The 127664-nt window shown below is 28.7% G+C and overlaps 4 protein-coding genes across 11 annotated transcripts in view; 3 read left to right on the forward strand and 1 right to left on the reverse strand.

Annotated features, from left to right (window-relative positions):
* Positions 1 to 8151, reverse strand: part of LOC107450579 (adipocyte plasma membrane-associated protein) — a 10891-nt gene extending 2740 nt beyond the window's left edge. Inside the window, exons 1-7 of one of the 4 annotated variants that reach the window (XM_087156144.1) lie at positions 7734 to 8151; positions 6274 to 6372; positions 3330 to 3442; positions 3164 to 3253; positions 2966 to 3082; positions 1596 to 1767; positions 779 to 913 (exon numbers count right to left, since the gene is read on the reverse strand). In XM_087156144.1, coding sequence (XP_087012270.1) covers positions 779 to 913; positions 1596 to 1767; positions 2966 to 3082; positions 3164 to 3253; positions 3330 to 3442; positions 6274 to 6371 — 725 coding nt within the window. In that variant the 5' untranslated portion in view covers position 6372; positions 7734 to 8151. Of the gene's footprint in view, positions 1 to 778; positions 914 to 1595; positions 1768 to 2965; positions 3083 to 3163; positions 3254 to 3329; positions 3443 to 6273; positions 6385 to 6542; positions 6689 to 7682 lie in introns of those variants that run through there. The other 3 variants (XM_016066407.5, XM_043042062.3, XM_043042063.2) reach the window with 3 other exon arrangements.
* Positions 8152 to 14244: 6093 nt separating this feature from the next.
* LOC107450572 (uncharacterized) lies at positions 14245 to 33319 on the forward strand (the record flags this gene model as incomplete). The annotated part of the gene is made up of 4 exons (XM_071188342.1): positions 14245 to 14304; positions 25877 to 25987; positions 28723 to 28849; positions 32872 to 33319. Coding segments are annotated over 4 exons (555 nt in total), but the record flags the coding sequence as incomplete, so codon positions are not given.
* Positions 33320 to 35904: 2585 nt separating this feature from the next.
* LOC107450583 (rho family-interacting cell polarization regulator 2) lies at positions 35905 to 100331 on the forward strand. 5 transcript variants are annotated; one of them, XM_043042056.3, is made up of 23 exons: positions 35905 to 36042; positions 43381 to 43503; positions 51015 to 51200; positions 54840 to 54987; positions 55067 to 55145; positions 55748 to 55777; positions 61287 to 61340; positions 61452 to 61500; positions 65100 to 65261; positions 66391 to 66560; positions 71782 to 71930; positions 72015 to 72141; positions 75966 to 76337; positions 78737 to 78855; positions 79346 to 79511; positions 80746 to 80869; positions 85081 to 85233; positions 85314 to 85451; positions 87766 to 87915; positions 90843 to 90889; positions 93055 to 93138; positions 95789 to 95888; positions 99731 to 100331. In XM_043042056.3, the coding sequence occupies exons 3-23, from the start codon at positions 51017 to 51019 to the stop codon at positions 99742 to 99744; spliced, it is 2619 nt and encodes an 872-aa protein (XP_042897990.1). In that variant the 5' UTR covers positions 35905 to 36042; positions 43381 to 43503; positions 51015 to 51016; the 3' UTR covers positions 99745 to 100331. The 5 variants fall into 5 exon arrangements, with proteins under 5 accessions (XP_042897990.1, XP_042897993.1, XP_042897991.1 ...); XM_043042059.3 differs by having other exon boundaries at positions 51015 to 51182; XM_043042057.3 differs by having other exon boundaries at positions 43381 to 43499.
* On the forward strand, positions 41313 to 41843 carry LOC110283251 (protein GVQW3-like). Its single transcript, XM_021148146.2, has one exon. It carries the CDS (start codon positions 41313 to 41315, stop codon positions 41841 to 41843), a length of 531 nt encoding a protein of 176 aa, XP_021003805.2.
* Positions 100332 to 127664: the final 27333 nt, after the last annotated feature.

Below are 127664 nucleotides of genomic sequence, written 5' to 3' on the forward strand. Positions count from 1 at the left end.
TAATATTATCAAAATATAAGCAAAAAAAAAAAAAACATTCTGATAAAATATTCAAGTTATTTTTGTCTATTTGCAAGATTTGTTAGAAATTAGCTTTCTAAACATAAAAATTGAACTAAGTCAATTCACAATGAATTTCAGAAACCCGAAACTATAGAGAAAAAAAGCTTGATAAAAAGCTGGTTAAGAAAAATACATTTGAGGTAAACTTGGAGGCCTGGTTATATATTCTACCCGTAATCTGTTTCGCAACTCCTATACACTTTTGACGCAACTCGCTGAGTTAGGCACTTATTTTACGTCGCACTAGAGCAGCTGCATAGACGACGATCTGGAGGGGGGAATCTCTGGAGGAAGATATATGGGATCACGTTCTTTATCCTCTGCAGAGGGGATGGCTCTCCCGCTTGAGCAGCCCAGCGACCTGCACCCAAAGTTTTGTGTTTTACGGAACAGTTTTACGAAGACTGGTACCACGCACCCTTGGTCCCTTCGCAGGCTGAACAAAAAATGACCCCCCCCCCACTCACTGAACGCTGCCTGTTATGCTAGACTTCTATAATTTATTGGGAACCATGTTTTGCGATCAGTCGTCCATTGTGACACTTTTTAAATGCAAAATTTCGGAATTAAATCCTTTAAATCTAAAATTTGGTTTTATAGAAGCTGTTTACTTCCCATTTGTATAGACTTTTTCTAGTTAGATTACCAACTTCAGAATTTTCTTGTTAAATACTCGTTAGTATTACAATACACTCTAAATATATTAAGCATTTACCTCAATATTCTTCTGTTCATAAGCTCGTTTACCAAGAGAGATTTCTTATCCTTCGCCAATTGTAAGCCATTTGGAAAGTGCAGACCTGACATCAATACTTTTGTCTCACCAGTATGTACATTGTATTTGACAACTCTGAAATTGAAAAAATGTTTTTAGTCACGGAAAAATATAATTGAAAATTCATATTAAGAGATGACATTTCTTTGCATTTGAACCCTTTTGCACTAGGGTATTTAAGAAGAATTCTTTAAAAAAAATCTTAGCATTTTTGGGTTAAAGTTTTTAGACGTGGTAGCTCATTCTTGCAGCTTCCTCGCATTTTAACTGAAATATACTATCTAATGTATTACAGTCTACATAATATTGATGACCCTTGTCCACCATTGAAAGAACCTACTGACAAGACGGAAATTACCTGGAACTTTCGGTAGGGAAAATAAAAGGAAAAGGAATTTGAGACTTATGCAAATATGCACCAATATCGGTAGATGTTAAATTGTTTCAATTACTATCGGGTAAATCTTGAACATTTGAAAGTAAGAAAGGCAATTAATAGTTCAAAGAATTCTGATTTCTTATTTTACAAAAATGGATCATAAATCACTGTACAAGTATCGAAACAATTATTTAATCTATTTTTTAAATTTATCAAGAATTTCAAACTTTAATGAAGGGAAAATTTCTGGTGGCTTATGTTGCAGGAAATAAATCCTTTAATAACAAGGGCTCTTTATTTTAAGGACATTTTTAGGTGATCAAAATCTGAGCTCTAGTCTCGAAGGACTTAGAATAGTTATAAATCCTTCGTACTTACCGGCCGCCGTTCTCATACTCTATCATCATGTAGTAAATAGTAGCCAGGTCCCATTTCTTTGAGGCATCAGTAAAGTATATATTTCCTTCGTCATCCATATCCAAGTCATCTGGGAAATTTAGTTTCTCGCCATCGACAAGGACACTGCTTGGAAGGATACGTGTCAAAGCACCTGAAAATATTTAAATGTAAGCATATATCTTGTCTAACTGATATTACTTTGAAGCCATGGCATTTTACTTAATGTCAGCAAAATTTCCTAGTGCTAAAAATGCTAACAAAATCTGGGTTAATATCAACATTTTTTATAGCGGTATCGCAATACTGTGATGCAGAAAATTCAACATAATCGTTGCTATGACTCATTGTAATGTAACGTTCACTGAAGCGTAATTTTAAACATTTATACTCGTTTGAAAGTAGTAAATACTCAAACACGCTACTCCGAATAATTTTGTAGTGATATCTTATTCAAATTAGACGATTTTAAAAACTATGGAAATTCCCGGACAAGAAATAACTTTTATAACTTCCTAAAAACTATTAGAAAATGACAGTTATTTACGACGGCATAGTCATAAAATATTGAATAGTCAAACTTAAAATGCATGTGTCGTAATAACATCGGAATACATAGGAACCAGATAATATAGAGGACCTCAAGGACCTAAATAACCACGTAAGAAATTTGTAGAAACGAAAAAGAGAAAACTATCAGAAAAAAAAAATAGATGAATTATCGAAATAGTCGTGAATCACTTGAATCAAAATGAAATTAACTCAAATTTAAACTTAGTGTCGCAATATTATCGTATGAAAAATACTGAATTTAAAAAAAAATAGAAGATTACCGGGAAAAAATTTAAAAAAAATTAGGATTAACTGAGGACTAGTCATTAATAGAGAGCGTCACGAAGTCATAATTCGCGTGTCGTATTAGCATCGTAATAAAAATATCAGATTTCAAAAAATTGAGGAAAAAATACGAAAAAATTACAAATTCAAACCGTTAGAAGTTACAGAAAAATGCAGTAACAAAAAATGCTAGCAACTAGCATTTGGTATTATGGTTCAAGGATTCAGCAACAAAGTTAATTAGTTCATTCGTACTATGTACACGAGTTTCCACATACCTAAAGAATTGAAGTTTTGGATTTACTTAAACCCTTCATATATAAAAAAATTTATAACTTTATTGTCATACTAAAAACAAAAACACTTAGTGCATAAAACATTAGCGAATTACAAAGGCAATGTTTAAGAAAAAATTAACTCAAAATACGATTAAACAGCCTAAAAGAAGTTTGCAAAGTTAATACTTTTAACACTACGCAGAAAATAAATTAAAATTCAGAGTATTTCCAATTTACCTGTAGTGAAGTTCATCGTGAATATGCCATAGTAAGCATCGATGACGTATAAGAGGTTATCTTTTCCTATCCTCATGCCTAATGGTCTGCCGCATTGACGTTCTTCATATGGCATTTCTGTGTACAAATTTAACATTAGAAATAGATCGTGCAAATTTTAAAAAATTCTACAGAAAAATTTTGCAAAATTTTATTTACCACAGTAACGTCCAGTCTGTGCAACTGTTATCACTTTCCCATCTTTAACCTTCACAATTCGTCCGTCTTCTAATCCAGTGTATAAATCACCTGCAAGAAGATATTTTAATATTCGATAAAATATAAAAATTTGATAAGATTGCTTTTTCACATTGATATTATGTACCTTTGTAAAAGACAATCGATTCGGGTCCACGTAGTTCACCCTGAAATAGTATTTCAGCTTCGCTTAATTTGCAGTTTTCTTCTAAAGGACCCTCAAATGATGGGAAGGGTATACTGTAAAATTTAAAAAGGCAATGTTAGTACATCACAAGTATATACACCGAAGAGCCATTACATTATGACCACCCTCCTTCTATAACAATGGGCTCGCCCAAGTTTTCATGGTTTCTCGCCCAGGAACAATGTTTTCATGGGTCACACTAGGACCCATAATCCTCATAGAACAATCCCTCACGTCTGTAAGCTACTTGAACATAGCTGCAGACCAGGTTCACCCATTCATGGCAACAGTTTTTCCTGCTGGGGATGGTGTTTACTAACAGGAGAATGCACCATGTCATAAGGATCGAATCGTCGAGGAACATAACAGTAAATTTCAAGTCATGCCTTGGCCCCCAAAGACACCCGACCTTAATCCAATAAGAGCATTTGTGGTCCTACTTGGAAAACCAAATTCGTGCTGTCACGCAACCCCCTTGCAATGTGAGGGAATTGCAGGACCAGTTGGAGAGCGCTTGGTGCCAGATACCTCAGACTACCAATCAGCACCTTTAGCCCTCAAAACTGCTAGCACCACGGCTGGTGCTAGCAGTTTTGAGGGCTAAAGGTGGTCCTACATGTTATTAGCAGGCGGTCATGATATAATGGCTCTTCGGTGTAAATACCGTACCAGAAAATATGAAACCAACACAAGCTTTCTTAAAAAGCTTACAAGCTGTTCTGCTAACACCAGCCTTTCTATAATTTTTAAAAGTCTCAAAAAGAAAGTATACATATTGGGGGCCATGTTAATATTAAAGCGAGGACAAACAATTCCTAATAGTTAAGGAAGGAGAGTGTTCTAAACATCAAAGACCGCTTGCGGAAGGGAACATTAGTTCAGATTACATTTAGAAACACTCAATTCAAAACTTGTAATCAAACAGGTTTTAATATTATGTATATCTGCCTCTTTAAATAGTGATTTGTTAGTTTTCAAATCTTCTCTTCTCTCGTATTTACAACCCCATCGTACACACTATATTCATTTTTTATAAAGATTCTAAAAATGTGTTTTAGGGTCGGTCTGTACAGAAGACTATTTTTAAAACCATTGTAGAAAAAGAAAATACTCATTAGAAATCGAATGTTCAAACTAATAATTAGATCAAAAGTTCAAAAAAGAAAAATAACCTAAAGTCAAATTTATAAGTTTACGGGTGGCTCCCGACTTACACGAAAGTATTCTTGTCACAGATTTTTATAATCTTCTAGTTCGTACTAATTTGTCATTGCGTCTAAGCTTTGAGACTTAAATATTTTGAGACCCTTAACAGGCTTAGACTTTCTTTTAAAAATGTCAAGGAAGGTCATTACGAAAAACCATACTGGCTTTATATACATCATCCTTTCCAATAAATGCGAAAAGTTTATATTAGAGACTAGTACAACCATATTTTGGTATCAGTGAGAACTTATGCAAAGTATTAGTTACAAAAACTTGATACTCTTAATATAAGATGCACAAATCTTGATTTATGGAGGTAATGAAAACTGTAAATTAAATCGTTTTTTAAACATTTTTGGTAGTTTAGTTAAATCCAATACAAAATCAAATATTTTGTTAAATTTATGTACAAACATATTTAGCATGTTTCCAGCATCAATACTTTTAATGAAGAGATAAAAATATATCTACTGGCTAGTATATGTTAACTAGCACAAACCCGTATATTTATTACGTTTAAATACTGAACTAAATTATATAGTTCGAACATGTAAAATCTGAATACTGTTTATCAAATATCTGGATGGGCTAATATTGGTACACATTAAAATTTTTATTGCTTTATATTTCTTACTGATAAAAGCTTGTATTATCAGTTTTATTTGAACAAAGGTTAAAAAATTTTCTAAAAAGTATATTGCTTTAAAAAATTTACACAAGGCAATTTAAAACACATTCTTGTAGACATCACTTTCAAATTATTAATAAGCATAAAAAAAATAGGAAAAACGCTCATTTTGAGGGCAAGAATTTGCTTTGGGCCATGCTTAGGAAACTTACTCGAGTTTTTAAATTTATCCAAAAATAGAAACAGCTGCAAGTAAAATAAATGATTTTAGAAAAAGATGCAGATTAGATTTTACAGTATATGAAAAAAAAACTTCGCAGAACTACAAAAACGAAACGAATGTTTAGTTATCTAGGGTTAAATAAAATCGCCAGCTCTGTAATAATTTGAACCAAAATTTAAAAAACAGTTTGGGTACTTACATAAATTTTGTGACTTTTTTACTTTAAAAATCGAAAAATCACTGCTACATGTACCATTTACTCCAGTCAAATTTACTAGAATACTGCCTTAACTTACGTCGAGTTTATCTAATGATGCCATTTAGGCAATAACTATGTATTCCGTATGACTTTTTTTTTTTTTACGATAAATGAGAGAATTTCTGTCATGTTAGTGAATTCTTGAATAATCCGAACTAAACCATTCACAGAAACGAATCCTTTAATTTTATAATCAAAACTACTTTGTGTAGGTTTTAGCCAATTCTTGCCACTTACAAAAAGAAAAATTTTTCCTATTACGGTAACTCTAATTATAAGGAAAACTGGAATTTTTTAAATTTCAAATCTTTGATTTTATTTTCAACATACCAGACTGAGCAATATTGAATCTATTTCGATAGCACAAATTTAAACGCTTTGATTAAAACTTTAACATTTGATGAGATAATGAGATTAAAGAACAAAAAAGATTAATTAAAATTTCAGAGTTTTAATTAAAAATTTGCATTTTATCACATTTAACATTTGCGCTAAAAATAAACTTACAGTAATCGAGTATTTTAAGAATTAGTTTTTCTTCAAAACTGGTTATTTAAAATAACATTACCTGTACGCGGTTGGGTTGAAATCCAGCAACGTTGGGGAATACATTAAAAATACATAAGCTATTGGCACAATAGCACCAGCTAGTAGCAAAGTCTTCATGCTAAAAAACAAACTGTTAGTAATACTGAAAAATGTCAAAATAGTTTTAAAGTTATCTATCAAATTTGTGAATTTAATATAGATTTAAAAGCTCCTTAATCCAGATATAATTTTTAAAAAAATTAATATAATATAAAATTATTTCTAAAAATTTTTACTGAATATTTTCACCTCTCAGATTCAGTCAAACAACTCCACTTTAAAACGAATACCAAAAATAAAACATGCAAAAATTAAGTAATTTCAGCTAAAGTTAATTAATAAGGAAACAAACTGCAGTGTTAGGGAGGAACTCAGATTAATTGTTACTTATCAACAGTGATAAAAATTTAAACGAAAAATAAAAATTCTATCAAACTTATCAGCCACGAAGAAATATCAGATTAAGTTTTTCCACAGAATAGTGTGTTATGTCATAAGATTCCTCAAACTTAGCAAAACGATACCTTCAAAGTCCTATAATGAAAGTCTTTTCGCATGCCTTCCTCCGATAAGTGTTTAAGAAACTATAGGTTTGGGAATAATAAAAAAAAAAGCGAGAAACTGCTAAACTTGACAAAAATTCAATATGTTTTGTTCCCAAAACAAAAACTGAGGGTGACACATTACTGGTGGTGGCATCGGGGTCACAGAAACAGTATTTACCTTAAATAAAAATAGGAGGGTTAGACACAGTTATTAAGTATGTTTAGTTATTTTTATCCTTAATACTGTTTTTTTTTTTAAATTATTAGGTACTCGAATTAAAGGTTTTGAAGAATAACAATAACTATTGTTGTCAACATCTCCTTCAAATAATGCTCCCTTTCTATAGCTTGTATAATGCGGTATTAATACTGTTTAAATAGTTAAAATTCATAAGAAAAAAAAATACTACTTGTCAGGGATAGCAAATAGGAAATTAATTTTATCAAAATAGATCGAAATGCCAATTTAACCAAGAACTAGTTTTTTTCTATACATGAACTAAAACTTAGGTTTTTTTTCAAAAAAGCAAATTTTACATGCATGCCTTACTATAGCATTTTAAACTTTGGGCAAAAACAAGAAATAAAAGTTCAGAGATGGAAATATTTATGAAAATAGTCCTTAAGTATTTCATAAAACAATGTAAAGTCAGAGAAATTACAGTAAATAATCTCTAAAAATCAGAAAAAAAAGTTAAAAGTTGTAACATTCTATTTCAGAAACAGTAGCTCAAAACTTAAGAAAAACAATTTAAAACTGTTATGAAACAGCAATAAATATTGATAACAATGGGAAACCTGAGTAAGTAAACAAGAATTAAAAACTTTATAAGTTCCAACTTACGTTAAAAACGGAATAAAAGCGAAGGACAGAAGCAGAAAGAACGTAACTGACCTGGCTTCACAGAGAAGCTATTTAAGATGCGAGCTTATAAACATTTCACAGTCAGTGAACATAATAATGCAGACTTCCCGCGCATCGTAACGAGCATGACGTCATTATTATATGCTTCATCGGAAAGAATTATTTTCCAGAGAGTCGGATTCGTTTGATTGTAAAATAGATAAACTAGATCTGAATTTCACTTAGCAACAAACGATTTTTTATAACTATTGAGTTACTTTGGAAATCACAAAATATCAAATATTTATCTTGAATGATATGATGGTTTCCCATTTTATGTAGATTATCGTTTTATAAGTTGGAAAAATATTGCTTTCTTGAATTGACGATCGATAAAACCAACATATTTGTTCTATTCTTTCGTAAATTAATAAGGCTTCACAATTTGCTGATCAAATTGACTGAGAAAGATTAACTTTTTTTTTTTCAAGTTTTCTTATCTCGCGATGTTTTATATTTCATGTCGGAACAATGAAGAATTTTTTCCTCTCTTTGTTTCCTTGTTTATTTTTTTTTTTCCTCTTTTAAATAGAAATGTGAGTTTTTTTAGAATGCAGTAAAAAGAAACCAATCTTTCTCAAATATTCATTATTAGTTATTTTTATTAGTGATGGCAACAGAAGAACTTTTTTAACAAAGTACTTGAATAGAACGATTGCATTTGTATTTAAATTCTCAATGATTGAGAATGTATTTTTGATTATGGTTTTTATACTTGAGATTTACTTTATTATTTCAAACATAGACAGACTTGCGTGCTCTATACAAAAATTGGCTTATTTTTCCTGGTCAAATAAAAAAACAAGGGGCACTAGTTAGAGAAGGGCTGCACTGAGATATATTCAGGGTTACTACTGTATTCGAACCCACTGCCTCCCCGTTTCCATCATACCTAACTGGACCTCCCAATCTCATCCCCTGGTGTGAATCCGGTGAACCTTAAAAATTTTAAGTAGGAACCCCTACTTTTTACAGTTTTATATTTTTCAGATTTATATTATAATTTAATTATTATAATTAAAAATTATAATTTTTTTGCTTTTTAGATCAAAATTAGCTATGGTAAACGCGGATCTATTAATTCTGCCAGTAATGGAGGACTCGTTAACAATTTTGTCACCATTTTTAGCTTTAAAAAAGCATTATAATTCTTTAAGACAGAACAGACCCCTGCTATACTCCTTTAAGAGTTAATATTTTCAGAATTCATTCCAACAAAAAAAAAGAAAGCTTCGTGCTCACTATTTTCAGAAAACACAAAAGGAGTCCCGCAGTGGACTGATTGTTAAGACGCGGTTCCCAGCAGATCACCGAAGTCAAGCATCACTGGCTGCGATCAATGTGCAGGTGGGTGACCACTTGGATCAGTTTGCGTAGGGACCGAGGGTGTGCGGTATTGGTCCTAGTTAAACTGTTCTGCCGTAAAGTGCTCGACTTCGCGTGCAAGTCGTCGGGCTTCCAAAGCGGGGGTGCCATCCCCTCCGCAGAGGATCAAAATTGTGATGGCATGTCTTCGGATCATCCTCAGGGATGTTTCCCAAACAGTCGCCAATAGCCCATTGCGCAGTTCTAGTGCGACGAAAATGAACAACAAAAACACAGAAGGAAAAAAAAGACAAGGCACAAAAGAAAAAATCTTTTGAAAAGGTTCTAGGCAGAAACCCCTTAGAGCAGGGTTTCTTAACCTGTGGTTCATGAACCCCTAAGGGGTCCATGAGTTATATTTTGGGGGTCCGCTGACTACTCCTAATTTTTAAAACGTTGGGAAGCCCATTGCTTGTAAAGCGAGCTATGGCAGCTATAATTCCGTTTGCTACAGTGTATCTTTGCGAAGCGGGATTTTCCACACTTGTGACAATAAAAACATAACATCGATTGAATGTTGAACATGATATGCACGTTGATTTTGTCGAAAACCATCCCCCAATTCAATTTATTAATTAAGGAAAAGCGGCAGCAACCTTCACATTAAAAATTTTAATTTTAAAAATTTTGTATACTATTAAAATAATAAAATTAAATGTTTTCTAACAATTGATGTTTTTTGCAATTATTTTTCTCACAGGGGGGTGGTCCGTGACTTCTTAAAAAATTTTAAAAGGGGTCCATTACATCAAAAAGGTTAAGAAACACTGCCTTAGAGGAAACATTCGAGCACGAAACTTTCAAAATAATTATTTTTTTAATGATTGTTTTAATGCAACATTGAAATATTTAATTTTTAACAAGTTCAAATTTAACATGAACACTTTTCGGACAGAGAAGTATGTTCGCTAAAGAGAGATGTCCGCTCAGTTGTAGTTCATTTGCGTCGCACTGGAGCTGCACAATAGGCTATTGGCGACGGTCTGGGAAACATCCCTGAGGAGGAACCGCGAGTGCTGTATTGCGGCGAGCGTAGGGTTGCCTCTGAGTGAGGGTTACTAGATAAGGCGGTGAAACAGTTGACAAATAAAACCGCGGCGAGTGGAGGTGCCCGGGAGTCGACAATGTGTAAAGTCGCAACCGGAACAGGTCGGGTAAAATATTAAATTATCACCGAGTACCTGGAACTGGTAAAATATATTAGGACCCGGTACATATCTTTGATTAAAATTAATTAAATTTAGTAATGATTTGTGCTAATTCTTGCAGCAAGAGGGAATTTTAAATTTATCCCGAAAATTTTGCTTTGAATTGAATTTAAACTTGATGGTTGTCAGTGCGTAAAGTTTATATCTGTGTTTGGTTGCCATCTTTTGAGAACTGACCATTAATGAATTTTTAACATTAAAATAATAAACTAGAACTTTTTTGGAACAAGAAAAAAAAATAACACAGCTTTTCGGTTCTCAAATTTTCATATGTGTTAATAATAATCATAAACAGATTTTTTAATAAACATCGCCATTGAATACATCGTGAAAACAATTTCAATTATTATTCACATTGGCTTCAGGCTACTTACAGTATGAAATAAAACAGATGCTAATGATGCCGTTAATAAACATATATCATTCGCTAAAGGAAAAAGCCAGATATTGAAGGTCGGTCGGTTTTTATGATAAATCAAGAGTTATAAAATCGCTTTCACTCGATGACGTCTAAGTTGCAAAAAAGAACAAGTTATTATTTGAACAAATTATCCTTTTCTTTATAAGTCACTGAATATTGAATAATCGCAATAGAAAATACGTGACAGAGTTCCTTTTTTTTTTTTTGAATTATGACACGATACTATTAATTTAAGGAAATATTTTATTTTTGTCTCACTTACAAAAGAAAAAAAAAAGTCAATATTTCACTATTTACAAAAAAATATTCAATATTTCATATGATATATATTACAAAAAAAAATATAGTCAATCACAAACACTTAAATTGTGAATTTCTATCGTTCTAATTAGTTTGTTTGAGATATACGTTTGCATTTTAGTTATCGATGAAAATATTTAAGTATTTTATTATTAAAAATAATGATAAAAAAACTAAAATAATTAATTACCTATGAAAAACTTTTCATGCAAAACAGTTATTTATACTTCGCAATTTTTAACTAAAATTATCCGTGATCTTTTTTTATTACCTAAAATAAATATTTTTTGAAAACATATTTTGAGTCATTTTAATACAGGAGGTTATTTTGACATTAAATCATGTCGTTCTACTGCTAATAAAGAACAAAAAATATTCATTTATATTTGAATTTTAATTAATAAGCGAAAATATTTTCAAGTAAATTTTTTAATAAATAGTCAACTGAAAATATTGTCTTTACAATATTTTATATATTTTTAAATATATTTAAAGTAGCAAATATAAAAAATTCTGTAAATCTAAATTTTCTTCCTAAATTTTTATTGGATTTAATTTAATGACTTTACATAGATTTTGTAATTTTCTGCCTTCAGTCTATACAGGGTGTTCTGTAATAACTGTTCTTTATATATATTTTCGGAATTTTTGTCAAAAGGAAAACTATACTCTTATTAGGAAGTTGCAAAGTGATATTAAAAGGAAGAAAAAACATTACCAAGATCTAACCAACTATTATTTGAGGATTAAAGTATCAAGACCAGTCTATTTGTTGGATGAAATTCAAAATTGTTTGTGATTACTAACTTTCATTTTCGTCCTCTTCCCTCAGGAAATCAAACTGGTTTTGGTGTTTTTTATTGTATGACCAGTATGACTTTGAGGTTTTCAGAAATGGTCAGTATGATTTTGTTGTTTTTGTTGATTGATTTAAGTTTTTGATGTAATAATGGAAGGTTCAATTTTGAAAATATTTTTTTTGTTCTCAATTATATATTACATTAAAATACTGAGAAGAATAGCATTTTTACTAAATTTTTAAAAAAGATTTAAAAAATTTATATTAAGAACGAACATAACCAAACACTTTTCAACATTTACTTTATATTTACCAAAATAGTTTTGGAAGCTCAAAAATTGATTTTTTTTTTAAATTTTATGTAATAAAATAAATTATTGGAAATCTAATAAATCCTTTTCAAGGTCATCGATTGTAAGAGTCTTTATTGAAAGATATCACTACTCTGCTACCTAACAATTAACACCACAATTTACCCTGAATTAACATTGTTAACTAACTAAATCAGTATATTTCATCCTCACATAACTATTTTCTCGAACAAAATAATATATAATATTAACGCAGTTAAATCAAATAATTACTTCTTTTAAGGTAAACTTTTGATCAACGAACCGTAATAATTCACTTTTCCGCAATCATCTGCTATGCTTCGTTAATCTTTCACTATAAAACTTTCACTATATTCGTTAATCTTTCACTTAATTTCTGCGGTAACTTTTTCTTTCATTGAATGCAATCTTTATTTAAAGTGAGTTTTTCGAAATAAAATTATAATACTACTTTAGCCTAATGCATGGAAGCAGTCTGAATTTATGAGAAAACTTTATTCCATAAAATGTATAAGAAATTGATTTTTTTAAATTTTTCACGGTATATTGATATTTTACCTGTCTAGAAATATTTCACTTTTTACGAATAAATATATAAAATGAAAATTTAGAAATCGATTTAAATCCACCATTTTATTGATTGTTTGTTCAAAAAATAGCTTTCCTCACCTTAATACGCGAACAAGGAATAAGTGCAATTATTCTCGTCTATAGACTTTTTTTTTTTCCTTTTTATGTCCTACCGAAGATAATTAGAATTTCTTCCTTCTATGGCTTTCTTTTTTGCTGCAGTTTTCATTCTTATTTTATCCTGGTTTTATTCTTTAAGCTTTTAATCTTTAAAACAATGCATTTTTTCATCTCACACACACTGTTTTACTTCTAAAGATATATACTTAGTAATCTGCGATGATCGACTTAATATATATTTTACGAATCCTTATGAAAAAATTTTGATGAATCTTTGTCAAAAATCGATTGAACTTTGGACCATTGTAATGATCAATTTAAATATATATTTTACGAATATTTCAAAAATCTTTGATGTATCCTCATGAAAAATCAATGCATCTTAGTGCCATACTGCTTGACTTCTAAAGATATGCGAACTTTGATGACCGACTTTAAAATACTATATTTTACGAATCCTTGTCAAAGCTGAAATGAAAAAAGTATAAGCAAATAGATTGGCAATATATATATATATATGTATATATATATATATATATATATAGATAGATAGATAGATAGATAGATAGATAGATAGATAGATATAGATAGATAGATAGATAGATAGATAGATATAAAAGTTAGTAAGAAACAAAACCGCAATCGGAATTTAAAGAATCGCTACTGAGGAAGCTGCGACTAGGAACTTCTTTGAAACTAAAACTTTCTTGCGACTAGACATCAAAATATCAGTGAAATAGGGAGGAGTTGAAAAGTGAGTATTAAAAATACTACCAACGTTCATAAAGCAATCAAACTGAATTTCATGTTTATTATAACAGATTCCTAACTAATGATTCGATGGATTCAGTAGCGGTTTTTTCTTGTTCGAATGTAAATTTTTGACCCATAAATTTGACTTATTTTTTAACCAGGATTCTAAAATATATATTGCGAGTTGTGACTACGCAATATCTTGTATGAATGCGTCGCTTTCCAAATAGCTAAACTCCACATTCTGATTTTTTTTTCTTCATATTTTAAATACTTTTTACTGTACAAAAATTCGAAACAAATCTATTTTAAATAGGCGAGAATGTTGTACCTTGAACCGCATGCTGTACATTGGACCGGTACAGATTTTCCAATCCAGTGGCTTTTAACGACACGCTATCCAGTTTGGCATTTTCTTAAATAAAAGAAAGCTTGAACTTACACTTTTTTTTAGTTCAGGTAACAAATTGTAAAAGTAATAAAAGCTTATATAATAAATGGGACCAACTGCATCCAAGAGGAAAATTTCTAAAAAAGAGGGAGAGAGAGTGTCATTAATGGCAGCTGGATTGTAAATTGCCGGTGCAATTAATTGCGCCATCTATTGGAGCAATTTTGAGTTCAGTACATGTAATTGATAGTTGAAACAGCAGATACTGTCTGCTGTGTTGGTGATTCTTTGCAGGTTTTCCAGGTATGTACTAGAGAACTTGTTTGTTTTTTTTTCTTTTCATTTTTTATTTGTAGCGTAATTTTTTCAGTTAGTTTGATTGGAAAATTAAACCATATGTAACAAAGCTAACATCTGAAAACAAAGCTAAATTAGATCAGAATCAAAATATCATAATTTTTAAGAAAAATCTCAATTGGAAAAAACTAATTTGGTTAGGCTTAACAAAATTAAAAATGTAAATGCGTATTGGATCTAGGACCGGTATCTGTTCTTTACCATGGACGGGTCCGAGATTCATGCAACAAGTTCGGTATTCACAAAGATATTTTTCTATGAACTATGTCACTCGCAATGAAAAAAAAATTTATGCACACCGAAAGCTAAAATTTTCTAAATATTCCAAAAAATATTGTTTGAATAACTTAGTAATTTATTTTAGCTTATACAGTCTGCATTAAAAGTAAGTTTAATTGCATGAATATTTAAATTCAATCAACAAACAAATTTTAAGAAAAAAATGCAAAAGGAGCGTTATCCAAGGTGACCTATGATACAAAGATCATTCAACATATAGTAATTCAAGGAACATTCAACATATGGTGGTTTCAGGTACATTTATCATATGGTGATCCAAGATGCATGCAACATATGATGGTCAATAGTATATGTTTGCCCTAGGTGCATGCAACATATGGTGATCTAAGATCCGTACAACATATGGTAGTCTAAAGTATAACAACCATGTTGTACTTTGGACCAGTTTTCCTTATTTAGAATTTTTTTTCTGAATGGTATGATAAAATTCGTTCACAAAAAAACCTTATCAATAGACAAACTTACAAAGTATTTTCCACAAAATTTTAAGTGATTTCAACTATGTCTTTCTGCATAAAAAAAAAAAAATTACAATTTGTCCTAGGCAAAACACTTTCCCATACTTGCACTATTAGATGAATTTTTTCAGTAATTGAATAATAATTAATTTAATTTAAAATTTATATTTATTCATTCAGATTATAATTTATATTTGTTTCATGAAGTTAATTGACTTTTCTTGCAAGGCATTCATATCACTACTATTATTCATGTATCATGATAAATTTTTATAAAATAAATATAACTTAATATAACATTATTAGAATATTTAGTACTTTTTAATATTGAGTACTTTTTTGAACACAAACGCTATTCTTTGAAACTATTTTTTTTAACACAAAAAATTTTCTTAATACCGGAACTATAATTGACACTTAGTGCCATTTCTATTATTGCTATATTTATGTAATCATGCTATATTTATGTAAAAGAAAAATTACTTAATAACTTTTTAAGAATATTTACTACTTTTTTTTTAAATAAAGCATATTTTTATTTGGAAACAAACACTTTTCTTTTTTCAAAAACTATAGCTGACATTTTGTGCCATTTCTATTATTGCTATACTTATATAAAATAAAAAAATATTGCTTAATAACGTAATAAGAATAATTAGTACTTTTTTAAATAAGGTATCTTATATTTCAACGCAAATAATTTTTATTCCGAAACTATTATTGGAATTTTGTTCCATTTCTATGATTAGCAAAAAAGGTGCTGATTAAATTGGAACGAAATGTAACCTAACACTTAGCAGTTATAAATACCTGTTACAAAGTCCTAACAGTTACAGAAATAATTGATTGCTCACTAAAAAGCGTTGTTTTATGTTTTATGTGCCGATAGAGCCTTCGAAAAAAACCTACAAATAATTAAGTTAGCGAATTATTATTATAAAAAAAAAATTAGAAATCGCATAAAAAGTAAAATTTCATGTTATAGAAAATATCGATTAAAGTAATTTTATTCTGAGCTTGATATAGTTCGCGATTGATATAATTATCATATAAATATCATAGTTTTACCTAACTTCTCAAAGTATAAAGAACAGTTGATTTTCTTAGATCTTTTTTCTCTTTCTAAAACAAAATCTTTGTTGCCTAGATGTAACAGTGATAAGGAAAAACGTTCGTTTTTCCCGAATTATCAATGAACCTGATCATTTCCTTCAGTAATTTTGGCATCATATCATTTCGTAATCTTAAATAAAATATCCTTATTAAAGAAATTCATTGAAAAGGTTTTTTTTTCCATTTATTTTCCTTGTTCTTTAAAATATCTTTTCCTTAAATCGAAGTTTAACGATTTCAATAAAAACTTTATTAGTAAATTGTATTTAACTTCTAAATTTAATGATAAATTTATTACTTCGAGATTAATTTATTCATATTTTCAAAAGAATTTAGATTATATCTAATAATTGACGAATGTTTTTATTTACGTCATTTGTCTCTAAATATATATTGTCTTTTTATCAGTACTTTTAATCAATATCGTAAAATTTTAAAAAAAATTATCATCTTCAATTATTATCTTCATTATATTCATTGCAACATTTAATTATTTAAACTAACTTTATTTAATGAATATTGTAAATGAAATTTTTCAATAATTAGGTAAGTTTTATATCAGCAATTTTCCAATGAAGACAATTTTATTACAACGTTTCACTTTATTCGTTATCATGTCTGTTTGTTTCTGAGAAGCAAATCTTTCTATCAAAATTTCGACCACTTTCTAACTCAAGGGTTTGCAACTTACATGAGGCCGGGGGCCGCAATTAAAAACACCAGTCAAATGGTGGGCCGCAATTTTATCAAAATTTTATATGGGGACTGTTTTATGTTTGAAGGAGCATTACATATTACAGTCAGATTTTTATCAAGTTGTACAAAACAAAAGTATTGAATTGCAAATAATAATAAATATTTTCTTGGGTGCAAAACCTGAGAAAAAATTTTTTTTGCACCGTTGGTATGTTAAATTTCATGAAGTAATTAGGTTTTTATTTTCTTTTTTTTTTAACGAAAGAAAAGTATTTGAAACCCATATAGATTTTTTACGAAAATTGTCCGCAAAAAAAGGACAACTATTATTTGTTCACGGGCCACAAAAAAGGCTTCACGGGCCACCAGTTGGTAACCACTGTTCGAACTAATAAGAGTGTTCAATTCTCAACTATATAGAGCTATATAACTATATAGAGCTTTTTATAAGACGACCATACAAGTTTTACTCTTTTCGGAACCCTACAAACAGTGCCGTGCAATAAAAAAATCAAAGTAAGTGACAAAAAATTTGAAATTGAGATTTTTTAGATTCTATTGAGGTCATCGATTATCCGGATTAATTGGGACCGAATCTGATCCGAATAACGAAACATCTGAATAGTTGAACAAACTTAAGAAAACGGCTATAAGAATATTTTTAAGTAACTACCCTTCACACTTTTTGTTGACTTAGGATCGGAAATCGTAGTAAGGCCTATTATAGCATATTGCAAGTATGTTTTAATTTGTAAAAAATTTTATTAGAAACCTGTACCCATATTTGAAACTGCTTACCACCCACATTGAAACTGGGTGGAACGAACGTAAGGTTCTCTTCAAGGTCATCGAGAGACAAAAGAAGCCCTTTTTCGTCCCCCTAAAGATATTTTGAAAATAATGAAGCATTTTCGAGAGAAACATTTTTTTTGAAGAAGGTGGGAAAAACAACAAATCCTTCAAAGATAAATCTGTTTTCGGTGCGTGTGTAAATTTGTTATTGTAAATCTGTTTCTGGGTAATCGGGACTCTGTATTTAGAATTTTTGTTTTATGAGTTACCCATATTAAAAAATAAATAAATAAATAATTCGAAAATCAATTTTTTATCAGTTTTCAGAAATTTTATTTGAACGTTGATAGTATCAGAAAGGGAAGGAAAAGAGTTTTCAAGCCGCTTTTCTCGAAATTTATCTTGAAGTATTCACATTGTTTCTTCAATTACACAACAGAATTAAGCTTGTCATGAATTTGTCACAAAATAGAATTAATCCCCACTTGAACACATTACTTTCTGAAGTAAACATACTGACAGTTACAAAAGAGACTTATAAAGAAAACTATCAAATGATAAGTTTTTAAAAACTCACGTTTTTTATGTAGATAATAAAGAGGAAAATAATTTCAGTTTTGCTACACTTAAAACAAAATCATGATGCATCATTGTCAAAATAAACTTTTATCACAACTGAAGATCAACAGTTTATGCCCATGAAAGATGATTCTGAGGAAAACAAATTCTAAGATTTGAAAATTTTCAGAAGCAAGCATTCCATTGAAATCGTGAAAATAAAAATATACATGAATGTCACAAGCATTTATTTGTATGCCATAAAAATTTAGAAACGAAATTTACATTTTTTGATGTTTTGAAAAAAATAAAGTTTGAAAATCGAATTACACGCGAACCGCGCGTGCTTTTCTTTCAAAATTCCTCCCAATCAATTCTTTATCACATGCTTCTCATCATTTTCAATATTTTTCTTCGCACTTCTTGTTTTCTATGCGTGCACAGGAACCGTTTTTCCACAGAACAGCCTAACTTCAATGTGTAATAACTCTCAGAGAGAAGCAATTTTCAATAGTATAGCTTTTTGAAATATCTGTTCATTTATATATATATTAATGAACATAAACCGTTCGCCACCTTCCCTTGATCCTTCATTACGTCGTATGTATGACAACGAAGAATTATTTTCATTTTTTGAAAAATGTGATTTCTAATGATTTTTTAAAAAAACTTCGTTTAGTTTTTTTTTAATTTTATTTTTACATTTAATAGATTTGAAACTTATTAGGGTTTCACTAAATTACCTATATTTGAAAAGGAAAACTATTATTGAACTCTATGCAAAGGAAAAAAATCTATATAAAGCAATGTTTTGTAACCATCAGTATTCTTGAATTCAAAAAATTCAAATAAAATATCCAGAAGAAAACACCTCATCTTAGTTAGGAATAATTAAAGAATTAATTGGGAATTTATTAGAATTTCACTAAATCACTAATATTTAAAAATAGGAAAGCCATTATTTGACTCTAAGATAATTAAAAGAAGAAGAAAAATCTTTATAAAGCAATGTTTTGTTACCGTCAATATTTTTGATTTTAAAAAATTAAAATCAAGAAATGAAGAGGAAAACACAGATCTTAATACAGTCTTGAAAGAAAACACAAATGTAGGGATACTACGTACGCTTAAAACTGTAAAAAATGGTGACTAATAAAAAAGGAAATTCTATAGAAAGAAATTAAATTTAGTAACATTTTCTAGTTCATTTCTTTCAATTCACTATTGAAAATGCACGTATGAGTATTTTCTCTTTAAATATACACGGAGGAAAAAATTCTTGTAAAATTACAGTACTGTGCGTGGTGATGACATATCCAGTAAAAAAACAATTAATTGACAATTTGATAGTTAAATGCAAAAAAACAAAAAGTATATCAAAATCTAACGAATCACTACGGATAAAAGAGAGATGGAAAAGTTAAAACCTATTTGATTGCCAGAGAAAACAGAAAGAAGATAGAAAGAGATTATATGAAAAGCCTCAAAGTTACATCAGTTAATCAAACAGGTTTCTGATGTCTCTCACCTTCTTCAGCAATGATTCTATGAATTTCGATATCGTATTTGTTCCATCCTGGCTTAAATATTTATTAAAAATCCCTAATGTATCTACTTTTTTTAATTTCATTTTTGATAAGGATTCTAAAACTATCAAGATTAGTTATAGCAGAACATCCTGCAACTTTAGGTATGCTCAATAGATTTTCATAAAAATAGTATAGTTAACAAATAGTATAGTTAATAAATGGTATAGTTATTAAATACTAATTTAACATAAAAATGAATTATTATAAAAATGTAAATATTTCGCATACGAATTAGCTATTCTGCATCTGAAATATTTTATAACGAAGCAAAAATATAAGAGTTTATTGCTATTCTTTTATCTTACATGATTTTTAGAAATTTACTTTATCTGACTGGAACTAGGGTTTAATAAAATAAAAAAGTTATAACAATACTTTATTACTTATCATCTCTGAACTAAATTCAAGGCAAAATAAAAATGATTCCGAAGTCACGGCAATGAACTTCATCTGATAAGAAAAGATTGATACGATTGTATATGTTTCTTTCCTTAAATTCTATTTTGAGTAAAAATAGCTTTAATTTACATAAATCTATACACGAGGCAAGAACAATGCACAAAAAATACTGATTACAGGTAGGACCAGGTTTTTTCTTTCTTTCTTTTTAAAAAAAAAAAAAAGAACAATTCAAGTTACACCTATACGCAAATGCTGAGCTCTTAGCTGGCACCTCTGTCCTGCAGTGGCCTGTAACTTTGTAAGACAGCGGAGCTGTAATAGTGTTTGTGTAGATACTTCATTTGCTCTCCGCAGCTCGTAGCCTAAGAGCGTTTTGAATTCCAAACTTTATTCCAATCTTCTTTTTTTTCTCTTTGTTTACTCATCGTTAATATGGCTAGCAGTCTAATGTGCGGATATAATCGTGTAAGCTAACGACAAAATTATTATGTTTTCGTTTTTTTTTTCTGGCTTTTAAATTTTGTTAACGTAATTTTTTAAATTTTTGAAAAATTTTAATTATTTTTTTAATAATTTTTATTTTTTTCTTTTAAAAATTACTTTTCCTTTCTGTCCTTGTATTTACATCTCTCTTCTCTCTCTCTCTCTCTCTCTCTCTCTCTCTCTCTCTCTCTCTTTATATATATATATATATATATACAGGTATAGGACAAAATAATAGGAACACCTGTGCATAGTGGTACTATGTACAGGTGCTCCTATTATTTTGTCCTATACCTGTATATATGTAATACAAAAATTATAAATATTTTTATATCAATAAAAGCATTAAAACTATTTTCATAAAATGTCTTTGATAAAGAATAGGTGTAGAGATATTCTATTTTGGGACTTACAATTTAAACATACAATTGAATTATAATTAGATTTATACTTCAAAGGAGTTATTTTTAGAATCTCTCCCTCTTTCACTTCCATATTAGGAAGCATTAAATGATTTTCCTTGATGCGTAGAGTTGCAAGGTATGCGACGATTGAGCCTTTTTTCACAAACAACTCTTGTAATAAACTAATTCATATTTGAACCAAAGTGAAATTTCCTCTGAGCACTAAGAACTGTAGGGTCATCGGATGTGACAATCTCGATCCAACATCAGTATTCCCTTAGCGACAAAGATACAGGTAGTGGAAAAGACGGGGTGTGATTTCATCCTCCAGTAATCAGGCGACTTTTTTTTCTTCCCCGGCGTGTGTGATGGGATGGGGGAAAACTTCCACGTAGCAGCCAGTCGGACGATAAGCCTATATTTCAAATGGATAAGCACTGGTTTTCTTCAAAAGGTTTCCTCCGCGAAGCCTTATCCTGCTAGGCTTGTAATAACAGGCTACATCCCTCTTATCACTGGTTACAATTAGCTCAAATAATTCAGTCGTGAACCAATTATTCCCTCATTAGTTTTATTTACGGGTAGGCTGGTGGCTAAAACATTTCACATCCACTCTCCACAAGGGAGGGGGTGGACAAAACTCCGGATGGTTCCGGCGCATCTTACATGGATCACATCATACAGCAAGAGTCACGCAAAAACAATCGCTCCTGCATTAAGTACTAACAGAAAATGAGTGAAAAGGCTCAATCGTCGCATACCTTGTAACCCTACGCATTAAGGAAAATAATTTAATGCTTCCTAATATGGAAGTGAAAGAGGGAATAACTCCTTTGAAATATAAATCTAATTATAATTTAATTGTATGTTTTCAGCCTTGAGTCCCAAAAGAGAATATCTCTACACATATTCCTTACCAAAGACATTTTATGAAAAGAGTTTTAATGCTTTTATTAATACAAAAGTATTTAAATTTTTTGTATGATATATATATATATATATATATATATATATATATATATATATATATATATATATATATATATATATATATATATATATATATATATATATAATGACTAAATATTCTAACTAAATATTCTAACTTACACGAGATCAATTTCAAATATCATATAACAGTTTCAATTTAATTTAACTAATTTTTTTAATCTCAAGTGGCTTATTATTAATTGACATGAAAAATACTTATTTTTACTTTACATGGGAGTACCTAGGTCTTGCGCGAAAGTACTTCTTTCGAAACGAGGGTTGTTATTCACGAATACGAGGCATAAAAACCCAACAATTCGCTTTTTATTACGTTTATAAAAGTATAGAAACATTTAATTGCTATGTCATTATAGCATGCAATTATAGTACCTTTCTTTACATACTGAAGATAAATCTCAGGTGCTTTTTAGTGTCTTGAAACTCACAATTCAGATTTGTGTAATTTATTATGAGAACTTTAGAAATCGAAATTATATCTGACATTCGAATGATGCTTGTATCTCAGAAGGTTATTTTACTTACAGGGGAAACAGTTACCTCATTCATTATTATTTATTTTTCTATTTTTTACACCAAAACCTCAAAAAGATTTATAGTAAACAATTATAATATTTCTTCTTAGTATAGACTATATTTAACGAAAAAATATATCTTTTAGTTAAATAGTATATACTGTATCTAAATGAAAAAAAAAATATTTTAAAAACTATTTCTTCTCACTCTAATTTAATAATATAAGCCATTCTGAAAGCAAATGCCGTGGTTCTTGTTATCTTCTGCACTGTTTACTTTTTTTCTCGTAAACATATGACAAAGTGATTTTTTTTCTCTTCTAACCTCATTCATTATTATTTATTTTTTTATTTTTTACACCAAAAATTCAAAAAGATGTATAATAAAAAATTATTATATTTATTCATAGTATATACTATATTTAACTAAAAATATATAGATTATTTAAATAGTATATACTGTATCTAAATGAAAAAAAAAATTTGAAAGCTAATGCTTCTCACTCTAATTCAATAATAATAGCCATTGTGAAAGCAAATGCCGTAGCTCTTGTTATCAACTGCACTGTTTATTTTTTTTCTCGTAAACATAGGACCCAGTGAGTTTTATTTTCTCTTCTAAGTTTTGCTTTACGATAAAAGTTGTCATGAATCTTGAAAGATAATACTGAATAATGACAAGCCTTATCTTTCAATAAGCTTTAAAAGTAAACTTGCTCGAATTGTAAGAATATTTTTAACAAAGACCAATCTAAAATTTTGTTTGATTTTTTTAAATATTAACATATGACTCTTCATTGATAGTTTAAGACCAATAGTAACCGACCTATCCCCGAAGGAGTTTGCGGATAAGGGTTTCACCCGTTTTCACGTGAACTAAACACTACAAAATTACAGAAAAGTAAAAGTACAAAATTAAAAAGATTGAAACACATAGGAAAAATCCCGAAATCGAAAAAATAAAACAGTATAAAAATTAAAAGTGCTTAAAACATCAAAGTAGATAAAATCAACCGACAATAAAAATGTCAAAAATACAGGTAAAAACATATAAAAGTAAGGTCAGGTAAAACATCAAATGGTAAAATATGAAAAACCACATTAGAAACAAATAAGACTAAAATAAGATTAATAAAATAATTAAAATAGTCGACTAAAAGTTCAAGTGTCTCCCTTTCAAGGCTAAGTGCCTCTAAGATTAAAAATGTTCTAAGGTAAACCAAAGTTTCACTAAAAGGATAAACATAAAAAGATGACACCAGGTAGGACAGAGGGTGCTGAAGTTGACCAAGAGCAAGATTTCATTTCGAATGTCCTATGTATAATGAAGATGCCAGTTCAAGGGGAGTACAAAGTCATGGAAACGGTAAGTGCCGAGGTAAAATATTAAAGGCAGATATTTAAAACCAGAAAACCTAAAAGCCGAAAGTTTAAAAAATAAAACCAGATAAAATTAGTCAGGTGTACTCGCAGGGGCAAGCAGATCATCCAGGGTATATTTAAGAATTTCAATGATTTTCCCCCTGCATTGATAGTTTAAAGGTTTCATAATTAGACATCGATATAAAATGTACAGCAAGCAAACAAATATTCATCCCGAAAACATAATGGATTATTAACGATTCGAATTTCAGGTACTGGAATGCAGACTATTCAATAGAGTTCGATAGTCGCCAACGATTGTGAATTGCTTAGAATTACAGTTGCATAAGAATTATGACAAAGATTGTGAAAAATGCTGTTAAAAATTAGACATTATTTAAATATTTTACATAAAATAATAAACAACTCTTTGAGAGAAAGAGAATAAATAACTGGTTTCTTAAGCAGAACGCAGTAAATTGTACTTTTCTATCTCCTTCCATTTTTGTTTAATTGATTTTTAATATCGTCGGTTTTTTTTGGTGAGCCTTTTATCGTCCCTTATAAACGAAACTTGGAAGTGATAAAATAATAATAATTAACTGAATTATTGATCCTATTATTGAATACGTTAATGATATGGTAACAATGTTTTTTCTTTTTGACATGGCAAATTTACTTTTTTACAATAATTCTAAATCTATGAAAAAAATTTGGTTTTCTTTCACCTACATATCAGAAAGTTGTGAATCATTTTTTACAATTTTTCTTTAATGATACCAAACTTGATATTCTTTAATTATTTTCAAAATGTAATTTAATTTTATTATCATGCCATTTAAACGATTTTTCTCAATTGTTTCTTAAAATCCCTCTCTTTTTATTATTATCTAGTTCAAAATTTTTTTCGTGCAGAAATAATATCACACATTTTAAGAATCCTATTAGCTAGCAATCTTAAATTTAAAAAAAAAATAGTAATAACTAAATAAAAAAATGCATTTTTTTATTCAGTTATTATTTAGTTGCAAAAAAATTGCTCAACTGTTTTCTGAGATATTTTGCTCCTGAAAATTCGCATTTTGTGTAAAATTTGTCAACATAAAACAAGATGTACACAATTAAGTCACATTAACATTTTAAAACATTTAAAAATTTGATCTGCGGGATTAAAAAATGCGCTCATAAAGTTATTAATTACAATGCTATATTTACATCTTTTTTTTTGTTTTTGTTTTCGTTCTTAAAAATAATAAGAGATAGTTTTTGCCTCTAGACTACCCCAATATTCAAAATAAGTCATTTGTAAATAAAAATAATAATTTTCATGAATGCAAATTGGTATCAGTTATTAGTTCAGCACAAAAATTCGTGAAATCTATTGTTAGTTTTTACAATTTCATCAAACAACACGTCAATTACATAAATTTTTTTTTTTGAAAAAAGGAAAAAGAATACTCAAAATATCTAAGCATAAAATGCAATTTCAGCTTGGTTAATGTGTGTCATTAAAAATAAATGTGCATAAAATGAAAATTAACGAGCCCCTTCGAATATGGAAATAGACTTAATAAAAAATTAAGAGACAGTGGGTACTTAGATGCGCTACAAAAACCGTTAATTGCATTTGAAGATATTCCTTCTTTAGCGAATTTACAAGCATGTATGTTGTATTTGGTTTGCTTTCGCTTAGTGTATGGTTAGTTAATCCAACTAATGTACACCGAAATGCATTTACTTTACCAAAAATTGGCTATCGTTTAAATGGTAAAGAGCTAAAAATCAAACATAACATGAAAACAACGTTTCTCTGTGCAAGTGATTGTATTCGTTTACAGGAATGTTCTGCTTATAATTATTTGGAGACAAATGAATCGTGTCAGTTAATAGCTACGGCCAATTTATCGGATTCTGAACCGGATCCAAATTCTAAAGTAGTTTTGAAAAAGGTAAGTTATTAAAAAATAAAATAAGCTTATGACTATAGCAAGACTTGTTTGTTTTCTGAAACAGGCCGTTACTTAAATTGAAATGAGCTGCAAATAAAATGTAATTGCGTTTTATCAAAAAGTGATATTGTTTATTTGAAAAATGTTCTGCTTATAGAACTGCGTTTATAGTTGCTAAATTAATTCTATCTTCTGCTAATCGATCTAATTTAGTGACTGATGAATTGCATCAGTTAGTAGCTACGGTTGAATTGTTGTATTTTGAGCCAAATCCAAATTTAAAATTAGTTTAGAAAGAGATAAGTTATGTATAATCAAATTAATTTGCATATACTACAAAAGGCAATAATTTTTTTTCCTTCAAAAATTGGTTATAGAAATAAACCGAAAATAAACTTTAGATAAAAGCATGAAATATAGCTACATAAATATTATATGCATAAATAGCATATGCATATGCATAAATATAGCTACATAAATATTATATGCATAAATTATTATATTTGTTTTCAAGAAAGTTCTGCTTATTTAGTGGCTAATGAATCGTGTCAGTTAATAGCTACGACCAATTTATCGAATTCTCAACAGTTAATAGCTACGACCAATTTATCGCATTTTGAATAGTTAATAGCTACGACCAATTTATCGAATGCTCATAATTAGCTTTATTTACCTATATAGCCTTAGTTTATTTTGCCAAATCTTTCAGCTTTGTTGATATTAACTTATGAGGATACGGAGTTAGTCTTTGAAAGTTTTCTTTTAAGTTCTAAGCCCATTCAACCAAAAACAGCTAAAGACAACCTTTGAAAGTTTGAGTGCCTTTCCTTAAGAAGCATATAAAAAGGCTAAACACGTTCAGTTTAAATGACAGTTAGGGATTATAAATTTTACCAACTGGATGTTTCCGGATAAGAGAAAAAAGGCCATGCATACATTTTATTTTCTTACACATTCTAATTTTCTTTTTAATGAAAATTGAATTCTTAAAATAATTTTTACTCACCTACACATTTCCGCAAAATGACATGTAATACCATTATAAGCATTACATATTTCCTAGATTTTAAAATTTAATTAATTAAATTTTTAATCATTCTGAATCGTGTTATTAAGTAAACCTATCATTCAATTTTTATCACATTTTATGAAAAGCAAATATAAATTCATTTATTCTTTTCTTAACACTTAATTTAATGGCTTACTTTTTAATTTAATACAAGTGTCATACTCATTAATTCACTGTCGTGATTAAATCAAATATCAAAATCTATTTTTCTTTAAGCAACTTTATTTCTCTAATCACAAAAATATTTCATTTGCAGGGTTATAATAAATTCTAACAATCGTTTTGATGATTAAACTGTAGCCATATTATTTTAAAATCAATAATAAGGCTGTTCTTCAAAGGCTCCATTGTCATATTAGATTATGCTTTTTTGCGAATAATATACTATTCTCATAACTGCTGTGAGTTTACTACAATTACTCATGGCTGGATATATACGAAAAATATACTATTTTCATAACTGCTGTGAGTTTACTACAATTACTCATGGCTGATAAGTTAGCGTATCTTAAGCCAGCTCTGTCAATGCTTATTCTGAAAATGGCACAAAACACCATTACGGAAAAAAGCCACAGTTTTGTGAAGATGAAAAGCATTAGCTGTCTAATTTTTTTATTATTTAAAAACTTACTCCAATGCTGCAATTATCTGGAGTCATAAAAATTTGCAAAATATGAGAATAAGGTAGTGAATTTATTAATTTTTATTTAAGTGAAAAAATGTTGCCTCATTGGCAATTTTTAAAAAAGTTTAGTAACTTTTAAAATAAATATTTAAGTTATTTGCAAGTTTTAAAACCTAGATAATTCTTCGCGGAAAGATAGATATATAATTTCAAATTACCGTTTTGCTTCAAGAGTAAAGCACTTTAACTGTGGTGTTTTAATTTTCCTTGGCGACAGAACTTCGAAAAACCTTATTAATACCGCGGTTTGGCTTTATTTTCGGCTATATTATCTATCGAAAACTCGACAACTTTGGATCTCTTCCCATGCTTCTAAGAGTCAGTTAGCGACTATTCATTCACTTGTAACTTAAAATTCGTGGCATTAGGACATGGGGTTTTTTGGATGACTGATGGCCCAGTCTGATAGCTAAAAGGTTTTACTGTCTTCGTCTCGATAAAGAGATGCTGCTAACTGTTCAAACCAAATGCATGTACCCCAACAACTTTTATAATTATAGGGTGTTCCGTAATGACGACCCTAAAAATGCATTTTTAAAACCTTGTCAAAACTGCATTCATATTAGAAGTCGAAAGTTAATTATTATTTACGCAAAGAAAAATAATAAAAATGCTATGGAAATCCAGCGAATCAGCAGTGAGGAAGGTGAGCTTAAAAATATCAAAACCAGTTTAATTGTGACCAAATATTAACTTGTAAACACTGATAAATATATAGCTTTTAACTATATTACCACTGATAAATAAGGCTTTTTTATAACTTTCAAAAATATATATTCACGGAGCACTATGCGTACCAAAACCATAGAAATTCAGTTGCGAAACAAACAAAGAGCAACTTTAAAACTTCTTAACTCAAAATCGACAAAATTTCGATTGATTCTTTTTTCATTAAATTTTTCAAATGTAAATTTTATTAATTATTTTATCTTATAGTTTGCGAAGTCTTCAAATGACGTTTAACATCTGTGTATTTTATAGCTAACTTGCAACATCAACCCTTGTTTGCAAGGTGGTACGTGTCATGAAGTTCCGACTTCTGTTTATGATGTAAGAGGATACAAATGTTCCTGTCCTTGTGGACGTTGTGGACATAATTGCAATAGATGTAAGAAATTTTTTATTATGTTTCTTAAGAAAACATTGATTTTTTGTATTATTTATATAGTTTCCTACAAACGTTTGACAACAAAGTGAACGACTTATAACAAATAAATAATACGACTTTGGAATATACCAATAAAATGTGTAGATTCTTTAGAGTGGATTCTTTATAGTTAAAATTCAAATACGTGAGTATTCCATAATTCATACTAACTAAACATTTATTTATTTCAATTATTACTACAAAATACTTTTTACAAATAAATTTTACCCAAGTATTTTTCGTGCACAATGCGAAAAAAAATGAACTACTTAGAATAATTTTGGATCCAATGATCGGATCTTCACGTTATAAGATACAGTCTTATTGGTTCGTGGGGGGGGGGCCCTCAAACATGCTAATTCATTAGTGCAAACAATATTTTAAAGTACGAAATCAGACACAAAAACGTACTTTCACTGAATGAACTTGCTTTTTCTTTTGGAAGATTTGAATTTCAAATTTCCAAGATATGGAATGGTAGCAGTAATTTGAGAAATATGATCCCAATAATTTTGTCAGGAGAGCACTCCAAAGTTTGAACCCTTTAATGTTAATTTTACTTTTTGCGCATTTCGCTTTATCTCAGAAACTTTTTAAGCGAATGGAAAAATCTTTGCCTATAATTATAAAAATTGTAATGATTTGTAATAACTATTTAGTAATTTTTTGAAATTTTTTTTTATTTTATTTTTATTTTTTTCGTCATATGCCTGTTTTAGGCAGATAGGGCGCGATTGTTCTTGTTTTTCAGTGGCGCCATCTATGGCCAAGAATTCGACTTCTGCCACACCATTCACACAACCACAATCCCGTTCATAGGGTGGATCACATTCACACACGCAAAGGAGAAAGGACATAGAACACACACAGAGAGAAAGAAACAGAACTTGCCCCGGATTCGAACCCAGGACCTTTCTGATGCAAGGACAGTTTCCTGCTCCCTACACAGGCCGGTCGGCGAAATTTTATTATTAAAAGTAAAAAAATTTTGAATTGTAAGGCATACAATTTTTTATATAATTTTAAAGAATGTAATTTTCCATGACAAAAAAACAAAATTTAGCGAAATTGGTCAAATAATTCCTGAGAAATCGAACTTTAAGTATCAGACTTTTTTGAAATTCAATACCTTTTAAGTATCTGAATTTTTTGAAACTCAATTTTTCAGGAACTATTTGACTGATTGATGGTATAAAATTTTTTATATCATTTTAAAGAATGTAATTTTTTATGGCAAAAAAAAAAAAGAAAAATTTTGCGAAATTGGTCGAATAATTCCTGAGAAATCGAACTTTAAGTATCAGACTTTTTTGAAATTCAATACCTTTTAAGTATCTGAATTTTTTGAAACTCAATTTTTCAGGAACTATTTCACTGATTGATGGTATAAAATTTTTTATATCATTTTAAAAAATGTAATTTTATGTAGCAAAAAAAAAAGAAAAATTTTGCGAAATTGGTCGAATAATTCCTGAGAAATTGAATTTTAATTATCTGACTTTTTTGAAATTCAATTTCTCAGGAACTATTTGACAGATTTCGCTCAAATTTTTTATTTTTCGATGTAAATCTGCATTCTTTAGAATGATGAAGTAAAATTTTATACTTTATAATTCAAAGTTTTATCGACTATTATTAAATAAAATTATAAAAAATACTAAATGATTATTAAAAGTTACTTTCACATGGAATTATCTTTGGATAAGCAAATTTTATAATAGTGTGCAAAAATTTTCTAATTTAACTATCGGGACCATATGTGTCCCAAATTGCTGCTACCAATATATTTTGGTGGTTAGAAGTCTATATTCGTCGAATGAAAGGTATGTTAATTCAGAGAAAGTAATTTTAACAGTACGTTAAAAGAGATATTCAGTTAAACTTGTTTTTTTTTTTTTTTTTTTTTTTTTTTTTTTTTTTTTTTGCTCATTTTACCGGTTTTGCCTTCCTTCCAGGTATTTCCGAATTTAAAGAGAATACACCGGTTTGATACTTTAAAAAAGATTTATTTTATTTATTAATTGGTATAAAAAGTATTTTTATTTATTTATTTTGGAAATATTTTCAATAAATGTCTAGCAAAAATTTCTTACTAAAATACTGATTTTATCCGATTTTACTACCTGGATACATTTTAACAGGTTAGAAATTTTGAATAATAGGAAACCAGTTAGATATTTTGGCAGGAAACACTATCTTTGTTTTTTTTTAATTTTTTATTTTCATTGGATTAACGTTTCGCCCCCTGATGGTTCTGCTAATAAAAAACAGTGCTTAATACTGTAAGCTTTCCTTTATAGCAAGCCATTTTCATTCGTATTATTCATTAGAGAAACTGTGCATGGGGGGGGGGACATTCGCGATTTTGAGAAAGTTCCAGAAGGCTAATATGAACTAAAACTCCCATCTGATATATAAAATCATTACAATGATATAAAAATAACTGGCACAGTCGCAATCGTTATAGAATCTCTTATTGCTGTAACCTAAAAAAAATTTATCTTAAAAAGATTTAATTAGGTTGTTACAAAAATTATGCAACACCCTTGCAGCATCCCTTACTGAAAGATCTTTTTTATAGCAGTGACGAATCAAAACATAAAGTTCAATTTTATCCAAAGTCATTTAAAGCTTCTTTATGAAAGTTTAAACTAGGAACACCAAAAAAAACAATAACACAAAATGAAAATTAGTAAAAGTTGAAATTTTCGCAAGTGCTGCTGAACTTTTTTAACAACCTAACATTAACCTCGCCACACGTATTTCTGAGGAACAATGTAAATAGTCATAGTTTTCTTTAGTATTTAGAACTATATTTTCCAAATTGTAATAATTTTCTCATAAACAATTAAAATCGAATTATTTAAAAACCATTCATGTGACCTCAAAATAAACAAAATATTTGAACTCAGCATCTTTAAATCTATAATATATATATATATATATATATTTTTTTAATAAAAAAATTTTTTAAACTTGTTGCCATTTCCTATTTTTGTCTGTTAGCAACGCCATCAATTTAAAAATATTACACTTATTTTTGTAAGATGAAAAGTTAATGTAGTTTTTGAAGCATAGCGAGGATTTTTAAAATCATGATCAATTTTGGGGTACTGAATATTTCTACCACTTTTAACTCTTTATCCTTGATGTCGATTTAACTGTTAAAAAAATGGACGCAACCATTAAGAAGATAAAACTCAGAATTTACACGCGTACTATATAACACCTGGAACATACATGCCAACTCTTCCAGATTATACGGAAGATTTATTTTAATATTTAATATGACAGCAAAATTAATACATTTACACTTTATTCTTGTTTGAATAAATGTGATTTAAAATTATTTTGACTTACATTATATTTAAATATTTTGCCGGCCAGGTGACCGAGCGGTTAGCGTGCCTGGCTGCGGGTTCGAATCCCGCTCTGGGCATGGATGTTTCTCCCTCTCTTTGTGCTGTCCTCTGTTGTGTGTATATAAGATGCGTGAATGTGGCCCACCCTATAAACGGGTTTGTGGCAGTGTGGCGTGGACAATGTTGCTCGCCTCCGTGACTTTGGTTCACAGGTGCCCACTGGGTAACGCGAAATGAGCAGCAATTCTGGCATAGTATAGGCAAAGATTCAAATTCAGTGCCTGCCATTGGGAAAAAAATAATATTTAAAATGTATTTATAGTAGAGCTGGTTCTCTGAAAATGTGTTAAGTGTCGACTATATTTTAATAAAACACAATCTTATTATGGCCCTATTGCTTGGCTCTATTTCCCTATTGCTTGAAAAAAAAATTCGGAGAAAGAGTAAAGGCTAGTAGGTATGCTATTAATAAAGTTGTCACTGAGTATTGAGACATGAAAATTTTAACATTTAAAATGTAGGTAATTTATCTATAGGTGTCAGTGGTGCCTCTCAGGCACTTTCTGAGAGCAAACGGTTAATATCTGCAATACTTATGTGCTTCATAATTTTTTTTTCCAGTGCATTTTGGACAAGTTGAAGACGCTTGTATATATCTCTTCAATGCCGGTTACAAGAAAGTTGAAAGTCAGGAAGAATGTATGTCATTTTGTTGGGATACACAAGGTTGTAGATCTGCTGATTACATAAGTAGTGAAGGAGCTTGTTGGCTGAATTCAGTTACAGGAGACGAAGAACCTTTGACTATGGATTGTGATAAGTGGTATCCAGGTGTAGCTTATCTCTTTTTCAATTGCACTTGTGATCCTTCGGATTAATAAAGCAAAAACTTCTGATCGGATATTTATACATTGTAGTAGCGATCTGAATCAGTTGATTTGAATTACTGATGATTTAGTTCGTTGTTGAAATCCTCTGATTTATTTAAAATGGATGTCATTGATTTAAATCAATTTAAAAAAAATGTATTGATTGTTATTAAATGAATATATTTATTGAACCTCAAAAAGTGATTTCATTTTTAATGCCAATTTACAACGAGAGAATATCCAGAATTACATACATATATTTTAGAATATATTGATTGTTGTTAAATAAATATATCTCTTACGGCTCAAAATGATTGATTGTTATTAACTAAATATATTTATTTAGCCTCAAAAAGTTATTTTATTTTTAATGCGTATTTACAAAGATAGAACATCTAGAACTACATACATATATTTGAGAATATATTGAAGCATATCAGATTTTATGGATTACTTTTTATACAATGAATGTTTAATTCATAAAAGCAATTTTAAATATTATACTGAAAAATGCATACAAGACATTAAATATGCAGATTTTGGGTAACTTCCTTTGAAAAATTTTAATTATATATTACGTGCTTAATTTTGAATGCTTGTTAATCTTTTCAGGCCTAGTTTACTTAAAAATAGTACGACCGAGAAAAATTTTTAAGGTTTTGGCAAGGTTTGGAGCATGCTTCAACGTATTTGTATGTCCTAAAATTATTGATAACTCTTTACAGTTCGATGTTCCTTCTGACTGGACATAAAAAGTTACAGTTCCATAATTTAAAATCTTCATTTCTTAAAATTTAGTAACTATATATAATTTTATGATTGCTAGTTATTATATAAATATTGTATTATACATCTTAAACGATTGAGTGCCTCAATTTAAAGGAATGCCGACTTGCTCCAAAAGGAAACTTTTTTTGCAGTGGTAGCAGAATTTATGTTATAATGTATGATTATTGATTAAGAAAATTTTTTATTTAAAGTTTCATACAGGTAGCAAGTTCACCAATGCGATCATTGATCACAAATTCTAAGCCAAGATATATATTAAATAACTAATAACAAGCACTGATTGACAATCAATGATACTTCTATCCACCTGAAACCGAGCTAGAAATAGTTATACTACAAACACAGTTGGTATCCTTGTTTTTATCTATGATTTTAAATGAAACACGTGAGGATATATATTTAATACATAATAATAAGAAATGGTAATCAAAAAATACTTTAATCATGCTACAAACAAGCTAGAAATGAAATGGGTTTACCACAAACAGACCAGGTTAGCCCTTTGTCATTCTAAAAAAAGAAGGTGATTTAAGAATAATCTTATCAATATTTATTTCAATTAATATTAAAACCTGTTAATACACTGAGGTGATAACTGTTCCGACATTTTCAAAAGTTTCTATAAGAGGTAGATACTTAAAAATTGAAATTCGTAGAAAATTAATAAATATCTGGAATAGCTCATCACGGAAAAACTTTCAAAAAGAAGCATTTTATATAAATTTTTCAGTTATTTTTACGTAGTAGTGGGCAGAATAATTTCAAATTAAATTTAATAAATCAAGTATCACACAATAAAGTATAAATTTTGTTACTACCAGAAAAATATTGCATATAAAGCAAAATAAGTTGACATCCTAAAATACATAAATGTACGTCATTTTCTCCACTTTTATTGTTGTTGTTGTTCATTTACGTCGCACTAGAGCTGAACAATGGGCTATTGGCGACGGTTTTAAAAGTTTTAAAAGGGAATTTTTCTGGAATGGCAAAGCAGTAATAAATTATAAATTTTTGACTTGCAGCCATTTTGAACTCTAAGACACTAACGCATTAATTAAGACCTTCGTTGCTTGTGCCGTATGTTGCCGGCATCCTTGCGATGACCTGTTTATACGAGCTCTTTAATTTGAAGGCATCAGCGTGAAACGGTTTGCTTGATTTCGCTTTCAGGTCGTCGAGCTACAAATGCGGGGGATCGAGCCATCCTTTCAGCAGAAAATCAAAATTTTGATGGCATAGCTTCGGATCATTCTTCGAAATGCTTTTCAGACGGTCACCAATAACCCTTTGTGCAGCTCTAGTTATACAAAAATAAAATACTAGTACAACTTGCTAGATTAAGGGGAATTCACGCCGAATGCAAATCTTTTCGTTCCCCTCCGCAGAGGATCAAAATTGTGTTGGCATGTCTTCGGATCATCCTCCGGGATGCTTCCCAGACCGTCGCCAATAGCCCATTGTGCTGCTCTAGTGCGACGTAAATTAGCAACAGTAAATCTTTTCGCATCTGAATGAGAACCTGATTAGGAGAAAATATTTACCAGCGAAAAACTGACCAATCAGGCTCGCATTATTATGCGAAAAAAAAATCGCATTCGGTGTGAATGTGCCCTGTAACCACGAAGCAAATCACTTTATCCTAAGGGCCAATCTTACTGAATGCGGTTCACGGGCATCCATCCAGTAAGGAGAAAAATATAAAACTTGATTGGCGAATTTTTCGCGGGATAATAGTGCTCTCCAATCTGATTTCTCCTTTTTCAGGCGTGATCTCAATTTAGTGAGAATAACTCTTTTATTTTACTCTCACTCGCAAACACGTAAGTTTTGACGCATTGACGATTTTGCATTACCTAACAAAAAATCTACATCTCAATTTATAGATTATTAGATTTCTATTCGAAAACTACTGTTTAAGTATCAAAATTAAGAGAACATTTCAAAATTTCCGAAAACTTTCCAAATTCCCTAGCAACCCACCCAATTGATTTCTAGCAAACTTCGTAGCGCTTCGCACTTGTTACCTATGGGATTGATTATATTGATGGGTGTTTGACTCAGAGAGTGCTTGTTTTGTTTTGAACATTGCAGTGAATCTGAAATGAATGTAGCAACCGATGTAAACTCTAAAGTAAGTATGACTAATTCGAAATATTTCCAGTAAATATATATACATACGCAATAAAAATATTACTTTTTTCCATTATAATTTTTGTAATTTAGTACAGTGCTGCATCTAAAGAAATTATGTAATTTGTTTTCGTTTTTAACTACACCATGTGTCTCATTTTGTGATTAATCTAAAGTGAGTACCTGTAAGTATTTTAGAAAAAAAACCCGAATTATATTTTATGTAATTAGTTTATATTTGATGAAAGATTTTTATTACATTTTAATAACAAGTTGACTTAAGACGAATTTGAATTCTGGATGAAATTATGAATGTAATAAAAGAAGTTTAAAATTCTGAGATTTACAATCATTAATTATCATTTGTATATATGGAATATATATCTGTTCTCCTTGATCTGAAAGCGGTTTCATTCTAATTCACTATAATAATTGTTCTCTCAATAATTTTGTAGTTGTTAAGACGAAATTGAATTCTGGATGAAATTGTAAATGTAATAAAAGACATTTAAAATTCTGAGATTTAAAATCATTACTTATCATTCGTATATATGGTATGTATTTCTGTTCTCTTTGATTTTTATTCCAATTCTGATTCACTATAAAAAATTTTCTCTGGATCTTTTTAGTTGTTCTGTTTTATAAATTCAGTGAGTTGTTAATTGATGATACGTGAACTGTAAAGATCGCTATTTATCTATTAGTTGCAGTTATGGTAGGGGTGCACAACCTGCGGCCCGCGGGCCAAATGCGGCCCTTCGACTAATGAAGTGCGGCCCGCGAGAGCTTCTAAACACAATAAAAAAAAATTTAAAAATGGCAATTTTTAATCACACTTTTAAATCATCACGTTTTGATCCAATCAATTTTAACAGATTCTTTAGTAAATGTACGTTTAATGCGCTTTCTTTAAGTCGATTTTATCGTAAATATAAATGATTTTTTTTAAACAGTTATTTCCGCTTTTCTGCGTGATTTCGAAAATCCCGAATTTTTATTACGACGCGAGTTTCAGATCGCATAATCGCTTTTTGTGCACTTTATTTATGACGATTTCATCTTAAATCTAAGTGATTTTTTATCTTTTTTTTGCAATTCTTTCTCTTTTTTTCAACATTTTTTTCGGCAGTTATTGCTATGCATTCCCACGTATTATAAAAATTCCAATTATTCTATTACGACATGCAAATTTTAAATCATGCATTTAACACGCTTTATTCGTGCTGAATTCAGCATAAATATATTTTTTCCCAATTATTTCTATACTTTCCCAATGATTTGGACGATCCCGTTATTTAACTATGATGTTATTACGACACGTGATTGTTAATCGCGCAATTGAATAATCACTTTTTGATACGGTATTTCGGTACAGTTTTATCATAAATCCTAGTTATTTTTTCTTCACTTTTATTTCCACAACGAATATGATTTGGTCGAATGTGGTAATGAATTGTGATTTGATCAAAAACCAAGTATTCGGCAAAAAAAAGAAGAAGAAAAAATCGACTGAACGCCGTACACTTGGGGCCAAATAGCAAAATCGTTTAGCAGTATAGCAACACTGAAACAAAATTTCAATACTCAGAATAATATTTCCTGGAAAAACGTATTCATAAATTAACTCTAACAAATAAGGCCAATCAAGAACGTTTTTTAAAATGTCGAAAAGCGAAACAGAGAACATAAAAATCAATCTTAATTTTTGAAAAAAATTTTTAAAGCTGAACATCTCAGTTTTTCAATTACCAGAAAAAGCCAAGAAAAAAGAATTAAGTCAACAGAAATGCTATTAAAAATTCCTACGTTATAATGAAAACGCCTAAAAAAAGTTTTTTTTCATTTAAAGAAAATAAAAAGATAGAAAAAGAGGTTCTTAACTTTTTAAATGAAAATCTTATGCCGAAAATCTCAATTTAAATTTTTCTCATTGCCATAATTTTAGAAAAAAAAAAATTGCTCTAAAATAAATTTTATTAGTAACTTTATTTTAAAAAAAAATGCTGAGTCTTAATAAAAATGCCTAAAAGAAAAACAGAAAAAACAAATATTTCTTAGTTCCTGAAACAAAACTTTAATACTGAAAATCACACTTTTCTATGTTACTGGTTATTTATATTACAGTACAAGGAAAGAGTGATAATAAATTAATAGTATGAAACATTCTGTTAAAATGCTGGGTTATAATAAAAACAGCAAGAAATGGAAAAAAATCCTTCTCAATTCTCAAAGTATTGAAAAAATGACAAAATTGACTTGTCCGATTATAATTTAAAAAAAATAATAATAATAATATCTATAAAAATACAGAAATGAAAAAAAACTTACAATTCCGAATATTTGACTGATCATTCAACCAACTGAATTTTTCACAGAAGGGCCAAGTACTCGTTACATCCCTCCCTAATTTAAATGCAATGTTATTGCAACTTGAGAAATTCATAAGATGGCGGAAAACGTGAATTTTTAAACTGCTCACTGTTTGTAGTTTAGATTTCAATTTTTTGTTGCTTAAGTGATCTTTTTCGATAAAAAAAAGGAAAATGTTTACGATATAAAAAAATCTAATAATTAATAAAATAAAATAATAAAGTACATTACAAAATAAGCATTTAATTTTATTTTGAACTATCAGAGTTTTGTTTCTATTTTAGGCTTTTGTTTAAAACCTATAAATTTTCTTCCATTAAAATATTTAATTTAAATTTATATTACTTAATTATGACTAAACTTTTTCCTACTTTCATTCTGTGGGGATTGCAGTTTTTTTTTTATTTATTAGAATTTAATTCTAAAATAAATTTTCGTGTTGCATATGATAGAAAAAAAACATTTCTTTTCTTCAATGTTTATTTATTTTGATAAATCTATTGTTCATATGATAAAAATAGCAAGTTTTTTTTTTTGTAAAAAAAAAAGTATAAGTTTTTTTATTTTTGAATGAATTCTAATAATGGAGCACTACTAAGTTATTGATATGACTAAGTTTATTGATAAAAAAAATGGAACGCTAATGTTTAAATAAACATTACTACATTTGTCATTAACATCTCCAAATACATGTGCGGCCCTTCGTTAGCCAACCTGCTGTGCAAGTGGCCCTTCACTCAAAAAGGTTGTGCACCCCTAAGTTATGGTTTAATATTGTCTGGTTTACTTACCTTTTCGGTGAGCTCGATAAGAAAGTATATGGGCTGCGGGGAGCTCTTTCTATGACTGAAGGAGGGAACTACTGACCGCAAAAACAAGCTAGGTAACAAGTGTGAAATAATTTTATTCTCCAACTCATTTTCTTAACTGCATTTTCTGACCTCTTCGAGCACCATAGTTAGGGATAATACGAGGGCTACTAGAAGAGTTTATCTGCACTTTTGTATAACTTGAAATTAAAAGTGCAAGGTGAGACTAGCAAAGTTATGTGTCCCTGAAAGATACTAAGGATTTTTAAAGAACCAGATTTATACTATAGATGAAATTAGAATCTTTTAGTACAAAAGAAATGTTTGTATTTCAAACATGGCTTACATTTCTTTTTAAATCAGAAAGTTTTTGCAATTAGAAAATAATCTATTTAATGATATCAAGTAGATATTGTTATATCCATTTTCATTTAAAACATCAAACTGAACCGCTGTCTTAGAATGAATTTGAAGTTTTATGTAAGCATTTACTAAATGCATGGATTATTTTCTGAAGAGCTATGGTGGTTCATCTGAAGTTTGTGGAACAGTTAAGTTTGATCCACTTAAAAAAAGTTCATTCTGTTTATCATCAATTAACAGATTTGTGAGAAATGAGTTATATTGTTGTGATCATCCGTACCAGAAACAACCTTTGGGTTGCTATCATGAGTTTTAAAAAAATTACAACAGCTAAGTGAGATTTCTCAACATTATAAGAGAACACAAATAGGCTTTAAAGAAATTTATTTCCTTAATTATTATACAATTGAAAATATTTTTAATACATTAAATATTTTTGCATCATCACATTGAAATATTCTGTCTTACTTTTTCATCAGGTTATTTTTACCTATTTTATCTATCTAATTTAAGGTAATAATTATTCAGGTACACTCAGAACTAATAACAATGCAAAATACATTCAAATTATAGGAAAATAATGCAGCTCTAAACTATCAATTCATATAATTAAAGATTAAAAGTGCTAAATGTAATCAAATCACAGAAGTAAAAGGGGAAAAAAACTAATTTTAATCTGATAATTTAGATAAAATGCAAAATACATCCACATTACTTAAAACAGGAAAATAAAAAAAAAGGTATTTATAAATAAAAAATTCAGTTAAGATTGAAAATATCTCCAAATTGCTGAAGTACGAGAGTGGAGGGACAAAAAAAAGCATTTATTATGTAGTAGTTCAGTTAACATGCATCCAAATCACGAAATATGAAAAAAAATAAATAAATAAACGAGACAGTTCTAAACTAATAGTTCAGTTAAAAGGAAAAATAATCCAAATGGCAGAAGTACGAGAGTGGAGGGACAAAAAAAGCATTTCTAATAAAGTAGTTCAGTTAACATGCATCCAAATAACGAAATATGAAAAAATAAATAAATAAACGAAACAGTTCTAAACTAATATAATTCAGTTAAAAGGAAAAATAATCCGAATTGCTGAATTACGAGAGTGGAGGGACAAAAACAGTATTTCTAATATTGTAGTTCAGTTAAAATGCAAAATGCATCCAATTCACGGAATATGAAAACAATAAATAAACAGACAAAACAGTTCTAAACTAATTGTTCAGTTAAAAGGAAAAATAATCCAAATGGCCGAAGTACAAGAGTGGAGGGACAAAAAAATCATTTCTAATATAGTAGTTCATTTAAAAAAAAATAAATGAAACAGTTCTAAACTAATAGTTCAGTTAAAAGAAAAAAATAATTCGAATTGCTGAATTACGAGAGTAGAGGGACAAAAACAGCATTTCTAATACAGTTTGTTCAGTTAAAATGCAAAATAAAATCCAATTCACGAAATATGAAGAAAAAAAAAAAAAAGAAACAGTTCTAAACTAATTGTTAAGTTAAAAGGAAAAATACGAGGCCTGTCTAAAAAGTATCCGACCTTAATTTTTCCTGCGCAAAGTAGTGACTTAAAGGCGGCGCCTTAGTGCACAGTGGAAGGTGGAACCTTAATGCACATGACTGAATTTTTTCACCATGTTCACTTGTGCAACTCGCTGGCTGTTGGTCGCCAAGTAAGGTGCTGTTCGTAGTGTTCGTCGGATTTAGTTTTCTCGCAAGATGACTGAACGAATTGAGCAAAGATACTGCATGAAATTCTGTCAAAAGCTTGGTGATTCTCAAAGCCAAACAATTCATAAGATTCTGCAGGTGTTTGGAGAAGAAGCGATGGGTGTGACACAAATTAAGGAGTGGTTCAACCGATTCAAATATGGCCGCACATCAGCGGAGAGTGAGCAACGTTGTGGCAGGCCTCAAATTGCTCAGAGTGCAGTTAATGTTGAGAGGTTGCGAAATTTGGTGATGGCAGTGCGGGAGATTGCAGAAGAGGTTGGAGTGAGTAAAGATTCTGCACATGCAATTTTGCGTGAAGATTTGAACATGAACCGAGTGGCTGCAAAATTCGTACCCAAGTTGTTGTCGCCGGAACAAAAAACACGCCTCTGCACATTCATCCCAATTGATCCACACTTTCTTAGCCAAACATGGAATTACAACCATTCGCCAACCTCTCTACTCTCTAGACCTGTCTCCTTGCGACTTCTGGTTGTATCCAAAATTGAAGACGTCACTGAAAGCATCCAGTTTTGAGAGTAGAGAAGAGATAATGCTGAACGCGACGACGGAGCTGAACACCATTCCAAAAGAAGACTTCCAGAGGTGTTTCCAGCAGTGGAAGGATCGGTGGGCTAAGTGTGTGCAAGCACAAGGGGCCTACTTTGAAGGGGATTAGGGTCCCAACTCCGTCAGGTATTCGAAATATTTTTTCCGGCCAAAGGGCGGATACTTTTTAGACAGGCCTTGTATTCCAAATGGCAGAAGTACGAGAGTGGAGGGACAAAAAAAGCATTTCTAATATAGTAGTTCAGTTAAAATGCATCCAAATCACGAAATATGAAGGAAAAAAAAAATAAACGAAACAGTTCTAAACTAATAGTTCAGTTAAAAAGAAAAGTGATTCAAATTGCTGAATTACGAGAGTGGAGGGACAAAAAAACCCATTTCTAATATAGTAGTTCAGTTAAAATGCAAAATGCATCCAAATCACGAAATATGAAAAAAAAAAAAAATAATAATAATAAACGAAACAGTTCTAAACTAATAGTTCAGTTAAAAGGAGAAATGATCCAAAAGGCAGAAGTACAAAGAAAAAGAAGCATAGTTCGAAACATTTCAGCTAAAATAGAAAAAAATTTCTTATCAAATTGCTGTAGTGTGAATAATGAAGGGGAGGTGAGAAAAAATGGAATTCTTTTCGAATAATTCAGTGCAATATATATTTCGTCTGTATTTGTTTCGTTACATCCGTCTCCATAAGCATTTAATTTTTATTTGTCCATTTTAAAATGGAAGATCTTTTCTGAAGTGTTTCTCCAATGTATATTCATTTATAAAATAATGAACTTAAACGTGTTGGGATCTTGATCCCATGCTCTGAGGGAGATTCTATGGTTTTGAGGGGGGTGGGAGATGTACTGTTCATGGTTTTGAGGGGGGTGGGAGATGTACTGTTCAGTCTGGTTCTGAACAATAGGCCAATAAGGGAAACAAAATAAGAGAAATAAAGGTTGAAGGAAATTAAAAATGGTGGGATTCGAAAATTTTTTTCCAAAAATTTGGCATATTTGCACATTTTGAAATTTGTTTAGAGAATGGACAAATTTCTAGTGGTAACAATTTTATAATGCTTGAAAAAAAAAGCAAGCTAATAGAAGGTAAAATATTTTCAAATTTTGTAAATATGTAGTAAATAAATATATATTATTAAGTTAAAATTCCTTAATTTTTTAATGTTGATGTTGGCCTTTTTAAAAATTACCATTGAAATTTTCATAAATTATGAGAAAGATTAAATGTAAAAATCTAAAAGTAGGTTTAAAAAACTAAATATATTAAAATTATTAAATATTTTTATTATCATTCTAGCTTTTAATTCAAAGTCACTCTGCTCTGAAAATGTCTGCTCATAAGCATGTGAAAAGCATTCATTTCTCAACTTTTTAAAAATTTTCCTCCAATTGATTGTTAGAAAAATCACATGTATGCAACAATTAATTTTTCTGTAAATAGCCAATATGAGAGAATTTTGCTGTTATATGATTTTAAAAACATTATTTTCTATTTACAGACATTACTTCCTGTCCTGATTCCCGTCTCTGAATGAAGAAATTTTATGTGATAATAGAAAATATGTGTTTTTAATTAAAAAATTTCTGTGTCAAAGTTCTTTTTTAAAATTACCAGAAAGCAAGTAATTATGAAGTTTAATATGTCTTCTAATAATGACTGTCTTATTTGACTGTATTAAGCAGGTGGTGGTATAGGAGGGACAGCAATTTTAACACTTTATTATACATTGCCTTATTGTTATAAAATAACAACTGTTAAAGATTAAAATGTCATTTTTACAACTGTTACATTCTTGCAACATATTATGAAATATCGAAAGAAGTATGTGATCTGGCAGATATTTTTTTTATTAATTGTATTTTATAAATCAAGAAGTTATTTTTAAAAATAGTAAAATTTTTTAGATAGACTTGTAGTCAAATTCCAAATTTTATAATATTAAAATTTTAACTAATAGGTAATCCTTATTATTGCAAAGACTTCTTTACTTAACTAAATATAAATATGCTATTAGAAAATAAGACATGGGTTTATATTGTTTACTCAGAAAAACAAGCACATTTATAATTTTTGAATCATAGTTAATTTGAAAATTAAAAATTTATTAATAGTTATTATTCTTACAGCTGAAACATTGCTTCAAGTTAAGAAAAAATATTTTTTTTAAAAATACAGGCTAATGTTAATGAAACTAATTTTTGATTCCCTGTCAAATTGTATACACATTACTTTAAACATGAAATATCTTTTAATGTGAACTTGAATTTCATTACCCTTAAAAAGATTTTTTACTTGTGAACATAAAATTTAGTTCCTTTCTGACTGGTAAAAAAACTGATCATTAACAGTGCTATAGCTATGAGAGTAGATTTTTTTAATGCTTTGTTAAAGTGTTGATAATTGCAACATTACAGCTGTCAAATGAAGGATTTGTATGAATTGAATCTGTTTCAGTCAGGGCCGGATTAAGCGTACACGGAGCCCTTAGCCATTCAAATTTTTGGGGCCCTTAGATTCAATTTTTTTTCTCGTATATTTTTTATTTATTCAAATGTGTTGTGTCCAATCCTTCAGGATCTAGCGACAGCTAGATCAAATCCATAAGACCGTGAACTCCAGCAAAGTTAAGCACCAGAAGTGGGCTATCACGGATGTCCGCAAGAGCGAGCCCCAAGCAATCGGGGGAGACCGGCATCAGATGGCACTTGGTGCAGGTTGGGAAGACTTTGCGGCCACATTCAATGGTCATGCATTTTAGGTGCCCACTGATATGGTCTTTTTCTACAGAACCAGGGATGGGCAGGTGGGGAGAGCCAGACCTGCTGGTCTCTATTTTTCGTCACTGAGAAAATTTCTTGAAAAGTGAGGTCATAGTCGGTAGTTGCTATCTCAGAGCAGCCTCTTTTAGCCAAGATATCCGCAACTTTGTTTCCAGGGACATTGACGTGAGAGGGGATCCACTGAACGTGGTCCTCCCTACGATTTGCTAGAATTTTGAGCATATTGAATATTTGAATGCCTACGAGGTCTTTTACTCGACTCCAGTCCTGTAGATGTTGAATCGAGCTGCGGCTATCTGTGAGAATCCAAATATCGCTAGAGTCAGTGGAGTGGAAGATGGTTTTTAAACCCTCCTCAATAGCTACTAATTCACTCCTAAGTACCGAGCAGTTATCTGAGTTTCGTCTAGAGAGTGGAACAGAAATATTCTCGATATAGATATCGCTTCCAGTGTGATTTGACTCGTCTTTACTGCCATCTGTATATTTAAAGTGGCATCACTCGGGATACAATTTATAACCTTGAGAGCCAGCTGTCGTAGGTATTCAGGGACATCTGAGTTTTTGTTTGTTTGAAACAGAAGTTCAGGGTGGAAGTGAACTCCGTATAGTCCCTCAATCGGGCTTACACAAGGTGTAAGAGATGAATACTCCACCGATTGGGAAATAATCTTCATTTTATCGACCAGACCAAATGGGCTTTTCCTTTTTAGTCTCTGGTTGTTGCTCCAGTTAGACAGATATTCAGAGGTTCGGCTCTGATTTTCATAACTTTTTAATTTGTTGAAATATTTTATCAAATTTGAGTTTCTTACATGATTAAGAGGTGGAAGATTAGCCTCGTACAGTACTATATCGTTTGGGCAGCTGTTTTTCAGGCCCCTTATAATGCGAGCCACGCTCAATTGCACTCTTTCTAAATCATGGAGGTTAGATGGTGAGACACAGAAGTAGACTGGGAACCCATACTCTAGGATAGGCCTAATAAGTGCAATATATGTTGTCCTGAGCGTTTTAACATCGGCGCCCCTGTCTCTACCAGAGATGTGCTTGAGAAGATTTAGTCTCTTGCAGCTCTTGTTGACCAGATTTAGAATGTGCCCGTTTGCTCGTGATCTCCTGATCCAAGACGAAGCCCAAGTACTTTGGATGTTTAATGTGGGAAAGAGGCTGGTCCTGGAATAAAACCTGGGGGTGATACGAGTACAGGTGTTTATTGGTCGTAAAGAAACCAACATATGCATTTTACTCAAATATACATTTATTCAAATACATTTTATTCAAATATAAAAGTATTTGTATATCTTTTCATTTAAGAAAGCACATTTAAAATAAAAATAAATAATGATAAACTAAATTTTACTTTATTTTGTTAAATTAGAACTAAAAAAATTATTGTATTTTATTAATATATATTTAAAATTGATTTTTTTTAAATCATTGTTTTTCTTAATTTTTTAAAATTTATTTTCAAAAATTTTTTTTTTAGGGGGCCCTAATCATTGGGGGGGGGGGGCAGGCCATGACCTAGTCTGGCCTAATGGAACAAAATAAACCCTTTTCTATTTTAATATGAATAAGAGTTTTCTTTTGCTTTTTGGGGGTGTGAATGAAAAGTAAGATGTTTTTATGAGGAATAACCACCCATAGTTATCCTTTGTTCAATATGGGTAGCTATTTCTCCCACACATTGATCGTTATAAGAAAGTGATATTGCTGAATTCTTAGTGGATACTTTGGTTAATCTTATGGATGCTTATGAAACAATTAAAACTGTTCATTTTTTTGTAAAGCAAAATAAAAATTCCAATAATTTTGATTAGTTAGAAGACTTTTAAATGCATGTGCGATTAAGATACTAAAAGGGCAAGCTATTGCTGATCATTTTGTTAGTAATCTTCTCTAATTTATGCAATTAATCAGTTTACTCCTATTATTTAGTTACTTTTCAGTAATATTTTTATTTGTTTTTGCTGAATTAAAAAATAAATTGAGCACTGAAAGAAAGTACTTTTTTTTAAATGTGTCTGAACTTAGCTTTTTTCTTCCTTTATAACTTTATTTTATTTTTTAAAGTACTTGTTTGTATTTCTTATAAGATGTATAAAAGTTATTAATGTAATAGGAATAATAATGTAAATAAAATCATTAAAATGAAATATGTATATTAATTTACATATTCATAGTAGAAATTTAAGTTCAGAAAGCACAATTATATAACAGTTATGGATAATAAAAAATGCCTGTGTATTATAAAATTTTCACAAAAAAAAAATTCTGAACAGATAGTGTGAACTACTTTTAATGAGATAAAATTTTTTTGTCCCCCTTTTAGTTGACATTAACAAGGTTTGACTGTATCCATATTTTATTTAATTAACTGAAAAAAAGTTTTTTCTATTTTAGCAAAAACTTTTATTCTATACTTGCTAACTTCTAAGCTATACCATTTTATGTCAAATCTATGCAAGTTTTTGCTGAACCATTATATAGTTTTTTTTTCAATTGTTCAATCAAGTTCTTAAAAAATTCTCATGCAATTTTCATTTAGTATGATAGGATTATGCATAAGCAATATGTAATTTTCTTTCTTGAAAGCTCAAAATCTTGACTTGATATCACTATTGGTAATACAATTATTTCAAAATAATTTGAAAATGTGTATCAAAAACATTTTAATATAATCCTATTTTCTATGAACACAAATATGGATTTTGAAACAATTTATTTGAAAGATAAAAATTTTTGATTCTTAATTCAACATTAGTTTTTATTAATTAAAATAGCGTAAGTAAAAATTGCAAACTTAGATTGTTGAAGCATAGGACCATTCACTTATTGTAGCACCACTGCAGCATTCATTATTTCAAACTTATTAGGAATTTCTTCATTTTATGAAACAAAAACGAAAAAGGCTTCAACAATTTTACCATGTCAAATTGTTGTGGTAAGGAATTCTGGGCTTATAATTTTCTGCAATTTATTTAAAAATCTTGGGGGTGGAGATTTGTAGTTCTATAATTATTGATCCAGCTCTTCTAGCTAATTTTAGAAATAATCGATTCAGGGTTGGCAGGTTTTTGACATGTGACAGTTTTTGACCGTCACGTCAAAAACCTCACTGTCAAAAATGTTAAAAACCTATATTTCATATGTGAAATTTAATTAATACATAAAATTTATATATTTTTTTATAAAGGATAGTGTTTCTAAATATGTTCAAAAGTTATGGAAAAGACAAGAGAACTTTTGGCAGATAATGAAAATAAGTTACTGTTTTATGGATGTTCAGCTCACTGGTTGAATTTAGTTGGACAAGCTCTTACTCTAGAAACAATAATGAAACAAGTTGTAAAGATTCAAAAGTACTTCAGAGAAATTGCCACTTTCCAGCAGGTTTGCTTAAAGAATTCCCTGAATCTTTAAAACCTCAATTACCTGGATGGAGACAAGGTGGAACAGTCAACTTACATGCATTAATACTTTTTTAAAGAATAGACCATTTTACATACAGATTGCAGAAAAATATGAAGAGAAAGTTGATGCTGACATTTGTAGATTGGTAAATAACTACAATTTGTTTAAGCAATGCAAGGATCTGTTCTCGATGCTTCAGCCAGTTGCTATTGGTTTAGAAACCTCACAAAAAGATACTTGTTCGCTTGCTGATGCATGTTCAATATGGCTTTCTCTAATAAAGGACGTTTCATTGCAACCACATATTTCTGTAATTCAGAAGGGAATGAAGGAAATACTTAAAGCCCTTCCATTTTTTGGCCTATATGTTACATCCAATGTATAAAGGAGAAGGTTTGTCAGATACACGAAGTGAAGGTGCTCGTATTTGGGCTGGGAAAAAAATTGCGGGTTGTTTACCATTCGTAATATCATTTGAAGGTGAAGCATCACCATTTCCATCTTCTTATTTTTTACCAAGTGTGAAAAATATGGATCCAGTAACATGGTGGAAGGCTATAAACAAATGTGAATCTCTTAAGTCTGGTCCAGCTTCTGAATTTGTAGAATTAGCCATACAACTTTTATCATGCCCTGCCAGTTCTGCTTCAATAGAACGGATGTTTTCCAGTTTTGGACTAATTCGTTAGTTTTTCAGAAAAATCAGTAATTCTGAATTTTAAATCTTCAATTTTTTTTAATTCATAGTTAACATAAGACAATACAAATTTAAGTGCTTTCTGTTAAATACACAGAGTAGTTAGTGTCAATATACAGTATATTCATTTACTATCCTGAAAATTTAGTTTATCCAAATACTTGTGAATTTCATTTTGCTGAATACTATATAGTTGTGTTGAATATCTAAATATTCAGCTGTTGAATAATTACTTCTTGCTTTCAAGATATACATTATTTGTATTCTTAATACAAGTGGAGAAAAAAATATTAAGAGATAAAAAATTGTTTTTAAATGATAAGTGTAATAATTATAAATAAATATAATAAACAATATGAATTATATTTATCATTATTCATAAATATAACTACTTTTAAATTCAAATTAACATACTGGATAATAAAGAAATTCGGTATAACATTAAAAATTCTTTTTATACACTTGTATCAAGTTTGTATTTATACAACATAACTTGTATGTTCCTTATAAATATTAGGAACTTATATTTATAAGCAGTGTTTTCACTGCAGCGTGAGAATGCGAGAATCTCGCTTATTTTTATCTTTTCTCGCATTAAAAAATTATTAATGCAAGAAGATCGCACACTCTATTAATCATTTTCAAAATGAGCGAATTTTGGAAAAAGATTCGTCTTCTGCCATTTTAAATAAAATCCGTTTCACTTTTCTTCCTTGATCTTTCATTATTTTCAACATGGATCCCTGTTATCTAGCTTCCCTATTTACCAGCATTGTTCAGAACCGGTGCAAAAACAGTAGAACACAATCCCCCCCTCCCTGAACGACGGAACACCTTTCAGAACACATTTTTCTGCAACCACGTGTTCACGGAAGGAAAGATTTCTTCATGTAAGACGTTTAAATTTTTTCAATGCTACAAATTTACTAAGTGATTTCGAATTGTTCAGCATCTGTTGCAAGGTCATATAACACTCAAAACCGAATTAAGACAAAATATCATAGACAAATGACTGATAAACATTTGAGCAACCTAATGAGAAAAGCTGATGAAAAAGTAGATATAGAACGTTTTCCATATGATGATGCAGCAAAAATATTCAATGCTTTAAAATTTAGATGTTAAAAATGTTAATTAGATGTAAAAATGTATTATAATTAAAGAAATATTTTTTTTCCAAGTCTTCGCGTTTTTTTTAATTTTTAGAAATCTCACTTAACTTTTTGAAATCTCACCCTGTTTTTGAGAAAGGGTGAGAAATTCTCTCTCATTTTTTTCTGTAATGAAAACACTGATAAGGAATACTTATATGTCAAAAATGCATAGTAATAAACTTTTAATTTTCTTAAATATCAAAAAAAAAAAAAATTTTTTTTTCAAAATATAAATATTTAAACAATTTTTGTGCAAAACTTTTCTGCACATGCATTTGAATATAAATTTCTGAGATTTTAAATCTGTTATTTTACCTTAATTTTAATTAAAAAATATTTCAAAACCTGCTGATTACCTATAGTATAATTAAATTTCAATATAATGCATGGCAACTGTTGGTAGTTTTGAAGTTTATATATTTTCTTGGCAAACTTCAGTTTTTGACGGTTTAAACCAGTATTATACCCTTGTCATGTCAAAAACCACTTTTTGACGTCAAAAACCCAACCTTGAATCGATTCCAATCAGCAATGCACTAATCATACCATATAATTTTTTTAATGGTGAATTGAGGCATCCTCCACTAAATTACTTTTGTACATAAGTGTTGAGCACCATACACACTGGGTGTTTGTTTAAAAATTATTTATACTTTACCTACTTTAAAATATTTTGCTTAAGAACTCCATTTATATAATTAATTATTGGTATGAGGGAATATTAACTGAATGATACTGACTATTAAATTTTTTAATGCAGCAGTTCTATAAAAATGTTTCTATAAATTGATCTCTAACTATTCTTAATTCTTCAGTGCTCCTGTCTAAAAAAATTATACTAAAAACTGTTGCAACTTTTTGTTCTGTAACTGAATAATTCTGAAATTAAAAATAGTATATTTCTTTCTTATTTTGCAATATAAATTGCCTTTATTATACTTAAGTAGGACAAATTAAATTTGATTTGTTTGTCCATTATTAAAGTAGTTAGGCATATGAATCTATTGCAAAAAATGTTCTAATTTTTTTTCTTTGGTCCACTGCTAAATTATAAAAATATTTAAGAATGCAATTTTTTTTTCAGTCATGTCATTGAACGAAAAGAAATGTCCAAAACAGCTGCCTGACATCTATTTGACTGAAAGCATTTGCAGAAGCAAATCCTTTGGTGGTTTGTCTCACAGAAGAACTAATTCCGCTGATGCCACATTTGCCTCTGCAAAAGAAGATGTGTCTTACGATGGGAGCTTAAGTAAATCATTCTATAGTGGTAATATGCTATTTTAGTTTCTATTCTGAAAATGGCTCTTGTTTATATTTAATTTTTAAGAAAGTAGTTTCTGCAAAATTACTGTTTCTTTTTAGTTTTATTTTCCAAATTTTTTTTCTACTGTTTCAAAGTTTTGAAACTTATGAAAATTAAGCACTTATATTTGTAACTCAGTTGAAAATAATTGATTTCAGTTTCAAAATTACAGTGCTGCTAAAAAGCACATGCATTAAGGGGTGCGTGTTACCCTGTAACTATCATTGACAAATACAAGTAATTTTTAAACTTACATGTTTTCTTCTTCGCATAGAATTTGCTCATGATATTCTTGAATGAAAAAGTGTGCAGTGCATATTCTATATTCTAGATCTTAAAAGAGCAATAGGCTAGAAACTGAGCATTGTATTTCACAAAAATCTGGGTGGCTCTTAAGAGAAAGCCATACCATGGGAAAAACTTTTCATCGCAAATTCTCTTTCGCCTTCCTAACTAATTTAAAGTTTAGAAAAAGTGAGTTCAGACAAACTTAGAGTAAACCATGAATTTTCAAATACTGAAAAGAAATTTTAAAAATATCAAAACGAAAGCAAACTTTGAGAAGATAATATAGAATTACAAAACAGAGAAGTTCTCTTCCAATAATTTGTTTGCATTTAGAAATTTTTTTTTAGCGATTGAAACTTCATGGCTTACTGTGGGTTTGCCTGAACTTACTTTTATGTTTTAAACTAGCAATAGAGGTGAAAGAGAATTTGCGACGAAAAGCTTCTCCTGTATGGCGTCTTCCTAATAGACTAGAAGCAGGGTTGGGTTTTTGACGTCAAAAAGTGGTTTTTGGCATGACAAGGGTATAATACTGGTTTAAACCGTCAAAAACCCGTCAAAAATGTCAAAAACTAAAGTTTGCCAAAAAAATATATAAACTTCAAAACTACCAGCAGTTGCCATGCATTATATTGAAATTTAATTATACTATAGGTAATCAGCAGGTTTTAAAATATTTTTTAATTAAAATTAAGGTAAAACAACAGATTTAAAATCTCAGAAATTTATATTCAAATGCATGTGCAGAAAAATTTTGCACAAAATTTTTTTAAATATTTATATTTTGAAAAAAAAAAAACTTTTTTTTTTTTTTGATACTTAAGAAAATTAAAAGTTTATTACTATGCATTTTTGACATATAAGGAGCATATAACTAATATTTATAAGGAACTTACAAGTTATGTTGTATAAATACAAACTTTATACAAGTGTATGAAAAAATTTTTTAATGTTATACTGAATATCTTTATTATCCAGTATGTTAATTTGAATTTAAAAGTAGTTATATTTGGGAATAATGATAAATATAATTCATATTGTTTATTATATTTATTTATAATTATTACACATATCATTTTAAAACAATTTTTACCTCTTAATTTTTTTCCCCACTTGTATTAAGAATACAAATAATGCATATCTTGAAAGCAAGAAGTAATTATTCAACAGCTGAATATTTAGATATTCAACAAAACTATGTATATAGTATTCAGCAAAATGAAATTCACAAGTATTTGGATAAACTAAATTTTCAGCATAGTAAATGAATAGGCTGAATATACTGTAAATCGACACTAACTACTCTGTGTATTTAACAGAAAGCACTTAAATTTGTATTGTCTTATGTTAAAAAGATTATTAAGTAGATTTAGAAGAATATTAAAAAGATTTTTCTTTAAAAGATGTCTAATGTACAAAACTGCTAATGTTTATCTTTAAAAATGTCTAATTTTTAGTATAATCTATACTATACACTAAATTTGGTTATAAATAAATTTCTTAATAATATCACTGCAGATTTCCAATAACACATGAAAATGAATACATAATATTACAAAAGATGTGAGCTTTCAAAAGTGCAAGATTTTGGTTAGTATTCAAAATATAAGTGTTTCTTCAAAATTTTAAATTTATTTTTTCTAGAACATATTTAGAAACACTATCCTTTATAAAAAATAGATAAATTTTATGTATTAATTAAATTTCACATATGAATATAGGTTTTTGACATTTTCGACATTTTTGACAGTGAGGTTTTTGACGTGACGGTTTAAACCATGGTTTAAACTGTCAAAAACTGTCACATGTCAAAAACCTGCCTGACTAGAAGTATTCAAAGTTGTAAATGTTTTAACTAATAAAAAGTCTCAGCTTTTAAATAGGTAACAATTAAGCTTAAACTAATTCATCAGATAAATTTGTTTACTGTATGAATTGTTTTTTAGAAATAAGAATACTTCTCCCATTTTGAAAATGTTGTATGCCATAATAATATTGCTGTAAAAGTATCCGGATTTTCAAAACTATGTCAAAATATAAAAAAGAAACTGTGGAAACTGCAAAAAGTATTGTAATATAATTTGAATCTACAATAGCATCATCAAGAATCAAGCCTGTTAAAAAGTAATTTCTGTAGTTCGAAATTCGCTAGCCATAACAATTCTAGCTAAAATTACAATGAAAATATAATTATAATGCATAGCTAGAATTACAATCGAAATGAGTGCTAAAACCGACTTAGATAAAATTAAAAACTTTCTGCAAATACAAAATTAGTGAAAAACTTTTTGCAAGAAATTTATTTACTCTTGTAACTAGTTTCAATACTTTCACTGCCACCTAATTTTGACAAAATATGTTCGAAAATTGTTGATATTTTTTAAAGTCTTTGAATTTTTATAAAACTCTAAATTGATTACTGTACATACCAACATATATTTCTACCAACATATACGGTATTTGAAGATATAAAACTAATTATTGACTTACCAAACTTTGGGTTGTATAATAGTTTTCTAACATTGACGGTAGGGTAGAATATGAGAATTCTGACCCTTTTTTCTATTGATGAGTAATATTAGGAAATGTTGCGCAATGGTGATAAAGTTTCCATGAACAGTGTTCACATATTCGTTTAGATTATGCATATCTGATCTGGTGTCAAGACTGATTTTTGAATAAATCGTTAACAAATAAAGTACGAAAAGGTATGCGAATGATTAAAAAATAAAGTACGAAATTAGTGTTTCATAATAACATCATGTTCGTTAAAAAAAATTTCAAAATTTTAAAAACCGTTTGTAAATGACTGAAAACAATCGTAAATTGATGTGACGAATTGATATCGTCTAAAAGTAGTGACTCAGATTCAAAATTTGCTTATTTTAATAGAATATTTAAAATATCCTAATTTAAAAAACTGTGAATTAAGCCAAAAAAAGAACTATTTAAGAAAAATAATCATTAAATGATGTCTTGGTGCTTAATTAAGTTCAAAGGATGATTATAACAGCCTTGTCCTACAAACCTGCTCACTGAATGAAAACTAAATATGGAAAAAAACAGGTTATACATAGTCGTCAGTTTTTATAGTTTTCACAGGGTATGGTTCAGCTTGGAATTCTTTACTTACATTTTTATCGCTTTCATTATTTTTTTCCTCTGCTTTAGTCTGAATTTCAGCTACAATATCCTTGTGAGTAGATATCTTGGAAGTGATTACATTGGCATCAATTGATACATTACTTTCAAATTTTTCACTATACCTTTTCGAATTGAAGTCTACTTTTTTCTCAATGGTAATTTGCTTTTCAGGATTTGATCCAAATTCTGCATTAAATTCTCCAAAAAGTTCTTCGTGGTCATCATGGATCCAAACAATTAAAAAGTCAAGTAGATTAAACAAATCTCCCCAACCAGAAAGAACTCAATTGATTTTTGATACTATTTGCAAAGGCTTACAGTAAGTATTACTTTTTATAATATTAAATTAATAAAATGTTTGAATAAGTTATAAATATCTTAAAATTTTTATTTAACAGTGAGAGTATAAAGTTGGTACAAAGTGAGATATCAGATTCACGTATCGCTTTTGACAATATATCAGTATCTTCTGTTACGGTGAGTTCATTTTCTATGTTTTATCATTATGCAATGATTTTTATTACTTATAATTAATTTAATGCTTATAAATTATTATAATGCTTATAAATTATAAGCATGCTCAATAATTTCTCTGGGTTAGTTTAGATTATCTTTAAGTGAACCCTTAATTGTCATGCTACTTATTGTACAAAATATTCCTTGCAAACTTTTCTTTCTTTTTTTTTGGGGGGGGGGGGATATGAATAGAAAAATATTAAATATAGTGTTATTTTTTCATAACTTCATTATATTTCAGCATCAGACTCTGACTATGCCTATCATTTTATTGAATTTTTTATTAAAAATTAAATGTTAACATCTACCAATTCATAACTAAACTTGTAAGTTTTGTATTTCAATAAAGTTTCTCAATCTTGCTAAGCAATATTTTTATAATTTCTTTTTCAGTAGAATATATTTTAGTTTCTCTTATCGGTTTTGGGCAGTAAATATAGTATTCTTGATATAAATCTATATAGTAAATATAATATTCTTTATAAGTAAATATAGTAAAATAATATACTTGATTCTTAAAAGAGATGTATTGAAATTAATTAAAGTATTTATTGATATCCTAGTCCCAAGGCAGACTATATGAATTTGAGAAGGTGAGTTTTTGGATTTGACATTTTGCATTCTTTAATTTGAATTCGTTTGTTAGCTTCTTCTTATTTCCATGCATCTTTCTCAGAATGTGCATTGTGTTACTAATGAAGTAACATGCATGATATCAAAAGGCTACAATAATATAATTTCTTGCATTTCATTCAATATTGTTTATATTTACAATATCGTTATCTGCATGAATGTTCACTTTGTTTGTAAACATCCTGTTTATTTTTTATAGTTTCTGTAGAAGCATTGTTTTGCATGTCAAGATTCAATCTTTCCATAAATTATTTCTTTTTAGATTATAAGTCTTCTTCCTTTGTTATTCGTTTATCTCAATGATCTTAATCTTGCAACTGTGTCAGATTAGAGCTTTTACTTTGTAACACACTCTCTTCACTTAGTTTAAAGTTATTTTATGCAATGGAAATGCCATGAATTTGTTAGCTTGATTATTGTTCTAAAATTACTAATGTTTCTTGTATTTATTTTTCCCTTTGTTTGTTTCAAATTTTAAAATTATTTGTCAATAACCTTCGCATATCTTATTAATTTTCTGAAAATGGGGATTTGATTGCAATTTACTAAATAAAAGAGTTGCAGGCTAAACTTGAACAGTTATTTTCTCTTTTCTGTTGCTCTACTTAACATTGTTGATTGTTGTATTGATATGTTTGCTATACAGTGTATTAAGGTTAGAATATGCATGCTTAAAAAGTATGCTTAAGGCTCAAAATATGCTTGCATTTTACATTAGTATGGGAACTGCTTTCAGTAAAATGGTCTAAAAATTTTCAAATTTTGAAACTTAAAAAATTCTCTAGTTTCATGTTAGTAATTTTAACACTTTGGCTGTCACAAATATAGAAATTTACATTCTTCTCCTGATTGCAAAGCCAGTATTCCTTTGTTATTTGATGGAGAAACAGTGTATAAAGGAGAAACATTTGACCAAATCAGGCCATTTGTGCAATTGTGAGAGATTGCTTTATCATGCATTAATAAACAGCAACACTTGCCTAAGTATAGTTTTTTATTTTATTTTAATCTTTATAATTCTTTATTTCTTCGTTCATAGTTAGTGGTATGATTCAGTTACTATGCACATACCAGATTTGATATATTTGGAAATTGAAACTGGTTCATGAAAACATAAATAAATTTTATGAAAATTAAAAATCATCAATATGTAATCTGAAAAAAAAATTCAAATTGGCTGTTGCTTTTTTTATTTCTTTTTTTATAATATCTCTGCTTAATGTTGCATATTACCAAATTTAAGTATACGAAATAGTTTTTGTTTGCTTTTAAAGATGCAGTTCATATGCTTAATGCTGGTAAAAGAATTGCAATAACCATAAAACATTTTTTCATCTTCTTAAGAATTTTGTCATGGCTTCAATTCAGTTCTTGCTTTCCGATTAAACAGATTCATGTTTTGGTTGTTCCATTAACTTTATTATTTCTGAGCCAAAGACTCTTATTGATGGTTGCGGGTAAGGGGAGCTGTCACTCTTTATGACAGAATGCTCTTAGGGAGCATTACATATATATGTAGATATCAACTAGATGGAATTAAGGTATGAGTAAAGGAACTGATGAATTCAGTGAAAAATTATCTAACAATTACATCAATAAATTGGCCATGAAGTTTTTTAACAAGGAAAGAAAAATAATTTAAGGAATTTTAGTAGTGTACATGATGTACTGTGAAGTTAATCCCAATGAAGGATGAGTTCTTAGTGAAAATTAAATTGAAAGAAAGATCATCTTGACTGAAAGACTTTACAATTATGATAATATACAGTTGATTTGCTACTAAATTTACCAAACTCAAGACAATTAACTGAAAGAAACAATGAAGTAACCTTTATACACAAGCTTTTCCTTTATGAGAAAGCATTTGCTCTTATTTCTGGATGTAAAAGGTGGTTTAGACTAATGTTTACATTTTCAACACTGAAGACATTTTATTTTGAAAACATTCGGATGCATGAAATCAAATTGAGCTTCTGTCTAGACCATTGTTTCTCAGCGAGGTCCATGCTGCTCTCGGGGGGCAGTCGGAGTATGTGGAGAGGCAATGAACTTGTTTTAGGCAGCAGGGAGGCGATGAGCTTGTTGTCATTCAAATTTAATTTTAAAACTTTCAAATGAAATTATTAAATAAAGATTAATTTAATAAATAAAATAAATCCAAAATTATTATTAAAGAAAAAAAGATTAAATTTATATAACAAATTAAGATTTTACGATTCAGCATTTTTACCAGCAATAAAATGAACTTATGCGACACATATTCTCCAATTCAGTGCATGAGTTGGTTGTTTTTGCCTCATTCAAGCCATTTATCGATAATTGAAATGCATGCAATTTCAGTATGAATGTTTGATTTGACCCAGGTTTTTTATGATGGTTTTCGTTTGCTTTTCAGTTTTTCCACCCAGTTTCGATTCGATTTCGTTGTTTATTCAGCCAGGTACATGCGTAAATTAGTTTATTATTCTAAATTATTTATTAATTTTCAGGAATAGTTGATTTGTTTTCAACCTATGTTGTTTTGATGCCCCCAACAATTTCGGTTAACAAAAAGAAGTGTCATCAATACAGTGTCACATACTTGAAGTTCGGATTTGTTCAATCACCTTTGAACTCTCAACTATGCATGTGTTTACTTTTTAACAAAGCTTTATTTATTAAGGCAATGAAATTTTACTGTTCGCAGGAGCATATGCAAAATATTCATCCTGACAAGCAAAATAAAGATTTGTCATTTTTCACAAACATCAAGGACAAGTTTCTAAAGGCACCTTCAGTCTCAGGCTTACTAGCAACCTCATCACAAAATTGTTATGATGGTTTGAAAGCGGCTTATAAAATGTCAAAATTAATAAAATCTAGCCGCATCCAATGTAATAAAAATATCCTATTAAGCAACGATACAGTGCTGCAATGAATTAATGAGATGGCTGAAGACGTTGAAGTTTCCTTATGCAAACTTTTGATATCCAGCATATGTTCCCTTAAATTGATGAGTCAAAGAGAAAAACATTCCTCTTGCTAATATTATGTTTGTTGCCACTGTTGGAGCTCCTGCATTGGTGGGCCGACTTCATGGGTTTATCCCCCTTTTGAAGAGGGAGGTACCAGATATTTTAGCTGTTACTGCGTGATTCACAGACAGCATTTAGTTGGAAAAATCTCTGCGAATCTTTGCATCAGTGACTGCTCTATGTCGATCTCTGCTGTGAACAAAATTTGCTGTAATGCTCTCAACAATTTATTATTTAGACGACTGTGTAAAAAAAGAGATGAATTCAATCGTTTTGTGAATATTGAAGCAGCAGAAATTCAGATTTTGGTTAAACTTTCAACTAATGAAACTTTGAAATGATGATCTTCTCACAGAATTTTGGCTTCTAGGCAACATCAGTCGGCCTCTACTCTGGACTGTGGACTATCATCAAAATTTTTTTAATTGCCTTCCCTTCCTCCTAGGGGTGGTTCCAGAAATTTTTTCTGGGGGGGGGGGTCATAGACTCAGATTCCCCCTGCCCCCCATAATTAATATTTTTTTCGAAATATTTTTTTTGAAAAAAAAAAAAACCTGGAGTTTTTAATGCTAGTCTTCTCATTTATTTTTTTCATAATGAACAATAGAACAATACATAAATAATTCAAGTATTCAAAATCTTTAAATAATTAATGTAATGCGTTTTTAACAAACTTTGGCAAATACAATCTTTGGTTAAACCTGTTGAAGCGCGCTTCAACATTATTAATGCTTACAATGAAACTATGACGAATTTCGTTTTATTCTTTTGGATTATTATTCTTGAAACAGTGAAGAACGTAATTAGATGGGAAGAAAATCAAACATGTTTCTGACCTACCTAGGTGTATATGCCCCCTTAAAAATTTTTTAAAATATTTTATTTCTTTTGTAAACTAGTAAAAAAATTATTTAAAAATTTTTTTTTTTCAATTTGGGGGGGGGGGGGTCATGACTCCTATGAACCCCCCCCCCCCGCTGGATTCGCCACTGCTTCCTCCTACCTTGATGAACAAAGATTCAGTGCTGTGACAGATTTAGTGACAAAAAAGAGAAAACGAGGGAACTTGTATCTTCACCTCACTAAAAATATTGAACCGAACATTAAGAAACTGACTTCGAACCATCAAGCACAATCATCTTACTGACATAGTTACTTGAATGTTTTGTTGATACTACTCTTTAGAGTAAAAAAAAATTTTTGGGGGTTTTTTGAATTATCAAATTAAAAGAATAAATGACACTTTTTGACTATAGGTTTCTTTGTTGTACTTTTTTCATTACTGTATTTATTTTAATTAATAACAAATAGGCTGCAATTACCTGTAGGGAAAAAAGTATTGAGTTAACTTGCATATTTTTTTAAAAAAAAGAAAGCAATCAAATTTTAACGAGTAAGAAAATTTGCTTTAAAATGTTGCCTCTTATAATTCAGTATCCCCCCTCCGTCCCCATGCGCTAAATAACTGGATTTCCACAAAGGGGGTGTTGAAATTTTTAAAAGGTTGGTAGAAACGTTAAGCATTAATTAAAAATAAATGACTAACACACCTCCATTATTGGACAAAAAAGGGTTGAAAGTGCATCTTTAAAAAAATTTTGACGGAAAAAAATTCCTATCACCACCAGAAATTTGCAGGAACAAAAAGTTATTTCTTGGTACAACATTAGATTTCTAGAGAGACAGTGATTTTTTCCCAGAGATAGTATTTGTTCATTAGACAAAAGGGAGTGATGCATTCATGCACTTTGGTCAATCGGAAAAAAGACGAAAAAACTTATCAAAATTGGTAATGAAATCGGTCATAGCAACAGTGTTAACTCCTGTAATGGTGTCAGAAAAGTGAAATGGAGAATGCACTGAATTGGTTGGAACTGGACAACGTGACTAAGTCATTTACAATGAAAAATCAAAATTTATCACAAGAAAAAAAATTTATGAAATATTCTCTTTGAGAAAAAACGAATTATTTATTGAAATATCTTTGATAACTTTTGAAATATTATTGAAGGATGAATGTTTGCATTCTCAGAAAAATTAAGTTGAATACTCAAACTTAAAGGAAGTGGAATAAAATAGTACTTGGGCGAGAAGACACTGTAGTAAAACCATAGTAGTTAAACTGACCAAGAAAATTAACCAAAGTTAAATAAAAATCCTATAAAAAACATTATCTACCATTTTTCTGCCCAAATATATTTCTTTCTATTTTATTTTTTTTACATAGTTTCTTCCTGTTTTTATGAGAGGGAAAATTAAATTGATGAGTTTCATTAACTCAGCTCTTTATAATTTATTAAAACTCTTGTGTTAGTTATTTGTCCATTATTTTTTTTAATTCGCTTTTTTATTTATATTGCCTTTTATTTACTTTTCTTATAATAATTGATATTTTGATGGATGTGGGACATAGTTTGAAACTCTATTTTAAAATGTATAACTTTTGAATTTATAGCAAATGAAAGCTAATGAACGCTATTTGAAAAAGTTGGAATTTCATTTATCTAAGGTATGTAATCAAAGTCTACTTTGTTTTATAATTTGCTATTCCTATAGAATTATTAATTTTACTCTTTGTTAGTACTTATTGTTATTTTTATTTTAAATATAAATATTTCAGTTAGATGAATTAAAAGAACAATATGATGTTCAACAGCGTATTCGTGACGGTATGTTTTATTAGTTTATTTATTTGTTACTTGTATGTATATTTTGCTTAGATTCAATAAATAAATGTTTTTTTTTTTTTTTTTTCAATTTTGTTAACTAGACACATCTGTAAACTTTATGGTTTAGCTGTATAATATTTAGTGTTTTACCTGATAGTGTAATTGTACAATGTAAAACAAATTAGCAGTAATAGTTATTTCAGGCACGTAAGTAAATTAAAAGTAGAGCATGCATTTAGTGTTAATTACTATTGCTGATTGTTTTGCATAACACAGCTAATCCTTTCAATGAGCTAATTGCAGGGTTAGATCAGCTGCTGATATTGCTCCTAATTCCTCCAAAAGGAAATTACTGCTCCAGCCTATTCTAAAATGTTTTTTTTATTTTTTTTATAAAATTGTTTCAAAATGTTTTTTCCCAAAATTGCTCCAAGCTGCTCCAAAACTCTTATAATATTCATTGAGCAAAAAGTGCAAATTTAGTTCAAATTTCCACCAAATTTGAGGCAAAAAATCAGTTTTGTTGCTCCAAATCCACAAGCAATTTTCGTTTTCAATCTAAATGTCTATTAAGGTGAGTTTTTTCCCTCATATAATGGGCTAGGTCAAGAATTTATTATTAAATAACGAATTTTTCTCATCCAGTGATTTCGCTTAAAACTCATCAAATTTTTGAGTGTACCGTTACCCCTCTAGCTGTGATCTCTAAATTTAACTTTAGTAACGGTTACCCAGTAGACAAATATCTAATGAATTACAGGAAACTCTTAACATTTTAAACTCATTTTTATTGCAACTCTAAATCTTCAAAAAACATAATTCCACACATTTCCAAATGCTAACATGGGAATAAACACTTCCCTCTATACATTAATTAAAACAACATGCAACCCTAAAACACTCAAGCATAACCTTCAATTCATGCAGTTCAAAAAAGACATTTAAGAAATAAAAACTGCATTTAACATTACTAAAAGCACTTAAGACTTGGTTTATGATGTCTATAAATCACACTTAAATACTCATTGTTCTCCTATACCAAAAAAAAACAAAACAACATAAACAGTTCAGAATTTACGGTAAATGATTCCTCTAAAATGTTAACGAAATACTTCCAGCATAGATACATTCGGACTTGGCCCACCGTCTCGAAGATATCAGCCTTCGGCTAATCACGGTCGTTCTTCCCGCTAGAGACTTCAGTTTAGCTTTCCTAAAGTTCACGATCCACCATCTCCGAGGTGCTGTCACGGACCACCCTTCCTGCGGACAAACTCCCTATCCTCCGTGTTACTGCTCTCAGCCACACTCTTCACTTCTCTTTTATCCTCCCTTCAGCAAGGCGAAAGAATCTAGATTGACCTGTTTACCAAACCCAGAGTCATCCCGCATCCGGCGGACGTCAGAACCAAAAAAAAAAAAAAAAAATCCCTGAGAAAAAACAGTCATAAACCCACTAATACCCTATAGAAGTTATAGTACCATCCTCAATAAATATTAATAAATTTAGTTACCCAGATTTCACCCCAAAAATCCCATTTTAAAAGACTAATTCAAAATTTCTAAAAAAAAAAAATTTCATTATTATGATTGAATTTACTTTATCATAGTGGTGCCATCTACAGAAGAATAATCTATCTTTAAAAGTATTGAAAAAAAACTATAATAAAGTTCTATTTATTACATGAGGAAATGCAAAATATAAGTTATGACTCGTCCTTTGGGATATGTAATTCTCCAACACACTCACACTAATATATATATATATATTTATATGTCATGCTCCCCATAAGAAGTGTTGTTTTCTGCAAGTGCAATGGGATAGATAAATCGGATAAGATTAGTTTAAAAGTTAAGGCACTTTATCTGTAAAACTAAATAGAACAGCATTAAATCATTATAAAGAAGAAATCAAAATAACATTAAGACAACATTCTTTGTTAATGTTATATACTATCTGTACAAAATGCATTCAACTGAGCTCAAAGTCAAAAAGTAAATAAAGAGAAAAAAAATTCTAAACAGATTTTATTTTGCAAGAAACCCATTAAGTAAATTTTTCAGTTATATGTTTATTTAATTAATTCTTAGTTGCATTTTTATTACAACTGTTTTATTTAATAATGCTTTTTTTTCTCCAAGCTCTGTTAACTATGATAGGAAATGTTAATTTATGTGCTCAAATATGCTTAAAAAATCTAGTTTTATAAGCACTGTGTTTTTTAAAGACTATTTGCTCCAAAAGGATTATGCTGCTGTTGATCCCTGCAATTGATCAACTGTGTTTGTGCTAACAGAATTTATTAACAATGACTCTTCAAAATTAATCCACACTTTAACTAATACAAACAACAAAAATTACTATTTTAAATCATGTACAAGTATATTTAAATATCAAGGAATTAAGTAGAGTTGTTCTTTTTTATAACAAAAATTATTTATCCCTTTAAATTTAATCTGAATTATATAAATTGACCTTTTAAGTAAATTTTAAAAAATAATAAAGTATGAGATAAGCAGCATGAAATATAAATTAAACAAATTGATTCATAAAAGTTAAATTATTACATCTATTCATAAGTTTAAGAAAATCCAAATGTAAAACTATGTTCTCGCTAACCAGAAAATAAAATTGGGTATTTAAGATATATTTAGAATCAAAAGATATTAACTATATTTATAATTATACGTTATTGTGTTTAATTCAACTATTTACTGAAATTCACAAATGCAATTATTAATTCTTTCTTACTCAATTATTTTCTGGCATAACACACATTTTATAAAGAGTAACATTATTTATTAAATCAAAACAATCATCGTTCAAATCATCTGGCTTTATCACCTGGCATTTCTCTTTATAAAAAATTAACATTTTCCTGGATGAGTATTGCCACGATCATCCAGGATTAGATCAAAATATTCAAGCATACTCAATAGGACAAATTTCATTTTTACTGAAGACATGTTAATACTGACATTAAAAAACAAAAATAAGTATCAAAATTACTCTACCTAATAATGGATGATCTCAACTGTTTAAGAACACATTTTTGAGGTAATCATATCAAAACAAACATTTGTTCAAATCTAAATGAGCCTGCATAGTTTTAAGTGAATTCTACCAAAATAAAGTTTAACTTAATTAGTATTAAAAAAATATAACAAAAGGATTAATTTTATGAACCAACATTTACAAAGCAAATGTTAGCGAAGGGACTAAACCCCTTTTTGCATGAGGAAAACTATTTGATGTCTATCCCAACAGTTACCTAAATGAGAAGAGAATGCAAAATCAATTCATCATTCTAAAACGGAAATGTAGATGACTGGCAGATTATTGTTGCCATTGAACATTAAATATAACTATATAATAAGTTAAATCTAAGGTGATCGAAGTACTGGATTAAAATTTCAAGATTTGTTAAAGAAAAGTAAATAAAATAAAAGTGGAAATGCTAAAAACTTAAGAAAATAAATTTTTAACTATCATTTGTGATGTGAAAATAATGTTATTAAAACTTGAAATGAAAAAAGTAAATTGTTATGAAAAACTATAAAAGTTAGAAATATTTATGTTTTTATCTGATTGTGACTAGGTATACGGACTATGGGTTATGCTTACATTTTATCTCCTGGTAAGCAAAAAGAAGCAGCCTTACAAAAAGTTAGATCAGAATTCAAAGATTCCACTGAAATTATGTGTACTTATGAAAAAAAGCTGGAAACTTTGATGGGAACTCTCTTATTTGAAATGATAGGTAACTAAATTTACTTTGAAACTTAGAATTATTTTCTTGTAAATATGATATGATGTGATAGATATTTTCAGACTTTTTGTTCTTTACCTACTCTTATGCCAGTTTAAAGAAAGTTTTAACAATGATCAAAATTTCAGTATCACGATGATCAAAATTTTAATCATCCTGACATGAAAATTTTTATCAATTAATAAAATAGCTAAGTACAAAAATTTTCTGCCTTAAAATAACATCCTTAATGTGACAAGCCATATTTTTAAATGATTATGAAGCTAATTTCATTGTGAGCTCTATTATCTATATTGTTATTGAATCAAAAATTCAAAATGCTTATCACTAATCAAAATCCATTTCTTGAATTTCTCTGCTAATTCTTGTGGTATGCAATATTTACATTTGTGGCCTTGTATAACAAGTTAGGTTGAAGCCTGAAAAATTGACTGTCCTCAAAAATCACAAAAAATTTCTTAGATTTTATTTTTTATTCATGTATTAACTTTTAATAGTAAGTGTAAGCATTATAAACATACTTTTAGAAAATTACAAAAATATTTTTAGCACTGTTTAAAGTTTAATTGACATATTTTCCGTTTTTACTCCCTAAATTACTTTTAATTAGATTAGTGGGTGCATTTATCTCAGGGAATTTTTTATTACTATTCTGGTAAAATTATAAAGTACTTTAAAAAATTAGGATAAAATAAAAAATTGGAAAACCTGTAAATTTGTTGCTAAATCTTAATCAAAATGAGGCATGCTTATACATTTTTTGTTGCTTAAAATCATTTTAAAATAATGTATTTTCATATTAGCTCTGTAGGGGTTTCATATTACCCTCAACGAATGGGACTAAAAGATTTTAAATATTATTCCCATTCATCAGGACTAATATTAAACACACTTTTTTAGATCAGTTTTTGAGTCATGTTACATGAAAGTGTTACATGAACTACATTATTTTTCATTTTGGACTGAATTTTACTTCAAATGGTAATTAGATTTTTGTTTCATATCAGCATTGTATGATTATATATATTTATTGGTTATCTCTTTATTTATCGGTTCATGTTATAACAGATAACATTTATTATTATTATTGTTATTTAAAAAAAAAGATTTTTTTTAAAAGGCATACAAGGTTTCGCTAGAATATGTGCTGGAGACGTTTTTGAAGTAACCATAAAACACGGGGATCAAAGGTGGAAAAGCCGAGGAAGAGTTGTAAAAAATGGTGAGCAGATCTGGGAGAATAAAACAATTTCATTCAAATCTTTTTTCCGTGAGCCTTTAAGTATAAAAGTAAGTGAAGAAAAATATGTCTGTATCAATTATTTAAGTTTTAAGTCAGTAAATGTGAATTTTATTGTTATTCTGATGTGTATATTCAAAGTGCATTTTTTGAAAATTGCCTTGAGAATCTTATACTAGAGTTTTTTTTCCTTTATCCTAGTAGTAAAATATGTCAGGAAGAATTTAAGGCTTAAGGTTTAAAATGTTTCTTATAGTACTAGAGGGCTCCGCCCCCTGCTCGCTGACGCTCGCCAACCCCCCGGAGAATTGCTTCGCAATTCTTGCTTGGTTTGCTTCGCAAAACCAAGAATGCTTTGATTTCATATATTTCAATATTAAACTGAATATTAACTGTTATCATTGAAAAGAATTAATTTTCTTAAATGCAGAATAAGCAGTGTGTCAATATCAATGTCACTTTTTTTCGTTGACTACAGTTCCTTCTATGTCCTATTTGTTCTCTAAATGAGCCAAAATTGTCAGAAATTAACATCAATGTGCAGATATAATCTTAATATGAAACTTGTTAAAACCAGATTAAACTTACGAATTAACGTTTTAGAAAACAAATAATCAGATTAATCAATATATCAATACGAAATAAGTTGAGATGTTGTAAAACTGAAGAATGAAATTCTAACTATTTTGTGATTGGTTGCATCTCTGAAAAAGAAAATTCAGACTTGTAAATCGCTTTTTTAAGCCTGCCGTTTTCAGACATGTGATTGGCTGTTGTGAACGGCGGTTATTCTTCATTATTAACTGCAAAATCGTGCTTTAAAACTAAAATAAATAAAAATTTAAAATTATGTAAAAGATTTGAATGCCCTAAAAGGTTCCCTGAAAGGTTCTGAATGAATTGATTCCTTAATCTTAGATTTTCATCACGTAGTTAAAAAGTTTTTCAGGGGACAAAATTAACTGCAAAAACTTTTTTTTAGAATAGAGAGAAAAATGTTTTTTTTTTTAAATTTAATTTATGATTTATTTATTTATTTTGTCTAGTAATAAAATGTTCTGCTATCTAGTGTTTTAGAACATTAAATACATCACCAGCTTAAGAAAATGCATTGATTTATTCTTAATATGAATTGAAATAATTAATAGTTTACTAATAATTATAGTTTACTCTGCACCTTGCTGCATATACACACCAGTTGTTTAGTCAGCTGTCTAGATCAAACACTCTATTCCCACTGATGTGAGGGATGCTTTTATCAACTGTGCCACCAGAACACTATTGTTATGCTTACATTTTAGATATTAATTTTTCAATTTTATTCTTATGATAACTTAGCCAATCTTCTTTATCAGTTTAAAACTGTTCTTTTTAAAATCATTCAATTTCTATGTGTATTTAGTTTGCATTTAATAATGTTGATAAAGCATGAAAAATGGACTATAATTATTTTTCTTCTTAATATCACTAAGCTAAGCATTGTAAATAATATTTTAGTTAAAGTAAGTAAAAGTTTTTTTTTTAATTATAAATCTTGCTGTAATATGAAAATTAGAAATTTGGTTTGCACTTTTTAATATCTTTTTAAGTTAAGACTGATGTATACATGAATTGTTTTTGTTTTAGCTGATAAAGATAAAAATTTAGATATTAACAGATACACATATTTTTTTTCTATCTTTATTATCAACTAAAAATAACATTTTAGACAATATTTTAAAAAATGCTCCCAAATAAAAAATATATATCCCTCCAAAAAACTTCAAATAACATTCTATAACATATTTTTTGTTATAAAGAAAAAAGGCGATTTGCTTTTTTAACATTTAGCTCAGTTAAATGGTCGTCATAGGAAATTTCTATGCATTTGTGAAAAAAATTTCATTGTGTGACACATTGTGAACAAATTGTAGTACAGTAGAGACCTGATTATCCGAAACAGCATGGACCTAGGCTTACTTGAATAGCCAAAAAACTAGATTTACCCTTTTACGCAGATGAGTACTGCTGCATAAATTATTAAAATGCTAAATGTAATATTTTTCACTTATCTTGACATAAATTAGCACAAAAGGATGAAACAAGGGATTAAAGCAAAACTTATAAATAAAATAAATCATTTAGGTTTAAATATATATTTTAAAGTTAAAATATAAATTTTGAAATTAAATTATATTTTACTTTGCAAAAATTTTACATGTGTGTTTACCACATCCAATTTGTATTGATATTAAAGAGTTCTTCCTTTAAAAAAGTCCTTAATTGTTTGTCCAAAAAGAAAAATAAAATTATACTGTTTAATACTTCAGTTAAAGCAGAAATTTAAAAAAATCAGGTTTCAGATAATCAAGATTTTACTGTATTTATAGTACTTACAGAGATGCCAACTATTACGGATTTACCGTAATTATTACGGATTTTATGACAACATTATGCTATTATGGGCTACTCCCCCAAAATTACGGAAAAATAATTTTTTACTCATCCAAAAGTTTCATTCTATAATTTTTCCCTTTAAGAATCATTCTCATTGAATCGTATTGGTCGATGAGGACGGTGATCCGAAATGCGTTTTTGGATGCAGTGAGAATGCTCCTTATAAATGTGGTGCTTCTAGCTCTCGCATCAATGACGTCACGCTTTCGATCCGTCATGTCAACAGCACAGAAATAAGTGGTACTTACTGTCAGCATAAACAAACCATCGTTTATGTCACGCTATTTTTTAACGAAGATTTAATGAGCAAAAAAGCCAGTATATGTAAATAATCTAGCACTCAATACAATGGAACGTCAAGCCAAAAAAGCAAAGGCAGGGCTGCCATTGGCGACTAAAAAGGCTACTAAAGCGACTTTTTAAGCAATAGCAACTAGGGCGACTATTTTAGTAGAAATATGAGTAAAAACAACTAATTAGCAATGAGTTTCATAAAATTGGCGACTTTTTAAGCCAATTAGCGACTAAAATTAAGAATAACTTCTTGAGTTTCCCTCTTCCCCCACTTTTTTTTTTTTTGCCGCGCGTTTTCCTTTCATCCAAACTTTATTTTTCCTCACTGATGTCAAAAGCAAGACAGATATGTTTAACCAATTAGACTAATGGAATTGGAATTTGTCTTCTCTTGGAATTGGAATTTGTCTCGCTTTGTCTTGTCTTATAGAAAAAACAAAAGCATTATCAAACAAAGTGTTTCTAAAGGAAATTTTCTGATGCTGAGATAGCAGCTGCAAAGCAAAGTACTAAATTAGATTTACATATAACAGATAAATAAAAAAAAACTTTATTGAAGTTTCAGTTTTTTATTTTGTGTTCTATTATACAAGCATGTATTTATGTACCTTTTTAGATCAATCTTTAACTCAAATTTTATCTTTTTTTAAACAGAACAGTTTTAGATTATGAATTTTTAAAATAATTATATAATAAATTAATTCTTATTAAATTTTAATTTATAGTACCATCAAAATAAACATTATATCTTTAATATTAAAATTATGAGGTAAAACTTTATTATTACTGAGGATTACTGAAAATCATTATAAGTTATGTGTGATTATTACTGAAATCATAATTTGCAAGTTGGCATCTCTGTACTTAACCCTTATTTTTGTAATTATAACTTACTTAGTTATTAGCTTTTTTAGAAAAGTTGTTAAGCTTTTCTGCTTAGATAACTATATTGCTGGCAAGTTGTGCATTAATGTGACCAATTTTAAAAACTAGTAAAGAAATGTTATTATGTGAAGAATTTTTTAACCAATTTATTATTAGATTATTATTCAAAAATGTTTCTCTTTTTTGTAAATGGCAAATTTTTACCTGTAAAAAAATTCGTTTTTGAGTTTTAAATGTGCTAGTTTTTAAATGATTAGATTTAAATGATATTAATGCTAGTTTTTAAATGATTAGATTTAAATGATATTAATGCTAGTTTTTAAATGATTTTGAGTTTTAAATGTGCAAGTATAACTACCCTGGCTACTTTCTCTATTTTTTAAAAAAGAATTGTAAGAAACTCATACTATGTATCTAATTTTGAAGCAATTTAATCAATATTGCCCCTTTTGCTACTTTTTAGTGTCTTAAATAGCCACATAATTTAATGTATATAATTTAAATCTTTTAATCCTAAATATATCTACAATTGGAATTATACAACTCAGGCCATCATTAATGCCAACTACTCATAAATGACACCTTTTAAGTATTAAATTTTATCTTTGCTGAATTGAAGTTCATTTAATATCTAATTTTCTTAGTTCACATGTACTTTTTGGATTAGGAGTTATTTTTCATTGTGAATTGCTTGATAACATAAAGGAATAGTGTGTACGAAGAGGTAATAAATAAATAATTATGAGAGAGAGAGTGACTCTCACAGCAATCTTTGTGTTTCCTGGACACATTTCAGGAAATTCCCACTATCAGATTGCTGCAGAAGTTTATAAACAAAAGAAAGAGTTTATAAACAAATCTCACTGTCAATTTTTCCTCCAGACCTACTGACTTTGAAAGATGTAAAATATAAAATATAAAAATGTAAAATAGATAGATGTAAAATATAAAAATTTTGCCTAAATGATTCTGAAACTTTTAAATGCCATTATTTTTATACTATATTCTTTTACCTTGCCATTTTTTAGAGCAGTTCAATTGATAATTTTTATTTCTACTCTGTTTATTTTTGAATTCCAATTTTGTATTTTTTCTGCTGAATTTTCTTTTTAAATTGACCAGGAAGCATCTGTTTTTAATCACTTTTTGCCATGACATCTGTATTTTGTTGTGCATAAATAATTGAAGTATGAGAAGAAATTTTTGTTTCGCATTAGGAAATACAATTCTATGCCATAAAATTTTTTATTAAAATAGTGAGTTTATTAGTTTGTATAATACATAAGTTAATTAATGAAAGTTTATTAGTAAGTATTTAAGTAGCTGAGTAAAAATGTGTTATTTAAATATAAGTTGGTTCATCAATTTCTTGCATATATTTGGCAGCTTTTTATTTTACCTTTTGTATCTATTTTAACTCGTTATTTATCTTATTTATTTATTTTTTTATCCGTGAAATTATATCTAACATTAAAGCAGTATTCCATCGCTGAATTTAAGCTGTCCAAATAAATATTCATATTAAAAATGTTCTATTTTTTTTCCTTCGATATATTATACAAAAATTAGTTGTTGACAATAAATTACTTTTAGTGTGTTGTTTAATGTTAAATATTACTAAATATTAAAGCAATTTTTTATCTTTTACTTTTCCAGGCTGTTGAAGTTCGAGGATTAGGAAAAAATATATTGCTTGGAAATAAAGTTTGTGAGACCAGAGATTTGTTTTGTGCCCATCCTCAACAGATGACGATAAACCTCAATCCATCTGGTTCTCTTAAATTGAATTTAATAATTACATGGCAGTAAGTATTTTTCATTACTATTGCTCATTGCTTTATTAAATGTAATATTAATATTATTTTAAATGCTTGATTTTCTTTATTTAGTCCTTTGAATGCAGCTCAAGATGGTATGCCTTTTCAAATGTCTCATTCTATTGGAAGGAATAGCCACAGTCTTTCAATGATGCATGAATCTGATCAATTTTCTGATTTTTCCTCTTCTGTAAAACAAGTAACTGCTTAATCAATTTATTATGAATATTAATTATTTGTTTCATTAATCACTACTATCAGTTGAAGCAAATGCTCTGCACATTTTTTGAAAAAGAAAGAATTGACTAAAGTAATACAAATTGATATAAAAAATTTATATATGATGCATATTTAAAAGCAATGAGTTTTCAGTTGTCTGATCAAAAATCTAATTCAGATAGGATGAACAATTAATTACCCTGACAATCATTAATTGAATGAAATAGAGTAGTATAAAGATTTTAGAAATTTTTACTTTTTATGACATTAATTTCATTGACTACTAACTTCATTTTTTAATTGCTAGAGTTCTGTCATTAACTTCTGGTATTCTGCCACACTTAACTAGAAAGTTTTGTAAACTTTTTAGTCAAAAATCTACAATGTAAATAAGCTCAAGTATATTTTAATCTTATTAAAAATTAATGATAAAAATTGAACTAAAATTTTATTAAAAGTTTTTTAATTCTTTAAAAGTTTATAGTTTCTCAAAAGTAAAGCCATAAGCAAGAAAACTGATGATCAGATAGAGACTCCCTTAAGCTTTTATAAAAACTGCGCTAAGTATCGTATACTGTAATAAGCTGTTAATTTTTTTCTTTTTTTTTTTGGTGTATTGCTATTTTTTTTAAATAAGTATGATTTATACAATAATTTTTAAACTTTACTTTCATCATTAAAATATGTTTTAAATAAATTTTTCTTCAGAACTTATAGTAATTTGTCATTACATTAATTTATAGTAATAATTATTAATTATAATTATTACTAATTATAAATTTATTATTATTAATTAATAATAATTGAGTTATAAGTCTCTGCTATGTCAATTGACTGTATTTTTGGAAATTTTTAGGATCATTACATTTAATATTATGCATATTAAGTGGAACAAAGATTTTATATGAAAAATGGTTTATTTTATAAGGCATGATTCTGACATAGGAGCTTTGTCATGGTAGTTACATTACTTTCCAAACCCTTAGGTTCATCAATTGAGGATTTGAAAGTCTTACTTTTTCAATTATAAGATGTTTAGAACACTTTCCTGTTATGCAAAATATTTAGTAGTAAAGATTTAATAATAAAATTTTAAAACTTTCGTAGAAAAACATTTATTAAAAACTTTCAGAAATTATTATCATTTTTTTTAAAAAATCCTAATCTTATATGATTTAAGTTAGAACACTCTTTGTAGAGATTATTTTTGCACACAATTTTCATCAATATCTTATTTTAGCTGTTGTGTTAAAAGAAGCGGCTCATGTCTGTCTTTTTTTTTTAATGACAATATTCTCATCTGTTTTTCTAAAAAAGAAAAAAATTGTCAAAATTTTTTTGTATTATGCTTATTTTCATTATAATATTTGAGTATTATTAGATGAGTCTAAAAAACTCTAGTTTATATTGCATGATAAATTAATAATTTTTCTTTTAAATTATGAAGTTGATGTGGAAATAATATAGTTTTGAAATATTGAATTTGTTTGTAGTTTTGAAAACTCCAACTAAAATAGCACCTTCAAAAATTATACTTTTGAAATAAATTACTTTGTAATTTCTTAAAGCGTTGAGCCCCTGAGTAAAATTTTATAGAAATTTTCCTCTCTGTGGTGCATCAGCCTATGAGAGGCCAGTGCACATCACAGTTTTCTTGACCTTAGGGTCAAACAAATTGTTCCAGTCAGTTGGTTAGTCGTGTGCGGAACCCTCAAGCATGCTTGGTACTTATTTTATTGACCCACTGAAGGGATGAAAATCTTAGTCGACCTTGCTGATCTGAGGATAGAACCCTGAACCTGTGGAATGAGATTGTGAAACACTAATACTCAGCCACCAGGCCTTGCAGACATTTTCCTACTATGCACTATTTCCCATTCAGTAATCCGTTTTTTGCAGGGAAGTCTGCATCTAAAAGTTTGGAAACAGTTATGACTAATGCTCAGAGATATAAGAAATTTATTGTAAAATTTCTAACTAGCCAATAGGATCATATATCTAAAAAAAAACTTTTTGTACTGTTTTTTTTATTTATTATTTTCTTGATACTTCTTTAAATTATTTTACCTTAAATGATTGATACCTGGAATTGATTTTTAACTATGAATTGCCCTTTTAAACGTAAAAGGTCCTCCTAAGTCATCTTTTTAACTAGAAATGGTTCTCTTTTCCCATTTTCTTTAGTTAAAATGTGAACTGGGAAATATAGTTTTCAAAAACCTCAAATGTTGAAGGACATGCTATGCGTCTGCTTTGTCATAAACTTAAAACTGCATCTTTTATCCTATGTATATATTCTTATAGTCAAGATCATATAGACTCCCATATGCTTATATAAGGGTGATTCTCACGAAATATGACAATTCACTGTCCGTTGCTCCAAGATCTAATACTATAATACTAAAAGAATTTTTTTTTTAAAAAATCACTAAATAGCATTCTTGTTAGCATTTTTAAATGACTTTGCACCAGCATTAACTGTTTTGTATGGTTAAAAAATTTAATTGAACTTCAAAATTTCATGTTTCTGGCATGTCACAAACAATGTTTCCAATAATATCTAGCTTCAAAACTTCCTGTAAATTTTTCAATATCTAATTTCTTTTATCTAATTTCTAGAATGTACGCAGAGAGTGTTATTTACGAAAACTTCGTTTAAATTTTTTTTTTTCTGTCACTAATTTGTCTGTCCCAAGAAAATCTGTCATTTTCCTGGCTACTTTTATTTAGTGGTTTATAACTAAAGTAGATAGAGCCAGCAATCAATATCTTATGTTAATAGATTGATTAGAACATGTCTAGTTGCATCAGTGAAGAACCAATTTTCTGGTTCAAAATCTATTTCAAAAATTTTTTTAGGTGAGTAGGTTTTTGTGTTGTCATTTTCCTGGCTTCTTGAAATCATTAATAACATAAACTACATAGATTTACCTGAGTTATTTTAAGAAATCCTGTTGTTTTCTGCAGAAAATAAACGTCTTAGGTCAAAATATTAAATTAAAGTAAAGTTATATGCTATAAAATGGCGAATTTGTCATTATCCTGGCTTATGAATTCCAGGACATTGAAGTGTTACCAGAAATTTTTTTTAACTGCTAATACTGTAAGGAAGGAAAGCAAATATTAACCTAATACCAAGTTTATGTGTGATTGTAATATGCTTGGATGTAATCAAAGTTATTTATTTATTTAATAATTGATTATTATACACAATTTTATTCTGTACATATCAGCATCAAAAATTATTTTAATTCTTTCTACAGTGAATAAAAAGAATTAATTTAAGCAATTTATGGTCCACCTAACATAAAAGCTTAAGTTGCGTCACTTATTATTAACTTAAAATGACTATTTTTTAAACTTCTAAGCTAATATGTCATTTTCCTGGCTTTCAAGATTTGGTGAATTTCTATTTTATTTTTTTTCTCGAGCAAATGTCAGTAAACTACACTGCTGTCTGTAAGATATTAATAAGTGTAACTAAAGAAGTATACAAAAAAAAAAAAATTTTAGATTATTTTGAAGACTTTAAATTCCAAGAAATTTTTTGGTCAGAATTGTCATGTTTTAAAAGAATCACCCATAAAGACCCCATGAAGTATCGTAGAATGATACTGTGATAAGCTGTTTAAAATTTTTTGTGGTATATTGCTATTTTTTAAATAAGTATGATTTATACAATTATTTTTAAACTTTACTTTTATCATTAATATATACATTTTAAATAAATTTTTCTTTAGAACTTAAATTGATTTGTCATAACATCAGTTTATATTAATGCCATTATATTAATATTTCTTATAGAACTTGTTGCAAAACTCTTCTTTCTGTGATAATTCTGGTCTTAATCAACCAGCACAAACTAATGAGGAAATTCCTAAAGCTAATGATACAAAAGTTAAGCATTCTCTCAGTTGTGATTCAGTGAATTGTAGTTCCAATTGTTTACTTCAAAATGGAACTGAGTTAAAGAAGAATTCAAATCTTAATGATTCCCAGACATGGTCTATTCCATTGAGTGAGGATATATCAGATTCTCATAGTGTCTCACAATCTGAAGTAACTTTGCCTGAAGTATTTAAGTATTTAACTTTGTTGTTAAATGAATTTACTGAAACTTATGATGAAATAGTAGAATTAGCTGCCTTCTTAGAAGAACTCAATCTTCTTTTAAGAGTAAGTATAAAGATGATTTCTACATAGCAATGATACTCTACATTGTTTTTTTCCCACTTGTACTAAATTAGTATTCTATGTTCTAAAAATTTTGGTTTTTAGCTGAATTAATGCCTCTATTCTAATAAATAATCCAAAAAATTAGTTTATAAATATCATGTGTTACACATAGCTTCCAACCTCTATGAAGCTCCCTAATTGCAGCAGAATACTGGTAAACTTTATAAAGCTATGGTGAACATTAAAAAACTGCAAAATCTGCTATTTTTTATTTTTAAGGTGCCCGTCTTTCATTTCTGAGCAACACGCTCGGTAAATCACTAATTTACTGTCACTAATCACTAATTAAGATGTGTGAACAATCGTTTTTTCCTCTTATAAATGGAAAATTGATTTTATATTGTGAAGGAAACCGCACCTTCCCTCTCACTGACGCCAATGACTGTAACAAGTGACGAGCATTCTCTTTGCATGCGGTTGTTGCACTTCGATTATTGTTGAGAGAAAAAAAGAACTTGGTTGGTGAATTTTTAGCTGAAATATATATTTCCCCAGTTAAGTTAGCATATTTCCTTGATTTTATTCTACAGTTATGAGATTTTCTTGTAACTGTTTGCAATTATATTTTATAGAGGATGCCTATTCAAGATATATTTCTTTCAGAAATATCTAATTATGAGGGATCAGATTGTGTCAGGCACAAAATAAGTAAAATTACAGCTCTAGGGAGTGTTGAAATCCTAACACTTTCCAAATGGATGTTGGCAATTCTTGTTGTGCCCTTATAACAATGCACCTACAGAGAGAATATTCTCAATGATTAAAAAAAATCATACTGAATATCTTGTTAATTTTCAACACTTAGAAGCACTTTTGATTTGAAATTTGAAATTGACTGTTGCTGTAGTAAAATTTTCTCTTCAAGCAAATTGAAAGCTCCAAATCTAACTTGTTACTAAGTTTTATAACAAAAATCCTCTTTTTTTTAATATTATAAATTATATACAAACTAATATTAAGAGATTCTAAATTTATTAATATTTGATTCATTTTTTTCTTTTCTTTGTTCTTAAATATTGATTCAAAACTAAAATGTCTACATTTTAAAAGTAAATATATGTGAAATGTGTCTTTACTTCAGATTTTAAATCCTGCTGATATTATGTACAGTATTTCATACTAATTTTTCACAGTATTGAATTTATTATCTTGCAAACATGGTTATGATTATGCTAATAGCTGTCACAAAGTCTATATTTTGCATTAGTTATACAGTTGCACTTGTTAAATTCGACTGAACTACTAAAAATTCTCTGGTAATCTTAAGATAGGCTACTGAAAGCTTTTATTCAATGCTGGCAGGCCTAGTTATAGTTTTTCTTGCTCTATATTCTTTTACTATCATAGTTTAGATCACCATAAACGTTTTTTTCTTTCTTATTTACTAAACAAATATAATTAATGGGATCTTACTTTAGTTCATTATCTGAATGTGTGACTAAAGAATGTATCCTCTCAATATTTAGCTCTCTATAATAAGTCAGTCTATCATGTTTTATTTAAGTGTAACTGAAACTACAACTGGAACCCATGTTTTTTCAAGACTACTAATCTGTTAAATTTTCTTTATTAAAAACTTGTTTTATCTAGTGTTACCTAAGTACGAATCATAAAGATTTATTTTGAATCAGGTAAAGTCTAGTCTTTTTTTTTCAACTTTAAAGAATTAGGAAAAATTGCCTAAAATTATAAATCTAGTTAGATCTACAGTGCTATGTCTCCACATAAAGAAATACCCTTTTTTCTTGTTTCTAGGGCTTGCACTTATTTACATTAAGTGGCAAAAGAGATGATGCCAGTTAACAAATAACAGTTTATAGTAGTTAATTTTAAATTAATGTTCTCTGAAACAAATTTAATTGAAATGCTTTTTGATATTTTCATGCAGTTATGAAAGTAGGCTTAGAAACAAGATAAAATGTGAAAATGAGTATTTGAATTTATTCTTGGCATCTAATTCAGAGACTTGGTCTAAAAGTCACAGAAGTCCAAAAAATTGTTAAAACACATTGTTTACTGTAAACTATGTTTTTATTAGTATAAGATCTAAGCACAAATGTAACATGAATCTTCTCTTTTATGATAAATTATGTGGGGTAAACTATATAAATCATGTGTCTATTTTAATTTTATTTCCCTCAACAGCAATTTGTAAATCAAGATTTAGGTACCTTGTTCTTGTACCAAGTCCCTTAATTTTTAAATTGTTATAAATTTAAATTTCTTATTATATTTGATATTAGTTTTGCTGTTTTCTATTTTTAACACTTTTTGTTATTTTAAATGAAATTTTGATATTGTTATAGAGTATTTTTGAGATTTAGTGCTGTCTGTTACAGGGTAAAGAATGCAATACATCTGGTTCAAATGTCAGTATTTCTGTTGAGAGTGCTCTGGGCTGCTTTGATTTTTTAAATACTGCCATTGAAAATGAAGAGCAAGATACATCAAATGATAGGTATCAGTAATATTTTTTCTTAAATGATTTAATAATTGATCAATAATAGTTTTTTTTTCTGAGTACTTACAAAAATTTGAAATCTTTGCCCTTATTTTTGATTGAAAAACTGCAATGTGTGTTTTGAAGGGTTTTTTTTTTTTTTTTTTTGGTTCAATGAACTCTAAAATTTTCATCATTATTTTTATTTAGTTATTAATGTAATGATGAATAGCACAGCACAAAAATATAGATGAAACGAAATTTTTACATATAACTTAATCACAAAAAATTCTACTTCTCACTCCAAACTTGAAAACTCAAACAACAACTCCCAATCTTGGCAGTATTTTATCCTGTTTCTTTACAATCTTATTGTCAGCTGCTATGTGGCATAATTTTGCAAAATTCCTTCTGTCTTATGCCTATTGACTTCCAATTTGTTTTTGTGCTGTTTCATTATATATCTTGTTTTATGTTCTGTTACAATAATATCTTACTGTTATTTCAGAATGTCAGAAGATGGTAAAAATACAACAGACCAAAGTAACGAAGCAGTGGAACTTGAAAAACAGTTTCAACATTTAGATATTTGTCCCCTTGCATTAACTTCAGGCAATGAAGAAATTGATATTGTACTTACAGAGCATTTAAGTTATATCACTATACTTGTTTCTGTAAGTATTTTTATATCTGCTCAAATGTATGTTTTTTTTAATGTTTATTTTTCTAGTTTTTTCTCTACTTTTTGCTGTTTTAAAGGTATTTTGCTGCAATGTTAGTTTTTAATTTCACCCTATAAATTCAAATACTTTTAAGATTGTTATGGTAATATGTACTTTTTCTTAACAGGCTAATAGTGCATTCGCAGCAAAATGAGAATATTTGCCACTTCTCTATATTAGATATAAGACAATATTTTCAATCATGGTTTTTTTTATTTTAATTTTTAAAAAAAATTAATTTAAAAATCAGTAGTTAATTCAATTTTCCTTTATGTTTTTATGAATGTTTATTAAAAGTGCATATTTATCAGGCAGTTCTAATATATTTTAACTTTTAATAAAATTAGAAATCGAAGGAAAATTAACTTTTACATTTATTTTGTTCAAGTTTTACATTTTATTCTACATAAAGCTGTTTAACATGATAAAAAAATAAATTAAAAAAAATATAATTGATTACCTAGTAAAAAATAGATATTAACAAAAAACATTCTTAAATTATTTTTATCTGAATCTATTTGATGTGATTCTTGATTTTCCACTTTCGTATTATCATGAATTATTTAATAGAAGCTAATAAATTACTTAAACAATTTTTGTGCCTCCACTCTGACTATTGCCTTTAACAAGAGCCATCACAGCCACTCGCTCTGTACTTCACTGAATGAAATGAATTTTTATAAAATGCCGAGATTTCAGAAATATTTTATGCTTATTGTATTATGCGTGCAGATATATATTTGCAAATAATATGTTCCCAAAACTTATATGAAACTTAAAATAATAAAATTTTGAGACTTCAGGATTAAGTTCCCTGATTTTTTATGTGTATTTTTTAAAGCAAATGCATTGATACAGTTTTGAAATTAATTGTTTTGAGATTTTAAGCTTTAAGCAACAAACAATATGTTTCACATGCTTTATTTTTGTTTATGCAAAACTATCCCTGAAGAAAGAGTAAAAAAATTAATATAAAACTAATAGTGTTAAAGGTTTTGAATTTTAGCAATATAAATAGTTTAAAGTTTTCTAATTTGTGTATCTTAAATCTATATTTATAAAACTAATTACAGAAAATGGATTTTTATGTATTTTTTCCTTGTGTGATGTTATTGGTTTGCAATTTAGATGTTTTTCAATACCTAAATTGAAAATCAGTATCTAATAATAATATCTTTTATTTTAGTCTGTTCATTTTAATCTTGAACCATTCAAGTGTCTTCAAAAGTCTACCTTAGAGAAAATTAGACGCCAAATAGTTTGCCTTTATGCTTTGACAGATAACATTAAAAATGAAGCATTTACTACTAGTAAGTCGCTTTGCTATATTCAAATGCATCATTTTTTTAAGTAATTAACATCTGTTTTAATATAACACACTAAATATGATCTATCAATTTCTTTTCTCATTTTATAGCTAAAATTTATGTATTTTATTTTTGTGAAAAAAAATATCTCTTTCATTCTATAAAATACCTGCATTGGATGCATGGATTATCACATTTTTAAAAATGATTAAAGATAAATTCTTCAAATGAAATTAAAGTTTATGCGGTTTATATAGTCAAGATATATTTCTCTCAGGTAATGGCAGTACTTTTATTTTATTGGCTTACAAGAGTGAGGTTTGTGTCTACAAAAGTGATATGCCTAGAATAATTGTAAGTTTTTAATAATAATGTTATGAACTATTTTTTGGATCATGACGTTTACAACATTAAGGTTATTCAAGTGACATTTCATACCACCTGCAGAATAGAAACTACAATTTTAAATTGCTAATTTAATACTAGTCATGGAGTTGATGACATGGGCTGAATATATTGCCAAGAAGCATAAGTAATAAGTACTTACAAAAATTTTAGAACTTATTCCAACTTTACTTACTTTCAAATTAAGCATGATTGCTTCTCTTCTTAGTTACTGGTAAGAGTCAAAAAATTGGAAACATTTAAAAGTTCATCACTCCTGCTGATGTTTATCTGTTTAATCTACATTGGTGGACAAAATTAAGAGATGGAAGACATTTTCCCAAATATCTAAAAAAATACTCAATATAAATTAATGAATTTCGTTATGGATATAGCTTATTCCATGATAATAAAGTATGCAAAACAAAAATGAAAGTGCCATTCACTGGCAAGACCTTTTGCCAATAAATCTAATGTAGTTCGAACTTAAGGATAAAAGATGACAATAAAAGTGAGGCTTGTACAGTGTGTGTTGCCTCTAGTATGGCTCTAGGACCTGCCTGTACCTCTGGGCACTTACGGAACCATTGTCAAACACATGGAGCATTGTGCGGGTATCTTGCATGTGCGAAAATGCTTTCCATCTCTTAATTTTGTCCACCAGTGTATATATCACGGACTCACATTAACTCTTATGTCCAAGACGAGGAAGCAGATTTATTGTCTAAAAGAAATTGCTGCTGAATCGGTACAAAATCTTAGTATAAGAGTAAATTAGATTTTTTTGAGGGGGAGAATTTATACCTGAAATAAAGCTTATGCTTATTTCATGTCAAAAGACCTACAATAGTAAAATTTTTGTAGTGATGTATTTATTAAGGTATCCAAGGGATGATTAGAATTCTGTTCAATTTTAAACTGTTAAGTTTAAAAGAGAAAACAAAAGTCTCATTACTTTATTAAAAGTCATATTGAAAGCTTAAATTACTTTTTAATGTTAGTTTTTTGTTATTTCATTGAATAGAAAATTGACACCAACATTCATTCCATTTATCCTCAAGGTGCTATATTGAATTTCTCTCCTGTGTGACATGGGACATTTGTCAATAAATTTTTAATTTCTAATTTACCCTTTTTCTTATTTTCTATTTATACATTTCAACTTAAATTGATAAAGTGAGTCTGTGATACAATAAGTTATATTTACAGTTCTCTGAATCAATTTTTATTAAAAATCTTCCCTTTGTTATGCTTTTTAAATTTAGTTTTTTTTCATTGTTGTTTTTTTGTACTTTATGACCATTTCATTGATTTTTCTCTTTTAAATGGCATAAATTAAAAAATGTAACATGTACCATTGGTGCAAAAATTATTTCTATTGTACTAAAAACTCTTGATTATGCTTGGCAATTGACTGGCAAGATGCAGTCCAATAACTGCAAATAATTCAGTATCTGCTGCAAAGAGTGATTATTCAATTGTGCAATTCAAATTTGGAGTGTCATAAGAGCATCTTTTAAAACACATCTGCATTTTAAAAACTCCCCAAATCAAGCTTGTTAAAACAGGATTACTCAAACCATCTCTAATTTAAATGCCGTAATATTATATTAAAAATATGAAGATTTTATTGATTTGATCCAATTTTATTTCACTGAATTTAAATTTTTTTATCAGGGAAGAATTTTACAATGCGATAATTTAGAAAAAAAAATGTGGCAATTTTTTTATTGGACAAAAAATTTCCTCCAAACTTCATTTATGTGATCAGACATATTTTACATCCCTTCTGACTTGTGCTCATAATTGGATTAAAGTTTTTCCCTCATATTTTTTGATGACGAAGGAACCGCAATCACTTAATTAGCGCATTAACAGTGAGTATTGGAAATAGTTTGATTAATTAGTCAGATCTTCCCTTGTATTTTACTTTTTCCTAACTCACCATAGTGTAAAATCAAAGTTCAAGGTTACGTCATCTTTCTAGAGGAGTAACATACATTTTGTATAACTCATTGAGTGTTAATTAGGGAGAAGGATGTATAAAACTAAACTTGTTACTGTTTCTACATTTTAATGATATGCAGAACGCATATAATTACATTAAAAATCGGATTCATGAGGCAGCCGTTTACTTTTTCGGGATGTTGTAAGTTTTCTCTGTGCTTCACACATATCTGTTTTTCTTCCTTATGGTCATTTGTAATTATTCATCTCCATACTTAGTTCAAAATAAATTAGTGTTGAAACTGCTTGTAGGTTGTCTTGTTGTTTCCTTATTAACGTACTTGAATAACTCTGCATCCAGCCCAAGAGTGAGAACCAAAAGCAATCACATTTATTTGATGATGTAATTTCTCATAATCCTGTATGATAGACAGCGCAGGGAATAGTTTTAATAGTTTTATTTACAGACCTAGCTACATTAGTTAATGTTTTATTATTTATTTTCAGTGTTATTGTCAACCTTTGTTTAGTTTTATTAGTATTTAAAATTTCATTAGTTTCAAAAGGTTGCCAGAATGGACACCTAGTCAATCAGTTTCACAAAATTATTCTAAACAGTGGCCTGTGCTTACAAGGTCAAAAAAATCTGAAAATCATGTTTATTATTCAGTTTTCAGTGATGAAGTATTATTGCATTTAGCAATTGTCATTGTCAATCTAAGAAGTGAAAAATCATATCAATCAATTATTTTCTTGTACTGTCTGGCAGGTGCTATAATGATGTTGAGCTTATCCTCTTAGAGAGCTAATTTTCTTTGTACCAAATTGATGATTTTGGTGATGATATTCTGAAATGTGATAGAGGATAGATCTATCGTGGAACTTGGTAGATGAAATAAAAGACAGCACGGGAAACAAAAAATATAGTATCTTAGCAGATTTCATGGTAAAAAAATACTTCTACTACCTCTTAGTAATGCTCTAGCAAAAGTCTGTTTAGTATGGTATAAAAACAAAACAGACTTTAGAGGTAACCTGAAAATTTATTTAACTTGCTATGGTGGCAAAGTCAAATGGAGCTTGACATCAGACACATTTTTAAAAAACTGAACTGGAAAAAGCTAAGAAAGTAACTGCCATCTTTAAAAGAATAATTATTTTATGTTCAATTAATTTTTTTTATCAAATCATATATTTTCTGTCATTAAGTAAATAATCGCTTATCTAAATTTTGTGTTAATTTTTCTGTTTTAAGTATAGAAGAAATTTAATAATTTTTAGATTTGAATATGATTTCCTGAGTTTTCTCTTTAAATACAGTACAGAACCCGTTATCCGGAAATCAGAAAACCGGAAAACCAAAAAACCGGAAAGAAATTTGATAAATTTTCCCGCAATTTTTAAAAAAAAAAAAAATTTTCCTCATAAGATTTTAGGATTTTTCGTTCTTTTTTGAAAGATGTTTACCTTACCATAATTTCAGAAATAATCATTAGTGTATTACTTCATCTTTTTTTCTTATTTTTAAGATTATTTCCAAATAATATTCTTTTTTAGTTGGGTTTAACACTAAAAAAACGGCTTTTTGTAGCGATTCAGAAAACCGGAAAAATCAGTTATCCGGAATAGCGATAGTCCCGATCGTTCCGGATAATCGGTTCTCTACTGTACCATAGTAAGCATTTTGACTACAATATTTACCACAAACTTTAAAAAAAAAACTATTTTATTCCAGCTTATTTATTATTTTTTTGCAATTTTCTTCGCTTTCAACTTTTACAGTTTTTGTATTTACTACTATTTGACTTCTTACTGCTATTACTCTTAGATTAGAATTTATAAAAGTTTTGATATAAAGAAGATAAAATTATATTGTTTTTTAGGTGATTTGTTTTGTAAGAATCAAAGGAGCATTTACCAACTGTGGACCAGTATCTGTGGCAATAAGATGTATTGCACATCTGATCATTTTAGCCTTGAAATGGAAAGTGTACTTAGAGCCAAAGCTGTCTTAGATAATTATATGGCATCAACTGGTTAGCATTGAATTTAAAATCTTTTTTTAACACAAATAATTATAAAAATTCTTCCCTTGCTTTATTTTTTAATTTTTCAGTGGCTCCAAGGTTAGTTTGTGATATTGTAGACTGTAATGAGTTTGATCCTGCATTACGTGTGACTGTACTTCATCTAAAGAACTTCTTTTGGGGTCACTTTACACCTGATGATCTTTTGGTGGAATACGTAGCTGATAGTAAGTTATTTATTATTCATTTATTTCAAAACTGAAGTGTATTCCTGATTATCCAGACTTATCACCTTAATATGTAGATAATTCTGGAACAATTATTTTACAGTAGAATAAATTATGTATGATAGAAATTTCTTTTATGTAATGTTATGAGCAAAGTTTTCCATTATGTTATACTGCTTTTGAAACTAATCTGAATCTTAAAGCAAATTAAAATTAGGATGAGAAATATTTTTTTAGCCCTCTGTTCTTCACTACTTCCTTATATACTATTACGTATTAGTAGCAGCTTTTACTAATATTTAAACTGCAAGCTTTTTAGTATGGAAATTAGTTTTCCTGATGTTTTAGAATTGGGAAAATAGTGTATAGCTGAGAATAGTGCATAGCAGTATTATTTTGCCCTAGTACTAAACACTTAAGGTCTAAATTACTAGGTAGTTACTAGAACATCCATGTACATGCTAAAACACAATGATTAGTCAGAAATGGGATATTGCAGAATTTTGCACGCAAAAAACATTGCAGAATTTTTTGACCCTCGTACTAAAAGTACTAAATCATGTAATATATAATAGCAAGTTATTATTTGTTAAATTCTTTTATTTTTGCTGCTAATCAAGAGAACAATATTATAAGACAAGACATCTGAATAACGTTACTGTGTCATTTATGTCAAATTAGTTTATTTACTGTTGTAAAATATGTATTTTAAGCATCTAGAAGTAATATATTACTTTGATTTTTAGAAACAGCATTTGTAGTTGCCCTCATTTTCCTGATAAAAATATTTTGTCCTGACTTTTACTTTTTGTGTATTTTTAGAACATTCTATTTTGTACTTCGAATCTTCAATCGAGATTTGAATCTTCAATCCATCTTTTAATTGAATTAATAATGTTGGTAAAAATTGCTTTATTCACTAATTCAAACTGAGGGACTTCCTACTGAATTTTTACTTGTTCAAACTAGGGGACTGTCTACTAAATTTTTACTTGGTTCTGGTATGTAGCCTTATCTCTAGGCTCCATTTTTAAAAAAATTTTGTGTGCCATTTTATTAAAAGCGAACTTAATTAATAATTTTTGTCAAATTGTTATTGTGATAAATTCATATATCACACCATTTATTATTTTCAGCATTAACAGTTACATCTTTTAAAGTGGAGTTTTTTGGTTTCTCAATTATTGATTCACCTCTTTTATCAGATTTTGAAAAAGATCAATTCCAATCAACAATACAGTAATATATAATATAATGGTATAATATTATATATAATAGTGAATTTAGTAATCATTTACAAAATTACTTTTGTACAAAAATGTTAAGTTGCAAATTTACTGTGTTTTTTTTTTCTAAGATTAATACACTACTTTAAAATTATTTTATTAAGTCTTGAACTCTATTATAAATTTTAATTAAATGTTGCTAAGAGGGATTATTAGCTAATTGATGCTGGTCATTTTCTTTAATGCACAATAAACAATTTTCCATCTATTCATCTTTAACTATTCTATGTTGTTAAAAGCTTTGTTAAAAAAATTTAGCTGACAACTGTTAAGACTTTCTGATTTAAACTAATTAATTATAAAACTAAAAACAGTATAAAACTGAAAAAAGTAAAATTAAAACAGTAAAACTGAAAAGTATTAACAGTTTTTTATGATGAAATGTGTTCCTGTATACCTTTTTTATTTTGTCATTTGCCCTTTTTTAAAGTAACTTGGTTTGGTATATGTTTTAGTGTTCCAAAAAATGTTCTGTCTTTTTTCAAAAATGTTGTTCTGTTTTTTTTTTTTTTTTTTGCCCTCTGAGACGCTTATTTAATTTTTATTTTTTTGTTGTATGCCTGTTTAGGCAGTGGGGGTGCGATTGTTCCTGTTTTTCAGTGGCGCCATCTATGGCCAAGAATTTGACTTCTGCCACGCCATTCACACAATCACAACCCGTTTAAATGGCGGGTCAGATTCACATACGAAGGAGAAATGCCATAGAACACACAGAGAGAGAAAGAAACATCCATGCCTTGCCCGGGATTCGAACCCAGGACCTTTCTGTTGCAAGGATAGTTCCCGGCCCCCTACACAGGCCTGTCGGCGAGAGGCTTATTTAAAACCACTAAAATAAAATATTGAAAGAGGAAATGAATTTCCAGATTTCTTTAAAAAATTCCTATATATTTTATTTGGTTAGTTCACAAGTCTATCTTGATACTATGATATGGCAAGTCTATCTTGATGCTATCTTGTTACTTTGATTTTTATTATATTTAAAAAGCATAACCTTAATGGTGCCTACAAATTTATTACATTTTTAGGTCTTGCCACTGAAGATTTGAAATGTCAAGATGTACAAAAAGCTTTTTGTGCTGTTTCAGTACTGTCTAAAATCATTCCTTCAACTCATGCTCTATTTCAAATAGGTTGTTTTCTTATAAACTCTAGTGTAGATCTTAGAAATATTGCTGGTAAGTGTAAATTTGCTTCGAACTTTCTTTTAATTTACTTTAGCTTCTACATGAGAATTATAATTTTTAAAAATAGTGAGTTTAGTGGAAAAAATACTGTGGTTAGTGAGTGTAGACTAAAATTTCCATCACTTAAAGCATATATTTATATTTCTTTTCTCTCTTAGCGTGTTGCATACTTTGTTTTAACTTACTTCAAATTTCTGCAACAGACATAAATTATGTTTACCTTTTTTTCATGTTAATATTTTACTCTTATTAAAACTAAATTCAAAACTACTCTTCTCCCCACTACATCAGAGCTCTTTCAAGAACTAAAAATGAGAACTGCTCACATTATCCTCAATTTAAAGTTTTTTTACTTAAATACCATCATTGTCACAAGATTGTCCAGTCATCTGACCACTTTATCTTTCTGATTCCTGTTACTGCCTATTACCCGCAAATGTTCTTTGAATGTAAGATTTCTTTTGATTTCATCGTTATCTGCTTTTTTCCAAATATATTGTTTTTCACCCATCTGTACGAGCATTCATCAAAAGAAAGGTATAAGCATTTTAACTTACAGAGCTTCAGATGTCTGATACAAAACAAAACTTGGTTAGTTATTTAAGATAAGAAAATTTTTGAAATTAACATTTTAATTGCAATCAAGTAACATTTTTCTTACAGTTCTTAGCATGGCATGGTTTGCTATTCTTGTCTACTTATTGTTCCAGAGGTGAACAAAAAGTTAATTAAATTGTTAAGAATAAAATAGCTGAAAGGGCAGTGTAAAGTAAAATAAATTTTTACATTTATATTTAAAATAACTGAAAATATCTCTTCTATATTTCTGTGACAAAAAGTATGTTGTCATTTGGCATTGGTCCTGTATGCTTAGATATGAAGTGTGCGCATTCTTTATGCTTCGAAAATTATTCTTCCGCTTCAACACTGTTTATAGGTTCTGGCAAACGTTGAGTTTGTGATCAAGTTTTTTTCTTAGATTCCCTAAACTGGATTATATTTCTCCCTCAAAGTGTAATTCATTGACAGTTGCTTGCTTTGTATGCATTGAATCCATTCATCTTCAACTATCAATATACTCTTAAAAATGGTACTTTGCTATTGATCTATTCTGTAAAATGATTAATCAGTTGTACATTATCACTTTTAAAATTTCAGAAATGTGCTGATTGCCTTTGAAATAAAAAAAATTAAATATTTAACTATTGTAGTGCAAATTTTAGTGGTTTATAGAAACAAAACTTTATAAAAATTTATGTTGTAACAAATTTGAAACCTTGGTGTAAATGTAAGTTTCAATAAAAGGAACTTAAAATTTTAGAACAATCTTATATCATAATCTGTATGTTTTAGTTCAGTATCTGCTTTGATTATTTTTAAAACAACATTAGATTTAATGTTCTAAGTCATAAAATCTTTCAGGAAATGCAAAACAAATTTTATATTTTCTTATCCAAAGAAAGTTTTACTCTCTTGAATATTATTTACAATGCCTCATGGCAAGAAATCTGTTAAGTTATGTAGTACAGATGTAGTTTATTGTAATCAATATGAATTATCTTGTGCATGATAGATAATTATAAAATTTACACTTTCTTTTCTTTACCTTTTACTTTTGGGCCTTGCATTTTGTTTTTCTCCATGTTTTATTTTGTAAATGTATTTTCCAATCTCCTCTATAGTGATATGGGACTCTTTAAAAACTTTTTCCACTCATACTTAATTCTTCAATGGTTGAGAATCGGTTGTAAAAACTTGAAGCTCCTGTGTTGAAATATTTTTTCCTAACTCCTTTTCAATACAAGCCAATATACAAAATATTTATTTGTTTTGCTATGCTTCAGTATGTTAAAATTTTTTAGAAACAAATTCTCTCATTATAATTATTATTTTGATAGAAAAAGAGACGTATAGACTATTTCTCGTTTTTTTTTTTTGTCAAAAAAATATACCATGTTATACTGTTCTACTACAGTAAAATTAGTATGAACACTTTTGTTATTATGAGGCAAGAATTTGTACCTGTACCAAATTGGCAAAAATGATTATCACACAAAATTTAATAAATGTTGCAACTCGTCTGCGTTTCTCTCCCTTACATTGTAATGTCATTTTTCTGTCTTGGTAAGCCTTGTATCTAATCATACTAAAATTTGATAATGTACTTAGAAAGAAGGCAGTTACTGTCTTCCATGTTACACCATTAGAAGATTGATTTATGACCGTCATTGTTTATCTGCACTTTTTATTGTCCCCACATTATTAAGTCATTTCCCTCGCTTCTAACTGAACCTCATGTTCAAATCCATCTTAGATTTGAGAGCATGATGAAGAAAACTGATATAGCACACTGAGTTTATTGTTAATTTTAGAATTTTGATACAAATAATAATGCTTTTAGTTTTAAGGCATTGTAACAACACAATTTCACTCTTTGAGTTCGTCATGTTCTATGATTATTTTTTAAAATTTATTTTACATCATATATATTTCGTTTTTGGTAGTTCCTCATTTGTTACATGACATCTAGTTCTTTTAATGCAGATAAGTTTTAAAATATTCATGGCACTATGCTTTGAGAAGGATTTTAATTTTACAATTAGGGTTTCTTACCTTTTGTAATGGTATTTTTAAATTCTTGCTTATCGCTGCTTGGTTTTTTTTTATTGGGATCAGTAGCAGAAAAAAATTGTGGTGCTTTGCCAAGAATTTGTATATGTTTGCTTGGAAGTTCTACATAAAAGTATTGAAATGCTAAGTCAAATTCTCTGAAGATTAATAAGCTGAAAATATTTTAGAAATCCTTATTTCTGCTTATGATGTTATAAGTTATCAATTCATTGTAACTTATTAATTATTATAAGATATTAAGTAATTATTATAAGATATTAATTATAAGTTATTTTAATTTTTTTCAGCTTCCTACTTAAGAGCGGTATCTACCAATGAAGAGTGGAAGGAAAAAGTAATTTTTGAATTATAAAATTCATTACAAATTTATTTCTTAATAAATTACAGTCGGACTTCTACTTAACAAACCTCCATTTTGTGAATTTTTCTTTTTTTCAATTTTTTCCTAGGTACCAAGAACATTTTTGAAATTTTTTTGTAAAATAACTTCCAAAGAGCGAAGTGAATTTTTTTTAACAAACTTTTCTTTGAGATTCTCTTTCTCTATTTTCCAAAATATTTCAAACTTGTTAATGCATTTTGTGGGGGAAATGACCTTGAATTGATTTCTGCAGCCACTTTTAAAAAAGTAGTAAAATCTCTTTCCCTTTTTGTTTGTATTTCATATAGGAATTCATGCCAAAAATCAATTTAAGGGAAAGCATAACAAAAATTTCTAAAGCATGGAACTATGATGTTAAAGATCATACTATTCTTGACAGTTTTGCTATAGCTAGATTCTTCGTCAGCACAGTGAATTTGCAAAGTTCGGACGGCAAGGATGATATTTCTTCAGAAAAACTTTTAAAAATATGGGTTTAGTTAATAGAGAACACGAAATTAACAATGATGTACAGATTTAAGACTTTTTTTATTGATTTTTAAGCTGCTGCCACAGACTGGTATTTTGGTACTGGATCAACTGAATCTGGTATTTTGGACAGTGTGAAAAATAAAAACAATGCAGCAATGAATTGTAAGCAACACAAAGATTAAGACAGAAATTATGAAGAAATAACCAAACCTTCATATGATAAAAAGTTGAAATCATTTAAACAATTTGATAATAGATAATAATTTACAAGCTAAAGGTGTGTCAATTGCTGTCTAGTGTTTATGAATTAAAGATCTGTTTTGTGTAAAAAAAGCATTTCAAATTGTGATTTTTCTATTTCACGAATTTTTCATATAAGGAATTTTTTATTGGGATTTAGCTTCTTTCTTTAAATAGAGGTCCGACTATATTTGTAAATATAATGTGTTTTACCCTAGATAAATAAATTGTTACTCTGTAACTAATCATATGATTCAAAGACTGAATTAAACATCTTTGTTTTTAAATTTCCATATTGTTGTCAAATAGAATAATACAGAAGAAAAATACTCTTAATTTTCATTAAAATATGGATAAGTGATTGAATTAAACATCTTTGTTTTTAAATTTCCATATTGTTGTCAAATAGAATAATGCAGAAGAAAAATACTCTTAATTTTCATTAAAATATGAATAAGTGATGAAATGTAAATTTAAAACTTTGAAGATGTTAAAGTATTGTTTTAGCCCCAGTAAAAAAAACTAAACTAAAAATTTTCTTTAGCCTTTTTGGCAAATGTTTAGTTATCTGGGGCTAGAAAATTAAGTACAACTTAGCCAATCTGTCATCTTATCAATTTACGAAGTTTTATTTCTAAGAAAATCTGGTAAACACGTAAGACTTACAAAGCCTACCTATAAATGTCAAAACTAGAATTTTTTCATTTTTTTTAGTTGTTTAGAATTATTAGAATCAAATATTTTCTTCTTTTTGAAATTCTAAGTTAAAAAAAAAAATCTTTTTCTAACTTGTTAAAATTTCATAAATTTTTTCCCACTGTTAACAACATGTTGTATTTCAGGGGAAAATTTTTATTTTTTCCAGAAATGAAATTTGAGAAATGATTGCAAAAAAAGTTAATTAAAGTTAGTTAGCTGAATCATTGATATGATGTCGTAGTCATCAATGCATTTTCTCTTTCTGAAATAGACTGATAGAAATATATTTTTCATCACTTTTTATTTATTTGAAGTAAATGAGTCTCGCTCATCATTTGCCATTAGATTAGTCAGGGTGGTTGACTCTTAGCTTCGCATTAAATCTAAGAGCAATCTGCCCAGAGCATTAGTAGAATTCTAAATGCTGATTTTCTGCAACTATACATCAAGATCACAGCACAATGCTGAAATGGAGAAAAATGTGACTCATGTGTAAGGAACATGTTTGAATGAGGTGAATAGGGCATGTAGGAGGTGGTGAAAAAATTGTGTAGATGGTTCTACTTCAGGTTTATTATCATCAAAAAATATTTTTTGAAAAGAAAAATGACTTTAAGGGGGTGACCTTAAAAGAGAAAAACCTTGTAACTAATAGTTATTTAACTGTTTTGACAATTGTTTATAATTTGCTTTTGTCTTTATATTAGGTTATCTTTTCTTATTTAAAAATGATGCAGCAAGATAATGCAAAACATAGACTTATCTCATGTAAAGCATTAGAAGTACTCGAGGTAAATATTATGGCATAACTATCACTTACATTGTATTTCCTGTCAGTTCGCACTGTATGCTTACTTTGTCGTAAAATAATATACATCTTAAGTAAAAAAATAGATGGAAAGCATTAATAAAGTGATGTACCACTAGTTTTAAATAATGGTCCATAAAACATAAAAAAATACTTAGTTAATCAACATCAGCGAAGTTTTAAACCTAAAAATGCAAGGTGTGTATATCTTTAATAAAATATGAAAGTAAAATGATTTATGCTTAGCTAAAATTTTCATTTAGCTGCTTTAAACAAATAAGTAAAAATTTTCATGGAAATCTACACCTATATCATTAATATGTAGGAAGTTATGACATATTGCTAGGTATAGAAAAAAAGGAAAATTAGTTTGTTTTGAGATTGTAATCTGGTAGCAAATAATTTTTCTTGCAACCTATGAGCAGTTGATGGTCTTTGCTTTGTTTCAGAAATTTCCTCAATATGATTTTCATTGTTTATACTAACAAAGCTAATGTACTTCATTGAGAATTACAATTTATAGAATTGTATTACCTAGTTCTACTGCATATGAAGTCAAAAATAACAAACATGTGAATAAGTTTTTAATTTAATATCGGAAAATTATAGCTTCATTGATATTTTGTTTAGTTAAAGTTTTATAAAACTAATTTATAAACAACTCTGTTGGGTTTAATTGAAGCGAAATATGCTGAGTGCTAAAATCAAAATAGAGCACATTCCAGTGGAAATAGACAAATTCTTATTTAATATTGAATAAAAGTTTCAGAATATCATGTCAGAAATATGCATGGAATTTCTGTGCAAATGCATTTTGAAAATCTTTTAAAAGATTCTTGAATGCAAAAATGTGTTATCTCGATGTTAATATACTGAATAATTTCAATATATCTTAAAAAGTTTGCGGATTAATTGATGGAAAATGGAGAAGACTCACTGATATTGTATGAGAGCACACAATTAACGGCATCAAAATTTTTTTAAATGTCCAATAAATTATCAAAATGGATGCCTAAACATTATCACCTAATCTTTAAATAAAAGAAAGTGTTTTTTATTGCTTAAATTTAGCTAGTGTCGCGGCAAAATTATGATTACAAATCCACTTATCATGCTTCAGATATCTTAAGAAAAACTATAATTATTAATTGTAAGTCAAAATGCATTTTTTTTAGTCAGAACTGGGAAAATGGTAATGAATAACTGTTACAAACTCACAACAATTATGATAATAGCATATTACTTGCTAAAAAGTGTTGTTTTATGTCTTATCAGGTTCTTCCAAAAACAGCTATAACATTGTAGTTAAAGGTTCTAAAGGACAAAAATATCAAAAAAGGATACTAAGGCAACCAATTTTTTTATAAACTATTTGATTAAAATAGTTTATAAAAAAATTGGTTGGCATTTTGATATCATTCAGCATTAAATACATTCTTCAAATATTCACACCACACAAATGAGAGAACATTTTTTTATCTCCTAACACACATTTGGCAAAACCTCAATAGTTAGATAGATTGTAATTAATGTCTGAGATCCATAAACCAATAAAAAAAAAATTTTGAACTGTCATTTATAATTGAATAAAATCTAGAATCAGAAGAAGTATTAATTATATATGGTTGTATTTGGTATTTTATAGTAATAAGGTCATAATTTCAAATATTCAATATTTATTAATTTAAATATTTATTAATTGAATATTTAACAGTCCTTAATCACACACTACACCATAAGAGAACTTTTTGTCACTGGAAATTTAAATCTCATCTTTCAAAAACCCTCCATAGGTTAATGTTTAATTCATGCCTAACGAAAATCCATTAAAATCTCATTTATCAAAACCATAAAGAAAATTTAGGTTCATGCATTTTGAATCTGTCTTTCATAAATAAATGAACCTTGGAATCAGAAGCGCAATATTTTACAGTTTCACAATTTTTTTAAATTTTTTGAATTTAAAGCCAAGAATTAAATTAATTTTTTTTTATGAATTGACTTGGCATGTTTTGGAATTAACTGCTGTAAATGTTAAAATTATGGACCAATAGAACACTTTATAGACATATGTATCTTAAAATTACTATAAAAGATATACAAATAGAAAAATATATAAAATCATAATTGCTGTGTAAGTATTTAATAATGTTTTACAGTTTGAATTGACTTTCGAAATATATAGACATTGATTGACATGGTAATTGCACTTATGTAAAAATTGAGCATCATGACACTAAACTTTTTACACCAAATTTCTAATTTTGTTTTTACGAAATATTATTATCTTTTGAAGAAAAATTCCATTCTTTTAAGAGATTTATCAGATATCTCAGCCCTGAGATTAGATTGAAAAATTTTTGCATATTAACATTAGTGAGTTCTACGTCATACTTATGATACTTTTATAGCTAAATTCTTATGTTCAACATTTATAATAAGCATAAGAGAACAAGATAAAAATAATTTTTTAAAAAAAATTTAAATTTCCTTATATTTTTCAATTTTTGTACTCAAATATTTATTTATTTATGTTAATTATTATTTGGTTATATTGGATTGAAATTATGGTTACAATAAATCTTAATATATTCTTTTATACAATTTTTTTTTGTGTATTTTCCATTACGTAGGTCAAGAATAACATAGGTGTTGAGCAGCTATCTTTTCTGATGAATAATGATGAAGATTCTGATGTTCGCAATGCAGCTTATGCTGCTTTACTCAGCTTAGGTTAGTGTCACTTGTTTTAAAAATTATAGTTGTACTATTAAAATTTTTCAACTCTGTGATATTATTTAAATATTTATTAAACTTTTAAAGAAATGAATGTCAATTTTTTTCTGTATATAATTTTTTATTTACTAGACAGCATGAAAATAGTTAAACCCTGAAATGAGTTCAAGGTTCAAAGTTAATGTAATTATATCAAATTACCTGCATTTATCAGAAATCATAGAGTTCATTGTCTTATCAAAGTTCTTTATTATTTATCTTAGGAATTATGAATTTTTCCAATGATACACATAATATATTAACATCTAAAAAGAAAGGATAGAAATGCTGAAATCAAATACTCAGAACAAATGCAAAGTCACTACTATAAAAAATAAATACTTCCCTAATAGCTATTATAATATTGGTTATAGTCCATCAAAACTTAATGGGATTTTTATTTTGTTAAGAATTAGTCTATAGCTTTATTTTTCTATTTACAGAATTGGGTGCTGCATAAAATTAAACTTTAAATGTTAGTCATGTCTAAAAATTTTCTTTAATTTTAAAATGTATTATATCTGATTAAAACATAATTTTACTCATTATTTGTATACTGTTATCTAAAGATTGCAGTAATTGATTGTCAATTTCTGAATATCTTATGTGTGCTTTCTTAGTTTTTGGCTATAGTCATTGTTCGATTTCATAAAATTCTTATTTCAAAAGTATTTGTACCTGTAGTTTTGATGCTGCATTATGTACCCTCTCATATGCATTGTAAATACAGTATATATAGAATCCCAAAACTTGTCTTTTTTTCCTAAAAAGTATTGATTGAATGACTGGTCTCCAAAATTTACACGTAATTTATTACATAAGTACTAATCATTGCAAGTAGTGATTAAAAACGTAAGTTGCAGGGATGAGATTCTTCCGCGGATTCGCGGATTTCCGCTTTTTTTCAGATTTTTTCATTTTTCCCGCTAATTTCCGCTGAAATTTTTTTTGCCCAAGTTAAAATGTTTTATGAGGAATTTAATTTTCCGCGGAGGGAAATTGTTGAAGTCCCTTTTCCTCCCTCTGAAGTTTCTCTAAAAATCATTTCCTTGGGATAAAACTGGTTGACCTTTATACAGGGATGAGATTTTTTTTGTCTCTCGAATTTCAGCCTTTTTATCAAAAACTCCGATTCTCTAAAAGTTTCGTTTTTTTAAATAAATATCCCGTTTTTTTTAAATTCAGTCATTGAAGTAAAATAATTATATTTATTTACGATTTTCAAAGATAAACAGAAAATTCAATCTACGCCCTAGCTGCTAACCCTTCCGCATTTTTACTTATTTTAGCTATTTTCTCCGATTTCACGCACAGAAAATAAGATTTTCCGTATTTTTTATCCGTCGGCTGGATAGCTCGTATTTTCGTAATTCAGATCTCGATTTTTATTCACGCGATTTTAATATCAATCATCGATTTTCGTATTTACCTGATTTAAAAGTTGCACATTGCGATTCTTATTTACGCTATTTAAATATCGTATATTATGATTCTTATTTACGACATTTAAAAATCCAATATCGTGTTTTGTATTTATGCATTTTTAAAATCTCGATTTTATTATCAAATCTCGATTTTTGTATTTACATGATTTAAAAGTTGAACGTTGCGATTCTTATTCAGGCGATTTAAATATTGTGCAGTGCGACTCTTACTTACGAGATTTAAAAAATCAATATCGCGATTTGTACTTACGAGCTTTTAAAGACCTATGTAGCAATTCGTATTCACGTGAGCTTAAAATCCAATATCATGATTCGTTTTTGTGGTTGTAATATCGCGCGATTTAAAAATTATGCATCGTGATCAAAAAATTAAAAAATCATGATTTGTATTTTCGCATTTTTTAAATTCGATGTAGAGTTTCATATTTACGTGATTTAAAAGTCTCATATCGGGATTTATATTCACATGGTTTACAAGTTTAAAAATCGCACTTTTTTGTCAAATTTTTGTTTATATATATATATATATTTTTTTTCTTTCTTTCTTTCTTTTTTTTTTTTTTTTTTTTTTTTTTTTTTTTTTTTTTTTGGATTTCCTCTTTTTTACTTTCTGACTACTCTCATCCCTGAAGTTGGGACAAAAGTACTTGTGTAAATATATAAGTTAAAATATAAAAGAATCATAATCATGCATTAAATATTCAGCTATTTATCTGAGTGTTTTTATAGGTTTACAAAACAACATAATTAATTGACAAAAAGATTATAAGCGTTTAAATTAAGAAATAAAGCATACACAATCAAACAATAAAGCTTTTATTGTATGATTATCACGTATTTATTTCTTATTAAAATCTAAGTATTTTTCTTTTCTTTTAAGAAATGAAACCAAATATTAGTTAGAAACCTATTTAAATTGTTTAATCTTAAATTTAAAGTACTAATGGTTTAATGAGTTGATCAAATTCCAGCTTATACACTCACTTAGGTTGACCACACATGAACAATCAGTACGGGTTGAAAACGAACATCAGCCCCAATGAAATGTGATGGTAGAAAGGCCAGTTTTAATTTTTTGCAATGCTCGTGTTAGTTTTGTGATGGATAATATTGTTTTCCTTTTGAAGTTAAGTTAACGTGATGTAATATTGCGATATACATCTTCAATCAAATTATAATGTCTAAAGTTCATATCCAGATTTTTTTAGAATTATATTCTTGAAGCTTTTTCTCTATTACAAAATCGAAAAAAGGGCAATATTTTGCTCTGTTTGCTAATTGGATTCGAAGATTACTTATAGTGTTAAGAAAATGCATTGCAAAACTTTTAGGCATAAAGAGGCAGGAAGAGTTTTCAAAGTGTACAAATTGAAATATTTCTGAAGGTTTTGATACTTGTGATTATGATGTCATAAGACGTAAACTCTACTTTACACCATTCATTATCGAACTTAATCTGCTTTTAAGTGTTGTTGACCATGAGGAGCCAATATTCAGTATGTTGTTTCCAACTGTGATGTGGCAATAAAATATGGATTCGGAAGACCTAAAACTAAAGCTAATTTTTCTAAAATGCTAATTGCTATTGTTTCAAGAACACGATTTAAATGCTCATTATCCAATTAATCATTAGGAGATATTTTAATTGCAAGGAATATACAATGTGGGAGCTGTTTTGATCAAACTTTTCCTAAAAACTTAAAGGTAGCCAAATCAGCCATTTATGAATACTTAAACCAATATATGCTTCTTATTAATTTTACTTATAGTCTATCACGTGTATATATTTTATGTGCGTTTTTGTGTGCCAGTAATAATATGAAGAAAGATTTTTAAAGCTGATAACTGTTTTATTTTTGTGAAGGTTTTATCAATTCTGTGAAAAACATTAGAAATTATTTTATTTTGTAAGGCTTTGAAGAGAATCAAAGTTTAAGATCAAAATTGTAAGCTCAAACAGATAACAATGTGGCAGGTCTGCATTTTTGCTCATAGATAAATAAATATTTGTGTTAAGAGTTACTGCAAATAAATATTTAATTAGATAATTAATAAACCTATAAAATAAATTTTTCTTCATTTCCTTGTAATCCATGACAGTATCTATTTATACTTTCATTAACCATTTCACCAAACCAATCTTTTTTATTATTGTGAATACTTTAAACAAACAAAAGTAATTTTTTTTTCTTTTCTTCTTTTGTTTAGTAGATTTATTATCTTGTTTTGATCTCCAAAATGATCTATATTCTCCTTTATTAACAAATGTAATTCGCCTTCAAAATAAAAGTTGTCTGCATTAATTTGTAAATTTATTGCTGAATGAAAGTTTATTTTATTATTGTTATTTTTTAGGAAAAGTGAAGTAATTTAGTAAAGACTCGTGATTTGTGACATTACATGCTTAATAAAGAGTTAATGTCTGAAGCTTATTCAATAAGAAACATTCCCAAGCCTACAAGTGATTAAAGTTTGAAAAACTAGCTTATAGTAAAAAATCAGTTTTTGCAGCAGAAGGGAGCTTACATTTTTGTATATCAGTGAAATCATATTTTTTTTCATGCCAAAGATACTAATATTTTAAAGTCATTTTTGTATTTTTAATAAGTGTTTTATGCTTTTGTTGCAGCTACTTAATATTGAATTTAGGTTTGCTGTTATTTGTGTTTTGTCATTCATTTTGTAAACTTATTTACTTATTGCAATTCATTTGAGAGAAATTTGAAATATAGTCATGCTTGCAAAAATTTAATTTGATCCTCTAGTCATGTTTAGGACACTCAGAGAATTTTTTCCTACACTGTCACTAAATTTTAATGTTTGCATTGTATTCAGACGTATGTTTGTGTTTTAGTATTAAATATTTTATTTAGCATTTGGTAGCTTTTGTACTTCTATGTTAATATTATTTTAACAAAATGAGATTTGAAATATATTTTTTCAAATAGGTTTCTAATTATGAAATAATTAATTAGATCTGCAAATAAAGGGCAATTTAATAATACACTTTGCAACTGTGATACATGGCCATTTTTTTAAAGAAAATTTGCAAGAAATATTAAATTTTTTGGAATTTGTAATATAGTTATATATTTACATATAAATTTTACAGCAGTCTTTTGAGTTGAAATTGTTTATTTGCATATTGTTGGTACTAGCTTTGTAGGTTGTAGTAATGTTTTGTTTTTGCATAGTTTTATTTATTCTTTAAATTTCTTTTTTACTTCATTTTATCTTCAATATTTTTTTTTACAGTTGGTCATAAATTCTTTGTTAAAAAACATTCGTAGAAAGTACTCTTAAATGTTTTTTTTTTAGTTTTTCATCAATTATTCAGTTTTTCATTTATAATATTACAATAAAAATTATCATTGAAATGTATAGCTCAAAACTTTTTTTTTGAAAAAGAAAAACAATAGTATTCGCTGATTACTTCATGTTTACTGTTTATTTTTGCTCACTTATTGTACTATATCTTGTTTCAATTATATTTTATCAATGCAATAACATTATACAGAATATAACTTACTATAATATAATACTTTTAAAATGTCCTTAATTTTTTTGTTTAGTTGCTATGATTCCAATCCGTCCTATTGATGTTTCATTTATTTATATTGTCTTTATTTATTAAGTTGACAATGACATTTAATCTGTTTTTATGATAAATCTCTGGATGCATATTAAAATTGGCTATTTAATTACACTATATTATTGCTTATGTGAATAAGCCTGCATTGTTTTATTATATATTTGGCTTCAATTTTCTGCATGATTATATATTTTTTTCCTGTTTTTTTGCGCAGTCAACATATTGCATCAAAATTCAATATTTCTTGCAAAAATCTAGCAGTAGGTGTGAGCAATATTTTTTTTGAAGAAAAAGACAAACTTTAATATATTTTTTCGATGTATTATAAAATATATCTATATTCTCTTAAATTAGTTTAAAAATTTATTGCATTTTTATTTTCTCATTAACTGTTTATTACTTACTTCATTAACTGTTTATTACATACTTCTTTTAACAAAATTAATTTAACATCCTAATTTTATTTTCTCAATTGTTTATTCCATTGAGAGCATAGGACTATGCCATGACCTATAGTCTCACTATTGATTCATATTTTTCATACATAATGATTAATATTTTATAAAAAATTTTAAACCTTTATCCAATTTTAATCGTTCATTTTTCATGTTTAAAAAATTCATGATTGAGAAAAGACATATTTCCCTGCATCTGAAATTGCTTATTTAAATTATCTCTGTTTGACAATTATGTGAAATTAATTTCCACTAAAATAACGTAATTTGAAGATAAAGTAAAAATTAATAAAAAAGATTAAAAGTTATTACTTAACCATTAAACCAAGACTAAAAATTGCAGGGCATAGGTGTCAGTTGACTTTGTCTCTAAGCTAAAACAAAATATCAAAATTTTGATGAATGTTGGTAAAAGTGATATAATTTTGTGTAAAACATTGTTTGTTCAAGCATGGATGCCGTATTAAGTTATGTCTACTTTTATGTGTTTGTTACTATTTTAATCAAATTACTAAAGACTCAATTTTTTTTCTTTAAACTCTATGGCTTTTCAGATGCTTATAATAATCATATTTTGCATACCATTACTAAATGAACAAACTTGAACTGTGAAAACTTATCTTAGTCTGTAAAAATTAAATTTATAATAATTCGATTGTTACTTAATCAGAATTTTTTCCCCTTCAAACAACATATTTTTGTTATTCATAGTCTGCTTTGATAGTCAACTTATCATAAAGTTATGATTTATTTAAGGCATTATTCAGTCCTAGGTTTTTAATTTGTTCTTCATAATTATTTGATTAAAATTAACTGTACTTTTCTAGAATGTACAAAAAATTAAATTAATATTTAGTTTTCTTAATGGTTTAACTTATTCTCGCTTAGCTTGAAAATTGTTGTCTGCTTATAATAATATGCATGAAATTTAAAATGTGTGTTAGAATTTAGTTGTATGTTAGACATTTTGTTCTCTTTTTAAGTTGCATTAATTCTAGGGGTAATAAGTAGCTTGCATGACTTATATGTGACTTTTATTCAGCCTTTTTATTTTGTTTCTTATTTTGGCACTATTAAATTGCACTTTCACATTCTTAATAGTTCTCCCTACTTTAAGTATTCATAATGCCTTTGAAATTTGTTGTCAGAGGGTAATATGTAATTTTGTAAATATGCTAAAATTTTGTTACATTTAGTGTTTATATTTTTGTATATTTAGTGTATTAATTTGTTATGTTTAGTGTGTTTCATTATGGTCACTTTTAGCTCTATTTTTGTGTTACTTGAAAATGATGTTTTCATTTTGTTTAAACTTATTATTTTTGTATTTCTGTGCTATCTTCTTTCTGTTTAAAACAGTGGACATTTTTTATTTATGATCAATGCTGGCGGAGATGTTATTATATTCGAGGCAATACTGAAACTGGCCCTCTTAACAAAATTTTCAATGGAAGAAGTCTGTGTTAAAAAGAATTAACTTGCATTTTTAGTCATCAAAAAAGTTTGTCTAAAAATAAATATATACAAATATAAATACTGATGCATCCCATATCCAAAAATAGCTGGGGACTTGGCAAATCTGGAAAATATTTTTTCCCCAGATAATAGATTTTAAGTCCAAACATGCATTATTGCATAAAAAATATAGATGATAATTAACATTAATTTCATGCAACATTTTCTTGACGAGTGGAATGACGTATAAATAAAGGAATGTTAAATATGATAAAATATGCAAAAAAAATATGAGAACTTGTTTTTTCTTCTTTTTTTTCCAATTTCATGTGAAGAATTAGCTGTGCAGATAACCATATAAATCAACTTAAAAAGAGCCTCAAATTCTAAAAGTAAATTTATCTGATTTATTAATAAAAAAATACTGTAAAACAAAGAAGATACTTAAGTTTGGGTGCGTAGCATTTTTAAAAAGGGCTTAAAGGTGCTTATTTTCAATTTTTAAAAGCCCTTAAAGGTTCCTTTTTTTTTTAATTAGGTGTTTTTAAAAATAACTTAATTTATCCTTGTCCGAAATTAGATATATTTTATTTTTGCCACGAATTATGTAAAAGCATGGTTTTCACATTGTTCTATTTAACGTTTTCACTATCCATTCAACCACAATCCATTTCGGCATACCGTAGGTCCGTATCGTATGAAAGCACGGATTATTTTACATGTTTGATGAAATACTTGCGAGTCTGCATGTGCTTAGATATCTGTATTCAATAGGAAGGATTCTTGCACTCTCATATCCAACTCTGCTGCATTTTTCAAAATATTCTCAATTTCAGACAACATTTTTCGCCTTCTGAAATAGAACCGAAAATCTCGTATTTTCGATGATCACGGGGACCAACTGAACATTGTGAAATTTTAATAGCAAAAGGAAAACTTTCTTTCTGTTGTTAAATTCATCGATGTTACATCATTATCTTCGTCAATGCAAGCTAATAGCCTTCTTATGCTATTCTGTTTAGACATCAGTATCATAACCTTTGAATTGGATATTCACTAAATACATATTTTCATGTAGGCCCTCAGAGAAGTCAAGAATCACAAAGCTTCATCACCACAAAATTTCCACCTCCTTTTTATTCATTTAATTTAATAAAGATAAGAATTAATTGAGATTTTTAAAGCAAAATTTTTACCTTTGATACCATCCATTAATAGCCTAATTTTTTTCACCTTTTATTGAACTTAATTACTTTTTTTTACAATTATGTTTTTTACTTATTACTTTGTATTATTGCTTTTAAAATTTTCAGTGCTCTTAATTTGCTTCAGGAAAAAACTTAATAATTTTTAGAGGCAAGATTTTAAACAAAGTATGAAGTGAAGGGCTTTCAATATTTTAAATGCAACTAAAGATCTTATGTTATTCAGATTTTGCATTCCAAAATACTTTATTTCATTTCTTGATTTTTTGATTTAAGAACAATTGAATTAAAATAGTTAATTATTATGAGATCAGATTTGTTAAATATTATGAGATCAGAGACCATATAATATACTTCTGACAAAAATGTTTTGCTTCAATACTCATTGTATTTACATTTCAAAATTATTTTAAAATTTTTTTTAATCATTTCATTAAATAAATACTGCAGCAAGTAGAGAATTTTAATAAAAATTTATTAGGGGCCATTCACTAACTTATATTAGTATTATAAATTTATTAAAGTTTTCTTAATTTGCTCAATTCTTAAATTTTTTTTTTATCAATTCAGTATGATCAATAATATTAATCTCATTAATTATTTATTGAATATGCTATTATAATAACTTTTTATTTAAATAAAAAAATAACTCGATAACCTTCTTAAACTATTGTTAAATTCATTAGAATTTAGAATTAAAACTTTTTATAGAATTAAATGAAGTAATTATTAATTTAAAAAAATAGTCTAAGCCACTTAATATTGAATATAATTTAAAATTGTGTATAAATTGTATGGTGGCTAATATTCTCAAGAAAAGAGTTCTTTGTCAGAAACTAGTTATTTTATCATGATCATTTAAAGTCTGAAAATTGTAGTGCATTTTGTTAATGTATGAAGAACTGTCATCAATAGGAAGAAAAAATTTTATTAGTGTGCATATCATATTTTTTAAAGTACCTAAAAGGTGCTTATTTTTTGTTGAAAAATTTGGCTACGCACCCTACAAGTAGATTCTTTAATGAAAATGTTAATAATTTAAAGGCTAACAAAGCTTGTCTGATAATGTTCATTTCAGACTCTTTTGAATTTCAGCTTCATTAATATTCATTGTTTTTTCTTATCACGTTTTTTTTTCTTCCCTTTAACTGCTCTTGTCTTTCTAACAACTCTTTTAATGTGCTTATTGAGGCAATATAAATGCTATTGTTTAATATCTGTGAAGAGACAAGGAAAAAAATTTTTTTTTACTATTACTTTTCTTAAAAAAATTAACTTTTTCTTGTTTGAAAAGAGAAGTTAGTTGTTAAAAAGTGTCTGGAAAATGGATGTTTCCAGTAGATAAATATTGGCTTTGTACTTTATTTGAAAATTAGGAAAGAAAATATTGTAAATAATGTTTGAAGCAGACAATATTTCATTAAAAAAAAAGTAACATCTATGAAAAATGAATAATTTGGAGAACATTGAATTTGGGTCTATTTCAGTCTCTCTAAAAATTGGTGCTTCGGGTGGGGATCCACTCATTCCGCTGGCTCTGTAAGTGCTGTGATTTATGCTTCCCTTAATAAATAATGTTATGTTTATTAATATATTTGTGTTTGCTAAGCATTCACAGCTGTAGTAAGAGTTATGTTCATATTTATTTGACTAATTCTAATTTGCAGACTCGCTACACATAGCAAATTTTGTTACTGTTCACATTTTTTTTTTTGCTTAATTCTAATTGTTATTTTTCTTGTTAGTTTTTCAACCAGTCATTTTCTTTTCCAAGTCATATCAATTACATGCCAAATATAATTTTATATAACTGATATAAATTTCATTTGTAAAATGCATATATTATTTAACTTGTGTATGTTTACCTTGTAAAACGTGGTTTAAGCAAGGTAACTATCAGTATTCTCAAATAAGTCAATTATATGCTTTACTAGTTACTATATGTTTAAAGCCGTTATTTTTTTGTAGTTAAGTGTTTGGTTATTTTGAATGTCAGGTGAACCATTGTAATACAAAATATGTATGTTTGTGCAATATTGTAAATATTATGTTATGGTTGTTAATATGATTTCTATATATTGAGTTTAAAATATTGCATAGTGCAAATACAAATGTATCTTCCATTTATTCATTTGTAATATTTTTGAACTGAAATTTTGAGGACATTAATTAATTGTCCTAACTAACATTTTATTGTTTTCTCTTAAATGTTTTTTCTGATATAAGTAGTCTTTCTTGTATATCTATTGGCTCTTTTATAATTTTAGATGCTTAAAACTACAAGTTTAAACATAAAACAAAAAGTGTAATTTATTATTACAGTTTTTTTTATTTCTAAATAACATTGAATGACACTTAAATTTTTATTTAGTTGCTTGCAAATATTTCTCTTGCAATTTTTTAAATATTCTTTTATAGCTTTTGTCTTTTTTTTTCAGAAAGATTTAAGAAAGCTTATTTATATTCAATTTCATTAATTTCATAGTGTTTAAAAAGTGTTTTCATTCATCAGTGCTTGAAACTTATTTACTCAAAGTAAGCCAAGTACATCATAGGTTCATTGTCTATGTCATTTAAGAAAAGTTTTAGACCTATCTGAATTCGATCAATAATATTTTTTTGTACTCATGCTTTTGAGTAATTTATGTTTGTGTAATTGTGAATTCATTAAGGCTAATTTTAATGCTTCTTTTTATGCATTTTTACTAGAACCATAACTAAATTTTTTATTACTTAGTTTTCATATTTTTAGTCATACATTATTTTTTAATATCATGATCAATAATAGCAATGCAAATAAATTTAATTCTCATTACTTTTAATGAAATTATTTGTGAAGCTAAGATTTTTATTATTCTATAGCTTAAATTAAAAACTATGTTCTACCTATATTTTATTATCATAAAAAGAATTTTTTCTATAAAGAAAAAAACTATTTTTAATACAAACTATGCAACCAACTATGCAAATTAAACTATGCAACCAAAACTTCACCAAATTATTAAGAGAAATTCTTATTGGTGAGAAAATAGACTCAAGAAGCAAAATAAAGTTGAGATATTGATGAGAAGTTAGCAGCAATAAGTATAGCTTAAATTTTATATTTAATTTTCATTTCTCTCTGATTTTTATTTAACTAACTAAGTTCAAGCCTTAGTAGACAAAATCGTTTTCAATCTTCAACTTATTTTCTTCGAACTTAACATTTTAAAAACGTTTTACTTTTTAATATTTTAAATCTATGCTTCATCTTTATTCTTTGAATAAATATTAACTTTAAAATAAGCATTTTTGATAACTTTCACTCCAACATACCTAAAAATATGTTAGCTTTTTCAGTTTTATACAATTTCTTAATTTCCATCTGATTTAATTATTGATTACAGTTATATCTATTTGTGCAAAGCACATAGGCATGAACTCTTATAATTATGTATTTGAAATTAAAATAGAAGGGAACAAATTATTAACTTTTTTTTTACAATAATTTATTATAAAAACAAATAAAATATTTAATTAAAACATAGTTATACTTAATATTTATGGGTTTGTTATTTTTTGGTTACTTAAAATAATTTACAAAATTTTGCAGTTTTTTTTTTTTTGGGGGGGGGGGTTGGGATCACCTTATGAAGCATTTCACACTCATATATATAAACCAAGAGGAAAAAATATGTATTGCATAAGGCAAAAGGAAAATAATCAAGGATTAATACTTTACTGATATGCAAGGCACTTCAGTTCTATTTAGAAATTATCTAAAAATGAAAAGAATTTTTGGTTCAGTTAGATTATTAATTACATTTAAAAAAAAAATTAAATATTACCTTTTATATATGACTATTAATTTTATGTTATTAGTTAGAACAAAGTACAAAGACTAGTAACTATAATTTAATTTAAATCAAAATTAAAATGGTGCTTTCTACCACAATTGTAAAACTTAATATAATTCCAAATGATAATTGCTCATTAATATTAGCCTTTATTATTTTTGTAAACTACTTATAAATTAATTGCAATTAATCTAGTTCAGAAATATTTTACTCTCAATTTTTTTTTGCTATCAAATATCTTTGCAATGAAATGAATATTTCTGTCCTGTTCTTCATGTATATTTCTCTCCAGTTCCTTTTGGTTTTATGCACTATTTTGCTTAGTAAATTTGAAGCACTTGAACAAACAATAACATTATACTAGCTTATAAGTTGCTAAGTTTTTTAATTATATAAGCAACCACTTCTTTTTACTTGAAGTTGCTTTAATTGATACCATCTTGTATTTTGAGTTAAAAGTTTGTCTTTTACTTTTTATTTCCAAGAAAATTATTAAATGTAATTTATATATTAAATTATTAGATTATAATATTTAAAAGTTAGCATGTCTGATACCTCTAAAAGTACAATTAAATAACTTAATCAATAGAACTTGTTTTCCCGTATATATATACATATGTATAATACATTGTTTTAAAGTATTCACTCTTGCAAATAGTATACTAATTTTTATGCAATTATCAATTACTATTGGATCTCATTATTGCTTAGATTATATGCTACTAAATAAATATTTTTTAAACAGATTTATTTTTTTTGTTTAATTATGACTTAACCATAAAACTGTTAGTTGAATAATAATTATGAAATTTCTGTAAGAATTTCTATTTGAAAATTTCTACTCACGAATTATTGAATTTCCTTTTATTAACTAAAGGCAAAATATGTACAAAAAAATTTTAAGTTTTCTTATTATTCTGAACAAAAAATAATGACAAAATTTAAATTTTTTCAGTACAAACACAAAATATTAACTTTAAAAAATAAAACTTAACTTTGTAAATATAAAACTTATAAATTTATTTTCAAAAAATAAAACATGTAATAACAAGTTAGATGTTTGATCTCTGATAACATTTTGATAGCTTTATAATGTTCTCATAGGTTTTAATAATATAACTTGAAGAGTAAAAAAAAGTTTTTTCATCATTATACTTAAGAAAAGTTTTTTTTTTTTTTTTTGTGAAATGATGTCTATTTTAAGAACAAAATTCCTTTCATCATTCAAGAGCTATTTTTTAAAATAAAATTTATAACTAAAATCACTAAAAAATAACATTACTGTTGAAAAAAAAGTAGTAATAAAGACAAATGACGTGTTGCCAAAAATCTTAATGCGATTTTTTTAAATTATCATTTTTAACTAATATTTTAAAAAGGACTTTTTCTTTATTTTTTTTAAATAATTCTATGTTAAAACAAAGTGTTCAGTAAACTAGAAATAATATAACTCATAACTTAGTTGTAAGTGTACATATTTATTTTAAGATATAAATTAAAAATAAATTTGTTTTAATAGGTTATTTAAAATTCTGTATAAAACTGTAATTATTAGTTTAAAGAATTTTTTTTAATAAACATAAAAAGCTTCTAACTTTCTTTGTATTGATTATATTTAGTATTTTGGAAAAAGAAAAGATTTCTTCTAAAAAATTCCTAACCCTGATATATATTAATCACTGATAATATACAAAATAATCAGTGAAACACATTTTTCTAGTAAACTCTTCCCTTCAATTTATATTTTAAAAAAGAGTTCTAATCTAAAATATGATCTTTTGAAGTGTTTGCTGCCAAAGCTTTTTTACTTATAGAATATAAGCTATAGAGATAATTTAGTTATAGAGTTATTAATTAGATGCTCTAGAATTATAAGTAATAGAATATTTTATTTTGACATTTTCGTGTTAATTGACATTATATAAATTCTTTTTGTTTTGAAATAGACAAAATTCAGTTTTAATCTTCTTCTCTGATTAATTTTAGCGTGACAAGAGTGATAAAATCTAATTTATTTGTTTTCTAATATGCAAAGTTTAGAGTGGTAAATTTAAAATAAAAATGGGTTAATCAGTAGTTTATATAATAATTTTCCACTTTTTAAAAAAATTTATTTCAAATTTCATAAATCAACCTGCATAAAATTCAAATTTTATTATGATTATATTGTCTTTTTGCATACAATTTCTGGTTTATTTAAATTTTTTTAATAATTTTTCTCAAAATTACCAAGTAAAAGGTCAACTAATTTTTGAATCTAAACTTTTAAGTTTAGAACTTTTAAAGAACAATTTAACAGGTTTGATTTTTATTTCTAGTTAACATTAACTTGAAATTCAAGATGGTACTTTTAAAGCAAAACTTAGAACCACGATTTTGTGTTTTTCTTAGTGCTTCAAGGTGATAGTTCATATTATTTTAGTTATCTGTTTATACTATTTGTTAGTTCTTGCAATATTGTCTTGACGACTTGATAAGCCATACAATTTTTAAATTAGTTTTTTCATGACTTTACTTAATTTTTGTTTCCTTTAGTTTGTTATTGTTTCTTTACTGTTAGTTTTCTGCTACATACAAAATCCTGTTAAAATTCGTTCCTCGGTTAAAATTTTTTAGTCAACTGTTAATTTGTGCCATATTTTTAAAAGCCACTACTTTGTACCAAAGAATATATATTTGTATCAGAAATGTGTGTGGCAACTTAAGCTAAAGCATTTTTTTGTAGATCGATATGTAATTCGTTAACACTTTATTTGTTGACTCTCTTTATAATAACTGCTGTGAAAAATATTTTTTTATATTATGGTTGACTTTCAATAAAAAACAAAAATAGACTATGACTCCTGTTTCTGTATATTTATACCATTTTTTTTTTCATCTCTTTGTGTTAAAATCATATATAGCATTATGCAGTTTTATACCCTATTAATCATACTTAAGCAAAAAAAAATTTTCATCTCTTTGTGTTACAACCATATATAGCATTATGCAGTTTTATACCCTGTTAATCATACTTAAGCAAAAAAAAATTTTCGTCTCTTTGTGTTAAAACCATATTTAGCATTATGCAGTTTTATATCCTATTAATCATACTTAAGCAGTTATGCCTTTTACTGCTTACTCAAAAGGTGTAGAGGTACTTGGAGGTTAACTATATGTTTTAATAATTAAAAAGGAAAATGTCTTAGTTCTTGAATTAATTATTAGAACATTGTTGTTAAAAAGTATCATTTTAGATATTTATTTACAATTTGAAAACAAAAATTGCATTTGCTTCGATGGCTAAAATATGCATTTCCTGCCACCAGCAGGGTTTTGAGTCTCATGAAATTGAATCCACTGAATGATTGGAAGGAGAAAAAAAAATGTGCGAATTTTAGAAGCTACAAGGAATGGAAAATAATGAAGCAACCATCAATGGCAACTTTAAGCTTCATATAGATTTCAATTGTTAGAGCTAACAACTTTGCAGTTTATTTTCAGGCTTCATTATGGAGACAAAAGAAAAGTGTTAAGAAGTCATTATGTACTAATAAAAGTAAGTCAATTGTTTATTTCAACATAGCAGAGTTTTATCTATAATTAATCTAATAAATTTGAAAGAATAAAAAGTTTTAGCTGTCTTTTAAAAGCGGTTTTAATGTCTAAAAATAAGATGCTTTGCGAAAAATAAAAGAATGCAAGTTTTTTTTTTAATGTAGCATAACGAAATCACAAAAAGGGGGAAAAATAATGTAAAAAGGAAGTAATTAGAAAAGTATGTTAGATTCTAATTTAAGGCTATTTAGTAATTCATTAACAGTGTAATTCATTAACATTAGTAGTTCATTAACATTTCATTACAGAAAAAAAATGTGAGAGAATTTCTCACCCTTTCTCAAAAACAGGGTGAGATCTCAAAAAGTTAAGTGAGATTTCTAAAAATTAAAAAAACGCGAATAGACTTGGAAAAAAAATATTTCTTTGATTATAATACATTTTTAACATCTAATTTTTAAAGCATTGAATATTTTTGCTGCATCATCATATGGAAAACGTTCTATATCTACTTTTTCATCAGCTTTTCTCATTAGGTTGCTCAAATGTTTATCAGTCATTTGTATACGATATTTTGTCTTAATTCGGTTTTGAGTGCTAAATGACCTTGCAACAGATGCTGAACAATTTGGAATCACTTAGTAAATTTGTAGCATTGAAAAAAATTTAACCGTCTTACATGAAGAAATCGTACCTTCCGTGAGCACGTGGTTGCTGAAAATTGCGTTCTGAAAGGTGTTCCGTCATTCGGGGGGGGATTGTTCTGCTGTTCGCACCGGTTCTGAACTATACTGGGGGGTTAAATAGGGAAGTTATATAATAGGGTTCTATGTTGAAAATAATGAAAGATCAAGGAAGAAAAGTGAAACGGATTTTATTCAAAATGGCAGAAGACGAATTTTTTTCCAAAATTCGCTCATTTTGAAATTGATTAATAGAGTGCGCGATCTTCTTGCGTTAATAATTTTTTAAAGCGAGAAAAGAAAAAAATAAGCGAGATTCTCTCTCTGTAGTGAAAACACTGATTAACGAAAACTAATTATGATATAATCATTTATGCTTTAGAGAAAAATATAGCTTCAAAAGGAATTGAAAGTCTTGCGTTAACTAGAGATATACCAGGTACCCGCCTTTCTCGCCAGTTTTTCAGTACCTGGCTATTACCCTGATCCGGTAAAATAAATTTACTTGTCGTTTTTATTTACTGAAAACCGGATACCCAAGCCTGGTCAATTAAACCGGGTACTTACTGACGGGTTACACTCATTTTTGTTCGACTCAACCGCATTCAGAATTATAGTAAGCCTAAAAATATTCATAAAAATAATTGTTTTGAAAATCCATGCATTCTATCTGTTTCTTAATAATCAAGGTGAAATAACTCGTTTAGTTATGGCATTTTCTACGAATTTTAATTCAGAGAAACCATAGTCAGGTAGTCACGCTTGGAAAAAAAAATATTTTCACATAAGAGACATTTATGCTTAATACATGCAATTTCAGAAATATAATGCTGAAAACTATTTAAATTAATATGGTTGAATAAATAAAAAATTAAAAATGGGAAATTAAATTGAAATTTGTTTAAAGTTAATAAAATCATAAATAATAAAATTCAAATATCACTGAAGAAAAATATGATATACGCGGACTATTACTCTTTTTTTTTTTTTTTTTTTTTTTATCTGATTTGCTGTAAGTAAAGGACTAAACGTGATAGTTTTTTTTCTTCTTAAATTTATTTGGGATTGTAGGTTATGCTACTTCTATTTTAAGCATCATTGAAGATTAATTTCGCACATGTTCGAACCGAGACAATTGCTTTTAAAAAAATTATGAAATAAATATTTTAAAGGTAATTTTTATTAAAAAAAACAACTTTTTTTTTCATAACTCAACAAAAAAACTCATTTCCTCACTTGGAAAGATTTCATTACATTTTCAGCATAATTTGATTTATGTTCATATTAAAAAAAAATATGTATGAATAAAATTGCCCATCAGTAACTTCGAACTGAATTTTTACTAGAAATCATGTTCTTACTCGTTGGCTCAATACATTCAATTTCCAACCAGTCTTGTTATAGTTACCGTCGGACTAACCGTGGGTGGTTTTAATCCCGAGGAACACAAATTCGCTCAAGTTTCACGCAAAAAGCTTTCACGAACCCAAATTTACCTATTGTTTGTTGATTGATCTAGAACAAGGGTTTCCAACTTACATGAGGCCGGGGGCCACAATTAAAAACACAAATCAAATAGCGGGCCGCAACTTTGTCAAAATTTTATGTAGGACTCTTTTATGTTTGAATGAACATTAAATATTACTGTCAGATTTTTACCAAGTTGTACAAAACAAAAGTATTGAATTACAAATTAAAATAAGAAGTAGATTTTTAAAAATATTTAATTGTTATTAATAATATTTTTAAAAATATTAAATAAATAATAGAAATTCGGGCTACAATAACTTTAATGTGCACCTATGTATTAAACAATTAATGTGCAACAGACATCTAATTGTTAAGATATAAAACTTTAAAAAGGTTGGTATTAAAACTTACATAGTAGCACACAAAATGTTCAGTGAGAAAATTGAAGTTTGTCTGCAGCAGCCACTAGAGAAGAGATATTTAGATTTAAAATTTACAAATGTGTGTGTAAATATTTTCGTCCTAAATGAGTGGTTTCAAAAAGTTAAATCGGAGAATTTCTTCGAGAAAATTTCTGATACACCCATTCTAAATTATATTCACAAAATACAAAAAAATGAAATAAAATAGAGCAACATACACAATTATTTTCGTATTTGAATAAAATTTTCTTGGATGCAAAACCTGAGAAATAAATTTTTTGCTCAGTTGGTATGTTAAATTTCACAGAAACGAAGAAGTTAGGTTTTTATTAACCCTTTAATGGGCCCTTTATTTCTAGTACAGGTAAATTAAAGTATTTTTGGAATTGAAATTGTTTTAAGAACAGTAATTGATATTAAAAAAAATCATTTAGTTTATAAAAATGCCATTTTTTTGGTGGTAAATATATTTAACATGACCTATTAGGAACTTACTGACTTTTATTTTTCTTTATTTATTAAATAAATTCCTTAAATGCTACAAACTTCAAAAGGAATTATGTATTTTATAACTTTTATACGTTTTATAAAAGTGACAAATGGTTACCAATTTTATTCAAACTCACTTCATGAAAGCTGAAGCTATTGAAAAATGGAAACCTAAATTAAAAATGGTAAAACGTGGTAGTAAGTATACTTACCACGGCCTTCAAAAGGATTAACGAGAAAAGTATTTTAAACCCATATAGATTTTCAACGAAAATTGTCCGCAAAAAATGACAACTAATATATTTTAGTTCGCGGGGCACAAAAAAAAGTCTCCGGGGGCAGGATGCGGCCCCCGGGCCGCCAGTTGGACACCCCTGATCTAGAAGTTACTTCATCTTTTGTGAGTTCAGAATTAGAAGGATACTCAAATTGAATCGCAACATTTATGGCAGCAAAACCGCTAAATATATCTTCTGTTCATCATCGGTAATGACATAAATTTTCTCACTAAGTATCGAAATTTCTTATAGATTGTTTTAAACTAGATATCTTTGCTTTTAAATTACGTTTATAGATATTGGTTGATTCAAAATTTGACATTGATAGTTTAAATATTTTTCTTCAAATATTTTTAAAATACCTTATGTTTAAAAAGAAACTACATTAATAAGTACGATTGAAAATTTAAATAAAATATAAATTAAAAAAAATAATAACCTCATCGCACGTCTGAAGTAAGTCTTACGACCAGGTACAACTGTAGTGCTTACGCATTTAATGTGTACTGAAATTTTTAAAAAAAAGACTAGGAAAAATCCCTTACTCTACATCTTTGCCAAACATTACATAACAACACTGATATTTAAAAAGATGCAAACTAAGTTAAAATAGGCAATTACAACCAGTTTTTTTTTTCTTATTAAGGGCGAATACATCAAATTTTTTAGTCATAAAAAGAAAAAAAAGGAACAGCGAAGTAAATTGCATAGCATTATTTATCGAACTGTTATTTTCAAATCTTGCGGATGGTTTTAAAATAACACTTTTCTTTAAAAGATTTTTTAATATATTTATAACTTCTTATATCATGCACTAATTTAAACTTGTTTTTTAAGTTATTAATTTTAAATATTCAGATAAATTACGGTTTTATTAATTAGTATAGTAAAATGATATAAGTGTACTAAATCAATAAATTGAACTATTTACATTTAACCTTTTACTGATGTAGGCTTATATCATTTACATCTATGATGTGCATTCTTGATAATACTTTAAGCATTTTATCAAATTTATCACCCTAAATAACTTTCATTCGAATGATTGAATTTTTCACGAAATCAGTGCCACTTTTAGATTTCAAATGCAAAAACGGCAAAGTCAGAAAACGTGTTTTTTCAAACATATATTTTTTTCCTTTTTCGATAGACTTTAATTTTTGACCATCGAAATAGGAGATGGCAGCTATATTTTCATTTTTTATCTACTTATCTCCGTCGTAGAACAGCCGACCCAATTTTTGACTACTAGTGTCCGTAGCCTTGTAGTTTTGAACCTAATCCAAAGGACCAAGGAATTCCTGGATCAAATATTAGAAGAAATTTGCCTTCGTGGAGAACTTTTCGATGGAACTTACCCGCATTTATATTACATGGAGAGGAAACCCCCCCACAATTAGGGGGATTCTAACCCATGATCCGTCTACCACTGAGGATATTTTACGTCAGCACTGCGGTTGGTGCGAGTCGGTTCTGGAATTTGTGTTGACCAGTCATCTCTGAGATTCGAACCCGGGACACCTCTATCCTCTGAACCACCACAGCTCTATGGTTGTTATCTTGAAAATAGGATCCTGGTAGTTTAGTCAGGAAAGAGCGATCAAAAGTTTTGGTCCCTTATTGCTATTTTCTTAATTCTGCGTACTTCACCTTACCTCGGAAAGTTTATAAGCGATTCGCCCATAAATATAATTTTTTTTTTTGTCCACAAATAATTCCATGTGAAAAATAATTTTTAATAGTTCTCCTAAATATTTTTCAATGTAATAAAATGACAATGTACAAAATATGAAAGAAACGACTAATGTTTTTTTAGAAATAAAAACTTAAAAATATGAATTTTCTGAAATTTTATAACTCAGAAACGATTTGACCGGTTTTGTACAAATCTTGTACTTTTTCATTTAAAATTATGTAATTTAAAATTATTTGAAAAATTGTATGCCTTGCAATTCAAATTTTCTTCGATTATTATTAAATAAATCAATAAAAAAATTATTATTGAGAATCCTTTTTATTTTTTAATGAATGAATTTATAAAGTTTCGGAAAACATTTTTTATTACCTTAAAAATTTACCTAGATAGACGGAATACGTTAAAAAAGACGATACGTTCAGTATCTGCCGTTAAAATAATATATACAATATACACAGTCCAGTCACATTAATGTGACCACCACCTATCTTCGACGTCAACGTGAAATAACCAATCACAGAAGGCAGGTGGCAGCATATTACAGTAGAGTGCATGTAAAGGATGTCCTAGGGCATTGGAAAGCATTTCAAGCGTTGGCGTAATGCAAAAACGTAGCGATTTATCCGACGTCCAAAAGGGCATGATTATTGGCTTTCGGGCCAAGTGTGGAAGCATTTCGGAAACGGCCAATTTTGTGAACTGTTTTCGTACCACCGTGTTGAAAGTATACCGTGCATGGTAAAATGGCACTATCCAAAATCAGCGGCGTGCCACATGCGGTGCACCACGGGCTATAGATGGCAGAGGCGAAGGAAAGCTACGGAGACATGTTCGGGTAAATTGACATGCAACTGTTGAGCAACTGACCGCCCAGATGAACCAAAAGGCTACCAAGTGTGTATCCTCAACAACGGTTCAGCGAATGTTGCTGCGCATGGGCCTCCGTAGCAGAAGCCTGGTTAATGCATCTATGCTGACTGCTGTTCATCGGCGACGAATGCTGGAATTTGCATGCCAGTACCGCAACTGGACGTCTACAGAGTGGCGACAGGTGGCTTTATTCGATGAATCACTTTTTATGCTCCATCGGACGGATGAACGCTGGCGTATACAGCATGAAACGTCTGAAAGCAAACACCCTGCAACAATTGCCGAAATGATCCAGGCTGGAGGAGGGAGCATTATGGTTTGGGGAATGTTTTACTGGCATTCACTGGGTGCACTCATCATTGTGGAAGGAGCGATGGATCAGCACAAGTGCGCATCTGCCCTTGCGGACCATGTCCACCCCTACATGCGAATGATTTTTCCTCAGAATGATGGCATCTACCAGCGGGATAATGCGAGGTGTCATACAGCTCACAGTGTATGTGCGTGGTACGAAGAGCACAAGGATGAGTTTACCGTACTTCCCTGGCCAGCAAACTCTCCGGATTTAAACCCAATCGAGAATCTGTGGGACCACCTCTATCGGGTTGCTCGCGCCGCATATCCTCAACAGCGTAATTTAGCGCAGCTGGCCATGGCACTGAAGTCGGCATGGCTCAACATCTCAGTGAACACCTTCAGAAACCTAGCTGACTCTCTTCCTGCACGTCTCACAGCGGTCCACTCTGTCAAAGGTGGTTATTCTGGCTTTTGACAGGTGGTCACATTAATGTGACTGGACTGTGTATATTGATGAAAATAAGTATGTGTTAATTTAAACGTTTACGCAACGTTTTTGTTTCGTATTCTGTTATTTAATCAATTGTACGCTTAAATTAATAAAAATATTTTATGTCAACACTTTGAACAATTAAGAAATGAACTTCTTGAAAATCCGGTCATTAAAGCGAAAACTATTTAGGCTGATTAATATTTATTTATTTTGGCTCATCGTACAACAGTGGTGTGATGCTTGGACAGACAGTGGTAATCAAAGAGCCAGAAAACAAGTAGAGTGATAATTAGCTCTATTTTTCTCTCTTTATTGTTAAGCATTAAAACAAATCTTCAGTTGTCTTGACATATTATTTATATTTTCAATAAAGAATTTTGCATCCATAAAAAATATGCATTATTATCATTGCAAGTGTCTTACATAATTTCTAGAATTTAATATTTACATTAAAGGCTCTTTTTCTGCAATATACTAATAAAAGTTATTTTCAAACATAAAATTCTATGTTCAGTAATTAATATATAATTGAATTAAATTCTTTTATTTGAATGTTGTTAGTGCAGTGCACTTTTACCATGTGATCGTCGATTTCGAAATGTATTTATCTGAAGAAAAAAAAGCGACCTTATCTTACATAATCAGAGTGTCCAAAAATATGGAATTATAGTCAAATAAATTTAGAGAAATAGGCATTAAAGTCTATAGGTTTAAAGGCGAAAAACGCGTTAAAGAAAGTTCGTTTTAAAGATATTTTATTTTTTGTTAAATCCGTTGAAATTCGGCTCCTGTAACGTTGATTCAAATAAATTTATTGACATCGAAATAAAAGAAAAAAATTTGTTTATCTTTATGTTAATTAACTCAATGCATTAACTTACCGATTTTTTTAAAATTCCAAGTTGAACCTGTTAGAACATTAAAACTACCAACAAATTATTCACAATAAAATTATTAGGATATTTTTTTTATTATTTTGAGTTCATAGGTTAGTTCAAATTTCAAAAGTCTCGGTAATTTGCTACGTTTAGGTCTGGATTTTGTTTTAGGATAACAAAACTTTCTTCATATTCCCACGTAGATAAAATTGATAAAAACCATTAGACAGTTGCGTCAGATTAAATAAGAAAATAGCCTGATAAGTTTTTCTTTACGTAATGTTTGCTTCATTCATTTTTAAGAAAGATTATGGTTCACCAAATAGATTTTTAAAAGGACTTTGTGCGACAATAATCTATTAATGAATGAAATATTATCTGTTCAGCACAACAAGTTGTATACATTTTAATAACAAGCATTGGGAGCATCAGATTTCAATAGCAAATTACTTTTTGTATATATCCTTACTTAAGTTAAAAAATTTCGCTAAATTGATGGTGTACGCGTATGGATACTCGGAGTAAATGAAATACATTGTATTTTCAACACAAGTTGTATAGAGTTTAATAAATAACAAGCATTGGAAACATCAGATTTCAATAACAAATTATTTTTTGTACATATATTTCCCTAAGTTCGCTAAATTGATGGTGTACGTGTACGGATACTCGGTGTAAATGAGATACATTATATTTTCAACACAACAAGTTGTATAAAGTTTAATAAATAACAAGCATTGGAAACATCAGATTTCAAATGCAAATTACTTTTTGTATATATCTTTCCCTAAGTTAGAGTATTTCGCTAAATTGATGGTATACGTGTATGGATACTCGGTGTAACTGAAATATATTGTATTTTCAACACAAGTTGTATAGAGTTTAATAAATAACAAGCATTGGAAACATCAGATTTCAATATCAAATTACTTTTTGCATATATCCTTACTTAACTTAAAGTATTTCGCTAAATTGATGGTGTACGTGTATGGATACTCGGTGTAAATGAAATACATTGTATTTACAACACAGCAAGTTGTATATTGTTTAATAAATAACAAGCATTGAAAACATCTGATTTCAAATACAGATTACTTTTTGTATATATCTTTCCCTAAGTTAGAGTATTTCGCTAAATTGATGGTGTACGTGTATGGATACTCGGTGTAACTGAAATACATTGTATTTTCAACACAAGTTGTATAGAGTTTAGTAAATAACAAGCATTAAAAAACATCAGATTTCTATAGCAAATTTCTCTTTTTATACATCTTTCCCTAAGTTAAAGTATTTCGCTAAATTGATGGTGTACGTGTATGGATACTCGGTGCATATGAAATGCATTGTATTTTCAACACAACAAGTTGTATAGAGTTTAATAAATAACAAGCATTGGAAACATCAGATTTCAATAACAAATTACTTTTTGTATATATTTTTCTCTAAGTTAAAGGATTTCGCTAAATTGATGGTGCACGTGTATGGATACTCGGTGCAAATGAAATACATTGTATTTACAACACAACAAGTTGTATATTGTTTAATAAATAACAAGCATTGGAAACATCAGATTTCAATAATAAATTGCATTTTGTATGTATCCTTACCTAAGTTAAAGTATTTCGCTAAGTTGATGGTGTACGTGTATAGATGCTCGATGTAAATGAAATACGTTGTATTTTCAACACAACTAGTTGTATATATTTTAATAAGAAGCATTCACATTTCAAAAATAAATGACTTTTTTAATATCCTTAGCTAAGTTAAAGTATTTCACTAAATTAGAGGTGTAAGAATAAGGAAATTTGGGGCAGAAGTCTATGAAATGCGAAGTATAATCCCTATAAAACCCTATTTCTCTAATAAATAATAAGGAGAAAATATGAGAAAAATAAATAATTTACAAAAATCTAAACCCTTATTTAATTTTTAGCGTAAGGTAAAAAATTAATTTCCAACGAAATAATATTTTAAATTTTTTTTCTGTTAAAAAAAAGATAACATAGGAAAAAAAAAATTTCTGTCACATGAGAAAATTTAACAGATCTTCGATACTTTCGCATCGTTGATTTCAAACCTGCTATCTGTTCCTCTCTACGAGTTATAGTTTTTATACAATTTTATAACATAGTCCAAACCGGGATTTCATAAAATTCCCTCGAGTGGATACTAAGTGTCTCCACTTTTCTGGTATGTTGTGCGTGGTAGAAAGAAGGTGATAATACATTTGATGCAAAAAATTATGGTTATAAGCTTTTTTTGCGATTTTTTCAAAGGAACAGATTCATAAACATATAGATGTATATAAAGCTATTGTCCCGCAGTGGACTGATCGTTAAGACGCGGTTCCCAGCAGATCACCGAAGTCAAGCATCACTGGCTGCGGTCAGTGTGCGGGTGGGTGACCACTTGGATCAGTCTGCGTAGGAACCGAGGGTGTGCGGTATTGGTCCTCGCTAAACTGTTCTACCGTAAAGTGCTCGACTTCACGTGCAGGTCGTCGGGCTACCGAAGCGGGGGTTGCATACCCTTTGCAGAGGATCAAAATTGTGATGGCATGTCTTCGGATCCTCCTCAGGAACGCTTCCCTGACCGTCACCAAATAGCCCATTGTGCAATTCTAGTGCGACGTAAATCAACTACAGTAGCAGTCTATAAAGTTATTCGTTTTTTATATACTTTCGAATAAAAATAAATTAAACTAAAAATATCATTTTAAAAAAATTTTAGATATCGAAACAAAACGTGTTTCAGATTTGTAATCACCACACCCGAATTAGGTGAGATCAAATACTTCTATAAATGCAAAAAAAAAAAAAAAAAAAAAAAAATCCCAGTGTTATTTAAATTTTATTGGAGAAACCGTCGTGAGGTTGGGATATGCATTCACACAGTGTCCCGCATTAGTGATTTTCTAAGTTCTGATTTTTTTTAAATATTCAATTTTTGATGTTACCCATTTAAACCGTATTAGTTAGACGTAATCCCTTCATTAGCTAGAAGTAATCACCTAAGCATCGGCTTAAGCATAACTCCTGCAGTGAGTGTCCTCCGCGTTTCAGTTCATCAAAATCATAAATTTAAAAAATTAAATGCATATAACCGTTTTTTATGATTGTTATTAAAATGGTTATCGAATTATCAGTGTTTAGAATGTTCGATCTTAATAAAGTTAAAAACAAGCATATGATCAATTACAATAAATAAGATAAGCATCTAAGGGAATTCTAAGTTAAACATTTTCTGAAAAGCCGCACAAAAGGAATATTTAAAAGGTCCCGTAAAATAATTTGCTTAGAGCCTTGCAAAGCTTAGCAACGGCATTCATTTTTATTCCTTTTTCTTCTTCTTTTTTTTTTTTTAAATTTAACCTCCTTATCTTGCCTAGAGGTTTGATTTAAGTATCATTTTCAGGTCGTTTTTCGAAAGCGAAGAGCACAACTGCTTTGCTTTTTAAGTAATCTGAGCAGACTACTTATAAAGAACCTTGTAGATGCTTTCTGATGTAGGAAGTGATGGTGTGGTAACATTTTTTCCCCAAAAGTATTGCAAACCACTAAAAATGTAAACTATTTGCTTCTGAGAGATCCCCCTTTTCTTAGCAACCACGCTAATTTAAACAACGTAGAGTTTAAGCATATCTTTCTACGTTTTAAATTGCAGTTCCTATCTTGTTTTCTGCCAAAATTTTTTAATCAAAGTTAGTTGCTCCGCAGAGGGTTCACTTGTTGTAAGCCTCTAACAAAATTGTCTTCTTTTTTTTCGGGGGGGGGAAGAAAATATTTTTCAGTGACAGTAAATTTTATGACTTAACGTTGGATTTTCCTATTTAAGTTTAAAGGAAACTGAATTTACCAACTACAGCATTTAAATAATTTGAAGATATGGATTAAATGTCACTAGTTGTAAATATGACTGAACGATAAATTGATATATCACGAATCATGGATTTTTTTTTATAACAGTCGTTGAACAGCTGACCCAATTTTGAGTTTATAATTACCAATGTTCAACTTCGTAGTCTTGTAATTTTGAACCCAATTCAGAAGACAAGGAATCTCCTGGACTAAGTATTAGGAGAAGTCTTCCATCGCGGAGTACTTTTTGATGGAACTAACCAGCATTTGCGTTACATGGTGAGGAAAAACACGAAAATCTCTCACGATTAGCCTTACGGCAAGGGAAATCTAACCTAGGGTTCGTCTACAACTGAGGATATTTTACGTCGGCACTGTGGTTGGAGTGAACGTGGTGCAGAATTTGTATTAACTAACCACTGCTTAGATTCGAACCTGGTTGATCTCATTGGGATGTGAACGCTCGATCATCTGAGCCACCATGACTCTTACCGAAACATATATTTTATGACCTTCGTTGAACAGCTGACCTAATTTAGGGTTTACGACTACTAATGTCAGGATTTAACGCGCTCTCACCATTTACTGCACAGGGAGTCTTTGGCAAGCTGGATTTGAACGTCAACGCCTCCTATAACCATTACGTCCTACACCAGAAAGCCTACACACAGTTTTTTTATAAGTAGTCTGCGCAGACTATTTAAAAGTGAACTAGTTGTGCGCATGAATCCAATTTCTTTTTTAAAAGTAATTGAGAGGTATGTAACGTATCTATTTGAGAATTGAATCTGTAGTGGTTAACAAGTAAATAAGACAAACCTATCATATTAAAAAATTAAACAAATTTTTAGACACATATTTTCTAATACTATCTTATTTTTACTACATTTTGTATTAAATGGTTCTTTCGTGAGCTTGTTTACCTTCATAGTGGTCTGATCGAACTATCTACAAAAAACCGTGTGAAGACTTTCAGTTATAGGAGGCGTTGCTATAACTAAAAGTCTCCACGCAGTCTTTTTTATAGGTAGTCCAATCTGACCATTATGAAGGTAAACCAATTTACGAAAGAGCCATTTAGCACGTTGAATGACACTCCAATTTTACATGGCTTGCTCGTCAGGCCACGCGGTAAATAACTACGAGCTAAATTTGCAAATATAGACAGACTTTGCTAGTTTATAAAAGGTTTAGCATGACATACGGGAAAAAAGTGTTGAATTATATATGCCTATAAATTGTTTAAAAATAGTGGTGGGTAAAAATCTACTAAATTGAATTGATTAAACCAAGAATCACAATAATTAAGCAATTTTTGAATAAATTTTCTGCAATTCCATAAAAGAGTGTAAATTTTATAGTTCTATATCATGTTATAAGCTCTCAACCAGCTGTTTTTCGCGGCGTATGTGAAAGGTCAGTGTCAGCCAGCGGTGGCAGACGTAGCCTAAATGTAATTTTAGTGTCAGCCACCGGTGGTTGACGCAGACTAAATGGAAAGCCCAGTGTCAGCTACCGATGGCTGACGCGGCGCTCAACGTGTTAAAATGGTTTTAAATTCATCATTACATTACAATAGTTCATTAGGCTACATTTTTTGTCATCCGTGGTTTTAAGTTAGCTGGCCCACGTCCTCAGAAAACTAAAAAAATTGACAGTAAAATTTCGATACAGATATTTGAAAACTAACGTCTTCACCTTTCCAATTCGATATTTTGAAAACAGAAACCCTTTGTAGAGATTTTCTAAAAAACTTTTTTAAACCCTTGCTAAAGCCGCGGTAAGTATACTTACCACCAATTTTTTTTTAAAGTCCATGTTAACTTTTCTTCCACTTTTAATTTAGGTCTCCATTTGTTAATGTCTTCAGCTTTCTTGAAGTGCGTTAGAATAAAATTGACAACCATTTTTTAGTAAAAGAAGACGTATAAAAGTCTTAAAATGCATAATCCTGCTGAAGTTTGTAGCATTTATGAAATTCATTTCATAAATAAAGAAAAATAAAAGTCAATAAGTTCCTAAAAGGTTGTGGTAAATATGCTTGCCACCAAAAAAAATGGCATTTAAATTTGAAGTAATTTTTATAAGTTCAATGCGTTTTTCTTCTCTTATACCTATTACCACTCTTATATCAATTTCAATGAATTTAAATTTTTTAATTTACCTTTACTAGAAATAAATGTCCCACTAAAGAGTTAACTAATTAAAAAGGTAAAGAGGTAAGTATTTGAATGTTTTTAGAAATTTTGCTACCAGTGTATTAGTTTTTTGAGGACGTTGATGAACTTAGTTTTAAAAGGTTGGTATATACATGAACCTTAACGGTTTTCATAAATTTGAACATTCTGGCGAAAAATAAGTTTACCAAAACTACCCTTTTGGAAAAAAAAAGTAAGAGTAGCTTTCGGAAGAAAGCTAATTTCAGATTTGAAATCATCTCAACAGATTTCGGCAAGATCAAGTGCTTGTATCAATGCTACAAAACATTATACTCAGTGCTATTAACCTTTTCGGAAAAGCAAACTTCAAACTTTGAATCAGACAGTACATTCTAATTGAAGCGACATGGGTCTTTGTTGTTTTAAAAATGCTGGATGCTGGATCTTTTAACTCGGCGTTTGGCGCGAAGCGCCACTGACCGATTCGTCTGCACTAGTATGAAATATGAGTACTGGATGCTGGATATTGGGGTTATCTCGGCGTTTGGCGCAAAGAGCCACTAACCGATTCATCGATTCTGTTTTGTCGTATTCTGGGAGGTCCTAAATATCTTTGAAGTTGTAGTATGTTGTAACGACAAATCAAGTCCTTAAAGAAGTAAATCTTTAATTTTGAGGTGAAAATCATCTTTGGAATGGGGAGATCCCCTTCAGTAGAGTTGTATGATAAAGTTAATAGTATTTTGATAGTATGCAGTCTGAGCATAAAAAGGCGGTAATTGGGCTGAAATTCGAATTATCACGGATTATATCAATATCGAACAACTTATTGAAATCTGATGTGGTGCATGTTTTTGCGTCGCTATAGAATTTTGTGGTCAATTTAGCTATAAAGCGATTGATATCATCAATGTTTAAGTCTTTTCTGATGAAATATGAGTTCGTTCGTTCGTTCGTTGTAGTGGAACTGGGTGTCTGAGGCCTTACGGCCCTTTGTCTTTTCTGATGAAATATGAGTAGGAAGTCATTATTAAAGTCATAAACTGGTTGTTTAAAAAATAGTGGTTTTTAAATGTTTAAAAGCAATTAGTTTTACATTTCTAGTGGTTTGTAAAACATTTGTTGAGTTAGTGTTCCCAGACTGGATACATTGTACCAGAAAGGGTTAATGCATATCTCAAAAGACGCTTTTGATTCGTATTTTTTCTATTAAACAATGATGAGACTATACGAACAACTATATAGGATTCATGCGCACACATAACTTGAGCTAATGTAAGGACAATTTGTGCCTCTGGAAAAAGAAAAAATTGGCAGTAAGACCAAACCTAATTTATTTCAAGGAGAAGTAAAATATTCCTGATTGCTAAGACTTGTATACAGGATTGCTTCTAAGTCAGTAAAACAGAAACAGGGGTAGATAGTCTAGACTCCTTCCACCCTAAATCAGTTATATCATTTAGCACGTTCACGCCGAGAAAAGTGAAAATACTGGTACGAGAAAAGAGAAAATACTGGTAGAAGAACTATTTCAATAATAGATAATATTCGGGAGGAGTTAATCTATTCTCAAAAATAGCAATTCACTGTAAGGAAATTTATCACGGCGAAGAAGCAATTCGATATAAAAATTGCATCTGTTAAAAACAATTGGTAGTTATGGATTTTTATTATTCCCGGAAGAAAAACTAAAAAATGAAATTTATTGTTACCAGTTTTTACTCCGGTGCGCTGCCAAGATGAGACAATCTAGCGTGACCCACCGGTGGGTCACCCCTGCGTAAACGTGCGTGAATTTTTCTCCCAAATAGTTGCTACATTTAGGTCGAAAATTTTGTCCCAAATTAGTTGCTACTTTCAAGTATGGGGAGTTATAAATAACTTCCGATGCAGTTTAGTAGATCGACACCAGTAAAATTATACTGTTAATGAATTCAAAATTCGTTAGGTAGAAGACAGTGCTATGTGATTGCTGGAGCAAGAGTCCTTACAAAATGAGACTTGGCTTAAACGCGCACATTTCTGAACTTTTAAAAACTAGTTAGTACTGATATAAGAAGGGATCTCATGGCATGTAAATATTGATCGAGAGAATAACACTCTGAAATTCTTAAAAATGTTGAAACAAAATCATAGAATCAACAGTATCAATAAATACAAAAGTATTAAAATGTAGCACTAATCTGGAACTGAGGGAGTAGTTAAAACTAAAAAAAAGTTTTCATTTTACTTTTTAAGAAATCTAAAAATTAAATAGTTTTACTACCAGTTTTTTCTTCTGGAAAAACCCTCTTAAAACCCTTTTTTTCCTGCGTGAAATATATTAAAGAGGAAAACGGTTTTTTTTTCCTTTCAGTAAAGCATTGGCAATAAATTGGTCTTTGCTTAGAATAACCAAATCTAAAAACTTCTCGGCTTATTACTGCAAAAAAACGCAATGAGAAATGATCGAGAGGATAAACGTATGACGCAAGAGTAAAAATTGCTCGCCGGTGTTGGTTTTCTTTTAGACGCCATGCAAAACCTTTACTGTTATCAGCTTTTATGCAAATAAAGTCATTCATTGGTAGTTTTTTTTGTTGTATTTTCTGAAGTTATTAGAAGATGGCTACTTAAA

This window comes from Parasteatoda tepidariorum, chromosome 12, assembly GCF_982258835.1.
Source record: "Parasteatoda tepidariorum strain Cologne lab strain chromosome 12, Ptep-v5.0, whole genome shotgun sequence".
Lineage (NCBI taxonomy): Eukaryota > Metazoa > Arthropoda > Arachnida > Araneae > Theridiidae > Parasteatoda > Parasteatoda tepidariorum.

Bases quoted from the DNA above. Each gene is read 5' to 3' on its own strand.
- LOC110283251 (XM_021148146.2), top strand. From the start codon at position 41,313: ATGACTGAACGAATTGAGCAAAGATACTGCATGAAATTCTGTCAAAAG.
- LOC107450583 (XM_043042056.3), top strand. From the start codon at position 51,017: ATGTCATTGAACGAAAAGAAATGTCCAAAACAGCTGCCTGACATCTAT. The intron at 78,856-79,345 runs GTATCAGTAATA...CTGTTATTTCAG, and splicing joins CAAGATACATCAAATGATAG to AATGTCAGAAGATGGTAAAA. The intron at 79,512-80,745 runs GTAAGTATTTTT...CTTTTATTTTAG, and splicing joins ATATCACTATACTTGTTTCT to TCTGTTCATTTTAATCTTGA.